Below are 144,179 nucleotides of genomic sequence, written 5' to 3'. Positions count from 1 at the left end.
AGGGGTGAACATGTCTATGAGGAGAATACTGCTGCATCTCCACCACAAAGCAGATTGGGCAGAATTCAGAAATTTCTGTCAAGGCTGAAAATGCACACCTGCTTCAAAATAGCAACAATTATACCAGTGTCTTAGAATTCTAGAGTGAGCTACCACCTGATAGCGCTCACACATTGATAAAATGCTTTGAGAAGTTGGTCATGGCCAGAACGAATTCCAGCATCAGCAAGGACTTAAATCTACTGCAGTTCGTCTATTGTCACAGTATGTCTATGGCAGATACAAACTCAAAGGCTCTTCACACGGCCATAGATCGCCTGGAGAATACAAACACCTATGACATGATGCTGTTGGACAGTATAGCTTAGTGTTTAACACTGTCAGTTTCACTGTCCTGCATGATAAGCTCCAGAACCTGGGCCTCTGTATCTCCCTCTGCAACTGAATCATCCACTTCCTGACAGGAAGACCATAGTCTATCTGGGTTGGTGATAATATATCCTCCTCACTTGCGATCAACACTGGCCGACCACAGTGGAGTGTGCTTAGCTCCTCTATGCTCTTGGTGTGGCGAGGTATAGCTCAAATGCTATCTACAAATTTACTGATGGAATACAGTCATTTTTGGTAGAATCTCAGATGGAGATGTAAGTGTGTACATGAGCAAGATATACCAGCTAGTTGAGTGGTGTTACAGCAACAACATTGCCCGCAGTGTCAGAAAGCTGAAAGAGCTGATTGTGGACTTTAGGAAGGGTCACACGTGGTAATATTAACCAATCTTCAGAAAGGGATCAGAAGTGGAAAAAGAAAGCTATTTCCAGTTCTTGAGTGTTAAGATCTCTGAGGATCTAACCTGACCTCAACATATCAATGCACCTTCAAATAAGGCAAATCCGTGGCTGTATTACATTAGGAGTTTGAATAGATTTGGGTTGTTACCTCAAACAATGAAAAGATTCTATATATGTATCATGATGCACCATGAAGGGCATTCTCATAGTCTACTTCACTGTCTGGTATTGGGTGTACGGCTATGGCACAGGAAAGAAAGAAGATACAGAAAGATGTAAAATTAGTCAGCCCCATCTGGGTATTAGCGTTTGTAGTATCCAAGACATCTTAATGGAGCAGTGTCTTAGACAGGTGCTGTCCATTATTATGGACTCACATCGTCCAAAGCATGCCCTTTTCTCAATATTGTATCAGGGAAGGCACACATTTAGCTATTCAGGAACAGCTTCTTCGACTCTGTCATCCAATTCTTAAATGGACATGGAAATTATTAACACAAGGACATATTAAAAAAAAAACATGCATTATTTCAGCTTTGTGCTATCTATCTATAATATGTTTTATATATATATATTTGCTATAATTGATCTACTTTTTTTTCCTTTCTGTTATCATGTATTTCATTGTACTGCTGCTGCTGGGTTAACAGATTACGCGACTCGTGCCGGTGATAAACGTGATTCTGATTCTGATACAGAAGAAGACAGCACCATCTGGTGGAAAGACTGCACATACCATTGTTCAGAGGCTTACGCTGTGAGCAACAATAATAGATTTCTCCAGAATCTCCAATTTAGGAATATTTCTGGCTCCTCAGAAAATGGCAAAACCACACCTCATCAAATTCATTTGAGAGAAGAGGATCAAAAGCTTAATCAAACAAGTGGAATATTGAAAAAAAGAAGTTGGAGAGAAGGAGGAAGTTTTAGGGAGGAAATTTCTGTAGTTAAGAAATTGTCAGCTGACAGGGGAGTCCAGATGTAAGTGACTAAATTAAACACTGCCAGTTAAATGGCGGCACGCTTGGTCACAGCGGCCTCCAGGTTCTAAGAATAGAGTAAATATTTGTCTTAAATGATTTTCTCAAGATGGCAGGATACTGTTAATGCAAAATACATTAAGTCTAGTTTATTGTGAGACTGAATATTGGAAAGGCTGCATGGCTACCGTAGTTGTGTGGACCAGACCCTCTTTCTGTGGTGTTCGTACACGAGGATGAGGTGCTGGAGGAGGTTTATAGAGAGCAGAGGCATGGTGGGTATTGGAATCCATGCTGGGTTTAGACAGCTCTTCTGTTCGTGCTGCTCTGCAGTGTTTTCTCTTTGGAAGACATGTTGGATTGTTTTCGTGTGCAGCTGACCTAGTGAGAAATAAGGAACTGCTGCGTGTTTCTTCTTGTAGAAACGTGGCGCCACTCTAACATCCCATGCACCATCAGTCCTAGCAAATGTCACTCAGGAACTCAGGATAATATTATTTGAAGCTGTATGTATAATGATGTGTGTGATTGTACTGTGCTTTGTACTTCGTCCCTGGAGGAACACTGTTTTGTTCAGCTGTATACCTGTGCATGGCTGAATTACAATTAAACTTAAACTTGATGTCTGCAACAGGCCAGACTTACAGAAATACAGACATCTGTCAAATTTAATCAACAAGATTAGAAATAACCTCCCTGCAGGAATCCAATTGATGATGAATGTAATTAACTTCTGCGTGCTCCCACGTGGAAACATACATCTACCTGCTGATTTTTCGAGTGGGGGTTGGCAAGGAGATAAAGAACACATGAACAGGCCTTTCAGCCCACGATGTTGTATTAAGCCATGAAGATAATGGTGCCTAATTTCACTAATACCTTCAATATGCACATAGTCAAAATCTCACATTCAGTATAAATTCACACGGCTATCCCATTACGCCATTACCAGCTCTCGCAGAGCATTCCAGGAACCTACCACTCCCTCTGCCTTGTTTCCTCCTCTCACAATCAAGGCAGACTCCCCAAAAATGCACATTTCGATCCTGCAGGAAAGAACCTGTCTGTCCATCTATGCCATTTCTAATTTTATATTCTACAGTCACGACTACACTCTGCCTCTATTTCTTCCTGATTCTTGAACTCAATCTTAGAATAACAAATATAGGCAACCCCTCGCCTCTCTCCCACCATGTCAAACAGAGCAGCCACATCCTGGGAGCTGTGAAATTAGACCCAAAGTCTGTTAAGGGACTCGACACTAACTCTGAACTTGTTTTTATACATCCCACACCGTTCAAGTTAAAAACAATCTTCAACCTGTCTCTCTGTATCTGCTACTGATCGACATTCCGCCGTATCTTTCGGGGTAATCCTGTACAGAAATAACAATGCCGCCGATTTTCCTGACATTGTCAAAGATAATAACCCACCCATCCACGAGTTTATTCCAGCCAGGTATAGATAAATATACCGTCATCAGAGACCCCAGTACGTATGCATGCGGAACATTACGAGTAATTGACCCGCAAGCAGAGCAAGAGCTTTTTATCACAACCGCTGTCTTCGGTGGACAAGCCAATGACAAATTCCATTACTTTGACCTTCTTGTCCTTACTTCTTCCTGACTCCTTTTCTTATTACCTCTTAATGGCCCTTATAAATCCTATTCTCTCAAGTCACCGTTACAAATCGGCCTGGACTTACCTAAAGTCAGTTACTTCCTATCAACTATCGATGGATCCAGCCGAACACTCTCGCATTTGCACTACCCCGATTTGATACTTCATGTAAGTCCCCATTTATCTTTATCTATATCCATCTTAAAACTTAAGCGAGTTATTATCACTAAATGTTCCTCTTCTGTAAGCTCATTACTTTATTAAGCTGATTTTCCAATTTCAAATGAACTATGGCTGATCTGTGAGTCGGTGATCCACCCTGCTAACTCCTTTGCACCAAGGACGATCTGCATTACACAGTAAAAGTTGAACTGGTCTATCACGGCAAACCAGTTAGTTTAAACTTTCATATCTGATTCCCAGTGTTCCGGTGTCTGTTGAAAGCTTGGGTGGGTTTGGGAGATCTGCGACTATATATAAATGATAAGCGCTACATAAATGAATGTTCAGGATCAAACAACGAATTCTATGAATATGGTGGCGAATCACAATTATGGGGTCAATTTTGTCGCCGCTCTCTGTGTAACAATCCGACTATAGTGGACCCTCCGGCTGCCGGCGCAAGGCAATGTTTTTAATGAGTTATCAAACTGTCCATTGTTTCTTTTTTTTCTTCACATTTCTCTTTCCATTCAGATTCTGGCAGCTAATCAACCCAAAGGTAATGTATAATCTGATGGAGACTGTGCCATGGGCAGACACAACGGATTGCAGTACGATTGGCCGTGCATTTCGCTACCTGTGAAAAACGAACAGACAAACACTCCTTCTCGCTACTGTACACACAGGGTAGTGTGGGAGGTAACTACGTTTGGAAACTTTTTTTTCTGTATTCCAGACGAGCAGCTGACGTGGTGGGTGCATTGCCAGATCTCTCTTACCCTCGTAGACCGTCACTCCTGATTGTATAGTCCTCATCCCAGCCGTTTTGGCTGTCCCACCTTGCTTACAATCGAATTCCAGTTCACACTTTGAGCAAGACCTTCGTCTTTGATAATATTCTTTATCTCTAGTTTTACTTCAAAAGGATACCTTCACCGGTCGGTCCCAAATGCAAAGTAGTTTTCTGCCGTCGAAGTCAATCCTACTACCATTAAGAATGCAATGTTCTGCTCCTGCAGATTTCTTCGGGTAATCCTGTCTCATTCAGCTATTTTTTTCGCAAAAGCGAGCTCCCAGCCCTCCTGTGCCCACCTTCCGATGTCCGTCTCAATGCTGAAAAACTTACCAGAACTTGTTAAAGATTAATGGCTGTGTTTTTAGCCTAATGATTATTTCCAGGCGTTGACCTTGTCTTTAATCATAACTGGACAAAATCTGCTAAAAAACTGGGAATAATTCGAATCAGACCTGATCTTAGAAAGCTGGGCTGCCAGCTCTAAGCTCCGCATGTCATGGTCCGGTCCGGTTCACGATCCAGTCCGCGGAGGGCAGACTCGGGTCCTCCGACTGTCCCTTGTTTCGGCTTGGACTCAGGCATTTGCACCTGATGCTCATCTTGTTTGCTGTGAACATAAGTGGCTCGGGGATTGAATGTTAGTGGGGGGTGGGAAGTCCCGTCATTCTCTGCTCGGAGTAACCCACCGGTGGAAGGCGATTTCTTTCATTGAGTTATGGATTTGTCTGTTCCATAGCCCGGCGATGTTTACCGGCCGCCTCGAGTCTTGAAGCCAATGCAGACCGAGCTCCCTTCCTGTCTCTTGCCTCCGTCGGGTAAGCCAGGCCGGTTGCCGTTGCCCTGCGGTTGGTTCTGTCCTTTCTGTTTCCTTGCCTCTGACGGGTTGTGTCCTGCGACCTACCCGGGTGGCCTGCGAGCTGCCCAGGTGTCCCGCCGCCCGCATAGGAGGCTGGCTGAAAGAACCCATGACTCTAGCTGGTTCTGCCCCTTCCTGTCCCTTGCCTCCGTCGGGTAAGCCAGACCAGTTGCCGTTGCCCTGCGGTTGGTTCCATCAAGTCCGGTTCCTTGCCTCTGACGGGTTTTGTCCTGCGTCCTGCCCAGGTACCCATCTGTTAACCCGCTCAGTGGAGGAAATAATACCAGAGACACGAAATTACCTCTGTAACGGTTTTTATTCAGAGGGGAGTTCGCAGCCACACGCACTTCGGTCGTAAGGCAGCCAACTCCCAATTTGCCGGTTCACAAAAGTCATACTTATACCCAAAAACAGAGTACTACATTCGCAAAGATGGCTACCGATTCAAATTCATCAATCGATTGGCTATTGCATAGCTAAGCATGCGAAACACTCGGAATAAGCATAGACGCAAGCGTAATATTTGGAATAGGTATGGACGCAAGCAAAACACTCTAATTAGGTATATAACTCAGATACTTTGCCAAACACTGCCTTGCAGTCGCAAGGTTCCCTTTCTTAGTGGTTGCCATGTACGTCTAGTACTCTATTTTTGTGCCCTGTTCCCTGTCTTCCTACACTTCCCCAATGACATACCTTGTCCCCATTCCTGTACACATACTTTGCTACACTTACCCTTCCCCCCCCCCTTCTACACGTACCCCTCACACTCTCATTCCCTCCTGTGATCATTTTAATGATCACTCATCGATCTGCCCAGAAGTCCTGCGACCTGCCCAGGACTATCGCGACCGGCCCAGGACACTAGCTCCATGAACCTAAGACTCTAGCCTGTCCAGTCCCTTTCTGTCCCCTGCCTCCGTCGGGTAAGCCGCGCCAGTTGCTGTTGCCCTGCGGCTGGTCCTGTCCCTTCCGTTTCCTTGCCTCTGTCGGGTTGTGTCCCCTGTCCTGCCTGGGTGTCCCGCGACGCTAGTTCAGCATGTGTGGCTTTCAACCAGAGACCTGCCCCTCAAGGTGGATTCACGCAAGCTCGAACCCCGATTCGTTAGCCCCTTTCCCATTGCTAAAGTCAGCAGCTATACTGTCGTCGTTTTCAAGTTCCCCTCCACTCTCCGCCGCATTCATCCCACCTTTTATTTGCATGAGGATTGGAACTAGAGTGACAGAGCAGATAGTGGAGCGTTGGCGAAAACAAATGATGTTGTAAGTTCATGCAAATTCACAAATATAAGTTTTGTGTTTGGTGGTAATAATCTTCTGAAGTGTGTCTATTTCAATGCGAGGAGGATTGTGGGGAAGGCAAACGAGCTGTGGGTGTGCATTGACACATGTCATTGTGACATTATAGCCATTAGTGAAACTTGGCTACAGCAGGGGCAGGACTGATAGTAAATGTTCCAGTATTTAGATATTTCAGACGTGATAGAGACAGATGAATGAAAGGAGGAGGAGGGGTGGCATTACTAGTCAGGGAAGACGTTACAGCAGTGCTTAGGATGGACAGATTAGGGGGCTTGTCTACCTAGGCCATTTGGGTGGAGCTGAATACAGGAAATGTATGACCACCTTAATAGGATTGTATTATAGACCACCCAATAGTGAGCGTGGATTGGAGGAACAAATCTGCAGAGAGATAGCAGACAACTGTAGGAAACTTAAAGTTGTGATAGTAGGGGATCTTAAGTTATCACATATTGATTGGGACTCGCATACTGTTAAAGGTCCAGACGTGTTAGAGTTCGTAAAATGTGTTCAGGAAAGTTTTCTAAATCCATCTATAGAGGTACCAACTAAAGAGGATGCAATATTCGATCTCCTATTAGGAAACGAGTTAAGGTAGGTGACGGATGTATGTGTAGGGAAGCACTTCGGTTCCAGTGATCATAGCACCATTAGTTTCAGTTTGATCATGGATAAAATCGATCTGGTCCTCAGGCTGAGGTTCTAAACTGGAATAAAAGCCAAACCAATGATCTGGATGATAATGTGGTAAGCTGGATCGGAAAACTTGATGATGATACACAGATTGGAGGTGTAGTAGACAGTGAGGAAGGTTTTAAGAGCTTGCAGATGGATCTGGATCAGCTGGAAAATTGTGTTTAAAATGTCAGATGGAGTTTAATGCAGACAAGTGTGTGGTATTGCACGTTGGAAGGATACACCAAGGTAAAACATATAAGGTGTGGTGGTAATAATCTTCTGAGGTGTGTATATTTCAATGCGAGCATTATTGTGGGAAAAGCAGAAGAGCTGAGGGCCTGGATTGACTCGTGGAATTATGACATCATAACCATTACTGAAACTTAACTACAGGAGAGGCAGGACTGGCAGCTCAATATTCCAGGGTTCTGAAGTTTCAGACGTGATAGATGCAGAGGGATGAAGGGTGGTGGTGGGGGTGGGGGATGTGGATTGCTAGTCAGGGAAAATATTACAGCAGTGCTGCAGCAGGACAGATTGGAGGGCTTGTCTACTGAGGACATATGGGCGGAGCAGAGAAACAGGAAAGGTAAGACCACATTAATAGGGTTGTGTTATAGACCACACCAATAGTCAGCGAGAATTGGAGGAGTAAATCTGCAGAGAGATAACAGACAACTGCAGGAGACAGAAAGTTGAGATTGTAGGGGATTTTAATTTTCCAAACATTGATTGGGTCTCCCATATTGTTAAAGGTCTAGATGGGTTAGAGTTTGTGAAGTGTGTTCAAGAAAGTTTTCTAAATCAATGTATAGTTGTACCAACTAGGGAGGATGCAATATTATATCTCCTATTAGGAACTGAGTTAGGGCTGATGACAGAAGTGTGTGTAGGGGAACACTTTGGTTCTAGTGATGATAACGTCATTAGTTTCAACTTGATCATGGATAAAGGTAGATCTGGTCCTCGGGTTGAAGTTCTAAACTGGATAAAGACCAAATTTGAAGAAATGAGAAAGGATCTAAAAAGCATAGGTTGGGACAGGTTGTTCTCTGGCAAGGATGTGATTGGTAAGTGGGTGGCCTTCAAAGGAGAAATTTTGAGAGTGGAGAGTCTGTATGTTCCTGACAGGGTTAAAGGCAAAATAAGGACAAGGAACCTTGGTTCTCGAGGGATATTGGAATGCTGATAAAGAAGAGAGAGATGTATAACTCTTATAGGCAATAGGGAGGAAATAAGATGCTTGAGAAATATAAAAAAGTAAGAAAATAATTAAGAAAGAAATCAGGAGGGCTAAAAGAAGACATGAGGTTGTTTTGACAGTCAGGGTGAAGGATAATCCCAAGAGCTTCTACAAGTATGTAGAAGGATAGTAAGGGATAAAATTGGTCCTCTTGAAGATCAGAGTGGTCGGCTATGTATGGAACCTAAAGAAATGGGAGAGATATTAAATGTTTTGTTTTGCATCTGCATTAACTAAGGAAACTGGAAAGGAATCTATGGAAACAAGTAGGGAGATCATTGAACATATAAAGATTGAAGAGTAGGATGTGTTGCTCTCTTGAGGAAAATCAGAGTGAATAAATCCTTGAAGGAAACTAGTGTTGGAATTGTAGGGGCCCTGGCAGAGATATTTAAAATGTTAATATCCACGGGTCAGGTGCCGGAGGATTGGAGGATAGCTCATGCAGTTCCATTGTTTAAAAAAGGCTCAAAAAGTAAGCCTGGAACTTATAGGCTGGTAAATTTGACATCTGTAGTACATAAATTATTGGAAGGAATACTAAGAGATAGGATCTACAAGTATTTGAATAGACAAAGACTTATTAGAAAATGTCAACATGGCTTTGTGCGTGGCAGTTTAACTAATCTATGAGTTTTTCAAGGAATTTACCAGGAAAGTGGAAGAAGGGAAGGCAGTGGATGTTGTATACATGGACTTCAGTAGGGCCTTTGACAAGGTCCTGCATGGGAGGTTAGTTAGGAAGATTCAGTCGCTGGGTATACATGGAGAGGTAGTAAATTGGATTAGATATTGGCTCAATGGAAGAAGCCAGAGAGTGTTAGAGAGAGAGCGGAGGTAGTGGAGGCTTGTGACTAGTGGTGTGCCACAGGGATCATTACTGCATCAATTGTTATTTGTCATCTATATCAATGATCTGGATGATAATATTGCAAATTGGATCAGTAAGTTAGCTGATAACACAAAGATTGGAGGTGTAGTGGACAGTCAAGAAGGTTTTCAAAGTTCGCAGAGGGATTTGGACCAGTGGAGGAATGGGCTAAAAAATGGCAGATGGAGTTTAATGCGGACAAGTGTGAGGTATTGCTCTTCGGTAGGTCAAACCAAGGTAGAACATACAAGGTAAATGATAGGACACTGAGGAGTGCAGTAGAACAGAGGGATCTGGGCGTACAGATACATAATTCCCTAAAAGTGGCTTCACAAGTAGATAGGGTTGTGAAGAGCTTTTGGTACATTGGCCTTTATAAATCAAAGTATTGAATATAAGAGTTGGAATGCAATGGTGAGGTTGTATAAGACATTGGTGAGACCGAATTTGGAGTATTGTGTGCAGTTTTGTGTTACAGGAAGGATAATAATTAAGGTTGAAATAGTGCAGAGAAGGTTTACAAGGATGTTGCCGGGACTTGAGAAACTGAGTTACAGAGGGAGGTTGAATAGGTTAGGGCTTTAATCCATGGAACTTAGGGGTAATCTGAGGTATTCTGATAGAGGTGTATAAAAGTATGATGGGTATAGATAGTGGACGCAAGCAGGCTTTTTCCACTGAGGCCAGGGGAGAAAAACAAAACAGAGGTCATGGGTTAAGGTTGAAGGGGGAAAAGATTAAAGGGAACATTAGAGGGGGCTTCTTTACACAGAGAGTGGTGGGAGTGTCGAATGAGCTGCCAGATGAAGTAGTGAATGCGGGCTCACTTTTGACATTTAAGAAGAACTTGGACAGGTATATGGATGAAAGTGGTTTAGAGGAATATGGCCCAGGTTCAGGTCAGTGGGACTAGGCAGAAAAATGGCTCCACACAGCTATGAAGGGCCAAAAGGCCTGTTTCTGTGCTGTCATGTTCTATCGTTCTATGGTAAATTGTGGGGCATTGAGGAGTGTCGTAGAACAGCAGAATCTAGGAATACTTATACACAATTCCCTGGAAGTGGTGTCACTGTTAGATAGGGCCGTAAAGAGAGTTTTTGCTATATTGGACTTTATAAATCAACTTACTGAGTATAAGAGTTGGAATGTTATAGTGAGCTTGTATATGACATTGGTGAGGCTGAATTTGGAGTATTATGTGCAGTTTTGGTCAGCTAATTACAGGAAGAATATTACCATCTTTGAAAGATTGCAGAGAAGGTTTACAGAGGACGTTGCCTGGACTTGAGAAACTGAATTACACAGAAAGTTTGAATAGTTTAGGTTTTTCTTCCATCTATCATAGAAGGATGAGGGGAGATTTGATAGCGGTATATAAAATTATGATGGGTATTGGCAGAATGAGTTCAAGCAGACTTTTTCCACTGAGGCTAGGGGAGTAAAAAGAAACAGAGGGCATTGGTTAAGGGGGAAGGGGGGAAAGTTTAAAGCGAACATCAGGGGAGCATTTCTTCACACAGAGTGGTGGGAGTGTGGAATGAGCTGCCAGAGGAAGTTGTAAATGCAGGCTCTCTTTAACATTTAAGAAAAAACTTGGACAGGTCCAAGGATGAAAGGAGTATGGAGGGACATGGTCCAGGTGCAGGTCAGTGTGACTAAGCAGAAAAATGGTTGGGCGCAGCCAAGAAGGGCCATACAGCATCTTTCTGTGCTGTAATCTTCTATAGTTTTATGGTTCTATGTGTCCCTCATTAAGTTTTTCATGAGTCATCCCCTCTGTCCTGTCCCCAAGCACCACTCACCCACGGCTCATTCAGGGGTCAGAGGCCTTCACTTTGCGGCAACTGCTGGACATTCGTTTCTGGGGCAGTGGCCTACGAATGTCGAATGGGAGGGCTCTGGTCCTGAGAAGAGGTGATGGGCCGCACCCGTTACATCCTGGTCCTCTCTCCACTCAGCGACTTTCGTCGTTAGCAACGAGCTCTACCTGCCTTGACGCCAGGAGGCGTCTGTAGAGGGGGGCAGGGGTACTGTCAGGACCTCCAGTGGAACTTCATCTTTTTGTGAGTTTTCCTCCTAGCCGTCATCCTCTGGTTTTGATTTGTCATGTGCTCTTGTTTGTTTTAATGCCCCATGAGCTCCTGTCCCCGCTCCTGCTTTACTCCGGCCTCTGTATTATTGAGTACTCCGCATCTCACCTGTTGCTCATTATTACGCGTTTTGCTGCCACTGCTGTGTCATTGTTCTCAAACTACCATCTGTCTCTCTTTTTTATTGCTCGGTATATTTTAGTCCTGTGTTTTCATCTGTTTCTTGCCAGACTGTGCAAATGAGTTTGCCTGAGCCTATCCAGCATTCGTAGCTGAACTCTGTCCATCTGAATATCGACTCTGCCTGTTTCCCGATTTTGGTATTTGGATTTCTCTGGCATTTTTAATCTCGACCTGAACTTCGACGCCACATTTGTTGTCTCTCTGGATTTGCTACACAAGAAATATCACAGTCCGCACAGTTCTTGATCTGCGATTGGGTCCCTGCTTCCGCTTCCTGACACCTTTCTAATGTCAGCATGGATATTTCTCCATTTTGTTCGTTAGATGACTAAGCACACCGACAATACAGTTAGTCTACTATAAATTCCAAGAGGAAAAAAAAATGAAATTATCCCTGATAAAAAATCTACCCGTTCGTATCTTGCCACATAGTTTTCGGGGTAGGATTTCAGTTGCCGACTCTTCTGTAGGGTATATAACCGATTTCTTCCAATGCAGAATTCGAACGAGGCTAATCCGTTTGTAAACAATCAGTTTTGGATGGATTTGGACACTCTCGTTTAAATCGAGACAAGTGCATCACACATTAGTCCAGAAGAAGGCTGTGCATATGTTACAAATAATACATTCAGCATCTCATTACCATCCATAATTCTGTTTTTGGTTCTCGAACTAGAGGACCAGGCAGCATCCGTGATACATTGGCACAGAATGGGAGTGCACAATACCGACCCAATACACCAGGAATTCTAATGGCATTAAGTTACAAAGGTTAAGGAAACTTCTTCCCGAATTCATCTACAGGTATGATTTGCTGATGAATTCGTGCGCTCTATTTTGCACAAATCGGGAGTATGTACTAAAGGTACAAGGAGAGGTCATTGGCGTGGACTTCAATAGTTATTTGTAAGAAAAGCCAACACTGTTTGAAATGGCTTAGATACGAAATTCATGGATGCAAGATTGGGATATGAACGGATTCTAAAAGAACCAATGAGTGAACTTATTTGACCTAATTCTAAACAATTTCCCAGTGACAGTAACATACTATTTTAGTAAATTTGGAACATCAGGACCCATGTAATAGATCATATAATTCCACAACTACATATTTCGAATAGAAAAAAAGTGCAAATTCGTTCAGGCTTAAAATCATGCTGTCAGTTTAGTTATCGTCAAATTATGGAGCATTAATCGACCTGTAGTCATGAAATGGAATCAATTACGCCTGCTATGTTCTATACAATATTTTTATATCAGTTAATGATAATCTCCATTCATTGTACAGTCGGCACTAATTTTCCGGCAATTTAACGACCTACAGAGGAGCGGACCGAGTTGTAGCGTAAACTCAGGACTCAGCAGTAGAAATTAACCATGAAGATTTATTCGGAAAATAATTCCAGCATAAGACCTCACCAACTCGCGACTTCTGGACATGGGACGCTAGTTCACATGGAACTCGATCCAGGAATCAGCGCTGAACGCCGGACCAAATAACCTCAAACAGAACATGAAACACAGGAACTTCGTGCGGATCGAAATCAAAAACATGTCAGTTTAGGGCAAGATAAAGAACTCGTGTTCATATAACAACCGTCAAGAAAAAACCCAGTGAAAATGAAATGGTAAAAGTTGCTGGTAAACAATGCTAATAAACTCAATTAAATTACTTTCAGGTGCGATGCGGGCTGCCGGTACTCGGCGCACCTCGCTGGTCCGAACAGATAAGGACGTGTTTATTAAACACTCTCCCATATCGTACTGATATATTCAGCAATAAATGGACAAACCCCATAGATCTCTGTTGCTATATCCCATTGGGTCTCACATCCTGTTTCATAACATATATATTCTGCTTTTCTTCCCAATACACCGTAATACTGCGTTGTCCAGTTTTGAATTCCGTCTGTAATGCAACGTTATTCTACAAATCTGTCAACATTATCTCGAAAGCTATGGATAAATACGATTCTGATTTTTTTCACTATCTGCATCCTTACAACTTGTTATACAAAATCGAAATTTTGGAAAATGTTTGATAAGTACCAATGGTCCTAACGCTGAGCTTCGGACACTGCACATGTCTACATTGTAATCCTACTTCCCGAACTGCTCTAATCTTTCTGACGAAGTCTCACCCATAATTATATTGAAGGGAGAAGTAATTCTGCAGGTTTTGGGATACCGGTGACGAAGACACGCTAATTTAATTATTAAGCGCCTCTCGACTTTTGGTACATTGAAATCCTAAAATTGTACGATAGTCGCTTGATCAAAGATGCCGCAAACTCTGAAAAGGTGTCCGAATAAATCAATCTATTGTCTGGCCCTATAATTTTTACCGTTCCCTGATCTCCATCATTTCTTCATCGCAAGCTGCTTGGCGCTCTTTTGATGAGGATTCTCAGCCTTCAGTCATGCTGGAACGCCCACTCAGCATTCGTTCCGAAGAGCTTCGGCCGTGTCCGTAGCACTCAACTTTGGAATCCGCTATCACCGATGTAAGAATGATGCTGGACTGTAGTCCTTTATTGAAAGATTTACTTACCCGCCCGATTTCACAACTAGATGCAACAGGGCTGCGGAGTTTACGCGGTCTTGAGATTTCATAGCTCTGCCTTTAGAACTTTCTGCATTTATCACGTAGAGTAAATACGATTTATAGTTGATTCGTTGACATTCTGTTATTTACATTTCGTCTTGAAGCTGCAATGTGTTGACGCATCACTTTCAGGTACATATGACCTTTTGTAGTCCAATGAACCAGGGATGCATTGAGAGGTACACAAATTTGAGTTGTCATATCTGCTCTGTCGATACTGTTCTGTACAATAATGCGTCTGCATAAGGACTGGACGGTGTTACGTATTTAGTCATTTGGAGATACAGTCAGCGCTACGCTGCTTTTAGTTCCACGTAGTTCCTTATGATGTACTTTCAATACTTCGTGCTGAAGCAAGCCTTTGTCGACCAATTACTATCATATGGCTAACTAACCGACGACTATATTTAGGAAGAATATAGCATTAATGGTATAGAGGAACAGTGGGGTTTTGGGGACCGAGTCCATAGGATGCTCAAAACAGCTGCGCAGGTTGACTCTGTGGTTAAGAAGTCATTCGGTGTATTCGCCTTCATCAAACTTCGAATTGAATTTAGGAGCCGCGAGGGAATGTTGCAGCTATATAAGCTCCTGGTCACACCCCATTTGGAGTAGTGTGCTCAGTTCTGTTCACCTCACTACAGGAAGGACGTGGAACCACAAAAAGGGTGCAGAACAGATTTACAGAGATGTTCTCATGAAGGGTCTCGGCTCGAGACGTTGACAGCGCTTCTCCCTATACATGCTGCCTGGCCTGCTGTGTTCCACCAGCATTTTGTGTGTGTTGTTACAGGGATGTTGCCTGGATTGTGAAGCATGCCTCATAAAGACAGGTTGGGTGAACTCGGCCTTCTCTACTTGGAGCAACGGAGGATGGAGTGGTGTCCTGATAGAGGTGTATAAGATGATGAGGGCATTAATCGTGTGGATATACAGAGTCATTTTCCCAGGGCTGAAATGGCTGCCACAAGAGGGCATAGGTTTAAGCTAATTGAGAGTAGGTCCAGAGGAGATGTCAGGGGTAAATTTTGTAGGCAGAGAGTGGTGAGTGCGTGGAATGGGCTGCCGGCAACGTTGCTGGAGGCGGATACGATAGGCTCTTTTAAGAGATATTTTGATAGGTACATGGAGCTTAGAAAAATAGAGGGCTGTGGGTAACTTTACTAATTTCTAATGTAGGGACAAGTACAGCATAGCTTTATGGGTCGAAGGGCATGTATTGTGCTGTAGATTTTCTATATTTCTATGTTTTGTTCCTTCTTCTCAAGCGAATCGCGATACACTTCTTGGCACTGTATCCGATCTGCCACATCTTTACCCATTCTCCTATTTTGTCTAAGATATTCTGCAGAGTATGTCACTTCATTCTAGGGATTTGAATTCCTTTTCGGTCCAGGACAGTGAACCCTCTGCCTACTGGCCTTTCCATTTTATACAATGGGTATTCGTGGATATTAAGTTCCTAAAGATAATAGTCTTTCAGCCACTACTTGGTGATGCCCGCAACGTCATGCACGCCAAATACTAACTGCACTACAAACTAATCTTCCTTATTCAGTATACTGCACATATTTAAATATTACACCCATAGTCCTGTATCTGTCACTCTATTCTATTTTGTTCCTCTTGTCCTTACAATTTATCTCACTGACTGCACGTTTTGTCCTATTATCTACCTACTTCCAGCAGTAGCATACAATTTATGAAATTGAGTGGTTCACCGTTTCAATACAATGAAAGGTTTTGCATGTGCCCCACTTTGAGACAGTGAGTTCCAGGCATACACCACATTCTGGATGGCCGATTTACCTCATCTATCTCAATCTTCTCCACACTATTTGAAATCTAATTCCTTTGTTTTTCAACCTTACATCTTCCTTCATTTAATCGTCTTTAATTATTATCTTAATGCTCCTTACACTTTTCAACAACTCATTTAAACCTCAATTAAGCTTCCCCCTTTTTCAAGCAAACCTAGCCAATACAACCATATCTCAGTTACAGCTTCCTAGTCCTAGAAATATTGTCGAATATCTGCTCTGCATCTACTTTTGTTCCATTTCACAACCCTGCGTTGTGGTAGCCGGAAATGTAGTCTGTGCTCAAACAGTGATGTAACTTCTGCTGCAGGAATTTCAAGTGGAATCACCTACAACTTTTTATGGTGACTTGATAATCAGAACTGATGACCACTGGAGATGGCGAGTAAATATCCCATGTATTTTAAAGCGTGCGATTCAAAATCTTTTCTCCGTTGTCGTGTCGCAGTTGTTGAGTGTAAGTGAAAGGTTTGGCGCTGGGTTTGAGTTAAAGTATCCCAGGAGGCGTGTAATGGTGATTGTGAAATCCAATTGACCCAACTCTCTGTCCTCAAATACAAAGAATTATTTCGTTCTTCAATTTCTTTAATCATTAACTTCCCCTCAGACTTCGTCCACTTCCGGGTGCACCTACCTATCAGTTGGGCTCCATGCATTTACAAATCTGATTCATTACCCCGAACAAAGCGTCCGGTTCAATCGTGCGAGCATGTTATCACTTGACCGTCAGCTATCCAACCGTGGAGGAAGCCTTGACATTTCGTCCGACAGTGGATACCCATCTCATTGCCACCGTATTATTGAGGGACAAGTTGGTATTTGTAACATAAATAAATTAAGCTTCAGCTGAGCAATTGTCAACTGTTCAGTGATGCGTTGAACATGGTTAGAGGAAGAGAATTTCCCTCCTCACGTTGTCAATATACATCTAAATTTAAACTCTGAGAGTTCCTTGTCTCCTTTGCTTTTCTGTTTGGACTGATCTCTCTCATGAATTTTATGTACACTGTCTGAAAGTGGAAATGCCGGGTATTTCAAACGAGCGGACGTTGTGGTAGTTTCCTCTCGGAAAAGCATTGTGCACGACCGTCTGAGCATAGCTGGTATACACCATTGAACATTTTTTCCCTGGTTTCCCTCGATACGCTAGCTTCCTACTACACACAGTATTCCTAATTATTATTAGGACTGAGATTTAGTATTTGGTCACTGAAAGAGTGTTATTCACGTCAATACTATATTCTGATAATCAATGCATATCATTTCAATCAATTAGTAAATTATTATTTGTAACATACATAAAGGTTAACTTTTTCACAAAACGTATGGGTAAATTGTGCTATTGGGAGACAGGAGGATGAAGAGATCCATGGGAATGTAGGTTGTCTCGGCTGTGAGCTAAGATCTATGGGTTCCATATTTCCTTCTATGCAGTGCGAAAGAAACACAGTTCAGAACCTTTCCTAATATAACTCGGAAAAAGTGCAAATACCCCAAGGGCTGTTATCAATATTTTAAACCATCGCGGAAATCTGCAAAGCTTTGAATATTTTAATTTCCTTTTTTACTTTGCGTGAGATCCATTACATCAACGGTGAATAGGCTGGAATAATTCAAGCCAGAATATTGTAATTACAGCCCGATCACACACTACTTTTTACACCATTAGATTTCCTGTATAGTAGCTGTGGCCTAAATCTCACATGATCTAATGATTTTCTACAAACGTCCAAGACAGCAAGGTGGCGCAGTCTGTCTTCCTGGGAGTTGTACTAGTTCTTGGCAGTCACGTAGATAATAAATTCCAATTCTATATATTCGTCATTTAATTCTAGTGATTGGTCACCTGAAAGGGGATGAAGCCAGAATAAAATGGGAAAAGGGGTACAAACTGGTAGGTGATAGCTGAAGTCAAGTGTGTGAGGACAGGCGATTAAGTTATAAGCCTGGAGGTGAAAGGCAGATCAGTTAAAGGGCTGGAGAAGAAACAATGTGATATGAGAGTAGAGTAGAGTATGGGAGAAAGGGTAGTAGATGGGGCACATGGTGAGGTAATAGGGAAGTGAGGAGATATAAAGAGGGAAGAGGAGGGCCAAGGTGGGAAATTGAAGAAGGACGAGGGGGAGAATTACCGAAAATTGGAGAACAATATGTTCCTGTCATTAGATTGGAAGAATATGAGGTTTTACCTATCCAATCTGACAGTTGCTTCTAATGACAGTAGATGAGGCTATGGATCAACGTGCAGAACGGGAACAGAGATTGGTGCTAAAATGGTTGACTACAGAGAAATACTGGTTTTTAGGATGGAGCAAAGTTGTTTGACAATGTATTCCCTAATCTACGTCATTCTCACCGGGAGCATGTGAACACATTAGATGATCCCAGCAAATTCGCAGGTAAGTGTTGCATCATCTGAAAGGATTGCTTGGAGCTTAGGCTGGTGCTGAAAGACAAGGTGCAGCTCTTTTTATGCTTAGATGGAGAAGAAGATTAGTCTGTAGGAATATTAAGCAGAATATCCCAGAGGGATCGTTCGTTGCAGAAAGTGGAGAGACCGGGTGGGAGATAAGGTAATTACAGAGGCATGCAAAAGTTTGCTCAACCCTGGTCAAAAGTTCTGTTACAGTGAATAGTTAAGTGAGTAGAAAATTAACTGATATCCAAAAGTCATAAAGTCCCACATGAAACTTTATTTTCAACATTGTATGCAAGGTTACTGTATTATTTTGTTTTGTACAATTTTAGAAAGAAAAGGAAAGGAGCACCGTGCACAAGCTTGGGCACCCCAAGTGATCAGAGCTCTCAGATAACTTTTATAAGGTCTCAGACCTGAATTTGCTTGTTAGGGCTATGACTTGTTCATAGTCATCGTTAGGAAAGGCCAGGTGACGCAAATTTCAAAGCTTTGTAAATACCCTGACTCCTCAAACCTTGTCCCAACAATGTGCAGCCATGGGCTCCTCTAATCAGCTGCCTAGCTCTCAGGAAAATAAAAATAAAGGGTGCCCACAAAGCAGGAGAAGTATATAAGAAGATAGGAAAGCGTTTTCAGGTTTCCGTTTCCTCAGTTCGGAATGTAATTAAGAAATGGCAATTAACAGGAACAGTGCAGGTCAAGTTGAGGTATGGAGGACCAAGAAAACTTTCCGACAGAACTGATCGTTGGATTGCTAGAAAAGCAAATCAGAACCCCTGTCTTACTGCTATATACCTTCAGGGAGATTTAGCAGACTCTGGAGTGGTGGTGCACTGTCCTACTGTGCAGCTACACCTGCACTAATGTGACCTTCATGGTAGAGTCATCAGAAGAAAACCTTTCCTGCGGCCTCACCACAAAATTCAGTCTCGGATGATTCCAAAGGAACATCTAAACAAGCCTGATGCATTTTGGAAACAAGCCTGTGGACAGAGGAATTTAAAGTGGAAATTCTTGTCCGCAATGAGCAAAAGTATGTTTGGAGAGAAAAACAGTGCAGAATTTCATGGAAAGAACAGCTCTCCCACTGTTAAGCACAGGGTTGGATCGATCATGCTTTGGGCTTATGTTGCAGCCAGTGTCAGGGTAGAGGGATGAATGCATTCAAATAAATACCAGCAAATTCTAGAAGCAAACATCACATCATCTGTAAAAAAAAAAGCTGATGATAAAAAGAGGATGGCTTCTACAACAGAACAATGATCCTAAACACACTTCAAAATCCACAATGGACTACTTCAAGAGGCGCAAGCTGAAGGGATTCCCATGGCTCTCACTGTCCCCGAAACTAAATATTATCTAAAATCTGTGGATGGACCTCAAAAGAGCAGTGCATGTGTTATGTGTGATGAGAGAGAGAGAGAGAGAGAGAGAGATGAAGTGGGGGGAGGGGTGGCATCCTGCTGCAGATGTGTGAGAGAGAGACAAAGATTTAAAGTTATAGCTCCATGAATGATTTATTATTATGGTTCCGTCGCTGTTTGTTGACTTTAGCGTCAAGGACATGTGACCTGTTGGTGTGGATCCCTGCTGACACAGCAAGAAGGCGCCAGGTGATGGGCATGATGGATAGCTGGCACCCCGACAGGGGAGATAAAAAAGCGAGTCTGCTCAAACACCGGCAGACACACCATAGGACACTGAAGGAGAATTTTGCACCCACAAGAAGGTGGGGGCTCGGAGCATCGACTCGGGGAGAATCGATCAGAGGCTCACAGTGTGAGAAGCCAGACCGGTGGGGGCTTGTGTGTCTGTCCACCCTCGCCTGGGTGACAAGCTCATCACTGAAGAACGGTCTGGCCTGGAACGCAGGGGTTATAGAATGTGACCGCAACAGCAAAACCGAACAAGAAAACAATGGAAGGATTGCCTGCTGCAGCTGCTCATCTCTCCCCCTCGCCCTCCCTCCCGCACTTCTCCTCTCTCATTCTCTCCCTCTTTGCCCCTTTCCCCCCTCTCTCCCCCTCTCTCCCCCCTCTCTGCCCCCTCTCCCTCTGCAATGGTACAACAGCAACTACCTCGACTTGGACTGGACTGAACTGAACTCTGAACCATTATAAGTCTATTCATTTATCCGTAGATTTCGATAGAGCTTGGTTTTGATTTATATTTCCACACTTCTGTATATTTCATTGGTAACCTGTTTATATGTATATTTGCATTTTTATTGTACTGCATTACTTAGTTTCCTAATAAACACCAGTACCACCAGATTGCAACGTATCATTCCATTTTTGCTGGTTTGGTAACCCGGGCACTGGGTACATGACACATGCAAGAATATTACAGAACTAGAATACAAGAATTGAAAGATTCTTATCTGGCTACAGAAAGTGTTTACATGCTGTGATACTTGCCAAAGGGGATGTTACTAATTACTGACCATGCAGGGTGCCCAAACTTTTGCTTCGGGTCCTTTTACTTTTTATTATAGTGAAACTGTAAAAGATTGGAATAATAAAGTAATACTGCTTAAAATAATGAAGAAATGTATCATCTATAACTTTATGCCTTTTGGAAATCAGCTCATCTTTTAATCTCTTAGCTATTCACAGTAACAAAAAATTTGACCGGTGTGCCCAAATTTTTGCTTGCCACTGTATACCGTTCTTTGGAAGGGTTCAGTTCTCTTTGTCTACAACTGAAACTGCTCCTGTATTCAGAAAAGACGGCATGCAGAAAGTGAGAATTATTGTCCAGAACTGCCAGGATTTTCCGGAAGCTCCTTTATCACAAACTCCAGTGTGTCAATCCTGACTCCCGTAACAGAGCGTCCCGTTTTAATCAGTTTGTTGAACCTGTTGGCATCAGTACTATTGATCCCATTTACCCAGCACATCACCGCACAGAGGATAATAACTGGATAAAGTCTGCAATTGTGCTCAAATGCAATTATAAAGTACTAGACGAGAATTTTCTTCTGTCAAAACAGCTCAAGCATTTACATAGGATTTACTGTCTCTGTGTTTCTCTCCACACAAAATGCCCGAGCTGTAGCGAATTTGCAACATCCCCTGCCTTTACATTGCATTCCTTGCTACTGCATTTTTTAAAGTTCCGTACTGAGACAAAATTAGTGCCTCCAAAATCTGACACCATAAGTCATCTTAACAGCATAAAATCCTTCTCCTACATGACACCGTCTCTATTGGAGCCTGGTTCAGAACAATATCGGACTCAGAAACTGAATTATTGCAAGAGCTCCATCCCCAAACACCGTCCTGCCGTCAACATTCATCAACACTATATTCTCCCTCAGCAATGGTGAATAGCGATCAATAACATTGGAACCTTTCAAAAAATCAATATTTAAAATATATCCCTCTTAGTTGCACACTGCCTACAGTTGAGGGGTTTTCTTTCCTTTTGCAAGATTTATTGTAAGTTCAGTGAGAGGAATTTTGTAGGTAGTACAAAATTAGACTTCTGTTGTTGTGCCTCACAGGTTTAGAACAAGAAACAGTTCCACTTCAAAACATTGAGGCTGAAGAAAATTAACAGAATATCGAAGAACTTCTTAGTACTCAATGTACAGAAGAAACATTGAAGCCAGGTAAATATCAACGATCTCACCCCGCTTCGCAATTAATTCTATTTAAATTCTTGACTTGGAAATCAGCAACATCTTCGGCTAGATTAATCAGAGTACAAGTGGTATTACCTATTGGCGTGAAGCATGAGCTGTCACAAAATTCTAATCCTTAAATTGAAAACAGAACTAACAAAAGTTAAGAAAATGTGATCAAAACTGCTCTATAATACCGCTATAATTGCCGGTAAGAGAAATACACAGAAAGGCAAATACAGCAGTCAGCGATCGATGAGATGGAAATTGCCTGAGGCTCGCCATCAATGTTAGGGCAGTTTAAAATTAGAAAGCTAAGTGAGATGTGGATCGTGGTGAAAAACAAAACAAAACAGAAGAATGTGAGGTAAGACGGGCAAATATTCTTTATACATTTTACCTCGGATAACGGGGAACAATCGTAGATTGCCCATGAGTTGCAATATCTCCGTTCCTTGCCGAGAAGAGATCTTCGATCTGCTGTCGGTGATTGTGTTTTTTTTAAATGAAAGATGTGTGTATCTCGCAAGTGTCGTGGATCATGGCACCTGCAGAATTGTGCCCTGTCTATCCATTATGATGCATTACACGTGGTATCAAGCAATACTTGAGTACTGAATGGAGCGAAAATTGTCTAAGCCGAAAATCCCAGCTGTAGGTGCAGCGATGCCTATAGCCTCGTGCAAAAAATCCTCCCTGCCACAACCAAAAAATGCACGAAGTATAATCTTGGTGATGGGAAAGATTACAGAAAATTAAATCTGTGTCAGGAAGAAAAGTTACAAGGACAAAAAGTAATTTTATGAAGGCTAGAAAACACCAAGAGACTTAGGAGACATCTGTTTCCACAAGCGCCTTCAACTAGGGTTGTTACCTCACAAAAAGGTATTTCGATTGATAACGAAGTCTTGCTCACATAGGTTTCCTGAAGTCAATTCAATAGCATGTGTTTTTATTTTTTTTTATGTTGTAAGCGAAGAAATTGATGTACGTAATTCCGCTTCTGGAACAAACTGGAGACAAATATCAGTTAACCTTGGTCAACATCATTGGGAAAACAGTTATTGCAATCATTTCATCTCCAGTGAGTAACCAATGATTCATAAAGTGTTACAAGTAATGCAAGTGAAGAATTAGAGAGCGATAAATGGAAATGATAAGGGAAAGGAAAATTGATGAATAATCTTAGACTTTTGGCTTTATTGAGAAAATGAAAGATTGTGCTTCCTTTGTGTAACTGCGGAAAACTTCCAGAAACTGTTCCTTATCAGAGTGCATATATATCCTAATATATAGCCTGAGTTTCATGTTCTTTCAAATATACCTAATAAATCCATTATAGAATAATAACCCTAAAAGTCTAAATGAATGTTCGCTCCAACTTGGGCTTTCAAAAAATGTGTAAGACAAAATATATATTCAAATATAAAAGGAAAGAAATAATAATAAATAAATAATAATTGTCGGGAACCGGAGATGCCTGAGATGAAGAGTCGTTGAAAGTGAGTCCACAGATTGTGGAAGCATTTCAGAGATGACGTAAGTGAAGTTGAGTGCAGTTGTCCTCTGGCTCAGGTGCCTGATGGTTCAGGGATAATAATCATCCCTGAACCTAGTAGTTTGAACCAAAGGGCGTCTGTACATTCTTCCTGTTGGCAGCACCGAGAAGAGAGAATGTCCTGGGTTATGGAGATACCTGGTGATGAACCGCCATTTTTAGATGGTCAAAGCGAGCATAGAAGGTATTGAGCTCATCTTCAAGCGAAACTCTGTTGTCGCCTGCACAGTTCGGATTTCTACGCTTTCTTTCAAGGGTTAAAGACTAAGGCGAAGTTTGTTGGACAATCAACCCTTCATGTTTAAAATTTTCAGTCTACTTCAAATCTAATTTTCCTCTTGTAATTAAGACGATGATTTTAACTTGCAATTTGCAGAGTACCGTGTTCAGAAATTGAGGAATATGTGAAGAAAACAATCTCCCCGAATCGTCTACACTCTCGTGGCCATGTTTGTTGTACTTTTCATTGTGGTGCTTTGCATTGCAGTACTATGGAGTACGATTTCTTTAATATGGGACGTTGACACTAAAAATGTGAACTATCGAAAATGATTTAGGGTGTGTTCATCCAATAGATATTAGCAATATGGCTGGATAAATTGAAAGGTGGCTGAGTGACAGTAGCTTTTACGTTCACTTGCGGTTCCTGCGTAGAAGGCGATTGCCATAAGGGGGGCGTTGCAAGCGGACCCAAATGCAAGACACAGTCACTGAAGTGTTGGGAGCAGGACTAATATTATCCAGAAAGCAAGGAAAGTCGGCAGCAAACGGCGCTGGACATGGGCAAAGGAGCCTGGACTAGGACTCAGAGCCAGAGACTGCACAGGGACCCGAAAGATGACTCTTGACTCGGGCTCGGAACCCGGATCCAGGCGAGTACTAGGGAGCAGGAACAGATTAGACTCAAGGTAGTACAGGGAATACGAATCCTTGGCTTGGACTAAACGAAACTCTCGGATGTGGCTTGGATTAGACGAAGTACTCGGACGTGGGTTGGACTAGACGAGGTACTCTAGCACAGAACGAGGAATCTCCAGCACCGGGCTGGGCGAAAAGCTCCTGGGCTGGGCAAGGCACCAGAAATGGAATAACCCAGGAACATAGAGCATCGGAAAGGAGCCCCGGAACACAGAGACATGGAATTAAACACAGAAACACAGAGCATCGGGAAGGAGCCCCGGAACACAGAGACTTGGAATTGAACACAGGACCACAGAGCATAGAGCCGGGACCCTTCGTTGGAAACAGGACCTAGGGCCAGGACTCTCCTTTGACACGGACACAAAACACAGGAGAGAAAGGAACCGTTCTAAGCTGAACAATAGATATTTCCTTATCCTGGCGTGGCCAGGCACCTGTCTCACTCTGGTGGTTGAACAACAGCAATACAGGCGAGGACGTAGGCGAGGTTGCAGGGAAGGTAGCAGGCGAAAGTCACAGATGAGTATTACAGACGAACATTACTGCTTAAGTAACTGTCGAGATAAACTGACAAAGTAACTGCCAGGGGGTTCAGAAGGGAGGGGAGAGGGTGCAAGATAGAGGGAGAGAGAGAAAGAAACAGTCCAGCAGGAAATCCCTAGTATGCAGAGGTATTTATGTTCAAGCCCAAAACGATAATCAGGTACCTCAATTAAGGCACCCAGCCGAACAAGGAGGGGGGAGGAACAGAAAACTCGGAATACGGTATTCATGGAGCAGCCCGTGAACCGGAATGTGGACTTCACGGACCGGACCATGACAGCTATAGAATATGCAGAAAAAATTAGAATTCAGCATTAACCATAGTCAGTGAATTGTCAGCCCAATGACATTTTATTTTGCATTCTCTACTGATTTCACAGCTATTCAGTGGTAGAGATCCATTGCGATGCAACCATAATGTATGCATTTAAAATTACGGTGCATTGATGTCATTTCGATTAGTTGGCGTTGTAAAAGTGATAAATTCTAAGAATATTGAATATTGCTGCAGGTCTTCATTCGTGCCCTGTGACATATTGTCGTGGGATGTGAAGAGCCAGAGGGATAACAAGTTTGCAGTGGTGGAAAGACCCCAAAACAAGTGATGTTAGCGGATCCAGGATGGCATTTTACTGGAGCCAGAAATCATGCTACATAGCATGATCGCTTTTTCTATCTGTTGTAACTGTTGATCTGTTGTCAAGCTGTTGTAACGCCCTGCTCCAGTGAGACCCTGAACCTAGGGAATAAAGCACCATTAGTGTCTAAATTACCAAAGTAAAAGCAGAAAAATGATCGAAACGATTACTGGGTAGTCTGCATTCGGGGAAGCAGAAACAGATTTGATGTTCCTTCTTGAAGAACCTTTATCAGCGCTGTGAAATGGGGAAATCACGATCAAGTTTCAGATAAGGTGTGAAAGACGTGAAATCTCTGTGATAGCATAGCTCCAGGTTTAACCGGAGTATTCCATGGACAGTAATGCGTCGGCCGCAGACTAGCAGCGAAAAGCCCAAAAGAGTATAATTCATTGCGAAATACAAAATTAATCGAGTATCCCAATAGTGAATCTGCAGATGAAGAGAATGACATAGGCAAAATCATAAATACATGATTGTAGACGATACAGATAACGGCGAAGGAAAGTTTTATTGGGCATTGTACAGATCAATATTGAGTGAGGGAGGCTACAGTATCCACAGACTGGAGAAGTTGGAGTGTTCCTTTTGTTTGGTCTGGGCAGTGTTATAACAATTTAGGAGGCCAATGACAAATGGGTCTGGGAAGGACTGCTTCTGTGGGAAGACTTATTGTGTCCCGCATAGCACTCACCTAAAATGCGTTTGAATTCTCCAGTACAGTGAAGCCCACGTTTTGAACTCCAAATTAACTAACTGCAGTTGAAGTGCTAAGAAGTGCATCTCAATCGCGGTTCCTCAACGAAGGTCTGCGAGCTTTGCTGGATCTAGGGAGAGGAAGAGGTAAAAGCTTTGGGGATGCATATTCAATGGTTGCATCAGAATGTGTTGAAAAAAGGGCTGTATTTTATCGAGATATTACAACAGACCTGTCAATCGCAAATGAAACTGCCCGATCACAATTCCAAAACGCGACTAGAGAATATTTTCCTGATAATGACAGTTTTCTGAAAGCCGCAGAAATTGTGAAGGACGTTTGCTAAATATAGTTGCTTCTGTGATAAAATTTGAGAACTTTATGCTGGAGTAGAGGTGGAAGGTACAGATTAGTTGGGCTCAAACTCGATCTACTATGCCGGAGGGAAGCTATATTAAGTATCCTGAACGCTGCTTCAATAGTCCAGGAGAACGGTGTCTTCAAAATAATGGCTGGTCACAGTATCCTGATTCCAGCCTCCAACCCCAACGTATGACATCATGGCTTCCTTTTTCTGACATCGGACAAACAGTATTTTGACTCCAGTTATCAGTATTTCGGAGCGTCAGGAGACGCAACTGAAAAATGTGCAGCTCCAATCAACAACTGCGAACGAATGGTGATATCAGTGGGTGGTCGACCTCACGGTAACAGCAAGATTTAACTTTACACAGTATCCGTCCAGACTGTCCTACAGGGCCACCGTAAGATACAGATCCCTTTCCATCTTTTAAATTCACCAGAATTGCCGTTGGTGCTTGGACTTCCTGGCTTTCTCGGCACAATCCGCGGATTTATTTGTCCCGAAGGGAGCTGGAATTGAATGCCTGTGTACCTGTCTGGGTCCAGCTCAAGCGCTGTCAGCATAACCTCTCTTAAGTCAACTGCAAGTGTCTGGTGTTCCAGCTAAATAGGATGAAGTTCTTGGAATCTTCACTGGGCAGAAGGCTGCAGTTCTGTATCCACACTGTTCATACAACGCTACCGTTGACTTCCTCCCTTGGTCTAGCACTCCCACGGGTCGGGACCTTTCCCTCTCTTGTTCATACTTGGTGACCATGAAAAACGCATCGGCCTCAGGTTGACTCATCCATCTGCTTCAGCAGCCGGGACAGGTTTCCTGTTTTGTGAGCAAGAAGAATGGCATACTCCATCTTGCCGTGATGATCGACCTCTCAACAATAACTTGTGGAGAAAAACAGCCCTCTTCCCATGCTTGCCTGTGCATTTGAGTAGCAATCTTACACGTTAAGTTATGTGTGCGCACTGCTTACAATGTGATTCGTCTCGAAGAAGAAGAAGAGTGGAAAGCACTACACTATATTGACTAGAAGCTCCTGGCTAGGCCTATCAAATTTCTTTTGGCATTTGTTAAACAATATTTACATTTTAATTTACATACATACATGTAGCTTTACATAAATCGATGTATTTTTGCAGTTTAATTTTGTCCCAAATAAATAGTTCTAAATTCCATCCTGACACCGAGAATAAACTGACTGGCCTGAGCTTGTTGGATTTACACTTACGTCGTTTTATTTGAAAAAAAAAATCTGTAATGAAACCCACTCCCCCCACAATTATTGTAGCCGTTATTTTAGGTCTTCTGTTCCATTTTCAGTTTTTCGTTCTTTCAAGTACTTGACCTCAGATTTATGATCGATGGACGATCAGTTATTCGGAACGTCAGAAGACGCAACTCACTCAGGTTTGCCGATTGGGTACAGAAATCATCGATTCGCGGCAGTTTGCTGTTTTCGAGCAGCATCCAAGCTACGATCATGATTCAATGTCAAAACAAATTAAAATAAGACAGAGGCCATTATTACGTGCCCATATTGTGAGGGAACAATGCTAGAGTGGAGATTTTGAGGCTTTAACTATTCGAGGCTTCAACGAAGGGTGGCTTGTATGAGAGGTCTCTGGTACTGAGTCTTGCACTGGAACTGGGAAAGGAAGTGCGGCGGTTTGGTGATTGGAGATTCCTTAGTTAGAGGAAAAGAAAGGAATTTCTGTGAACGCAAACGAGATTCCAGGATGGTATGTTGCCTCCAGGGAACCAGAGTGTCAGAGCTGATGCTGGAGGAGTTGTGGAGACATCTGTTGTTAATAAGTCAAACGAAGTCAGGAATCAAAAGGTGACACATATTCCGACTAACGTCCTGAGCTGCTTATATTTCACTGCAGGAAGTATTGTAGGGACGGCAGATGGTCTCACAGCAAGGATCGACATACATAATTCGAATACTGTGGCCAGTAGTAAAGCGGCTGCAGGAGGAGCGGGACTGGGAGCCCAGTATTCCATGGTTAAGCACGGAGTGGCGTTACTATTCAGGGTAAATGTCACGCCAGTGCGCAGACAGGACATAAGAAGTGCTGTAATTAGGCATTATAGTTGGAACTAAGAATATGAAAAGTATGGCCACATTATAGGGCTATATTGTAGACCACAACCTAGGACGATCACAAATTATTCCATGGATTTGGAGGCTTGCAAGCCTCAATGACGTAGTGAGCTATGTTGGTTGGAGTCAGGGTTCTTGATAGGGTCATCCATTCCAAACAGTTAAAGGGTAGAGGTAAGACTAATAGTGGTATGTCGGTCCTCCAGGTTCGGGAGTTCAATCCAGGCTAACAACCCACTCTGGTATAACAAAATTGTTGCGGAAACAGCGATGGAGATTGATTCTGCATCTGATTGCAATGCTACTCCTGAATATCCACACGCGACTGTAGGACTGGCAAAAATGAAAAACAGAGGCAAGTTGCTGACTTGATGAAAGAGGTTCTGAACATCACCAGACTGATACATTTTATTGCGGCCCTAAACGCCAACCGCGATAAACCAGTAAATACGTAATTATAGACCATCCAACAGTCGGCAGGATACAGAGGGACCAGAGAGATTTGAAGAGATTGCAAAGAGGTTTCAAACAGTTGGAAGTTATTTATAGTGGGTTATTTTAACTTTCCGCAGGTTGCCTCTGACCCCCATATTAGTATAATTAATATATGCGATAGAGTTTTTCAAATGAGTTCCGGATATTTACCTTACTGCGTACGTACGAGAGAATGTGCGATGCTTACCTCCTCGTAGGGAATGACACAGGATAGTTGACAAAAGTTTGAGTAGGGGAACACTTTGTATCGAATGATCATATTGACGTTAGATGCAAAGTAAAAATGGAGGGAGATGGATTTGTTTCGTTGGATATGATTCTAAATTGGAGGAAGGACAATTCTGATGGCATCAGAAAGGATCTGGTAAGTGTGGGTTGGAGCAGGCTATTTTTTCGACAAAGGCGTACGTGGTAAATGGAAGGTCGTCAAGAAATTAAGAGATCATAAAGCCTTTATGTGCCTATGAGAAGAAAAGGTAAAGATAACAGGTGTTGATGGTATCAGAAAAGATCCGGCAGATATGGATACGGAGGGGCTGTTTTCTGATAAAGGTGTACTTAGTAAGTGAGAGGGCTTTTACAGTGTAATTGGGAGATCACAAAGCTTGTATTTGCCTATCAGAATAAAAAGTAAAGATAACAGGTTTATGATATGGTTTACAAGAGATATTGAGGAGAAAAAATAAGTTGCCTAACAGACAATATAAAGAAGAAACCTAAGGAACTACAGATAGATGCTAACAGCAAAATGAATGCCAGCGACAGAATTGGTCCTCTGGAAGTTCAGAAAGGTAATCTATACGTGGTTCCAAAGCAGACGCACGATATCTTGTTGGGAGTAGGACTAATATTATCCAGAAAGCAAGGAAAGTCGGCAGGAAACGGCGCTGGACATGGGCAAAGGAGCCTGGACTAGGACTCAGAGCCAGAGACTGCATAGGGTCCCGAAAGATGAATCTTGACTCGGGCTCGGAACCCAGATCCAGGCGAATACTAGGGAATAGGAACAGATTAGACTCAAGGTAGTACAGGGAATACGAATCCTTGGCTTGGACTAAACGAAACTCTCGGATGTGGCTTGGATTAGACGAAGTTCTCTGACGTGGGTTGTACTAGACGAGGTACTCTAGAACAGGACGAGGAATCTCCAGCACCTGGCTGGGCGAAAAGCTCCTGGGCCTGGCGAGGCACCAGAAATGGAATAACACAGGAACACAGAGCATTGGAAAGGAGCACCAGAACACAGAGACTTGGAATTGAACACAGGAACATAGAGCATTGGAAAGGAGCCCCGGAACACAGAGACTTGGAATTGAACACAGGAAAACAGAACATAGAACCGGGACCCTTCGTTGGAAACAGGACGTAGGGCCGGGACTCGTTCACAGAACACAGAGCCAGGGCCCTTCCCTGGGAACAGGACCTAGGGCCAGGACTCTTCTTTGACACGGACACAAAACACAGGACAGAAAGAAACAATTCCAAGCTCAACAATAGATATTTCTTATCTTGTCGTGGCCAGGCTCCGGTCTCACTCTGGTGGTTGAACTACGGCAATACAGGCGAGGATGCAGGCGAGGTTGCAGGGAAGGTAGCAGGCGAAAGTCACAGATGAGTATTACAGACGAACATTGCTGCTTAAGTAACTGTCGAGATAAACTGACAAAGTAACTGCCAGGGATTCAGAAGGGAGGGGAGAGAGATCAAGAGAGAGGGAGAGAGAGAAAAAAATGTGTAGCAGGAAATCCCTGGTATGCAGTTATTTATGTTCCAGCCCAAAACGATAATCAGGTACCTGAATTAAGGCACCCAACCGAATAAGTGGGGGAAAAAAAAACAGAAAACCCGGAATACGATATTCATGGATTAGCCCGTGAAGCGGAATGTGGATTTCACGGACCGGACCATTACAGGTATAGAATAACCTGAGAAAATTAGAATTCAGCATTAACCATAGTCAGTGAATTGTCAGCCCAATGACATTTTATTTTGCATTTTCTACTGATTTCTCAGCTATTCAGTCAGAGAGATCCTATGCGATGCAGCCATAACGCATGTATTTAACGTTACAGTGCATTAATGTCATTTCGATTAGTTGGCATTGTAAAAGTGATAAATTCTAAGAATATTGAATATTGCTGCAGGTTTTTACTCGTGCCCTGTGACGTATTGTCGTGGGATGTGAAGAACCAGAGGGATAACAAGTTTGCAGTGGTGGAAAGACCCCAAAACAAGTGATGGTAGCAGATCCAGGATGGCATTTTACTGGAGCCAGAAATCATGCTACATAGCACGATCGCTTTTTGCTATCTGGTCAAGCTGCTGTAACACCCTGCTCCAGTGAGACCCTGAAACTAGGGATTAAAGCACCATTAGTGTCTAAATTGCCAAAGTCAAAACAGAAAAAAGCTCGAAACGATTACTGGGTAGTCTGCATTCGGGGAAGCAGAAACAGATTTGATGTTCCTTCTTGAAGAACTTTTATCGGCACTGTGAAATGGGGAAATCATGATCAAGTTTCAGATAAGGTGTGAAAAACGTGAAATCTCTGTGATAGCATAGCTCCAGGTTTCTCCCAGATATTCCATGGACTGCAATGAGTCGGCCGCAGACTAGCAGTGAAAAACCCAAAAGAGTACAAATCATTGCGAAATACAAAATTAATCGAGTATCCCAATAGTGAATCTACAAATGAAGAGAATGACATATGCAAAATCATAAATACATGATTGTAGACGTTACCGATAAAGGCGAAGGAAAGTTTTATTGGGCATTGTACAAACCAATATTGAGTGCGGGAGGCTACAGTATCCACAGACTGGAGAAGTTGGATTGTTTCTTTTGTTTGGTCTGGGAAGTGTTATAACAATTTAGGAGGCCAATGACAAATGGTTCTGGGAAGGAGTGCTTCTGTGGGAAGACTTATTGTGTCCCGCATAGGACTCACCTAAAATACGTCTGAATTCTCCAGTACAGTGAAGCCCACGTTTTGAACTCCAAATTAACTAACTGCAGTTGAAGTGCTAAGAAGTGCATCTCAATCGCGGTTCCTCCACGAAGGTCTGCGTGCTTTGCTGGATCTTGGGAGGGGAAGAGGTAAAAGCTTTGGGGTTGCATATTCAATGGTTGCATCAGAATGTGTTGAAAAAAGGGCTGCATTTTATGGAGATATTACAACAGACCTGTCAATCGCAAATGAAACTGCCCGATCACAATTCCAAAACGCGACTAGAGAATATTTTCCTGATAATGACAGTTTTCTGAAAGCCGCAGAAATTGTGAAGGACGTTTGCTAAATATAGTTGCTTCTGTGATAAAATTTGAGAACTTTATGCTGGAGTAGAGGTGGAAGATACAGATTAGTTGGGCTCAAACTCGATCTACTATGCCGGAAGGAAGCTATATTAAGTACCCTGAACGCTTCTTCAATAGTCCAGGAGAACGGTGTCTTCAAAATAATGGCTGGTCACAGTTTCATGATTCCAACCTCCAACCCTAACGTATGACATCATGGCTTCTTTTTCTGACATTGGACAAGCACTATTTTGACTCCAGTTATCAGTATTTTGGAGCGTCAGGAGACGCAACTGAAAAATGTGCAGCTCCAATCAACAACTGCGAACGAATGGTGATATCAGTGGGTGGTCGACCTCACGGTACCAGCAAGATTTAACTGTCCACAGTATCCCTCCAGACTGTCCTACAGGGCCACTGTAAGATACAGATCCCTTTCTATTTTTTAAATTCACCAGAATTGCCGTTGGTGCTTGGAATTCCTGGCTTTCTCGGCACAATCCGCGGATTTATTTGTCCCTAAGGGAGCTGGAATTGGTTGCCTGTGTACCTGTCTGGGTCCAGCTCAAGCGCTGTCAGCATATCCTCTCTTAAGTCAACTGCAAATGCCTGGTGTTCCAGCTAAATAGGATGAAGTTCTTGAAATCTTCACTGGGCAGAAGGCTGCAGTTCTGTATCCACACTGTTCATACAACGCTACCGTTGACTTCCTCCCTTGGTCTAGCACTTCCACTGGCCGGGTCCTTTCCCTCTCTCGTTCATAAATGGTGACCATGAAAAACGCATCGGCCTTAGGTTGACTCATCCACCTGCCTCAGCAGCAGGGACTGGTTTGCTGCTTTGTGAGCAAGAAGAATGGCATACTCCATCTTGCAGTGATGATCGACCTCTCAACAATAACTTGTGGAGATAAACAACCCTCCTCCCATGCTTGCCTCTGCATTTGAGTAGCAATCTTACACGTTAAGTTATGTGTGCGCACTGTTTACAATGTGATTCGTATCGAAGAAGAAAAAGAGTGAAAAACACTACACTATATTGACTAGAAGCTCCTGGCTAGGCCTATCTTCACCCGATCAAATTTCTTTTGGCATTTGTTAAACAATATTTACATTTTAATTTACATATATACATGTAGCTTTGCATAAATCGATGTATTTTTGCAGTTTAATTTTGTTCCAAATAAATAGTTCTAAATTCCATCATGACACCGAGAATAAGCTGACTGGCCTGAGGTTGTTGGATTTACCCTTACGTCGTATTATGTGAAAAAAAAATTGTAATGAAATCCACTCTGTACTCCATTGTCCATCAGGTCTGTTCATCACTCATAACAAGACAAAGGGACCTGAGAAGGTCCAGAGGAATGTATGGTGCTTATACCCGAGTAGCAAATATATATGTGCGGCATGCCATGATGTAATTGCAAGACAATGAAATAACCACTCCAAGCTAGACAACTAGAAGAGGATGCTGCAATTACGACCTGCCTGTTGCCTTTGCCTTTCGTGTAAAAATCATTAATTTTGAAATTACTGCCAGAGTAGACAATTGTAGTGGACTTTAATATGGTATACAGAAGCAATGTACAGTGTGCAATGTTGTTGTACGTGCCCGTTGTGATTTACGACGGGTGTATGCACTTAACGCGCATAACGTGGTGGGTGGTTTGCCTTTTAGCAACGAATGTTTGATCTGAAAACAGCTATTTTGTCCTGGATATTGAAGAGATCATTGAGTGTTTTGGAGCTGCATTAAGCCAGCCAAGTGAAGACGTTTCAGTGTTTAAGGCTTAGAGAAGCACACTCTAAGATACACAGGCTTGGTGTTCTATTGTTGTCACATAATCTGCTTGGACGAGTTGTGATTTCAGTCAATGGTGAGCTCTGTGTTTTGTTGGTGCGCGAATTAGGTGATGGAGTAATATGTCCAGAGTTACTTTTCAGACCCCTTCTTATTGAAACATGTCATCATCTAGCACCTAAGTTACAAAAATGTTGCCAACCACCCATTGACCAATGTCCTATATGTCTTCCCACATTGTATCATTTTATGTACAAAATTGAACATTGTGCTATCAGCAGTGAATATCCCAAGTTTTTATATCGTGAGAAGGGGAATGGAATTGTTGAAACAGCATAAGATATTGGAGAGTAGCTCCTGCGTTCAAGTAAATTCTGTGCAATCGCATTACACTGTGCCAAGGTGCTAACCCGTTTACAATTATTCAGTCAGCCAGACATAAATGGAGAAAAAGAGATGGTATGTGGAATCGAAATAATCATGATAGAGATGAAAGGAAAATACACGAGTTTAAAGGAAGTACTGCAGTTGTTATTAAATAGGCATGATAGATACAAAATGTACAAATTTCCACGAAGCTGCCCTGAGAGTGACTAAATACACTGAACAAAAAAATCAAATAGCAGTTAATGTGATATGTCCCGGATTACTTCCAGAAGTGAGCGAAGGATTTGGTCTTTGACGATGATATTTGCATCTTCCCGTCAAAGAAGTGGTACCAGAGGATGGAGCATGTCAGACAGTCCGTTTCTCAAAGATGGATATAGGATTAGTCATGGGAATTATAGACCAGCTCGCTTTACTGTTGGTTACCTATGTAAGCGTCAGGATTGATATGCATTTCAACAGCACTCTGTAATTGGCGACTTACATCATAAATTTAAAGGGGCAGTTAAGTGAGTCCATTTGAGATTTTCGAAGTAGGAACAAAACAAGCTGATGAAGAAGGAACGATGGACATCGTGTATCTGGATAGGATTCTCCATAGTAGTCTCAACAATAGCAACTTCATGCATGGGATCTATGGAAACTGGGCTTCATAGATTCGGAATTGGCTTGTCCTTGAAATACAGAGGGCGGTCATACAAGGGATGTACTCTGTATTTTAGGCGACAGAAAGTATTTATCGTGTTTGGTGCCTAATCACTTTGGTAGAATACTAGGCCTCTGACTGCTGCAGCTGGTGTATTCAAGTGGGGATTCGGATTAATATTTCTTTAGGTAAGTTGTATGGCTATACCATTAAATGCATAAACCGACCTGCAAGGAAGGAAGCGGAAAAATAATAATAAATAAAGAAGAAGCAGACAATTGTATCTTCAACAGTGCACTGACTAAGAAGGTAAAAGATAATAATAGTTAAATCAATATAGGCCTTACATCACAGGTAGGTAAACATTTGGAGAAGGTTCTTCTGGATAGGATCTCCTTGCTTCTGGAAAAGTAATTCCTCATTACAGATAGACACACGATTCCCTGTAGCAAAGTTTATGTATGGACGATGATAAGGAGAAAGGGAGGGTGATTGTTTAGGATTGGGCAATGGAAATTGTATAATAAAATGAATGTTTTTTCGTTTAAATAAATCGACTAAATCCCTAATGGTAGGCTAATCTAGAATTTTAGGTCACCTGGGATCCAAGACTGATTGTACCCGATCAATCAAGTTTGTGTTGTCCATAGAAGACGAAGTGTGTTTGGTGTGCGCAGATATTTCAAATCGAAATCTATGATAAGTGATATTCTGTATGAATAAGTGCCAGGATATCTAGTTTTATTTTATATATAGAAATTATCTGGACCTAATTATAGGTGGTTTGGTTAGTATGTTGCTAAAGCACCAAATGAATGGTAGAGTTGTGGTCGTTAGGAAGCATGTCAAATAATTTAGTGGGGAATATAACTGTTAGATGCATGGATTGAGAATTCGCAGATAGAAACTCATTCGGGCAACTGTGAGATATTGCACTTTGGCAGGCCCAATGTGAAATGAAAAATGCAATAAAGGTGTGCAGGTCTGTCTCAGAAAGGAGCAATACAAGTAGAATGGGTGGTATAAAGGCCTGAAATATACTCGCCTTTATTGGTCCGATTGTGAATTTAAAGAGCGTGAACTGATGTTGCATCTGAATAAGACTTTGGTTAGACCAAATCTGGAGTACTTATTTGTAGTAATTGTCGCCGCATTCCAAGAAGAATGTACAAGCTTTAGACCAGGTAGGGAATAGGTACAGCAGGATATTGTTTGCATTTGAGAGAGTTAGCCATCGGAAAGCATTGGGCAGATTTGATTTTTTTACTGACCTTCGTTGGCCGACGGGTGATCAAAATTATGAGACTGCAAGATTACGAGTGATAGTGAGTATAGATGGAATCTTTACCCAACTCGTAAACGATAAATTTCATATCACATAGATTTAAGATGTGTTTCAGCATCTTCAGCAGTGAAGTGCAGGATGAGCAACTTTGTATAATATAGGTTAGCTGGCAGAGTTATAACAGATCGCGCAGTTTACGTGCAGGTGCAGATGCTACTGAAATATTGTTCGTTATTGCTATCATGCAATGTTTACAGCAAAACTATGTGCGTAATTTCCACGATTACTATCTCTTTAGAAGTTCTCTCAACCTATTCCCCAAGCTTCTATTTTGCCTCCCATGTAGAATTCATTGTTCTCCTTATCTCCAGTGCCTCTGCTTGTATGCAGATTGGTAAGCTTCTGAAGGTCTCAAGAACTGATAGAATTGTGGACAGTAGAAAGTTTTTCTCATTATTTGGCAGGACGTAGAAAAATTTCTGTCCAGTTTATAGATAACTAATTTTATACTATATTTTTCAGCTTTGTTGATAAGCAATACATCAAGGACTTTCGTCAAAACCATAAACACGTATTCCACTCCTAATGCCCTAATTAATTCTTTGTTGCACAATTAGAAAATCTCCAATAGTGGTTAAATATAATTCATTTTAAAAAAATCTTCATTGGCTTACATTAATTTGCCGAATTTCCAATGTGAGTATTAATCTTGTCCATCATAGTTCCTTTAGAAAGGCTTCCTCCTAACTGTTGAGGTTAAATAACTTGTCTACAGTCACTTTATTCCTGTGTACTCAGTTTTTTAAAATATTTTAATTAGTGCCTCCATCACTGAAGATAGGATTTTGTACTTCCTGTCTTGGTAAATGCCTTCCTGTAGAATCTTAGAATCTGAGCGTATGGCTTTCATTATGGTATGGAGCCACAAGATATTCAGCTATCTTCTCATGACTCACAATCGCTCAGGATAACTGTGTGATAAGGGAGAGCTCTTTCAACTAACAGAGACAACACGATTTGCAGCATCAGCGGATTTACTTTTCTGCTAATGAATTATGCTGCGAATTACTTTTAGATGTTTGCACTGCAGAATCTTGATCCACCTCCGAGATCCTGAAAGTCTTACTTTTGCCTGTTTCATTAACAACCCTACCTACCCCCAACACACCAGACTGGCAGACAGATGGAGACACACACACACACACACACACACAGACAAGTGCATTCGACCGTCGTTTTGGACTCAGAGAATGAAAACTGTGTGACATCGGATGTCCATATTCAGGAAGCTCCTTTATTGAGCATCAAGTTCATAGAGTAATTAAACAAGAAGTTTCAATGGAAGATAAATTGCGAGTTCCTAGAAAAATTCCTTCCATCACAGTGCCAAACATGAAATAACTTTAGTTCCAAGTGGTTTCCGGAAACCTGCAGACCCGGGAATGGGAAGGCAATTGTTAAGGCGTATGTTGTGGAGATATTTTGAAATATGTTGATCATTTGAGATGTATGATTCTTTTAGGGAAGATATAACTGCATTGTTATAAACTTCCTCCAGCCTCAAAAGCAAAAAAAATATAACAGTTTTCCACACAGATGCAAGGTTTATCCTCCGGGTCTGGAGAAAAAAAGATTTTACTTGAGATTCACATAGCCCGAGCTGTGCCTTATTGTTAGGGTTGAAGACTCATGATATAGGTAGGACGGGGAATAGACAGCTCACCTCCTTGAGGTTATTCTGCATTCTGGTATCAGATTGTAGCAAAAATTATACAGAAACTACCTGATTTCATGAAGGGGTTCGCCACAAATGGGGAATTCTAAACACTTTAGGGCCTTTGAGACTCCAGGCAGGATGGATTCAAATCCCAGAGTAGCAGAGATGAGAAGGAGCAGGAAGACATGGTGAACACACACATTATTGGAATTGAAACATGACTAAAATTGTCACGAATGGAGGCTCCTCAGCCAACATCACTGGAATTTGTTGAAATTGAATGCAGCTAAGCCTATCACCCATTGTGACACCGATTTCGTACTCCGGAAGATCACAGAACCTTGAGCACACACGTGACGTTGTTCGAAATCTCTAAGGGTTTCAGCAACTTCCGTCTTCCAGACGCCATTTGGAAGAAGAAAAAAAATGCTCATTCCTTCTCCTCTTCTGCATTAAATCTACCTGGTCTAGCTTTTCATCAATTGTAAGTAATCATAAGACGTTTCCAATTACGGAATCGAATTTTTTCCGAACAAAAAACACCTCAATTTCATCTGCTTATAGCCTAACCTGTTCTGAAGCAATCCTGAACCTATGCAATCTTTCCGAAGAACAAGGATTTTCCAGTCCTGATAATATCATTATAAAATTATTCTGAATAATTCTACTTTCATGTCTTCTCAACACTTGTACCGAGTGTTCAAACAAAAGACTAAACAATATAGTTTAAGATATCTGCACTGCATCCTTAAGGTGGCTGGTTAATTGTTCAGGAGAAAGATGTGAAATATTGGAACAAATCTACTTTTGGGCTGGGATAGTAAAGTTTTTAGAAAACGTTTTATGATGCTCTTTCTGTTTATGATCGAAATTTCACTGCTGCAGAAGTGGCAGAAACACAATCGTGAAAAAAACAGCAATAAAGGAGCAATAAAAGTACTGTGCATCTGCCCAGAGGGCGAAGTGAAAATAAATGAAATATTTACTCTTCTAAGCGTTAACATACTTTATATAGGCAAAATAGCCACCTTCTGCGCTATGGCATTACTGTAATATGCGCTGCATTGATTAAATAATTCATATTTCTCTTTGCTCCAGCAGTATCATTAAAGGGGTCAGAACCATACTGGTTTCTCACAGATCCAGTTCTTAAGAGCATCACAGTTTTTGTCATTCCACTTTCCATCAGGGAACATCTCCACGCAGTTTTCATGACCTTCATTATTGGGCTCCCCTGCTTTCCAAAATCTATAAACAAAACAAGGATAATAAAATTAGGAATAAGTATTACCACGTGGGTGTCAGATTTATTCTGTATGTATCCTACATGATCATGTGAACTAGGGTCATCCACAACCACTACTGTTCTTTTCCTGAAAGATATCCAACAAAGTTGTTCAGCTGGGAAATTAAAGAAGTCGATACAGCGACAATGCAGAACCAGTCCTACATTTGCAATATATGATGGGGCGTAACTTGGAAGCAAACATTTAGGAACAGGTAATCATCTATACCTACCCCTAATGCCCTTCTTATTGGTAGATGTCAGGTTTTGTAGAGATGACGGGGCAACCTACGCGATATACTGTTGTGTCTTCTATGGATAGTATACTCTGCTTGGTGGTGTAAATAATAATTAATGTGATTGATGTGCTACTTCGCTTGCTTACTAATGGGCACAATTTCTCCCAGAACTGCCGGAGCTGCATTCAAACAGGGAAGAGGACAAACTTTCCATCAGGTTCCTGACTGCTCTGCATCGATGCAGAGGAAAGCTTTTGGGAAAAAAAGATGATGAGACAGGATACGGAAAGTGTCCTGATACGGAAGGTGAAAAGCCACATTCACCTTGATAACCATTAGTTATTTCACCAGCAGTGTGATGTACCTTTTACGGACCATGTGAACCCACATTTGAGTCATTGCATTTAACGAGTCCCTTCTTCGTTTTTACAGGAGCAACGAATGAAGACATATTGTCAGCAAATGACATTCTTATAACAACATTGAATGAGCGAAACATGAGGAAATACTATTTTTGTAGAAACTGTCAGACGCACAACACCTGCAATGTTATCTAGTCCTCAAACCTTTCACTTCATTAATGCTTCAATGTCTGTTGTTTGCTTACAGCACACGGAAAGAATTAAATTGTCTAATGACCAACGACTCTGACATTGGGAAACTGAGAAAGTGAAATGGAACATATAGTTGATGATTCTGAAAGGATTTGATCACAGCTGCGTTAGGCAAGCCTGTTTCAATTAGGTGCGTTTACCGACACTGTTTAACTATCCACAACCATTCATCAATTAAATATAGGAGGAATATAGAACCATCAAGGGATCCAGATCGTTGAGACGCTTAGTTCTGTGTTTTGCGTGCATTTCTTTACTGAAATTTCACCACCTCGCACTGAGAGCTCTTTCGCGTTCTTATAAGTGGTAAAAATACCCGCCCAAACCATTTACTCTTCACATTTTCAACAACCCACCATATTTGCCACCATTTTGACTAAGTTGCATTGTTACGGCATTGTCCAAATTTATGATTATTCAGGTTAAATAAATAACAGAAATAATAATAGCTTTGCAACTAGTGTTAAAACCACAGTGAATTGTAATGAGATATATATCTTTAAGTTTGTACTCAAAACTTCGAATAATGAAAAATTGTATAATTTCCATTTCTAACAATGTTGCACCAACATGTTGTCTTTCACTGACCTATGAACAAAGGCAAACTAGCTGCTTCACTCGGGTTTTTAAAGATCAGGCCATTACACTACTTCTTGAGCATGAGAGGCTTTGTAGATACTATCACTTTCTCTAGGCTTGACGCAGTCTTCCCAGTGTAGCAGAATGTGTGTTTAATGTGCAATGTCGTCTTTAGCTTTTACAATCCGTTGTCCTCACTTCTGTTATTTCCTACTTGACCAAAAACAAATATGGATAGCCCACACCAACCAGCAACTTCTTCGTAATTTTCCTCATCCCATCGTAAGTAAAACCCCTGTCAACCCCTGCCGGATATTCCAAGATTGGAGCTTTACAAGCAAGACCACAACACCTCTCCCAGTGTGCTCCTAATCTACAACTTATGAACTGGATATAGCTCATGGTCGTTGATTTCTTTTCCAAATGGTGTGCAATCTACTGCTCTCTTTGATCATCAGTTTCAGAAGATGAAACAATTTTGCTTCAATCCCTTGATTCACACGCCGCACACCACCACGCCCATCTCAGGATGATCTTACTATTTTACTTTCCAGCTTCAGCCCTTAAAGGGTTTATGTACTCACTTGCTGTTTCTTCTGGTCCTGGAATATACTGAATCCGCAAGTTCTGAAACTCTGTGAAGCCGCCGAAATCCAACGGCTGAATAACTCTTTGTAGTACTTACAGGCATTCCTATCCTGTTCTGCATGGCCTTTGCTTCTTATTCACAACTCATTAATTTCAGGAACAAATGCTAACCCCTCACCCATATTTGCAAGCAGCTGCATTTGTCCGAATGTTTGATTCAAAGAAGACTGTCTGTCGATAGACACGGACTCCCAAGGCACTGAATGAAAAAAAAAACACCAAAAGCACAGAAATATGAAAACACCCTGGGTAAATATCCAGTAAATGTAATTTAAGTGACTGAAGATCTTTTTTAACAGCTTTGGTGTGGTTACCATATTTGAAAGTATATTCAGTTTTGCGTGCTAATTCAGGTCAGAGTTTGCTGAATTGAAATCCGACTGATAGAGCATGAAAGGTAAAACATCGAGGCAGCGTAATTGGTCTTTCAGCCAAGAATGTTGTGCCGAATTAATTAAATTAGATATTGAGTGCCAAACCAATCTAATCCCTTCCACATACTGAATGCAAAAATCCCTTCATTTTTTTTCCGAATGTTTGTGCCTATCTGGGAGCCTCTTGAACACTTTAACTCATTGACATTCACTACTGTCCGTAAATGTAGAGAGTCTTGACCAAGAAGTAGAGCACTGAGACGATGTAGCATTACACCATATCAGAACAATAAACTGCAAAATAAGAGCCACGGCAGGCCACAGAACAAGAGAGACCAAAAAGCAACAGGCAACAAGGTAACTGAAGGCCAGGAGTAACTGTCGAGGCTGGCTGGTTCGATGAGTTAAAGAGGACTATGGATGAGAAGTGGACTTAAATAGGCTACAGGCAATTACTTGGAAATGAATGGCAGGAAACGACTATTAGCTGGATAACAACTGGGTGCCTGCTTATTAAGGCCTGACATTACCCCCAGCAGCCGAAGGCCACGGACAATGCGATGGGTCTGTTGGAACTCCTCATTGCACCATGGATCACAGATGAATCTGGAGGGCATCCAAGACCTTTCCAGTGGACCGTACCCTTCCCAGTCGGGAAGATACTACACACGCTGCCACCGGTTATGTGAATATATTAATCGATGAAAATTTATATAAACAATCTTCTAAATTCCTTCCCTGCATCAGTGCAGGTTGAGGTAGGTTGACTCGACCATTGACACAGGACTTGAGGCAGCATTCTTCAAAGCTAAGTGTGATCCTCAGTGATGGTGGCCGCTAGAGACTGTAGTTAATGTAGTGACTGAAATGGGTCATATCGAAAGACCAATGAACCGGGGCAAGAGCTTGGAAGTTCGTGGGCAGGGGTAGATCTCGGGTGGACAATAAGACACCGAGCCCAGGCCAGGGTAGCGTTGATGGGCATCACCGACAGTAAGCCTGGCAGCAGTAGGCGTGGTTGGTAGCCAGTTTGGCCCTCCGTGCTCTCTTCCAAGCATCCCAGCAGCGGCGAAACAGAGCCCAAGTGGACGTGGTCTTCATTGTTGGCACCTTTGCACGGAAAAAGGGTGAAGAAAGACTTTGGATGAGAACTGGTTTTAAATAGGATGCAAATGATGAGTTTGAATCGAGTGATAGTGACTCCTGCCAGCTGCGTAGAGACTGAGAGGTGTCCTGCTGTGCCGAGTTGACTTTCCAGCTCTTGGCTGTGCATTCCAGGCATTCATAACTCGCTGAGAGCAAAATGCCCCACGAATTTCATTTGAACTTACCCGGTCGCATTTTAAATAAGGGTCACTATTATTAGTATGTTAGCTGTCCTACAGGGGGCAATAATGCACTGGACCTCCTGTATGCAATTCTACAAGGAATATGCAGTGTCCCTTCCCTTCCTTCACTTGGCTGATTGGAACACAACTTGGTCGTGCTCACACCTAAGTATGTGCCTCGTGTCTAGTGGCAGCCTTTGTCAACAAGTATTGTACGCAGGTGGACTCATGATGTTAATGAGGCACTGCATTAATGCTTTGAGAGAAGGACTGAAAAGGGATATGTCAGACTCACAGGCTGAACATTAACAAACCGACTGTTTGTATCACAGTCTTAATCAAATTCCAGGCCAGTACTATACGCTCCATGGCCTACTAAATAAGCAGCAGCTCGTTCAGTTCCGCAGTCACAATGGTCGTTACAGAAAATATTTCCTACCAAATGCAATAAGCACATACAACAGGAATGTATCCTTGTGCGACAGGATAACACACATTCTACAATAATAGACTCTGTTTTATAATTCCCTTTAATTCAGTAACCGTTAATCAGGGCAGCACCATATGCATTTCTAAAATTGAAGGTCGATAAAAGAGGACGGTTCTGTTTGAAGTTCAACGCACAGAGGTAGAATAAAATATGCGATTAGAAACTATCTCACTTTTCAGATGAAGAAAAATCCGTTCCATCCACCCAGCGCCAGTTGCCTTCCTGGACCAAATCACTGAGGCCAATCCAGGATGTATTTCGAAGATTTGTCTTTATGTACTCCTGTCATAGATTAAAAAAGTCTTTCTTTATAGGAGGTACGATAGTCAATGACATTATTTGTGACAAACTATAATTCTTAACCTACTGAATGAGGACAAACTATCTACTCACAATCAATTTGAACGAACTGCAGAATTGATTTCAGAGGGGCGTGAGAATTGCATGTCACCTCAGTTAACTTCAAGATATGCAGAATTTAAGGAAAATGCAACAACTGAACCGTGGACTCTGAGTTAAAATATTCCATCAGTTTTGAGAACATAACGATTTGCACTGAAATGCCAATCAGGAATTGGAAAAAAATGATATTTCAGAGCTTGGCAGTGTGAGCAATCAGTGAAATTCATCGAGTTGGTAATTTCTCCAGTGGCTGTTGCGCTTGGCCTTAAATATTTCGTGGAATATAAAACTGTGAAATGTTCATTTGCTGGCAATGGAGAGAATATGTTCAGCAATTAATGCACTGTTCATCGAATGAACATTTTGGCTTTACTTTTGTTTTGCACCAGCACTAAAAAAATCATAAGTATTCCATCGTGCATCTGCAATTTATCTGGTCCACTGTAAGAACTTTACACAGGAATATTTAGTTCAAACATTTTTGTCAGATATGGACCAAACACTACATAACCCTCTCAGGGTTAAGGTCGATTAAGGACTAATAGCTTGATGGTAATGCCTATGAGAGGCTTGCCAGGGTGTGCAGAATCTCTAGCCACCCAGTCAACCTCGAACCATGGTATTTGCTTACGCCAAAACAGATCAACGGCGCTTACCATCTTCCTGGACCAACACTCATTTTTGAAGTATCAGATAGTAGAAATATTGCTTACTGACTTCCTAACCGGCAAAACTGCAGGCAGTAATGGTAGGCAGCAAGCCGTGCACCACGATTATAAAAAATATTGTTGCTCCGCAAGTTTGGGTCCTTGGCCCTAGTTCTGCTCCCTGTATACATATATCTGCATAACAAGACTGAGCACCAAATTCATCTGCAGCCAGCATAACCAAACAACCCATCTACCATTCTTCTTGCACACATTTGTCACTGGAGTACCACTGAAATTGAAGGGAGGCAAAAGTTATTACTTTGTTTAAGAAGGATAATAGGGATATTCCTGGAAATAATAAACAAGTGATCTTTAAATCGGTGTTGGATAAACTATTGGGGATTATTCCAGGAAACTGGATTTACGAGCATTTGGTGAAGTTTACACAGATTAGAAATAGTTAGCACGGCTTTCTGAGGCGCTGGTCTTGCGTCGTGATCCTGACTGATTTCTTTGAGGAATTAACAAAATAAAATTGATTAATGTAGACTAACGTGTGGTTATATTTATTTTATTAGAGCGAACTTGAACTTTCCCCATGGAAGGCTCACTCAGAACGTCAAAAGGCTTGTCTGCATTGATTCAGAATTGACTTGCCCACAGAAGGCAGAATGCGATAGTAATTGAAAATATTCTGCCTGTAAGTCCCTGACTCGTGCTGTTCTGTGGAATCCGTCTTGCGACCCTTGATTTTCAGGACTTATATGAGGACGTGTAGGGGTGTATTAATGTTTGGAGGTGAAACGAAGGTTGGCGATGCTGTAGACAGTGTAAAACGTTTCCCTAATTTACAACGGGACATTGATAGGATATAGGGTTAAGCTGAGAAATGGCAGATGGAGTTCAATCTGGAAAATGCTGAAGTTATTTACATTTGAAACTCAAACTTTAAGGAGGAGTATAAGGTTAATGACAAGATTATCAGCTGTGTGGAGGAACAGAGAAATATTGGGATCTACGTCCATTAATCCCTCAGAGCTTCTGTGCTTTGATTAGGCTGTGAAGAAATAAAGTGAGTTAGCCTTCATTAGTCAGGGGATTGAGTTGAACAGCCGCGAGGTAATGTTTCAAGCAACACACACAGAATGTTGAAGGAACTCAGCAGGCAAGTCAGCACCTTCGTCAGGACATGTTTTTTTTTTAATTGGATGCTGCTTAACCTGCTGAGTTCCTCCAGTATTCTGTGTGTGTGTGTGTGTGGCTCCAATTTCCAGCATCTGCAGATTTTCTCTTGTAGGCTCTATTCAACTATTTCAGCTCTATTTCAGCTCTATTCAACTCCAGTTAGACCACACTGATTATTCTGTTTAGATATGGTTGCGTTATTATAGGAAAGATGTGAAACCTTAGACAAGGTGGATAGGATATTTAACAAGATGCTGCTGGATTAGTAACAATGTCTTATGAAGAAAGCTCATATGAGAAAGCTAGGCCCTTTCTCTTTCGAGCAAAGGAGGATCAGAGTTGACTTGATGGGTGGGTATAAGACATTAAGAGGCATAGAGTGGACGGCCGGGTCCTTTTTCCCAACACGCAATGCCTAATACTACAAGGTGAACATTTAAGGTTGTTGAACATTTTCATGGAAAGTTAGAGATAGCCTTTTATTTTTGCTTTACACAGACGGTAATAAATGCGTGCAACGGACAGCTGGGGAGTTGTGGAGCAGTTATATCAGAGAAACATAGGGACTCTTATCATTCCACATTTATGGTGAGTCTGGGAGGAAAGGTTTAGATTCATTTTGGAGCAGGTTCAAAGGTTGACACAACATCGTGGACCACAAGGTCCTTCTGTAGTTAACTGTTCTATTTTATATTTTCTGCACCTGTATAAACCATGTGATTAGTTAATCTTGCTATAATAATAACAACAACAACAACAACAACAACAACAATAATAATAATAATAATAACAATAATAATAATAATAATAATAATAATAATAATAATAATAATAATAATAACAATAATAATAACAATAATAATAATAATAATAATAATAATAATAATAATAATAATAATAATAATAATAATAATAATAATAATAATAATAATAATAATAATAATAATAATAAAAATAATAATTATAACAACCCCGTAAACTATTGGGCATAATGAATGGATTCTTTTGAATGCTACTTCGATTGATATTCAGGGATTTGGCACTAGCGTAGTCTTCCGATCTGTCTGCGGGGATTGCATTACAATGCCCGAAAATGTTCTGCAGAGATGAAAGAGAGCTACTCACTGCATCACAGTGCCAGAAATTATGCTTCGGGTGTTAGCCCTGTCCAGCTTCCAATATCTGTCTGTAATCGCGTGGGTTTTCCTTGGCTGCTCGGTTTTTTGCCCACCGCAATGAACACCTCTTAGGTTAATTAGGCATTGTGAATTGTCCTGTGAATGTTAGTCGATGATCGTGTAGGATTTATGTAGGATTATTATCAGCGGGCCTGTGATAGTCAGCCATCATTTGGTGGACTAAAGGCTCCGATTCTGTCTTGGACCTCTTGATGTCTCTGTATCAACAGGATAGCTAAGACTAGTCACGCGCACGCACAAAGAATGATTTTATCCTGTGGGCGAATTATTTGATGTCTGTAGATTGCTACAAATTATTCCTGATAAAACCAGGCTATCAATAGTGAGACTTAACCGACTACACTCTTGGAAGACATACTAATATTTTCAAAGAGGCAACTGAAAGATTCCTGACAAGAGGTCCTGCCACATCGAGACTGAGCAACAACAAGCTCTGAGTGGTGTTTAGTACTGTGTGTCTCATCTTTAGCAGCGAGGCATTCAGCAGTCATAGACGCATAGAACCATACAGTATTACAGCACAGAAACAGGCCTTTTGACACTTTTTGGCTATGTCAAAACACTTTTCTCCCTAGTTCCACCGAACTGCACCTGGAAGATATCCCTCCATACACCTCTCATACATGTAACCGTCCAAGTTTTTCTTACATGTTAAAAGTGAGCCTGCATTTGCCACTTCATCTGGCAGCTCATTCCACACTCCCACCACTATCTGTGTGAAGAAGCTCCCCCTAAAGTTCCCTTTAAACTGTTCTCTCTTCACCCTTAACCCATGTCCTCTGTTTTACCTTTCTCTGCTAGCCCCAGTGGAAAAAATCCTGCTTGCATTCACTCTATCTATACCCATCATAATTTTGTATACCTCTATCAAATCTCCCCTTGTTCTTCTACGTTCCAAGGAATAAAGTCCTAAACTATTCAACCTTTCTCTGTAACTCAGTTTCTCAAGTCCCGGCAACATCCTTGTAAACCTTCACTGCACTCTTTCATGTTAACCATATTACTATCCTCCCTGCAATTCGGCGATGGAAACTGCACACAATACTCAAAATTTGGCCTCACCAATGCCTTATACAAACTCACCATAACATTCCAACTCTTATACTCAATACTTTGATTGATAAGGCCAATGTCCCGAAAGCCCTCTTTCCTACCCATTCTACCTGTGACAGCACTTTTAGGGAATTTTGTATCTGTATTCCAATATCCCTCTGTTCTACTGCACTCCTCAGTACCCTGCCATTTACATTGTATGTTCTACTTTCTTTTCTCCTTCCAAAGTGCAATACCTTACACTTATCTGTATTAAACTCCATTTGCCATTTTTCAGCCTATTTTTCCAGGTGGTCCAAATCTCTCTGCAAACATTGAACACCTTCCTCATTGTCCGCTACACCAACAATCTTTGTATCATCAGCAAATTTGCTAATCCAATTTACCACATTATCATCCAGATCATTGATATAGATGACAAATAACAATGGACCCAGCACTGATCCCTGTGGCACACCACTAGTCACAGGCTTCCACTCAGAGAAGCAATCCTCCACTACCACTCTCTGAATTCTCCCATTGAGCCAACGTCTAATCCAATTTACTACCTCACCATGTATACCAAGTGACTGAATCTTCCTAACTAACCTCCCATGCGGGACCTTTTCAAAGGCCTTACTGAAGTCCATGTATACAATATCAACTGCCTTCCCTTCATCCACTTTCCTAGTAACCTCCTCGAAAAACTCTAACAGATTTGTTAACCATGAGCTACCACGCACAAAGCCACGTTGACACTGCCTGATAAGTTCCTGTATATCTAAATACTTGTAGGTCTGATCTCTTAGTATTTCTTCCAATAATTTACCTACTACTGACATCAAACTTACCGGCCTATAATCTCCGGGATTAGTTTATCGATGGTCCATGCGTCCCTAAGGTAGACGTGAAAGGCTCCTTGTCCAATCAATATAAAATAGGAATGTGTTTGCTCTTAGCTGGCTGAGAACCTAAAGACAAACTGCACTGAGAAAAGTGACTGTTATGTGTGGAATAACAGGAAGGAGCCTTGATTGAAATATTCCCCAGCGGTTTGCATTTTCAAAGATCATGACGTAAGCGGAATACAAATGTTTCCATCAGTGCGCAAAGTCATTTGAAAATGACTTTAATTGAAATTTTATGCAGATGTGTCCAATGAACTGCAAGCTATGGCCATGAGAGTGGGACAATTGGCTTTGTACTGTTCACTGGTTCACCAGCATCACTAAATAGATAACAAACAAATTAGAAGCGAGTAAGTTTTATCATATTTAATTCATACCTGCTCCGCCACGTTGTTACTAACAAAAAGATGGGCATTCATTGATAAACACGAGCTCTGGGCATCTTTCCAGTTTGCTGTGCCTGAGGAAATTTGATAACAGCTTTGTCTGAAGCGAGTCCATTGTTTAGGACAAGAACTGAAATCTGTGAAGACATTGAAGAAAATATCAGAGATAACTGGGTGTCTATAGAGAGGACCATTTTGGCTGGGGATAGTCATGAGATATGTGGTAGTGCCGGGCATGAGGAAACGCTCTGCTGCATCTAAGCTACATGTTCCAATGTTCAGGACAGCTTCTCAGCTAAACTCAATTCACTTCACTGGGTGAGACAATGCACAGCGAGTTACTTGAAGCTGTGGGAATAATTATGTTGGAGAAACAGAAGTGGGCGGATAGAAGAAAGTCTGGAAACAAAGTTGGTTAATAAAGGAGTAGCTCCAGAAAGAATTATATGGATGGAGAGTCGGTGACAAAAAGAAAGACGACACAGGAAATGAGAACGGTGGAAAAGGGAGCGGAAGAAAAGTGGGAACTCGGTGAACTCATGGTGTATGAGATAATGAGCGGAGACCAGGTGTGGGGGCGAAAAAGCAGAGGTAGATGAGCCTGCTTAGTAATCATCACCAACATTCCGCCAGCTGTACAAATTCAGAATTCAGTTGATTTCTAAGATGAATAATTGGCAGTATCTGATAAAAATGTATTTACTCCTTTTCAGCCTTGAGAACTCAGTCTGAAGTGTGTCAATTAAGCTGTGGGTCCTTTCTGAATCTAGTGTAGCTGAAAGAGGGGAACAATTTAGATCATGCAGCTCTGATTTTCATAGAAACATAGAAAATAGGTGCAGGAGTAAGCCATTCGGCCCATCGAGCCTGAACCGCCATTCAGTATGATCATGGCTGATCATCCAACTCAGAACCCTGTACCTGTTTTCTCTCCGTATTCCCTGATCCATTTAGCTCACAAGGGCCATGTTGCAGGGCAAGGCTTCAGGCGTAGGTCAGGTTGCAGGGCAAGGCTTCAGGCGTCACAAGATCATCCACAATGGAGTACTGTGTCCAATTCTGGTCACCTTAGTATAGGAAGGATGTGGAAACATTGGAAAGGGTACAGAGGAGATTTACTAGGATTCTGCCTGGTTTAGTGAGTATGGATTATGATCTGAGATTAAGGGAGCTAGGGCTTTACTCTTTGGAGAGAAGGAGGATGAGAGGAGACATAATAGAGGTGTACAAGATATTAAGATGAATAGACATAGTGGACAGCCAGCGCCTCATCCCCAGTGCACCACTGCTCAGTAGAAGAGGACATGCCTTTAAGTTAAGGGGAGGGAAGGTCATGAGGGATATTAGAGGAAGGTTTTTCACTTCGACAGTGGTTGGTGCGTTGAATGCACTGCCTGAGTCAGTGTTGGTGGCAGATACACTAGTGAAGTTTAAGAGACTACTAGACAGGTAAACGGACGAATTTAAGGTGGGGGGTTATATGGGAGGCAGGGTTTGAGGGTCGGCACAACATTGTGGGCCGAAGGGCCTGTAATGTGCTATACTATTCTATGTTCTATATGTTCTATGTTATTTCAGGTTAAACTCATTAATCAATTCCGGTTTTTGCATAACACCCAATCGAGCATGGTCCATTCCCTAGTGGTGTAAGGACGAGCCAGTTTAAACCCCATCATGGAAGCTCACAAGAAATTTCCCCCTCCTGGAAAGAAGCACGACCCTGATTTTTGCAATTTACCTGCATTTTGAAATCCCTTAGACTTTGTAACATTGCTCTTTTGGCGCGCATCGTCTATCTTCCAGAATAATTTGTAGACCACAACTTTATTTGTTACATGAGGAAGACGGAGGAGAACACTAGTGCAGGACACTGGCACGTCGACTCAGTTGGGGAGGCTGGCTTAGACCTGAACGTAGAGCAGGAAACCAGAATGATCTTGACAAGGAGACGGGATTCACAGGGACTCTCTAGAACTACAGCGGAACTTAGAACTACCGGTTCTAATCGGAACAGGGAACGAAGTGTCACACAAGAATTGACCAACGAACTGGTAACTTGTGATAGAGTCGTCGTCGTATTTATTTCCCAGTCTCTGATGAAAGCCGGGTGTACGATTATTCGGTAACTCGCAGCAATTTACTGAAATTGAGACATGATCAAGGAGAAATAAGTGTCAAAGGGGAACGGCCCGGAACCATGACAGTACCCACCCCCATCAATTGGTGCCTCCCGGCTTTCCTCCAGGCCTGTCTGGATGGTCCCGATGGAAGTCCAGGATGACGGAAGAGTCCAGGATAAAAGAGCGGGGGACCCAGGAACGATCTTCAGGAGCGTACCCTTCCCAGTCCACCAGTTATTGGAAGCCCTTGCCCCGACGGCGCACTTCTAGCAATCGTCAGACAGTGTATGCCGGATGGTTGTCGATGAGCCGGGCAGGGGGTTGAGTCACAGTGGGGTCACAGTGGGCTGACGGAGACTGGTTTTATCAGAGAAACATGAAAGGTTGGGTGAATTCGCTTGGTGAGGCCGACCGCTGTGGGGTTGATAATCCATTCGACCTTGAATGGTCCCAGGAAGCGGGTGGCGAGTTTCCTAGGTTCGCATTTGAGCGGGATGTCCTTGGCGGAAAGCCACACCATCTGCTCGGGTTGCTACTCTGCTGCTGAAGTGCTGTGTCGGTCGGCCGTTTTCTTATTTCGGTTTGTCGATCGGTGTAGGGCCGTGCGAGTCACCTTCCAAACCTACCGGCAACGATTAACATGGTCCCGAACCCATGGTACAGCGATCTCTTCTTCCTGATCGAGGAACAGCGGGGGTTTGTGCCCAAGGGAGCACTCGAACGGGGATCTCCCAATGGCAAAGCTCACTAGGGAGTTATGGGCGTACTCAATCCACGGGAGATGGTCACTCCAGGTTGACGGGTGGTTTGCCCTTACGCAACGTAATGTCGCCTCCAGGTCTTGGTTGACTCGTTTTGTCTGCCCGTTGGTCTGGGGGGTGGAAACCGGATGACAGGCTGGCCGTTGCTCCTCGGGCTCGACAGAAAGCTCTCCATATTTGCGAGATGAACTGGGGACCCCGATCGGAGAGGATGTCCGCGGGGATTCCGTGGAGGTGGAAGACGTGGCGGACTAGAAAATCTGCGGTTTCTGCGAGTATGGGAGTTTAGGGAGGGCCACAAAATGCACCGCCTTGGGCAATCGGTCTACCACGGTGAGGACAGTTCTGTTTCCGCGGGAAGGAGTTAGACCGGTAAGGAAGTCTAAAGGGACGTGGGAGCAGACGCCCAGGTGCAGGTAGGGGACGGAGTAATCCCGCAGATGGCCGATGGAAGGCTTTTCCACGGGCTCAGACTGAATCTGTGGAAAAATAGGAAGGGACGTCAGAGTCCATGGAGGGCCACGGTCCGATCGACTCCGGAATGGAAGGCGAAGCGAGAAGTGTGCCCTTTCTGTAGAACCTGTGATCGAACAGCATCGGGTACAAAGAGTGTATTGGCAGGTCCGGTGCCTGGGTCTGGTTGCGTCCCTTGGACCTCTTTGACTTTGGACTCGGTCTTCTAGGTGAGCGCATCCACTACACAGGATGGTGGAAGAATGGACTCGAAGTTGGAAAGATCCTCCTCGGAAACGTATTGGCGGGACAGGGCATCCGGCTTCCCATTCTTGGAATCCGGACAATAGGTGAGGATGAACCTGAACCGGCCAAAAAATAATGCCCAACGGGCCTGGCGGGAATTCAGGCGTTTGGCGGTCTGGATATATTTAAGGTTCTTGTGGTCTGTCCAGACGATAACTGGGTGTTCCGCCCTCTCCAAACAATGCCTCCACACTTCCAACGACAGTTTGACCGCTAATAGGTCCCGTTTCCCCACGTCGTAGTTTCGATTAGCGGGAGTCAGTCGGCGAAATAACGCACAGGGATATAGTTTCTGATCCGGGCCCGAACGCTGGGACAGTACCGCTCCCACCCTGTAGTCAGAGGCGTCAGCCTCCACAATGAACTGATAGGAGGGGTCCGTTTGAATCCGAACCGGGGCAATCGTGAAACGCCTTTTCAGTTCGGCGAATGCTGAGTCCGCCTCGGAGTTCCATAGGAAAGGGGTGGCAGGTGAGTTAAGTCGGGTACGGGGAGCCGCCACCTGACTGTTGTATCTGATGAACCGAAGGTAGAAGTTTGCAAACCCCAGGAACCGTTGGAGATGCTTGCGGTCCGAGGGTTTGGGCCACTCCGCCACAGCCCGAATCTTCGCGGGATCAGCTCTCACCTGTCCCCTCTCGATGATATAACCAAGGAAGCTGACCGAGGGTACGTGAAATTCGCATTTCTCCGCCTTTACGAATAATTTATTCTCCCCAACCTCTGCAGGACTTGACGGACTTGATGCACGTGTTGCTGGGGACTGCTGGAAAAGATCAGGATGTCATCCTGATAGACAAACACGAAGAGGTTTATGAAGTCTCTTAGAACATCTTTAATCAATGCTTGAAAAACTGCGGGGGCATTGTTGAGGCCGAAAGGCATGACTAAGTACTCGAAGTGGCCTAACGGGGTATTGAAAGCCCTCTTCCAGTCGTCCCCCTCCCTGATCCGCACAAATGGTAGGCGTTTCAGAGGTCCAACTTCGAGAAGCTGGTGGCTTCATGAAGTGACTCGAACGCAGTGGGTACTTGTTCTTAATGGTCATATGATTTAGGCCTAGGTAATCGATGCAGGGACGGAGAGAGCCATCAACCTTCCCCACAAAGAATAATCCAGCGCCCACCGGGAAGGATGAGGGTCAAATAATGCCCGCCGCGAGAGACTCACTAATATATTTCACCATGGCTTCTTTCACAGGCCGGGATAAGTTATACAGGCAACTGGTAGGTAACGAGGCCCCGGGAAGAAGGTCGATAGCGCAGTCATTCGGGTGGTCTGGAGGCAGGGAAAGAGCGCGTTGCTTGCTCTATACCTGTCCCTGGTCGTGGTATTCTGTGGAAACTCTGAACAAGTCGAATGTTTCAAAGACAGACGAGGTCTCTATCTCCTCCCTAAGGGATATGACCGACTGCAGTCAAGTGGCGTGGCAAAGCGGGCTCCAACTGGCTATCCTCCCGGTAGACCAATCAATGCAAGCATTATGGCGGCGTAACCAGGGGTATCCAAGTACTATCGGGGCTTGTGGAGAGGAGATTAGGTTAAATTGTATCTGCTCCTGATGATTCCCAGAGAGGATCAACTTCAGTGGTGGAGTACAGTGAGTGACTTGAGCTAGATGTCTTCCGTCCAGTGCCTGGGCTTCCAGAGGGGTAGACAACGGCTCCCGAGGAATTCCTGCCTGGGCAGCTATGTCTTAACACAACAGATCCCCCTCAGCACCGGAGTCTATCAAGGGAGACAAGGACAGGGACTGCTGGTTGTAGGTTACAGTAGCTTGGATCTGCATCCGGGCTTGGGGTACTGAAGGGAGTGTCGTCTGATTCACCAGAGCAGTTGGAGCGTGGACTGCACTAGGAGCGGATGGGGAAGAGAGGCTGGCCGAAGATGGTAAGGGGGGCAGTAGGGTGACCCGAGGAGCGGGGTGACCGGTCTTTTCTCTCAGACGTTCTCGAAGTCGATTGTCTACCCTGGTGGCTCGAGAGATCAAAGAGTCCAGACAGTTCGCGTCATCCCAGCCCGCTAATTCATCTGCTATCTTGTCAGAGAGACCCCGTCGAAACACTTCCTGTAGTGCTTCGTCATTCTACCCAGATTCGGCCGTTAATATTCGGAATTCTACGGAGTATTTTGCTACGCTTCGCGAGCACTGACAGAGAACCAGAAGTCTCCTAGTGGCGTCTTTCCCGCGAATGGGCTGTTCAAAAACCTTCTTCATTTCGGAGACGAACGTGGAGGATGACGAACAGTCCTCTGGCCGGTTGTCCCAAATCCCGGTGCCCCATGATAAGGCATCCCCTCGTAACAGCTCCATAATGTACGCAATTATTTATCTGCCTGAGCTGTACGTACTCGGCTGTTGGTCAAAAACCAGAGAGCACTGCAGTAAGAAAGCCGGGCACTTCCCTAGGTCCACAGCATTGGATCCGGTCCGGGTACGTAAGGCTCTCGAGGTGATTGTGTTGCCGTGCCCAGGGGCGTACCCATCTCAGGTTGTGTTGTTTGGTCAGACTGGGTTCTTGGAAGGGACAGAGTAGGGGGAGCGGATACCCGGAAAACCTGCTCACCGACCTTTACATCCTCGGATAGGGCACGAAGATCTTTCATGACTTCTCTGATTAGTTGGTCATGTATGCCCAGTAGGGAGCCCTGGCTAACGAGGGCCTGTTGCACCGGGTCAATGTCCACTGGGTTCATTCTGGCCAGTTCGTTCTGTTACACGGGGGCGACGGAGGAGAACCCAAGTGCAGGACACTGGCACGTCTACTCATTTGGGGAGGATGGCGTAGACCTGAACGTAGAGCAGGAAACCAGAGGGATCTTGACAAGGAGTTGTGATTCACAGGGACTCTCTAGAACTCAGAGCGGAACTTAGAACTAACGGTTCTAATCGGAACAGGGAACGAAGTATCGCACGAGAATTGACCAACGAACTGGCAACCTGTGATAGAGTCGTCCTCGTATTTATTTCCCAGTCTCTGATGAAAGCCAGCTGCAGGATTATTGGGTAACTAGCAACAATTGACTGAAATTGGGGCATGATCAGGGAGAAAGAAGTGTTAAAGTGGAACGGCGAACCGGAGCCCTGACTTGAGTACTGATTGGGCGACTGTATACATTTCCCATCAGGGTCTTTTTATCCCTGCAGTTATTTAGCTCTTCCCACAAATATGCAACACCACCCAACCATATGTCACCTCTTTGTAATGATTTGATTTCATTTTATTAAAACCAACAGAGCAAAGCCTTCCTACCTGTCTTTGGGATACAATGTGTATTCTTGAGCATTATGCTCTCAGCTGTAATCATCTTTCACCAGTGATTCAGAGATGCCTAGAACATCATACCTGCCAATCTACAACAGTGCTGCAAGTTCATCTACCGCCCTTTATATACTGAGCACATTCAAATATAACACGTTCTGTCCTGTATTCACCCTTTTCGATCTTGCCCACCTTTAACATTGCAGCTCATCCTGTTTACTGACTTTTTACCCTATCAAGAGCCTCCACTCACTACACAGAGCCTCTGTTTGTAAACCAGCTATCTCATCTTCAGCACTATCATCTGTCCTTCCTAAGTTACTTTTTGCAATGAGATAATGGACCAGGTGCAGGTCAGTGTGACTAAGCAGAAAAATGGTTCGACACAGCCAAGAAGGTCCAAAACGCCTGTTTCTGTGCAGTAATGTTCTATGGTTCTAATGTGCATTTCAGGAAACTAGTCACACCACGGTCAACATTTTGTTTGCTAGCTTTGCTTGAGTTCTTACCAACATCCTCTGCATCCTCTCCACAAACTGTTCTGACACTCTGGTTCCTATGCCCCTGCAGCGCTGGCTTAAATCCTTTCATACTACATTAACAATGCTTCCCGCTGGGATATTTGTTCCGCTCCAGTTCAAGTGCAAACCTTCCCATCTGTACATGTCCTACACGCCCTGGAAGAGTGAACAACGATTTGAATCTCTTACATCCTCCCTCCTACACCAACTCCTTAACCATATATTAAACTGTATAATCTTCTTACTTCCTACCACGAGGCACAGATGGCAATCCTGTAGTCACAATCCTGAAGGTCCTACCTTTTAACTTAACAGTTAATTCCGTGAAAAACCTATACAGTCGTTACTAATCTTACCCATGACATTCGTATCAACATGGAACAGGATTTTTGGCTGTTCACCTTTCTACTTAAGAATCCCAAGGACTCGATCGGATATAGCATGGACACTCGCACCTGGCAGACAAAATACCATACGCGAAAATCGCTCACACCCACAGAGGCTCTTGACTGTTCCCCTAACTAACAAATCACCCATCACCATAACATGCCTATTCTCTCCCCTTCAAAGCTGACTCGCAGAACCAGACTCAGTCACAGACACTCGACCACTGCGACTTTTGGCTATTAGGTCAGCCCCTAACCCCGACAGTGCGAAAGCTGATATATGTTGTTGACGGAGATGACCACATCGACACATTGCACTGGTTCTTTAACCCCTTCCCCCTCCCGACTGTCATACAATCTCCTGTGTTCTGCACCTAGGGAGTAACTACCTCTCTACATGCTCTATCTGTCATCTCTTCAGCCTCCCAAATGATCCGGTGTTCGTCTAGTTCATCATACAATTCCTTAACGCGGATTGTGTAGAAGCTGAAGTTGGATGTGGTCGGAAAGGATTCTGGAGGACACTATGTCTCCTTACATCCTGCAAGAAGAGCATTCCACTGACTTGTCTGACGTCTCTATTATCCTAGCTAAGCACATATAAAGAAGTGAAGGAAAAAGAAACTTAATCTTGAGTTTTTATTACTTTGCTTTCTCTGTCTCAAGCTTGTTTTCGCCTCGAATAGCTAAAGCTGCAATCAAACCATTCTGACTCTGTCCACTCAGATAACGGCTGATGTGACAATGAACTTGTCCCTGCCTTCCTTTATTTTGGTCTTGATAATCAATGCTAACAGCATTCGTTAGTCAAAACTCTTTTTCGCTTTGTCAATCCTCTGCTGACATCTCTGTTTGGTCAGTGGACCGGAGAGAAATTCCCTCCTTTCAAAACTTTCGATATCTAGTTCTGTTGCTGGACATAGCTATTTTTCTAGATTAAGATATAGACAAACATATTAATATCACAACATCCCGATTTCCTGGGCATGGAGGCAGTACTTTCGGCCTTGAGGTCGCTCCTCCTGTTTCTCTGGAACTTCGAAAGAATCTGTTTATTCTCCTCTCTCTTTCACAATTCTGACGAATGATCCTCCACAGTTATTCTTCTATTTCGACCGGAAATGTTGAACACTTCATAATTTCAAACATTTCTGTTTTCATTTATTGTTTTCGCACGATTTTAATTCAAGGTCAGTGTCCTTGTGGTGTGATGTGAATTACCAGCTGCTGGGGGCATAAAGTAAGAAAATTTTCCAGGAGGTAAGCAAATGAGTAAGATTGGATTTGACTTTGGAGTTTGGGACATAAATAGGATTAGCTGAAACAATTTTAGCAATCTCTGCCACTCTGCTCCTTATCAACATTCATATCTTTTCCAAATTTAAAAAAAAAATTGGACTGGATATTTTGTATGATAATTATTAAACTTACTCATAATCAGCTGCGAAATCTCATCCTGAAGTTTAGCCAAGGCGCTAACATTCTTCTCGTGGTTTCCTGCAACTAAATATGGATATCAGGTTAGATCGTGTGGTTTTATTTGACACTAGCTCATCATGTCTTCAGTCTCGAATGATTTGACTACTGACGATAATCATCATCAATCTGATTGAAAATACTGATAAACCTGAAATGTATATGAAGCACACCTGCATACGTCAGATATTGAATCAGTCAGCGTGAGAGTCCGTTAAGTCATTACCTTGTTCCATTCAGATTTAAAGTAAAACATAAGGAAATATTTGAACAAATACCCGATTCCCTTATTTCGCATCAGAAAGTTTGAAAGAATCTCACGAGACTTCCTTTCAGAAGAGTGAAAATAGGATAAAACTGACAGAGTCAATGTAAAATACATCCATATCACAGTCCAGGTCAGGTGACCGATCATGTAAAAGGCTAGGAAATGACGTGCTATATCTGCGAATTCAAATGAAGGATCACAAAGATATTCGGAAGAGTTAAACAGTCTTAGGTATTTAATGAACTAAAAAGACGAAGAAAACAGTGGAACTTACAAGGTGGATAAAACGCCTGAACCTGATGAAATGTGCCCTGGGGTTTAAAGGGAAGTCGCTAGAGAGATTGTAGAGGCATTGACAATGGTCTGTCAGGAAGCAATATTTTCTGGAATGATACCCAATGACTTGAAAATTGCAAGGGAGGCAGTAAGAAATAAATTATAGACCTGTTAGCCTATCATCAGTGGTTGATAAAGTAGTTGGAATTAATCTTTAGGAATGAGACTACGGAATACCTGGAGGCACATGACAAGAGAGCCAGCATGGTTTCCTGAAAGGAAAATCTTGTTTGACTAACCGAATGCAATTTTTTGAGGAAATTACAAGCAGGGTAGAGAAAAGAGATGCAGTGGATGGGATGTAGTGTGCTTGGATTTTCAGAAGGCCTTTGACAAGATGTCGCACATGAGGCTGCTAAGCAAGATAAGAACTCTTGACATTATAGGGAATTTACCAGCATGGGTGGAGCATTGGCTGATCGGCAGTAAACAATGAGTGGGAATAAAGAATTCTGTTCTAGCTGGCTGCCAGCTACTAGTGGAATTCCACAGGGGTCGGTGTTAGGACCGCTGCTTTGTACAATGTATGTCAATTATTTGGACTATGGGATTATTGGAGTATTGTGTCTAAATCTGTCCATGATACGAAATAGCAGGATCAGCGGGTAGTCTTGAGGAAATAGAGAGACTTTAGCTAGACTTAGATAGTTTCGGGGATTGGTCAAAGAAGAGGCAAATGAAATAGTTTGTTGGAACAAATAAACAAATAAACGAGCAGATGGGGAAAGAATTCAAAATGTAGAGAGGCTATGGAAATTCGGGGTCCTTGTTCAGGATTCTCTGAAGGGTAACCTCCAGGTTGAATCTGTGGAGAAGAAGGTGAATGCAATGTCGGCATTCAATTCTGAAGGTATAGAATATAAGAGCAGGGATGTGATTATGAGGCTCTATAAGGCATTCGTGAAACCACACTTGGAATATTGTGTGGAGTTTTGGGCTCCTTATATTTAAAGGATATACCGACATTAGGGAAGCTTCAGAGAAGATTTACAAAAATTATTCCAGGAATGCAAGGGTTACTGTATGAGGATAGTCCGGCAGTTCTTGGGCTGCATTTCCTGCGGTTTAGGAGAAAGAGGGGGGATCTCGTAGAAAGATTCTGAATGTAAAAAGGTCTGAAGAGATTAGATATGGCAAAGTTATTTCCCATGGTCGGTGAGTTTAGGACAAGAGGGCACAATTCAAACTTGAAGGGCATCCATTTAAAAAAAGAGATGCAGAGAAATTATTTAAGACAGAATCTGTTGCCATTGGCGGCTGCGCAGGCTAAATGATTGTGTGTCTTAGAGTCTGAGATAGATAGATGTTGTTTACTTGGATTTGAACAAGGCCTTTGACAGGGTGTCGCACATGAGGCTGCTTAGCAAGGTAAGAGCCCATGGCATTACAGGGAAGTTACAAACATGGATGGAGCATTGGGTGATCAGCAGAAAACAGTGAGAAGGAATAAGGGATCCTATTCTGGCTGGCTGCTAGTTACTAGTGGAATTCCAGAGGGTTTGGTGTTGGGACGGCTGCTTTTTACGAAGTGTGGTAATTATTTGGACTATGGGATTATTGTATTTGTAGCTAAATTTGCCCATGACACAAAATGGCTAGAGTTGTGGGTGGTGTTGAGGAAACCGAGAGACTTTAGAGACTAGAGTTAGATAGTTTGGGGGATTGGGCAAAGAAGTGGCCAATGAACTATTTTGGTGGAACAAATAAACGAGCAGACATTTAGTCAGATGGGGAGAGAATTCAAAATGCAGAGAGGCTAAGGGAATTGGGAGCCCTTGTGCAGGATACTCTGAATGTTAACCACTAATTTGAATCGGTGATGAAGAAGGCGAATGCAATGTCGGCATTCATTTCTGTTGGTATAGAATACAAGAGCCTGGATGAGATTATTAAGCTCTATGAGGCACACGTGAGACCACACTTGGAGTATTGTGTGCAGTTTTGGGCTCCTTATTTTTAAAGGATTACTGACTTTAGGGAGGGTTCAGAAAAGATTCACAAGGATTATTTCAGGAATGAAAGATATACTGTATGTGGAATGTTTGGCAGCTCTTGGGCTGTATTCCCTGCGGATCAGGAGAATGAAGGGGATCTCATAAAAACATTCCGAATGTTAAAATGTCTGAACAGATTAGATATGGCGAAGTTATTTCTCATGGTAGGGGAGTTTAGGATAAGAGGGCACAACTCAAGCTTGAAGGACATCCATTTAACAAAGAGATCCAGACAGATTAGTCGGAATTTTTTGCCACGAGCGGCTGTGGAGTCCAAGTCATTGTGTGTATTATATGATCAGACAGATAGGTTCTTGGTTAGCCAGGGTATCCAAGGGTTTGGTGAGAGAGCAGGCGAGTGATGAGGACTGGAACAATTGGACCAGCCCATGATAGAATGGCAGAACAAATTCGATGGGCCGAATAGCCTAACCCTACTATATTTTATGGTCTCCTGGATAACTCGCAAAAACTCGGTCTTATCTTTATTCGACAAGGATCAGGACCATTCAATAAGAAAACCGAAGGTTTAGCACTACCTCCTGGAATACACTCCAAGGCATGGAATAATCTCTGTACACCTAATTAGACCCCAGTCTACTGACAAGTTTTAGGTAAGCTTTTCAACGATACTTAATTATACACCAGAAAAGTCTTGAGGAGAATTATCAAAAGACAATTGCAACTTAAGTATAAACCAGGAAGATCTAACTATAACACATTATAAAATTCGGAAGCGCAATCATACGTGATGAGCATAATTAATAAAACGAAGATATAACAAAACAAAAATGGAGAATACAAACTTTCGTACTACCCGAAATTGTGACAGAATTCCTCCCCCTGCAGCCGGCTCCTAACGGACCAGTAATATCGAGGTGTAAACGATGCAATTCTGAAATTAAATCTGGATTAAAAATATCCCTGGAAGTTGCCCAACACCGTTACACAATACTATATCCCTCCCGGTCTGCCCAATATTGCAAGTGTCCTGTTAATTTCGTGAATTCAGCAGCAGTCTCTACAGATTCGGTAGACCACTTCACCGCCTATGATCATTCGGGGTAGGGGTGGGAGTGCTCGGCGCTAAGGGACCACAAAGTTAAAGTTTCACTTTGGATTAATGAAAGGCGGGATGAGTACTCATAGGACTGGAAATTTCTAACTTGTATGTTACCAGGATAATGTTCCCCAGATTCTAAAGAGAATGATATAGTGGGGAGTTAATGTCTGCCATTCGAGTTTGAGCATAAAATCCTCTTTTGAAAAATAGACCTGCTGACCAAAATAGAAAGAGAGACCCAAATTCTTTCTATTGGCCATATCCTGCTGTCGGTTCGAACACTATTTAAGAGCCTCTGAGGCCTTGAACCAAATTTGTTTGCACACCTAAACAGTTGCTCCGTCGTGTGGACCCCGACATCAGCCTCCTAATCATGAACAGGGGATACGCAAACCCAAAAGAATATTCGAAAGGGGTCATACCCAATGATGAATATTGAAGCATACTATGGGCGAACACCGCCTTCATTAAACGGTTATTCCAGGCGGCGAATTACCGCATATTAGGCAGCGAACGGTTAGGGTCAGGTCGATTCGTTCTCTCCATATGTACATTAATCTGTAGATGGATCCCCGAGGAAAGAAGAAAGGTAGCCCCAAAAAGTTTGCAAAATTCATGCCAAAATTTCCAGTTGAATTGTGGACCTCTGTCCGATATAATATCAGAGGGAAAGCCAAATTTCCTGAGCAGCTTGGATGAGAACTTTTACGATCTTTCGGTCGAATGGTAGCTTAGTTAGAGGAACTATTCGGCAAGCCTTGAAAAACCTAACGACCACAACTAAAATTGTGTTAAAGGAAGGTGATAAGTTCAGACAGGTAATAAAATCTAGAGGAAAGTGAGACCGGGAGCATGAAATATTGGATAGATATTGAAGAAGGACTTGAAAAGGCATATTGGGACAATAGACAATAGACAATAGGTGCAGAAGTAGACCACTCGGCCCTTCGAGCCTGCACCGCCATTCTGAGATCATGGCTGATCATCTACTATCAGTACCCGGTTCCTGCCTTGTCCGCATATCCCTTGATTCCCCTATCCATAAGATAGCTGTCCAGCTCCTTCTTGAAAGCATCCAGAGAATTGGCGTCCACTGCCTTCCCAGGCAATGCATCCCAGACCCCGAAAACTCTCTGGGAGAAGACGTTTGTACTAAACTCTGTCCGAAATGACCTCCCCTTATTCTCAAAACATGCCCACTGGTACTGGACTCTCCCAGCATCTGGAACATATTTCCTGCCTCTATCTTGTCCAATCCCTTAATAATCTTACATGTTGCAATCAGATCCCCTCTTCATCTCCTTAATTCCAGCGTGTACAAGCCCAGTCTAGATATGCCGCTATTTCATCTTTAATAATGGACTCTGGCATCTTCCCCACTACTGATGTTAGGCTGACAGGACGATAGTTCTCTGTTTTCTCCCTCCCTCCTTTCTCAAAAAGTGGGATAACATTAGCCATTCTCCAATTCTCAGGAAATGATCCTGAATCTAAGGAACATTGGAAAATGATTACCAAGGCATCCGCAATTTCAGGGCCACCTCCCTTAGTTCCCTAGGATGCAGACCATCTGGACTTGGTGATCTGTCAGCCTTCAGTCCCATCAGTCTGCTCATCACCGTTTCCTCCCTAATGTCAAACTGTTTCATTTCCTTTGTTACCCTATGTCCTTGGCCCTTCCATACATCTGGGAGATTGCTTGTGTCTTCCTTCGTGAAGACAGATCTAAAGTACTTTTTAAATTCTTCTGCCATTTCTCAGTTTCCCATAACAATTTCACCCAATTCATTCTTCAAGGGCCGAACATTGTTCTTAACGATCTTCTTTCTCTTCACATACCGAAAAAAAGCTTTTGCTATCCTCGATAATATTCTTGGCTAGCTTGCATTCTTACCTCATTTTTTTCTCCCCGTATAGCCTTTTTAGTTAAGTTCTGTTGTTCCTTAAAAAATTCCCAATCATCTGTCCTCCCAATCACCTTAGCTCTGTCATACTTCTTGATTTAATGCTATGCAATCTCTGACTTCCTTTGTCAACCACTGTGGCCCGTTTCTCCCCTTCGAATCCTTCTTTCTCCGGGGGAGGAACTGATTTTGCACCTTGTGCATTATTCCCAAGATTACCTGCCATTGCTGTTCCAATGTCTTTTCTGCTTGGATATCCGTCCAGTTAACTTTGGCCAGCTCCTCCCTCATGGCTCCATAGTCTCATTTGTACAACTGCAACACTGACACCTCCGATCTGCCCTTATCCTTCTCAAATTGCAGATAAAAACTTACCAGGACGATAACTGGGTTGAGTTGTGGGGGAGTGGTGCATTTGTCACGGTCTGGTCCGTGGACTCCAGACTCCGGGTCTTCCGGCGTTGCCTTGTCCCATTTGGGCTTAATTGTAGGCAACTGAATCTCGTCTTGGGGCCGGGAATGTAGGTAGTTCTGGGTTCGAGGCTGGTTACTGATTCCTCTTGTCAGTATCCTGTCCTTCTCTCTGTGGGGTTCGTTTCGTCAGTAACATGCCCTTGCCTCTGTGTGGGTTGGTTCCATCGGTATTCTGTCCTCCCTCCGTGGAGTAAGTCAGGCCGTCATTTTCGTTACCCTGAGGCTATACTCTTCCCTTCCTTTCCTTCGAAGCCCTGCCTGCAACCTACGCCTGAAGCCTTGCCCTGCAAACTGTGTCTGGAGCTTCATCTTGCCTCTGCCTGGAGCCTTGCATTGCCTCGCCTCGCCTCGCCTTGCCTGTGTCTGGAGCCTCGCGCTTTTTGCAACTGTCTGTCCATGTCCACGTCTTCGCTAGGTAGTTCTGGCCGTTTTGGCGCTACCTAGCGTTGGGAAATATCTTGTCGTATTCAGCGTTCTGTGCAATGAGTCCCGGTCCTACGTCCTGCACTCAAGGAGGTGTCCCGGCTCGGTGTTTCATGTTCCTGTCTCCCCCTCGACTCCGTGTTCTGCTTTCCTGCTCTCCCTCGACCAGGGCTCTGTCTTCTCGTCTTGTCGATGTGCCTCGGCCAGCCCAGGAGTACCTTGTCGAGCCCAGTGCTGGGATTCCCTGTGCCTTGTGCTGGTGTTCCCTTGTCCTGTCCAGGAGTCTCACGTCCAGTCTTGTGCTTTTCCTCGTCCCGTAGCCACGTCATGTCCTTGCCTGGTCTTGGAATCCGTTGCTAAGTCAAGACCCAGTTTCTGGGTCCTTGTCCAGTCTCTGGCTCGGAGTCCAAGCTCAGTCTCCTAGTTCCCAGTTCCATGTCCTGGTCTGCTATCCTCGTCAAGTCGAAGCCCAGACCCGGAATCCTTGTCTCGTTCGTGGCCTTTGTCATGTTCAGCGTCCTTTCTTCCTCACTTCCCTTGCTTCCTTCTCATGCCTAGCCCTGCTCCTGGTAGTTCAATGTCTGTGTCTTGCTTTTGGGTCCACTCCCTTCGCCCCCCCCCGCCCCATTATGACAGCATTCTTCTTAGAAATTAATGTTATCTCTTCCTAAATATAAGCCATGTTCTTATGGTCTGTCCAAAGGATGAATGGGTACTTAGCTCGCTGAAGCCAATGCCGCCTCTCATCCAATACAGACGCCACCACTGTTCCCGATGTCTAACTCACGTGCGCTGGTGAAAGAACGTCTTGATAAATAGGCACTGCACCTTAGTTCCTTGTCAGCAGTGGTTCTGTGAGATAAAACGGCACCCACTCAATATAGGAGGGATCAATGAACGTGAGGTCGAGGTCATTTGCTGCAAAAATAGGGAATTAACAAGCGGTTTCTTTTAGGGTCCACAAGAAGATATCTTTGAGAGATGGCAATACCAAAAATTTTCCCAAAAAGGAAACTTTAGTGATGTGGAACACACCCGTCTCTAATTTCACAAACAGGCGATTCTTTAACAGGCACTGAAGAATCTGACTAATATCCGTAATATGATTCTCAAAGGTTTTCGAAAAAATGCAAATGTTATCGAGTACACAAATATGAACTTTCTAAAGCATCTTCCTCAGAAATTCATGAATAAATGTTTGAACCACAGCTGGTGTACTCACAGGACCCAGCATTGGAAACAATCTTCCTGCATCTAGCCTGTCCAAACACTTTAGAATTTAATACGTTTCAATAAGATCCCCCCTCAGGTGGAATATCATGAATATATTTCAAGCAATTTGGGGGATTTGAGGAGGCAAGATTCTTGTGCATACTATAGGTGTTGAATCTACATTCAATGCTGATGAAACAGCCATAAACGTTCAACCTACTATAACATCGCTCTGACACGTGTTTCAAGTGAAGAGGCGTTATGTTGCAAATTTAGGTTTGCTATGTTGGAAGTTTTTCCATCGTCATTGATAGGATAGGCTTGTGCCTCTTTTTGTATAGCGATGCAGTATTCGATTGTTTTGCGACATAATGTCGCTGGGATAAGTTTTTTGTGGCTCATTGAACATAGAACAATACAGCACAGTATAGGCCCTTCGTTCCACAATACTGGGCCGACCCTTAAACCCTGCCTCCCATATAACCCTCCATCTTAAATTTCGCCATATACATGTCTAGTATTCTCTTAATTTTCGCTGGTGTATCTGCCTTCACCACTGACTCAGACAGTGCATTCCACGGACCAACCACTCTCTGAGTAAAAAAACCTTCCTCTAATAACCCCTTGAACTTTCCACCCCTTACCTTAAAGCCATGTCCTCTTGTATTGAGCAGTGTTGCCCTGGGAAGAGGCGCTGGTTGTCCTCTGATCCTCCTTCTCTCCAGAGATTAATGTCCTAGCTCCCCTCATCTGTGATCATAAAGCTCACTCTCTAAACCAGACAACTTCCTGGTATATCTCCTCTGTACCCTTTCCAATGCGTCCACATCCTTACTGTAGTGAGGTGACCAGAACTGGACACTATACTCCAATTCTGGCCTAACCAGAGCTTTATAGAGCTGCATCAGTACCCGCTACTCTTAACCTTTATCCCTCGAATTATGAAAGCTAACTCTCCATAAACTTTCTTAATTACCCTGTCTGCCTGTGAGGCAACGTTCAGGGATCTGTGGACATGTAACACCATATCCCTCTGCTCGTCCACACTTCCAAGTATCCTGCCATTTACTTTGTACTCTGCCTTGTATTGTGTCCTTCCTAAGTGTACCACCTCAAACTTCACTGAGTTGAACTCCATCTGCCACTTGTCAGCCCACTTCTGCATCCTTTCAATGTCTTTCTGCAATCACAGACAATCCTCTATCCTATCCACAATACCACCAACCTTTGCCAACCCACCCATCCTCCCCAACATCCAGGACGTTTATAAACAGCACCAAAATTAGAGGTACCAGAACCAATCCTTGTGGGACACCACGAGCTACAACCCTTCAATCCGAATGTACTCTCTTCACCATGAACCTATGCTTTCTGTAGGCAAGCCAATTCTGAATCCACCTGGCCAAACGTCCCTCATCCCATGCCTTCTGACTTTCTGAATGAGTACAATTGAGTACAAGAGCAAGGATGTCCTTTTGCATTTGTACAGGGCCCTGGTGAGACCACAGCAGGAATATTGTGTACAATTTTGTTCTCCAGGTTTAAGGAAGGACATTCTGGCAATTGAGGAAGTGCAGCATAGATTCACTAGGTTGATTCCTGGGATGGCAGAGAGATTGGAGAGATTGGGCTTGTACACGCTGGAATTGAGGAGATTGAGAGGGGATCTGATTGAAACGTTTAAGATAATTAAAGGATTTGATAGGATTGAGGCAGGAAATATGTTCCAGATGTTGGGAGAGTCCAGTACCAGAGGGCATGGATTGAGAATAAGAGGTCAGTTATTTAAAACAGAGTTGAGGAAGAGCTTCATCTCCCAGAGAGAGGTGGAGGTGTGGAATGCACTGCCTCGGAAGACGGCGGAGGCCAATTCTCTGGATGCTTTCAAGAAGGAGCTAGATAGATATCTGATGGATAGGGGAATCAAGGGATATGGGGACAAGGCAGGGACTGGGTATTGATAGTGAATGATCAGCCATGATCACAGAATGGCGGTGCAGACTCGAGGGGCCGAATTGTCTACTTCTGCACCTATTGTCTATTGTCTATTGAATAAGCCTACCTTGCAGAACATTATCAAACGCCTTACTAAAATCCATGTAGATCACATCCACTGCACTACCCGCATCTATATGCCTAGTCACCTCCTCCTCAAAGAGCTCTATCAGGCTTGATGGACACGATTTGCCCTTCAGAAATTCATGCTGACTGTCCCTGACCAGAGAATGATTCTCTAAATGCCCATAGATTCTGTTTCTAAGAATCTTTTCCAACAGCTTTCCCACCACAGACGTAAGGCTTACTGGTCTATAATTATCCGGACGATCCCACTACCTTTTTTGAACAAGGGGTCGACAGTTGCCTCCCTCCAATCCTCCGGTACAATTCCCTTGGATAACGAGGACATAAAAATCCTAGCCAGAGGCTCATCAATCTCTTCTCTCTCCTCGTGCAGTAGCCTGGGGAGTGTTCCATCAGGCCCCGGTATCTTAACCGTCCTGATGTAATTTAAAAACTCCAACACCTCTTCTGACTTAATATCAACATGCTCCAGAACGTCAACTTCACTCATATTGTCCATACCGTCATCAAGTCCCCTCTCATTGATGAAAGGCTCTTTCTTAAGGCACTAATATTCCTCGAAGTTGATTCAAGAAACGCTCTTTCCACAAGTTTCCTTTGGTTTTTCTCCAATTAGAAGACAGCCTTGCCTCTTACCCTCTAGCTCAGCATGCGGTGTCCATTTATACAGAAATAGTGAATGATTGTATCTGCCGCTTGAAAATAAAGACGTAGAATCTCTGCCGATGCAGAGAGAATGTTGAGCCAATGTAAACAACTAAAATGAGAAATGGAAGTCTGAGATGCAGTCATTGAAATTTGTTTTCTAACAGCTTCAGATTTTGTTTATGAGCCCCGAGGATTTATCCTGCTGGAGAAATGAGGTGCGCTTCCCCTTGTTTCCTTTCGTAAATATTTTCACGCCTTTCACAACATACCAATGGTATTTTAAATTATTTTCCGAAACTGCACATCACACCAGCAGTATCTGAGACTATTTTACCAGCGATGACAGCTCAGATATTCTTGATATGATGAACTGATCGCTCTTTCCCTGTAGTGTAACTACTGTTTAGTGACGCAATCCGGAGATTCTGCAAGCCCTCATTCTCTGCGCACTGCTCATAGTGCTGATCTTCCGCCTGTGACGCTGAAATTGAAAGAAGGACTTGTGCCTCAAAAAGGCAATATTGAATTGGTACTCCAGAACGTAATCAGCCTGGTAAAGTATGTGGAAGGTGGAGATTTTGCTAGAATTGAATATGACTCCAGTTAAATCATTGTTTAGGCATGGTATCTACTTCTGCTCACGACATTTCCGACATAGTCTGTAGAACAATACTGTCTGCAGCAGAGATTCACTAACATTTGCCTGGACTGGTAAGTAGTACTTCTGGAGATCGGAAAGCCTGAAGATACAGAAGCAATTTGCTGCAGATGTATGACAGTAACAAGCGGCTAGAGAGTTTCGACGTGCTCTACAATGTCTGACTGACCTGTTTCGCATCTCCTGAAAGATCAGAATATTAAAAAAATAATAACAAGATAACAGGACCGTACGCTGTATGGGAGTATCTCATCTTTCAAATTCAATTGCATATTTTACAAAGGCCTGCTGCAAACGTGCTTTCTATTTATCTTAATTATCGGCATATTCTCCATCTGTGAATTTAACTCACTCTCTGTGTCTCCATTTTATAGGCTGGCTAAATTGTCTTCTGAGTTTAGGTGGCGCTGATGAAGTACAGGGATAGCATGCTGGCAGTAAACCAAACTACTCAGTATGTTATCAAAGACACAATCCAAATCAATCACTGAAATCAATAGCCTGTAACTTTCTTTTACTATTTTAGCCTTTGAACAGCCAGTTCGATCTGGTATTTTTGCGCTGTGAGTTGAAGAACGTGGTGGACACGGGCTGAATCAGGACGACAGAGCACCGACGCGTGAGCGGACAACGAACCAATGTATGGCCATATTTAGAGCGGTTTAGGAAACGATATGAAGCGGCAAGACCTGAGTGAATGGAATCAGCCCAGTTAAGTGTCGGGCCAGTTAGAAAAGTCAGGTATAGGCCTAACCGAGATGAAAGGTCATGGGCACAAGATCCTACCGAAGCGTCAAATACCGGATCTGAGACCGATGAAAGCCACGCTGTTTGGCCGATATGAGCAATTGGACAGCTTGAAAAGTTTGATCTGTCAGTCGGTATCGGGGCGGGAGGAGAGGGAACGGCCGGGGTTTCCTCGCTGCTCTACGGAGTTACTTGATTCTATGCTGAACTGAGGCTACGGTATGTAAGTAACATGCGCTTGGATTGTGTGCCGTGATGACTGACTTCAGGCTGTGCACTCAATTTCCTGCACTTCAATTATGAAGGTTATTTGCTCTGTTTTATTATTGCACAATTATTTTCTGTACGTACCATAATCAATATATTTAGGACGTTTTGATCTTTGAAAATATCCACGATCCCTACATTGTTCAGCATTTTATATTCTGTTCCCACGTTTTCACTACCCCCTTACTGCAATTAACAGACAGATTAACATTTTAAATTGAAACAAGAGGCAAAGTGGGAACAAGTAAGGGAAACTCGGAGAGAAGCGTTTATTAACTGATCAGGGAAGAAAAAACAGGGTAGACTGCACAGGCGCGGGACATAGCGCGCCAAAGGTTTAAAAAGTAGAGGACGTTTTCAATGGTCTTTTAATTCGAAGCAAGAGGCGGAGAAGGAAAAAGTAAAGGCATCTCAGAGTGAAGCGTGACGTAGCGCGTCAAAGGATTAAAAAAAAACACTGCCATATACAGCGGCTATCATCGGAGTGGACTGAGGCAGAGTGGGTCGGCTTTGGCTCAAACTGGCCTCTGCGAGAACAGGCAGGCGAGGTTTGAAAGGCGTACGACTGCGCAAGCGCTTGATAGCCGGCCTCGGAGATCAGCGGGAGAGTTTAAAAAGCGAGCAGGGGCTGAGGAGGAGCTTCACTCCAAGTGAGGTAAGGCAGGGTAGCTAATTTAATTAATTTAATTAGCTTTGGAGTAGGAAATGGAGGTAGCAGTTACGGCAGTTGAGTGCTCTGTTTGCAGTATGTGGGAAGTCAGGGCGCGCACAGCTGTCCCTAATGACTACACCTGCAAAAGATACATCCAGCTACAGCTCCTGACACACCATATTAGGGAACTGGAGCTGGAACAGGATGAACTTTAGATCATTCGAGAGGCAGAGGCAGAAATAAACAAGAGTTACAGAGAGATAGTCTCCCCTAAGAGTCAGGAGACTGCAAGCTGGGTGACTGTCAAGAGAGGGAAGGGGATTAGACTGAATGAGCAGAGCACCCCTGTGGCCGTTCCCATCAATAATAAGTATACCGTTTACAATACTGTTGTTGAGGACGACCTACCAAGGACAAGTTACAGTGGTTGCGTCTCTGGCATGGAGACTGGACCGTCAGCTCGAAGGGCAGGACGGAAAAGAGGAGAGCAGTAGTGATAGGGGATTCGACAGTTAAGAGGGCAGATAGGAGGTTCTGCGGAAGAGATCGAGAATCCCGCATGGTCTGTTGCCTCCCTGGTACCAGGGTCCGTGCTATTTCGAATCGAGTTCTCAGTATTCTCAAGAGCGAGGGTGAGCATCCGGATGTAGTGATCCATGTAGGGACCAATGACGTGGGTAGGAAGAGTGAGGAGATCCTGAAAGGTGAGTTTGGGGAGATAGGCGCGAAGTTAATGGACAGGTCCTCCAGGACAGCAATCTCAGGTTTGCTATCAGTGTCACGTGCAGGTAGGTTTGGAAATAGTAAGATAATGCGGATCAACAAGTGGCTGTAGTCATGGTGCAGGAGGCAGGGCTTCTGATTTATAGATAATTAGGTAGTTTTCCAGGGAAGCTGGGACCTGTTCCAGAGGGACTGTTTACACCTGAACTGGAGGGGGACAAATATTCTTGCAGGTAGGTTTGATAGAGAGGCTCCAGTGGATTTAAACTAGATACCGGGGGGAGGGGAACCAGAGTGTAGGAAGAGATATATTGGAGCAGGAAGAAAAAGAATATAGTAAAGATGTTTGCACCGTTAGAGATAAACAGAGAGGAAGAGGTGGAGAATTTCGTAAATGCATTATTTTAATGCTAGGAGCATTGTAGGACAGGTGAATGAGCTTAGAGCATGGACTGATACCTGGAAATACGATGTTGTAGCTATTAATGAAGAATGGTTGCAGGAGGGATGTAATTGGCAAATAAATCTTCCTGGATTTCGTTGCTTCAGGTGTGATAGAATCGGAGGGACAAGAAGGGGAGTTGTTCCATTGCTTGTCAGAGAAAATATTATAGCGGTGGTCTTGCAGGATAGTTTAGAGGGCTCGTCTAGGGAGGTTACTTGATTGGAATTGAAGAATGGGAAATGTGTAGTACACTTATAAGGGTGTATTATAGACCACCTAATGGAGATCGAGAATTGGCGGAGCATATTTGTAAGGAGATAGCAGATATTTGTAGTAAGCACGGGGTTGTGATTGTGGGAGATATTAACTTTCCACACACAGACTGGGAAGCCCAACTGTAAAAGGCTGAATGGTTTGGAGTTTGTAAAATGCGCAGAGGAAAGTTTTTTGTAGCAATACAAAGAGGTATCAACTAGAGAAGCAGCAGTGTTGGATCTCCTGTCAGGGAATGAGATAGATCAGGTGACAGAGGTATGTGTTGGTGAGCACTTCGAGTCCAGTGATCACAATGCCATTAGTTTCAATATAATTATAGGGAAGGATAGGACAGGACCCAGGGTTGAGATTTTTGAATGGAGAAAGGCTAACTTTGAACTGATGTGAAAGTATTTAGATGGAGTAGATTGGGACAATTTGCTTTATGAGAAGGGTGCAATAGAGAAATGGAGGGCATTTAAAGGAGAAATTTTGAGTGTACTGAATCTTTATGTTCCTGTTAGGTTAAAAGGAAAAGTTAATAGATTGAGAGAGTTATGGTATACAGGGGATATTGGAAACTTGGTTCAGAAAAAGATAGAGAACTGCAATAAATATAGGCAGCATGGAGTAAATGATGTGCTCGAGAAATATAAAGAACACAAAAAGAATCTTAAGAAAGAAATTAGAAAAGCTAAAAGAAGATATGAGGTTTATTTGGCAAGTAAGGTTGTTATGGTCCGGTCCAGAGACCGCATTCCTGGTCTGGATCCGGTCCACGGACTACGGACTCCGGGTCTTGTAGCCGTCGCTCCTTTCAGCTTTAAGCACAAATAGGATCATCTTGGCTTATGGCGGCGCCCCTATTGCCTATCGGCTGGCAGGTGTATATAAGGGGCTCTGGGGCTGAGTCTAGTTGGGGGGTCGTCCTGTTTTGCCGTGTTCGCCGGTTTGTCTTGAACGCGCTGATCTCGCTCTTCCGTCCGGTTCGCCTTGTTCGCCTGTCTATCCCGTTTCGAACTGGTCGTCCTGTTTGCGCTGGTTGCCCTATTTATCCTGCTCCGACCCGTGCGTCATGTTTGTCCTGCTTGCGCTGTTCGCCCGTGTTCGTTCTGTTCGTCCAGGTTTGGAGTTCCAACCGTTAATCAACTAGTTCTGTAAGTTCGTTCTCGTTGTCACCATGGAGTGAGCTCCATTCCGATCCCTTGCCTCCGTCGGATAAGCAGGCCGGACTCCCGTTGCCCGGCGGAGGTCTCTGACCCTTTCCTACCCCTCTCTTACTACGTGTTGTACCCCGCTCCTCCCCAGGTGTCCCGCGACCTGTCCAGGCGCCTGTGTTCCTGCCTAGGAAGCCGGGCCCTGCCCAGCAGTTATGCGGCCCGGCCAGAGGACTCCGAACCTTTCCTATCCCTCGCTTCCGACGGGCTGTGCTCCGTACCTGCCCAGGTGTCCCGCGACCTGCCCAGGACCCTGTGTTCCAGACTGGGAGGTTGGGCCCTGCCCAGGAGTTATGCGGCCCGCCCTGGGGGCTATCCTCCCAGCATTCCTTGTCCCATAGACGCATCCTCTATCCCAGCCTAGAACCTGCCTTGCCATGAACTCGAAGATCCTGCCTTGCCAGGAACGCCGGTATCCTGGCTTGCGATGAACTCTGGGATCCTGGCTTCCCATGAACTCCGGGATCCTGCCTTGCCTGAACTATCTCTGATCCCCAGAATTACCATGAACGTCACGTCCCTCATGTCTACCCATCTTGTTTTATCCTTTAGCTATTCCTGTCCTGCCCCTAGTACTTCAGTACCTACGTTCTGCACTTGGGTCCAGCCTCCTGTCCACTTATGACATAGGTGAAGTAAATCCAAAGGGTTTCCACAAGTATATTAATGGAAAAATGGTAGGGGGGATAAAATTGCTCCCTCAGAGAATCAGAGTGGACAGCTATGCGTGTAGCCAAAAGAGATGAGGTAGATTTTGGACCATTTATTTTCTTCTCTATTCACAAAGGAAAATGATATTGAATTGTGTAAGGTAAGGGAAATAAATTTGGAAGTTATGGCAACTATCCCGATTAAAGGAGGAAGTGCTGACGCTTTTAAAGAATATAAAAGTGGATAAATCTCCAGTTCCTGACAGGATAGTCCCGAGGACCTTGAGTGAAGTTACTGTAGAAATAGCAGGGGCTCTGACAGAAATATTTCAAATGTCGTTAGAAAAGGGGATGGTGCCGGAGGATTGGCATATTGCTCATGTTGTTCCATTGTTTAACAAGGGTTCTAAGAGTAAACCTAGCAATTATAGGCCTATAACTTTGATGTCAGTGGTGACTATATTGATGGATATTATTCTTAGAAATGGTATATATAATCATCTGGATAGACAGACAGAAATACTTTAATGATCCCAAGTAAAACTGGGTTTCGTTACAGCCGCACCAACCAAGAATAGTGTAGAAATATAGAAATATCGATCAATAAATAAATAAATAAATAAATACATATTAAGTTAATTATGCCTAGTGGAAATAAGTCTAAGTCCAGTATATTGGCTCAGTGTGTCTGACACTCCGAGAGAGGAGTTGTAAAGTTTGATGGCCACATCAAATGACTTCCTGTGACGCTTAGTGTTACATCTTGGTGGAATGAGTCTCTGGCTGAATGTACCCCTGTGCCTAACCAGTACATTATGCAGTGGATGGGAGTCATTGTACAAGATGGCATGCAACTTGGACAGCATCCTTTTTTTCAGACACCACCATCAGAGGGTCCAGTTCTAGCCCCACATCATCACTGGTGTTACGAATAAGTTTGTTGATTCTGTTGGTGTCTACTACCCTCAGCCTTCTGTCCCAGTACACAACAGCAAACATGATAGCACTGTCCACCACAGACTCGTAGTAAATCTTTGTCCGGCAGATGTTAAAGGACCACAATCTTCTCAGGACTGCCTCAGTGTTCTTTGACCTGTCCAGTTTATTGTCAATTCATAACCCCAGGTAATTGTAATCCTCCACCATGTCCACACTGACCCCTTGGAAGGAAACAGGGGTCACCGCTGCCTTAACCCTCCTCAGGTCCACCACCCGCTCCTTAGTCTTTTTCACATTAAACTGCAGATGATTCTGCTCGCACCATGTGACCAAATTTCCCATCGTAACCCTGTACTCAGCCTCATCTCCCTTGCTAATGCATCCAACTATGGCAGAGTCATCAGAAAACTTCTGATGATGGAAGACTCCGTGCGGTAGTGGAATTCCAAGGTGTAGATAGTGAAGAGAAAGGGAGACAGGACAGTCCCCTGTGGAGCCCCGGTGCTGCTGATCACACTGTCTGACACACAGTTTTGCAAGCGCATGTGCTGTGGTCTGCAAGTCAGGTAATCAATAATCCATGACACCAGGGAAGCATTCAACTGCATCACTGTCAGCTTCCCACCCAGCAGAGCAGGACGGATGTCGTTGAAAGCACTGGAGAAATCAAAAAACATGACCCTCACAGTGCTCGCCGACTTGTCCAGGTGGGCGTAGATGCAGTTCAGCAGGTAGACGATATCCTCCTCAACTCCTAGTCGGAGCTGACAGGCGAACTGGAGGGTGTCTAATTATGGCCTAACCATAGGCTGTAGCTGCTCTAGAACAAGTCTCTCAAGGGTCTTAATGCTGTGGCAGGTCAATGCCACCAGACTGTAGTCATTGGAGCCTCTGCTGCACGGCGTCTTTGGTAGAGGAAAGAGGCAGGATGTCTTCAACAGCACAGGAACCCTTCGGAGACTCAGGCTCAGGTTGAAGACATGGTGAAGTACTCCACATAGCTGGGGTGCACAGGCTTTGACCACCCTGGGTCTGACACCATCCGGGCCTGCAACCTTGCTTGGGTGGAGACGTTTCAGGGGTGTTCTCACCTGTTCAGCTGTGAAGCCCACCGTGGTGGTTTCAGGTGTGGGAGGGGTGTAGTCACGATATCAGGGTAGGGGGCAGTGAGGAGGGACAGGAGGGGAGAGTACAGTATGTGTTGCTTGGGGGCTGACAACTGATGAGTCATGTGGGGGATCGGCAGGGGCCACAGTGTCAGATCTGTTGAAGACCAGGTTAAGTTCGTTGGCCCTGTCCACACTGTCTTCAGCTCCTCTGTTGCTAGTTTTCCGGAACCCAGTGATGGTCCTCATCCCTCTCCAGACCTCTGTCATGCTGATCTGCTGGAGTTTCCAATCAAGCTTCCTCCTATACCTGCCTTTAGCATCCCTGACCTTGGCTTTCAGGTCCCTCTTTATTGTCCTCAGTTCCTCCCTATTTCCATCTCTAAAAGCCCTCTTTTTAGCTTTCAGGATATTCATAATGTCCTTTGTTGGCCACAGTTTGTTATTTGAATAACAAAGGACAGTTCTTGCCGGAACATGGCAGTCCACACAGAAGCTGATGCAACCAGTGAGCCACTCTGTGAGCCCATCCACGTACACTCCATGTGGCTTACAGAGTGCCTGGCAGTCTGTCGCTTCAAAACAAAACAAAGAGTATGATTAGGAACAGTCAACATAGATTTGTGCATGGAAGGACATATTTGACAAACCTTATTGAATTTTTTGATGGGGTTACTATGAAAGATGACGAGCGTAAAACACTGAATGTTTTCACTATTGAATTCGGTAAGGCCTTTGACAAGGTTCCGCGTGGAAGGTTAGTTAGGAAGGTTCAATCTTTAGGTGTTAATATTGAAGTAGCAAAATGGATTCAACAGTGGGTGGATGGGAGATGCCAGAGAGTAGTGGTGGATAACTGTTTGTCCGGTTGGAGGCAGGTGATAAGTGATGTGCCTCAGGGATGTGTACTGGGTCCAATGTTGTTTGTCTTATACATTAATGATCTGGATGATGGGGTGGTAAATTGTATTAGTAAGTATGCAGATGATATTAAGATAGGTGGCGTTGCGGATAATGAAGGAGATTTTCAAAGCTTGAAAAACTCTTCTAACTGGCTTGAAAAATGCCAGTTAGAAGAGTGGGCTAAAAAATGGCAGATGGAGTTTAATGCTGATAATTGTGAGGTGCTACATTTTGGTAGGACTAATCAAAATTAGACATACATTGTAAATGGTAGAGCATAGAGGAATGCAGTGGAACAAAGTGATCTAGGAATAATGGTTCATAGTTCCCTGAAGGTGGAATCTCATGTGGATAAGGTGGTGAAGAAAGCTTTTGGTAAGCTGGCCTCGAGCATTAAGCATTGAGTGTAGGAGTTGGGATATAAAGTTAAAATTGTACAAGTCAGTGGCAGTGGTAAGGCCACGTTTGGAGTATTGTATGCAGTTCTGGTCATCGAATTATAACAAAAATGTGAACAAAATAGAGAGTACAGAGGAGATTTACTGGACTGTTATCTGGGTTTCAGCACCCAAGTTACAGAGGAAGGTTGAACAAGTTAGGTCTTTATTCTTTGGAGCATAGAGGTTTGAGGGGGGACTTGACAGAGGTATTTAAATTATGAGGAGGATAGACAGAGTTGACGTTAATAGGCTGTTTCAATTGAGAGTAGGGGAATTTCAAATAAGAGGACATGAGTTAAGAGTTAGGGGGCAAAAGTTTAGGGATAACACAAGGCGAATTTCTTTACTCAGAGAGTGGTAGCTGTGTGGAACGAGCTTCCAGTAGAGGTGGTGGAGGCAGATTCGATATTGTCATTTAAAGTAAAATTGGATAGGTATATGGACAGGAAAGGAATGGAGGGTTATGGGCTCAGTGCAGTTCGGCGGGACTAGGTAAGAGTATTCACTCGTCTTGGACTACATTGGCCGAGGTGGCCTGTTTCTGTGCTTTAATTATTATACGGTTATATATTATCTGGGCAAACGCATTAACGACGTTTTCTTATAGCCCGAGCCATGGCGGAATTCAATGCATTTTAGAAGGTATTTTAAACTCAGCATCACTTCTCCTGTTTCTCAGCTACCTACAATAAATTTGTGTGTGCCCATCTGTATTTTGCGGTGCTGATGAATGGTCTTCATCGACATTTATTTCTAGTTCCGCCAAAAATGATTGACATGATTGAAATATTTCAATTTCTAATAATTTCTGCTTTCATTTATGATTTCAGCTCTATCTCTCTTAATCTCCAACCCAGCGTATTTGTGGAGTGAAGTGATGTAGCCACTGTGAAGGTAAATATGAGATAAGTGTCTCGGAGATTAACAAATGAGCAGAATTGGTTTGGAACTGCAGTTAGGATATATGTAGGAGCAGGCTAAGCAACTTCAGTAATCGACGCCGCTCTGCAGCTAATCAACACAAATATAGTGACATGTATTAAAATACGACATAATATTATGACATAGATCTGACATTTAATTGCATTATCTACTAATCTGTTTACATACTTCGGCAGCCTTTCAACTTCCTCAAAACTAACTGCACCTCCAATTATCTTCATTTCATCTGCAAACTTTGCAAAAAAGCCCTGAATTCCATTGTCCAAATCGTTAACATATAACTTCAAGTGAATCCGTCCCAAATCTATGGAAAACCACTAGTCATGGATAGCTGACCAAAAGTGGCTCAGTTTATTCCCACCCTTTCCCTCCTTTCACTCGGCTACTGCTTTAACCGTGCCAGAATCCTTCTTGATACAACATGCCAAAGGCCTTCTGAGAATCCATGTACACAACATCAACCAATTCTTCTTAGTTTATACTGCTCATTATTTCTTCAAACAATTCCTAAGAACCTTCTCTCTAGCAATGGTAACTTTTCACACTTCATAACCCCTAACACCTGAAGTATCTTCATCAATTGGCGCCGCTCTCCACCAAATCAACACACATATAAATATATATATATATCTTCATGCATTGAAATACGACATAATCACAATTATATTTACGAAACTTACTTTTATTCAGCTGCGAAATCACATCCTGAATTTTGGGGATGAAGTTCAGCGCCTGCTCGGAGTTTTTTATAGCTGAAGGGGAAACACATCAGATCATGGTGTTTCTGTTAACACGCAGATCATCCTTTCTTCAGTCTACAATAACTTAAAGAACTATGATAACCTTCATCAGTGTAATGGAAATTAATATATATTTGAACTACGTGTTGAGCATATTTCAGTAAGATATTGAATCTGTCAGCGAGTGAGACAGTTAGGCCCATTACAAAGTTATATGCTGAATTGCAAAATTGAGAAAGGACAGGTGGAGGCATTCTTCAAGTTCAATTTCAAATTTATTGCCTTTCAGCCAAGGTGCCAAATTACCTTCTCCCTAGCAGTGACAACTTTCACACTTCGTGACCACTAACACGTGAACCATCTTCAGCAATCGACGCCGCTCTGCATCAAAACAGTACGTACATAGGTTCATGTATTAAATACGACATAATAACAATGATAATTATTCAACTTACTCTTACTCAGCTGCAAAATCTCGTCCTGAATTTTGTCGATGGAGCTCAGGGTCTGCTCAGAACTTTTTATAGCTGAAAGGGCAACGCATCAGATCATGGGCTTTTAATTCACACGTAGATCATCCTTTCTTAGTCTACAATTCTTTAAAGAACTTCGGTAATCTTCAGTGTAATGGAAAATAATCTAAAGGTTGAACCATGTGTTGAGCAGATCTCAATCAAATATTGAATCCGTTAGCGAGTGAGAAAGTCACGCCCATAACGATGTAATATTCTGATTTGAAAATTTGAGAAAAGACAGGCGGAAGCAGTCTTCAAGTTCAAATTTATCGCTTTTCAGCCAAGCAGATGTATACAGATAAATTAACCTTTGTTCCGCTAGCGCCAGGGTGCAAGACCTTTGCAAACTGTTTGCAAGATTTGATATTTTCCCCCTTTGTACATTGGGTGTTCTACAAATGACAAGTCAGTTAATCCTGATTTATTTTCGACAACGTCCTTTAAACCACCTCCAATTTGAGTACATCCTGTCGACGATAAGGGGCCTACAATCGCTTACAAAACTCCAATTTAGTTTCCAGCAGTGCATTCTGGAATCTCAACATTACATCCTCGCTTTGTCATTCTAGTCCTCTTGAAATGAATGCGAACATTTCATTTGCCTTCCTCAACACAGACTTAAACAGCATATTAACCTTTAGGGAATCCTGCACAAAGACTCTCAAATCCCTGTACCCCTCGGATTATTTTAGTATTTTGTTTACAATTAGAAAACAATCCAGAAGTTCATTTCTTCTACCGAAGTGCATGTCGTTAAACTTCCTGACACCATATTCCATCTGCCATTTCATTGCCCGTTCTCCTAACCTCTTTATGTACTTCGGCAACCTTTCAACGTACTCAAAACTAACTGCCCCTCCATTTATTTTCATTTCATCTGCAAACTTTGCAACAAAGCCATGAATTCTATTGTCCAAATCATTAACATATAACATATAACTTCAAGTCCCAACTCTGTGGAACAACACTAATCACCGATAGCTGAGCAAAAATGGCCCGCTATGTTCCCACAATTTGTGTCCTTACAATCAGCCACTGCTTTAACCGTGCTAGATTTTTTTTTTGGATATATAACATGTGAAAGGCCTTCTGAGAATCCATGTACAGAACATCAACCAATTCTCCTTTGTTTATCCTGCTCATTATTTCTTCAAACAATTCCAACAGATTTCTCAGACAAAATATTCCCTTGTGGAAGCCATGCTTACTACAGCCTTCTGCATGATGTGCCTCCAAGAGCCACGAGAATTCATCATTATTAATCGACTCCAATGTTTTCCAAAACACTAACTGCAGACTAACTGGCCGATAATTTCCTATCGTCCACCTCTCTCCCTTGTTGAAGACTGAAGTGATATTTGCAATTATCCATTCTTCCGGAACGATTCCTGAATCTCGTGATTTTTTTAAGCTCATTACTAATGCCTCGTTAGCCATCTCGTTGAACACCTGGACCAGGTGACGTATCAATCTTCAGACCTTTCAGGTTCCAAAGCACCTTCCTGTTAGCATTGGTAACTTTTCACACTTCATGACCCCTAACGCCTGAAGCTTCCAACATACTGCTATCGTCTTGCATAGTAAAACTGATGCAAAGTGCTTTCAGTTGATCCGCCATTTCCTTGGCCCCGAGTACTACCTCCAGTATCATTTTCTAGTGATCAGATCTCCACGCTCGCTTCCCATTTACACTTAATGTATCGGAAAAAAAATGTCATCCCCTTTTATATTACTGGCTAGCCTATTTTCGTGTTCCGTCTTTACTTTCCCTCTTAATTATTTTTGTTGCATTCTGATGTTTTTAAAAGATTCCTAAACCTCCAACTTCCCTCTAATTCTTGTTCTATTTTGTGCCCTCTCTTTGTCTTTTATATTGGCTTTGACTTCTCTTTTAGCCTCGGTTGTGCGCTCTTATCATTGAAATACTTCTTCCACTTTGCGAATGTATATGTCCTCTGCTCTCCGGTTTGCTTCTAGAACTTCCAAACGTTGCTGCTCTTCCGTCATACCCACCAGTATTGTTTTCCAAGCAATTCTGGCCATCTCTGCTCCCAGGCCTTTGTAATTTCCTTTACTCCAGTGATATAAACGATTCTCAAATTCAAGTGCGAATTCGATCGTATCATGATTACTTTCCCCGATGGGTTCTTTCAAGTGACCCTCACTAATCCATTCCAGTTTTTGCATGACACCCAATCGAGCATAACTTATTCCCCAATGGTGTTAAGCACGAGCCACTTTGAAACCCATTGCGGAACCTCAAAATAAATCCTCCCTCCTGGAATCAAGCACAGACCTGATTTTCCCGATTTATCTGCATTTTGAAATCCTCTAGACTTTTGTAACATTGTTCTTTTGGCTTCCGTCGTCTGTCTCCCTGAGTAATTTGTAGACAACAACTTTACTACTGTTTGGGAGTCTGTATACATTTCCCATCAGGGAGTCTTTACCTCTACATTCACTTAGCTATTCCCTCAATAATTCAACACCGCCCAACCACATGTCACGTTTTTGTAATGATTTGATTTCAATTTTGTAAACCAACAGAGCAACACCTTCTTGCCTGTCCTTGGCAGCCAATGTGTATCCTTGGACATTAAGCTCTCAGCTGTAATCTCCTTTCACCCATGATTCAGTGATGCCTAGAACATCATACCTGCCGATCTCTAACTGTGCTGCAAGTAACAACTACTTCACTCTGTCTACTGTGCTGATTAAAATATACCTCCTTCTGTATTCACCCTGTTCGATCGCGTCCGCCTTTAACAATGCAACTCATCCTGTTTACTGGAATATTATCCGTACCACAGCCGCCCCTAACTACACATAGCCTCTGTTTGTAAGCTAGCTTCCTCATCTTCAGCATTATCATCTGACCTTCCTATGATACTTCTTGCAATGAGATCATGTGCATCTCAGGACACTATTGGCACTTTGTTCAACAATTTGTTTGCTAACATTGTTTGAGTTCGTACAAACATTTGCCTCCGCATTTTCACCACAAACAGTTCTGGCACTCGGGTTCCCTGCAACTCTGGTTTAATTCCTACCACGCAGCATTAACAAAGCTTCCCGCTAGGATATTATTTCCACTCCAGTTCAATGCAAACCGTCCCATCCGTACAGGTCCCGCATACCCTGGAAGAGAGCACAATTATACAACACTCTTACGCCCGACCTCTTATACGATCTCCTTAACTATATAATAAACTGTAAGATCGTCCCACTTCCTACCACGAAGCACGGATAGCATTCCTGAGGTCACAACCCTGAAGGCCATACCCGTTAATATAGCACATAAATTCCGTGAAAACCCTATACAGTCGTTACTCGTCTTACCTATGGCACTTGCATCAACCTGGACCACGATTTCTGGCTGTTCACCTTTCCACTTAAGAATCCTGAGGACTCGATCAGAGATAGCCTGGACACTCGCACCTGGCAGATAAAATACCATCCGCGAATCTCGCTCACGCCCAGAGAACCTCCTGACTGTTCCACTAACAAATTACTTATCATTATAACTTGCCTATTCTCTCACCTTCTGCGCTGACCCGCAGAGCCAGACTCAGTCCCAGATACCCGACCACTGTGACTTTCGTCTGTTAGGTCAACACTGATCTATGTTGCTCAGGGAGACGAGCACAGAGGTACTCTGCAATGGTTCCTTATCCCATTACCACTTTCCGACTGTCACCCAATCTCCTGTATTCTGTATCTAGGGAGGAATTACCTCTCTACATGCTCTATCTGTCTTCGCTTTAGCCTCCCGAATGATCCGGCGTTTATCCAGTTCCTGATCCAATTCCTGAAAGTGGATTTGTAAAAGCTGAAGTCGGATGCTGTTCAATCAGATGTGGTCGGAAATTATTCTGGAGGTCTCTCTGACTCCCGGCATGCAGCAAGAGGAGCGTTCCCCTGTCCTTTGGCATCTCTGCTATCCTAGCTAAGCAGAGATAAAGAATCGAAGGAAATTAAATTTAAACTTGAGTTTTTATTACGTGGCTTCTTTGACTCAGGCTTGTTTGGGCCTCGAAGAGCTGATGCTGCAATAAAACTATTCTAACTCTGTCCACTCTGATAACAGCTGGTGCGACAATGTGCTTGCCTCTGCCTTGCTTTAATTTGGTCTTTATAATTAATCCTAACCGCCTATTGTTAGCTAGTCAAGGCCCTTTTTCGCTTTGGCAACCCTCTGATAGCATTTCTGTTCGGTCAATGGACCTCAGAGAATTCCATTCCTTTCAAAACTCTCGATTTCCGTTTTTGTCACTGTTCAATTCTCAGTTTCGCTGTACGGACCCAATGCTGACTTTTCTAATAGGGCAGTGGACCTGAGTGAAATTCTTTTTTCTCAATACTTCCGATATCCAGTTCGGTCGCTGGTCAAATCTCTTTTTCTAGATTTTCATATGGAGCAACATAGTAATGGCACAAGTTCCCAATCTCCTGGGCATGAGGATAGTACTTTCAGCCTCAAGATCGCTCCTCCTGTTTCTCTGGAATGTCGAAAGAATCTCTTTATTCTCCTTTCTCTTTCACAATTCTGAGGAACGGTCTTCCACATGAATTCTTCTATTTCGACGAGAAATGTTTATCACGTCACAATTTCTAATATTTCTGTTTTCATTTATCGTTTTCACACGATTTTAATTCAAGGTCTGTGTCTTTGTGGTGTGATGTGATTTACCAACTGTTAGAGGCACAGAGTAAGAACACTTTCCAGCAGATCAGCAAATCAGTTGGATTGGGTTTGACTTTGGAGTTTGGGACATAAATACGATTGGCTGAAGCAATTTTTGAAATCTATGCCACTCCGTGCCATATCAACAATCATATCGTTTTCAAATTAAAAATAAGACCTGATATTCTGACTGATAATTATTAAACTTACTCTTATTCAGCTGTGAAATCACGTCCTGAAGTTTAGCAAAGGTGCTAAGTGTCATTTCGTGGTTTCCTGCAACCGAGTGAGGATATCAGGTTAGATCGTGAGGATTTATTTGTCAGCTAGCTCATCATGTCTTCAGTCTCAAATGATTTGACGAATGATGATAATCATCATCAATATGATTGAAACTAATGCTAAAGGTGAATTGTATATGGAGCACACCTACATACGTCAGGTACTGAATCAGTCAGCGTGAGAGGCCGTCAACACATTACCTTGTTCCGTTCGGAATAAGAGTAAGACATATGGAACTATTTGGCAAAATACTCTTTTCCCTTATTTCGCATCTGAACGTTTGTAAGAATCTCACGAGATTTCCTTTCAGAAGAGTGAAAATAGGATAAAACCGACAGAGTCAATGTAAAATACATTCATAGCACCGTTCAATTCGGCTAACTACAACGTAATAGGACAGGAGATGACACACTATATCTGTGAAGCCAAATGAAAGATTTCTAAGATATTCGGAAGTGTTAAGCAACCTTAGGTATTTAATTAACTAAAAAGACAAAACAGTGGAACTTCCAGGATGGATAAGTCTCCTGAAATCAATGGCATGTGCCCGCGGGATTAAAAAGAAGTAACTAGAAAGATTGTGGGGCATTGACAATGATCTTTCAAGAATCGATAGATTCTGGACTTCTACCCCATTACTGGAAAATTGCAAATGATAATTCGCTATTTAAGAAAGTAGTGAGACTGTAAAAAATAAATTATAGACTTGTTAGCCTGACATCAGTGGTTGGGAAGTTGTTGGAATCGATTGTTAGGGATGTACCTGGAGTACCTGGAGACACATGACAAGATAGCTTGCATGGTTTCCAGAAAGGAAAATCTTATTGCACTTTTTGAAAAAAATCACAAGCAGGGTAAACAAAGGAGATGCATTGGATGGGATGTTGTGTACTTGGATTTTCATAAGTCCTTTGTCAAAGTGTCGCACATGAGGCTTCTTAGAAAGATAAGAGCCCATGGATTTACAAGGAAGTTACAAGCATGGGTGGAGAATTGGCTGATCGGCATAAAACAAGGAGTGGAAATAAGGGGTTCTATTCTGGCTGGCTGCCAGTTACCAGTGGAATTCCATAGGGGTCGGTGTTGGGATCGCTGCCTTTAACGATTTATGTCAATTATTTGTAATATGGGTTTGTTGGATTTGTGGCTAAATCTGCCCATGATACTAAATAGCTGGAGTACCGGGTGGTGTTGATGAAACAGAGAGACGTAGGTAGTTTCGGGGATTGGGCAAAGACGTGGTAAATAAAATACTTTGATGGAACAAATAAACGATCAGACTCTTAATCAGATGAAGAGAAAATTCAAAATTCAGAGAGAATAAGGAAATTGGGAGTCGTTGTGCCGGATAAACTTAAAGTTAACCTCCAGGTTGAATCAGTGGTGAAGAAGACAAATGCAAAGTCGGCATTCATTTCTGGAGGTATCGAATATAAAAGCCCAGGTATGATTATGAGGCTTTATAAGACACTCCTCAGACCACGCTTGAAGTATTCTGTGCGGTTCGAGCTCCTTATTTTTAATGGACATACTGATATTTGGGAGGGTTCAGAGAAGATTCACGAGAATTATTCCAGGAATGAAAGGATTACCGTATGAGGAACGTCTGGCAGCTCTTCGGCTGTCTTCCCTGCGGTTCGGAAGAATGGGTAGGATCTCACAGAAAAATTCCGAATGTTAAAATGTCTGAACAGATTAAATATGGCGAAGTTATTTCCCATGGGAGGGGAGTTTCCAAAATGAGGACACAGTTCCAGCTTAAAGGACATCCATTTAAAAAAGAGATGCAGAGGAACTACTTAAATCAGAATTTGTTGCCACGAGCGGCTGTGGAGGCCAAGTCATTGTGTATGTTAAAGGCTTAAAAGCTGAGATAGATTGGTTCTTGGTTAGCCAGGGTATCTGAGGGTGTGGGGAGAAGGCAGGTGATGTGGCGTGACTGGAACAGTTGGATCAGCCCATGACTAAATGGCAGGGCAGACTCGATGGTCCGAATGGCTGACTCCTGCTCCTATATTTTACAATCTTATGGTCTTAGATAACTCTCTAAAACTCTGGCTGAACTCGACGTGACAAGGATGAGGACCATCGAATAAGAAAACCGAGGGTTTAGCACTACCTCTTAAAATACACTTCAGGGCGTGGAATAATCTGTGCACACCTAATTAGACACCAGTCTACTGACAAGTTTAAAGCAAACATTTTGAAAAAAAGATAACAGTTTCAATGGTACTTAACTATACACCAGAAAAGTCTTGAGAATTATCAAATGACAATTGCAACTCAAATTTAAACTACGAAGATTTCACTATAACACATCATAAAAGTCCGGAGCGCAATCATAAGTGATGATTTTAATTAATAAAATGCAGATAGTACAATACAAAAGGGAGAAACCAAAAACACGAAAGCCCCCAGTACACTACATACTACACGAAGTCGAGACAGAAGCCGTCCCCCTACGGCCGGATCTTAACGAACCAGGAATATCCAGGTGTAAACGGTACAGTTCTGAAATCAGATCAGGATTCAAAATATCTCTGGAAGGTACCCAACACCATAACAGAGTACTATATCCCTACCGGTCTTCCAAGTATCACAGATGTCCCGTTAATTTCCTTGAATTCAGCAGTCTACAGACTCGATAGACCGTTTCACCGCCTATGATCTTTGGGTGCAGGGTGGGCGTACTCGGAGCTACGGTAGCACAAAGTAAAAGATTCAGTATGCTTTAAGGAAAAGTGCGATGAGTTCTCATCGGACGAGGAAGTTCCAACTTGTATATTACCAGGTTAATGTTCCCCAGACTCTAAAGAGAGCGATATAGTGCAGAGTTAGTGTTTGCCATTCCAGTTTGAGCCGCAAATCCTCACTTGAACGCTCAACCTGGTGTCCAATATAGAAAGAGAGACCCAAATTATTTCTATTGGCCATATCCTGTTTTTGGGTCGAACTTTCTTTAAGAGACTTTGAGGTCTTGAACCAACTTTGTTCGCACATCTAAACAATTATTCTGTCGTGTGGAGCTTTACCTCAGCCTGCTGATCAGGGAAGCAGGATGCTGAAACCCAAATGAATATTCGAAAGGGGTCATGCCCAATGATGAATAATAAAGCATACTATGGGCGAACACCGCCTTCATTAATCGGTTATTCAAGGTGGTGAATTACCGGATAGTAGGCAGCGAACGGTTAGCGCCAAATCGATTCCTTCTCTAGTTCATTAACCAGTGTTAATGAACGAGTTCATTAACCAGTGGATGGATCCCCGAGGAAAGACGAGAGATAACCCCGATAAATTTGCAAAAATCATGCAAGAGGCAAGGCCATATATTCCTGAACACCTGGTGGATGAGACTTCTGCCATCTTTCGGACAAATGGTTGCTTGGTTGCAGGAACTAATAGGCAAGCCTTGGAAAACCTGGCGAGCACAACTAAAATTGTATTAAAGGAAGGTGATAAGCTCAGACAGGTAATAAAATCTAGAGAAAAGTGAGACCTAGAGCGTGAAGTAATGGGTAGATGTCGAAGAAGGCCCTGAGGAGGTGTATTGGGACTTAAGTAACAGACACAAATGTCACAAGCCTGAACGAATTACTTAACGTCTTTACATAGACTGGACAATCGGTATTTGCGTTTCGTGAACTTTTGATTCACGAGTTAATGGAGTGATCTGCTACTTTGGAAGCTTGACTCCATTTAGGAACCGCATCCCAGGCGGGGTTATCATTCAAACAGGGGCACTATTTTCTAGAACCCTGCTAATCCGTCCGAAGATTGCCTAACTCGGATATACACACCCAAGGAGACAGGGCCTCCAGCTGTTCACTCGGTATCATGGTTTCAACCTCTTCATCATATCTGGGGTCTCGAATTGTCTCCAACATGCTTCAGTTTTCTTGTTTTATTAGACCAGGACGATATCCTGGGATGGGGGCTGTGGGTGCAGTGTTCCATTCTGCTGGGAAATTCGTGCATTCTCTTGCTGAATGTAGGCCAGTTTTTTATGGTCCGCCCAAACGATGAATGGGTGTCCAGCTCCATGAAGCAAATGTCGCTACTTCTCCAGTACTGACGCCAGCGCTATTCTCGATGTATGTATCACATCTGCTGGTGACAGAACGTCTTGGTAAATAGCCACTGGAACGTAGTTTCTTGTCAGCAGTGGATCTTTGAAATAAAACGGCACCTATTCCAATATAGGAGGCATCAAGGAAGGTTATGTCGGGGATAATTGGTGCAGTATTGGAGAATTAACAGACGGTTTGTTATAGGGTCTACAACAAGATATCCTTGAGAGATGGCAATCCCAAAGAGGAAACTCTCGTGATGTGGAGCACAACATTCACTAATTGAACAAACATTCGATTCTTTAACAGGCACTGAAAAATCTGTCTGATATCTGTGATGTGATTCTCAAAGGTTTTCGAAATAATCCAAATGTCATCGAGTACAAAAACACGAACTGTTTTAAATGTTTTCCTCAGTAAATCATGAATAAATGTTTAAACCACATCCAGAGCACACACCAGACAAAAGGGCATAACTATCATTCATAATGACCTATCGGGATATTAAAAGCCGTCTTTCATTCGTCCCGTTCACGAATACTAATTAAGTTATAAACGTTCGGCAGATCCAGTTTTGAGAAATTAGTTGCATCTTGCGTCAATTGAAACATTTTGTTAATGAGCAGTAAGGGATACTGATTCCTAACTCTTAATTTTTTATGCATCTATAATACATGCAGGAAGATTCTCACTGTTTTCTTTGATTGCAAAACTGGACTCTGCAGCCGCCGCATAAGATGGCCTGAAAAACCGTGAGGCGGTGTCTACTTGAATATCTTTGTACATGGCCAGACATTCGGCTCCGTAAAGGGGATAGTCTTCCTCGGAGTGGCTAGGTCACTGGCCATAACTCTATGGCTCAATTATAGCGCCGACGAGGCGGGAGAATTACTCGGGTTGTGGGGGGAGGTGGTATTTTCTGAGACCATCAATGGTCGTAATCTCGGAGTGTGAAAGGCAGACGTGAAAACAAGGATGGCAGACTCATGAACTCGGGACCTCGGAAAGTTTCTGGGAGGCAGACCTTATGACAGCTGGATCCCCAGGATATTCATTAGACCAGTCCGTAACGGGGCCATGATCTTACAATCATGGAAACATTATGATGAAGGATATCCCAGGGGAATTGAGCTGGTGAAATCTAAGCTTTTGACAATGCTCTCCTTTATGGATATGTAGGGACACTGTACCTTGACACACCTTTCCCGCCCCAGTAGTCTCACGTTAATTGCTTGACGTAAAAAGATGATCTAACATGAAGACTTGGGTTGCCATCAGTTGGGGCAAGATCAGGCCAAAAATAAACCTGCAGGGCCGGAGTTTATCTCTCTGTCTCTCTCTTGTCCCACTCAGTAGAGATCATTCGGGAACTGGCCAGCAGTATGCCCTGATCGGTTGCCTGTGGACACGAGTGACGAAAGAGACTTGTATGAGTAGAAAGTAAGGATCAAGAACGGGGAGAGGCAGAACCACATTTGAGGAACTCAACTCGACGTTCCTCCGGCATCAGAATATGGTGCCGGTTAGCTACTAGAATCAGTCAATCGAGGTCCTGAACTGGTTTACAGGCCACCAGTATATTCTTGAGCGTTTCATTCAGACAAGTGTAGAACATGGCGACGAGCGTTTCTCCATTCGATCCACTCTCAAGTTCCGGTGCCCGAATCGGTTCCTGTCACATACGGAGAAATCTGCCAGTCGGCTGATACTCCAGAGGGCTTATTAGAAGATCCATCTCATACGTCTAACGAACGTGCCAATGTTCTCTCCTCAACTGTGCCGTAGGCAACACCAGATACTTACCCGACATGACGGAGATTAGGAATGGCACCTTAGTCCATTCAGTGGCCAACATAAAAGGGAGAAGCCGGAAGACCAGAGACAACTGTGTTAGGTACCCAGAGCAAGACTCGGGCTTCCCAGCAAAGTGCTCGGGATTGTGCAGGTTCGGCGATCTTTCAACACTGTCTAGCCCTATCCGGGGTATATCTGTCTACCTCGTTCCAATGAACTCTGTGACGGTCTTGTAGGGCGCAACAGCTCTTGCAGCATCTGTTCGTGCCGATCGCCGGCCGCAACTTGAGCACCAGAGCTGACCAAATGTGGAATCCTGCTGGAGAAATTAAAGACTCGGTGGTATTGTCACCCTGCATCCTTAGACCTAAGTGCAGGGATACACAGAGACTCGAAAGTGTTAAACAAAACCATGTATTTGATTCACAAAAGAGACAAAACAAAACAATAGAACGAACAATGTATTGGATAACTCGCATTAACTAGGAACAACTCGGCCAGAATTTCACTAGGCAAGAAGTGTCACCATCGAGAAAATCCTGAGGGTTGGTATTGCACCCTTAGATGCACGTCCGAGCATGAAGAAATTCGTGCCCAGCTCATGAAAACCTGAACTCTTAATCAGCTTACCGGTAACCATTCTGATAAGTCCAAAGATACTTAATTGGACAGCTGCAATGTTTCGAGGAGAATTAACTGGAAATATCCATAGAAAATTGCAACTGAAACATAAATTAGAGAAGACCTAGCTATAGCACATAAAGACAGCGAAAACACGAACATACATTAAGATTTTAATTAAATGAAATGTACAGAATAGAAGAAAAGTCACTTCAGCAAATATATCAGAAAAGACTACCAACGACCCAAACTTGTGAGAGGAGTCATCCTTAAAGTTCAAGTTCATAATTATCAGTCAATCTGACACACGCATGCAGCTCAATGTAACACAATTTCACTGGTTCCAAACTGCAAACATATTACGTACAGAATAGTCACAAATTGCACATTTTTAACGACACAACAGTACAGACACAAAATAATACTATGTGAACTGCAGAGTGGCATGGTCTGAAGATTAACAGGTTGTTATGCAGTACAAAGTATATGTTTATGTTAGAGAGTATAATGTTACCGATATTACTGACGTAAAACAAGCAATAGTAAATACTGTATGTGAAAGAACAGCAATAAAAGATAAATCTAACCAGTGTGTGATGAGAGTATTTCTGAGAGCCTGGGATTGTGAGCTTGAGGGGGATGGTTAGTGTGATCGTAAGCCATTCAGACAAGGTGTGTACGTGCGCTCTGTTGCAGTAGGGTGATAAGAGTTCTAATAACCGGACTGTTATCGTTCTTATGCTATCATATGTTCTGCCTAATGGCGGGAAGTCAAAAAGAATGTGGGAAGGATATAAGGGGCCTTTGACAATGTTGGATGCAATGCACATGCTGCTGTTCTGTTATATACCTTGAACAACGCGATGTGTTTTCAGCACTCCTCACTATCTGTTGCCAGATCTTGGGAGCAGATGCATGCAATTCCGAGAACGACCATGCTACAGCTGGTCATTACATTCTTAACGGCGCAATGTAAATGTGGTGAAAATAGAGCAGTGGTATTCTGGCTTGTCATCGTGTCTTCAAAATTTGGAGGCGCCAATGTGTTCTCTTGACTAAAGAGGTAGTGTTGGAGGACTAGGTGAGATTGTCAGTGAAGTCTACGGCATGAAATATGATGTACCTGCCGCACTTCAGGGTGGATCGTTAATATATAGAAGGAAGAGGTCAAGCAAACATTAGTGAGATCTACAATCATTTATGTAGACTTTGAAATATTGGTGCGCCCTAGTTTCCAACAGCCAACTTTCTTCCAGGTGCATCTGTGAAAATATGGAGGGTCTGCTGACACCCTATGTTCCACTGGTTGCCTAGATCATGATACTGGCTGTTTGACTGGGACGGAACAGCTCAATAATAGGGTAGAAACAGTAATCCTAGAAAACCTGTGAGTACCGTCTTTGCTGATTCCGTGAGCTGAGAGGAAATTATCTGAAGCCATTCTCAGTGAGCAGAGAGCACTAATGATGAGATTCGGTGTGAAATATCGCCATACTTGGAATAATTAAGAGACTCAAAAGCCCTGTATCTCCATGACCCACTCGTGTACAAGTGAAGCCGATCAACGTGTCGATGATAGAAATTATGACTATAAAGGCCTTACAACATAAGGATGCAGAATCAAGACAGTCTAATTAATCGCTTAAATTTTCATCGCCACTGAACAGAGCAGAGCTGACCTGCACTAGGCCTCAAATACACCTTCAACCATTTCTCACAGCCCGTTTTCCTTATCTTGCAATAATTTATGTATTTGCATAAAAGTATTTGATAGTTTTTGCGCTTTTCTCTTAAGTAGAAAATTCCGAAGATTCAACACCCTGAGTGAAAATTATCTACGTAACACAGTTTTAGATCGCAAGCAAATCAGAGTCATAGCAAAAAATAGCGACGAAAATGACACTTCAGTCCATCTAGATCGTGCCGAACCATGTAATCTGCCAATTCCCATCAATCTACATATGGACTATAGCCTTCCGTACCCCACCCATCTATGTACCACTGCAAAATTCTCCTAAAATATGAAATCGATCTCCCATGCAACACTTCCCCTGATATCTCGTTCTGCACTCTCACGACTGTCTGAGTTAAGAAGTTTCCCCTCATACTCCCTTTAAGCTTTTCACCTTTCACACTTAACTTATGGAAGCAGATTTTACTTCTCCCATTCTGTTTCGCACAGTTTAAAGACAAGAATAATTTCTGGTTTATAACATTGAATACAAAAGCAGTGTCCACCAAAATGAAACGTGGGCGCACAGTCCAATTAGTCGTTTTCTGCATTATGCACAAAAAGTCCTGTTCAAAATAAGACGATGGCTCCTGCATCATTCTAGAAGCGAAATGAGTCACCCACAATTAATCGCACGGAACTCTGTTATACCATGAATTAACACATTTCTGAACACCCTAATCACAAGTGTGAACTTAATCAGCTAAATTGTAGACTTCATGAATTATAATTCAAATCACTAGCCTCTGAACAGCAATTCCAAGTTGCTATTCCCTTGGATTTGCAATATTTGATGTCAACAGAAAGCGTATTCCAGAAGGCTTCTTATCTAAAAAGACTAAGAGTTAAAGATGTGAGGGCATTATGAGTAACATCAGGAGAACGACCCTTCACAACGTTGATGCGTGATAGCAAGGTCACACGGTAGTCAAAAATGGACAATGTGGTAACGACGTTATAAAGTAAAATAAAGGTGATATCACGACGCTGATTGCTGCATGTAGTGAATAAAGAACACCCGGCAGGGTTTCATCACACCATAGGAAATATATTTTCAAAGCGGAGGAGCGGGCTGTCGTGACGAATGGAAGGGGCATCAAGTAGTGAAATGTGGAGGTCGTGATGTGCAGAGAGATAATGTGGACTCATCAGCCTTGGTCCCGTGTGCTATCTTCAGTGTTGAAGATGGATGATGTTATACATAGTAACAAGGAGACCACAGGCTGTGGATTAAAGCGAGTAGAATTAGATTAATAGAAATGTACAGCACCAAAAATAGCCTTCAGTCCCTCCAGAGCGTGCAGAGCCCTGTGATCTGCCTACTCTCATCGACCTGCATCGGGACCATGGCCGTCTTACCCCATCCACGTACCAATGCAAACTTCTCTTAAACGTTGATTTAAGCTCGCATGCACTACTTGCGCTTACAGCTCGTTCCACATTCTGACGACCAAATTTGCGGAATTAAACATTGTTTGGAATGACGTTGTGGCATCACTGAGTCGTGACTGAAGGAAAGCCATAGTTGGGAGCTTAAAATTACAGGACATACATAGTATCGGAAGGCCAGGGAAGAAGGCAAGCAATGGTGAGGCTCTGTTAGTCCGAGATGGAAATTCATCTTTAAATAAAGGGGACAGAGAATGTTGAATCTTTGTGTTTGGATTTAAGAAACTGCAACGGTAAAAAATGGGCCTCATATAGGCCCCTGAATAGTACGCAAGATGTGGGGTTGAGATTCCAAAGGGAATTGGAAAAGTCACGTGTTAAATGTAATAACACAATTTAATGAGAGTCCTCAATATGCAAGGGAATTGGGAAATGCATTTTGGTGTCGGATCGCAAGTGTGGGAATTTGTTGAATGCCTATGAGATGGCCTTGCAGACCACCTTGTACTTGAACCTACTCGTTGAAAGGCTATTTTCGATTGGGTGTAGTGTAGTAAACTAGAACTTATTAGCAAGCCTAACTTAAAGGAATACTTAAGAGGCAGTAATCATAATATGATTGAATTCATAGTATAATTTGAGAGGGAGAAACATAGTTCACATGTATCTGCAATGGAACAAAGAGAATGACAGAGCCATGAGAGAGGAGGTTGCCTCGGCGGATTAGAGGAGGATACAGACGGGGATGATGGCAGGGCGGAGGTGGCTTAAGTTTCCCGCAATAATTCACGAGGCGTAATATAGATATGTACCACAGAAGAAAAAGTTCTCAAATAGCATGGGTAAGAAGCTATCGTTGAGAAAAGAAGGCCAGAACTGCATAAAAGCTGAGGAAAGGGCAGATATAGTACTAAAACTGAGTGGGAAGCTATTGAAATCTAATAAAAGGCAACTAAAACGCTATAACAAAAGATGAAAGATGAGGGCAGACTATCCAATAATTTAAAACAGAACGCGAAACATTTTTTCAGATATATGAAGAGGAAAGGGGAGTGAGAGTTGATATTGGACCACCAGAAACTGATGTTGGTGAAGTTATAGGGGGCAAAGAAATGGCAAATGAACTTAATGGGTACTTAGCATCCTTTTTCGCCGTGGAATACACTAGTAGTGCGTCAGAGGTCCGTGAGTGTCAGGGAGCAGGAGCGAGAGCCATTACAAAGGAAAACGTGAGAGGCAACCTCAAAGGTCTTGAGTTGAGTAAGTCACCTGGATCTTGTGGACTGCTTCCCAGAGTCCTGAGATATGTTCCTGAAGAGATCACTAATGCATTGGTCATGAACTCTCAAGAATCACTTGATTCTGCCATGGTTCCAGAGGACTGGAAAATTGCAAATATCACCCCATCCTTAAAGAAGGGAGGAAGGCAAAAGAAATGAAATTATAGAGCAGTTAGCCTAACCTCCGTGGTTGGAAAAGTGTTGGAGACTATTAGTAAAATGAGGTTTCGAAGTTCTTCGAGACTTATTGCAAAACAATTCAAAGTCAGCGTTGTTTCTGTAAAGGAAATTCTTGCCTGAAAAATCTGTTCGAGTTCTTCGAGGAAGTAACAAGCAGAGTAGACAAAGGAAAGGCAATGAATGTCATTTACCTGGATTTTCAGGTGTTTGATAAGGCGCCACACATGAAACTGCTGAAAAAGTTAAAATCCTAAGGCGTTACTGGAAAAATACTGACATGAATAGCAGGATGGCTGACAGGCAGGAGACAGCGAGTCGGAATAAAATGGGCCTGCTCTGGTTGGCTGCCGTTGACTAGTGGTATCCTCAGGAGTCAGTATTGGGAAAAATGTTTTTCACATTGTTCGCAAGTGATTTAGATAATAGAATATATGGGTTTGCCGCAACGGTTGTCGATGATACGAAGACAAAGGGAGTGGTAGGTAGTGATGTCGAAGCAATGCTATTGCAGCAGGACTCAAACAAGTTGGAAGAATGAGCAAGAAATGGCAGGGTATACAGTGATGGGAAACGTATGATAATACATTTTGTTAAAGAGCAGCAGTAATGCAGACTTTTTTCTAAATGTTCAAACATTCACACATCAGTGGTGCTGACGGAATTAGTAGTCCTTGTGCAAGACTCCAGAAGGTTCATTTGCAGGTTAACTCTGTGAAGAAGAAGGCAAGTACACCGTTTGCATTTATTTTAAGGGGAATAGGACATGAAAGGAAGGAGATAATGGTGAGCCTTTATAAGGCACAGGCCAAGGCACACTTAAGGGTGTTGTTAACAGTTTTGGGCCCCCTATCTCCGAAATGACGTGTGGTCATTAGCGACAGTTCAAAGAAGGTACACGAGGATGATTCCAGGAATGAATGATTAACATATGAAGAGCATTTGACAACTTTGGGCCTGTTTTCACTGGAATTTAGAGTATTATGGGGGGATCCCATTGAAACCTACCGAATGTTGAAAGGACTAGATAGGGTTGATGTGGAGAGTGTGTTTCCTATGACGGTCTTATCCAGAACTAGAGGGCACAGCCTCAAAATTGAGGAACGACCCTTTAGAACAAAGGTAGGGAGGGATCTTTCAGCGATAGAGTAGAAAATCAGTAAAAAATGCCACACACTGCAGTGATGGGATAGTCCGTGCGCATATTTAAGGTGGAATCTTCTCGTTCGCAAATCGCTCAGGACATCAGAGTATATGGCAAGAAGACAGGTGTCTGGGAGTAAGTGTGATCCAGGATCAGCTACGATGGGACGGCGGAGCACGCTCGATGGACTGAACGGCGTACTTCTGCTCATATAACTTAAGGTCTTATGAAGCTCTGAGTAAAGAAGTTTCCCGTCTTTCTCCCTTTATACTTTTCACGTTTCACTCTTAAGCAATGACATCTCGTTGCAGTCCCACCCAACCATAGTGGAAAAAGCGTGCTTATATTTACCATATCTATACCTCACGTGATTTGTGGTCTTTTTGAAAATCTCACCTCAATTTTCTACGCTAAAAGAAATAAAGTGGCTACCTATTCACATTTTCCAGACAACTCGGGTCCTGCAGCAATAGGAATTTTTTGTTAATTTTCTCTTTCCTCCTTCAAATTTATTAATATTTTTTTCAATATGTAAGTGAACAGAACTACACACAATATTCCAACTTAGGCCTTAGCCATGTCTTATATAAATTCAACAACACATCTAATCTATACTCATTACTTTTTTTTAATGAAGACTAATCTACTAAAACTGTAGGCGTAATAGGTCTGCATTGCACAGACTGTCTGATGATTTAGAACTATATTGTTAGAAAAATAAACACATCTTTATCCATGTATTCTTACATAGCTTGCTACGGCCGCTGAGGCCCCACATATTCAACCTTTGCATGTAAATGTTAGATAATAAATTATCTTCCAGATGAACATAGCGGTGGAACTGTTTCTTTATTGTGCATCACTGGCTTTTGAAGGGCAGTAAGTATTTTTGTTTCCCCAGATAATACTATTAGAACTTCTTGAAGACAGTTGCATCATATACAAATATAAAAGTCATTTGTCTTGATCACGCCCAAACCTTTTGGCCTTATTAGACGGGTAAGGTGTATGCCAGCATGAAGGTTCCCTGCATTTAAAGCATTAAGCTGCCATTGTTTTGGAATCATGAATATATCAGTTCAGTAATTTAGCATGAAATACATGTAAAAATGAAAATAGAATTTCAAGAGGAGTCTCAGAAGAACAAATTGGAACTATTTTAACAAACTGAGCAGGAGAGTTTAATGCAGTTAATGGGGGTAAAATGGGAGAACAGGATAACATTATGATGCTGAGGTTGAACCTTGAACTAACCATCTGAAATTTTTAGAATCGCAGCGTCTATGAATCCACTCAACCAATATTCTAATATGCTGTTGCAAGTGGTACGGCATGCTTCCTGTAATTAGGATTCGATTGGTTGGTGTCTTCCAATGGGAGTCGCCCGGATTGGCCTGCTGACCTCCTCCTCCACTATTCTTCTTTCTCAGATATACAAAAAATTAACATGTTGCTGCTGATTCATTTTTATGTGTGAAGTCTGTAAAAGCTTTGAATTTGCAGTACGCAAAATAATAAAAAAACAATACCCTGCATTTCAAAGCAAATCAAACTGATTTGTTACTGCACTCCGTACAACATGATGGCATACACAATGTACACACAGTACACAGCATTAAAAAGTAATCGAGCTCGGCAGTTGTCGGAATATTTCACATCGTCCGAAGGCACTATTTTCATAAAGAATGGTGGATATTGAATACTTTCTAGGAAGGCAACTTGGCTCCTGCAAAGCGCAGAGCAAATTAACTTTTATCAGCTCGGAGAGACTTCCAACGCTATTCTGAGAAAATGAAACTTAAAATATCTCTATGCTCTTTTCTCTCAGTCTAAAGTTAACCTTATTTCCCAGTAAAAGGAAGTTGATTTTAGTTCCCTCATTCTTGTTTCACTGAGTTTAAAGACAAGAATTGTTTCAAGTTTATAACACTAAATTAAATAGCAGGGCCCACCAACTGAAAGTGGGCGCACAGTCAGTAAAGACGTCCTCTGCATTACGAACAAGAAGTTCAATCCAATATAGGGCCTTAGCTTCTGTGCCCATTCCAGAAACGAATCACATTAATCACATCATATTCTGTTAGACCATGAATTATCATAGCTCCGACCACCGTAATCACTGGGTTATTTGAATTTGCAAAATCGCAGACTGCAGGAAAAAGAATTAAAATCGCTAGATTTTAAATACTTTGCTATTCCGTGGCATTTGCAACATTGAATGTCAATCGAAAATTTGATGTCGTTCAGACATTCCAGTACCAATTCAACGGCGGGGGTAGAGCACCGCAAAGTAAATGAAACTACAGATGGGACAAGGAGGAGGCCATTATTCGGACTTGGCCAACGATAAGAGTGGGAGCGTCAGGATTTGTCGCAAGAGACTTTGAGCAGGACAGCCTCGAAACAGAGGAATGTGTCAGAAAGTTTTGGTTTTGGTTATCCATTGTACAGTGGATGGCAGATGTGGCAGCAGTATGTTCCACGTGTAAGAAATGATTTCATTGATAGAAACTGATAGTCTTCCTGATGACTACACCTGAGGGATGTGCAGCTGAGTTCAGCTCATGATTGGGACGCACTAAGGTGCTGGAGCTGGAGATGGAAACATTAGAATAGGGGTATAGGTTAGGTTGAGTTGAGTGGTTGAAGGTTTCCTGGCGCAATGTGTAAAAAAAGACTCCTGGAGGAGATGCTGTACTTGATCTGGTATTGGGAAATGAACCTGGATAGATGTCACATCCCTTGGTGTGAAAGCATATTTGAGGGCATGATCACAATTACAGTTCCCTTACCACAGCGCTGGAGAGGGATAGGAACAGAGAGCTTGGGAAAACATTTCATTGGGGTAGGGGGAGGTATGATGCTATTCGGCAAGAACTGAAGAGCATAAATTGGGAGCAGACGTTCACAGTGAAATGTAAGGCCGAAATGCACCAAATGTTCAGGGAACATTTGTATAGCGGTCAGCATCAGTATGTTCCTTTGAGGTAGGAAATGGATCATAGTGGAACAACCATGATATACAAAGGATGTAGAAAATCTAGTTAAGCAGAACAGAAAAGCTTACGAAAAAGTTCAAGAAACTAGGTACTGTTAGAGCTTCAGAAAATTTCATAGTTTCAGGTAGGAGCTCAAGACTGCAATTAGAAGAGCTGGAAGGGGTCAGGAGAAGGCCATGGAGAGCAGGATTAAAAAAACCTCAAGATATTCTGCAAGTATCTAAAGAGCAAGAGGATAAGCCGTGTGAGATTGGGTCTAAACAGATGGAATAGTGTAAACATGTTCGTGGAAGCGGAGGAGATAGCGGAGGTATTTAATTAATGATTTGCTTCAGTATTCACCAGTTAAACTACCTTGGCAATTGTATAGATAGCTTACTGCAGACTGAACCACTTGTGTGTACAGACATTAAGAAACAGGATGTGCTGGAGATTTTCAAAGTTATTAAGTTACCCCGTACACCAATGAAATGTTTTCCCACATTGTCTGGTCTTATTCATTTCCAGCGCTATGGCAGAAGAAATGGAGTGGTGATCAGTACCTCAAAAATTCTCTCCCACCGAGAGATATGACAGCTGACCACATGCATTTCCCAATGTCATGTCAGCTTCTCCTTAAAATGGCTTTTTATATACTGCATAATGAAACCTTCCTGAGCGTACTTAACTATTTTCACCTCACCTAAACCCCTTGCTCTAAGGTGATTCCAGTCAACATTAGGATTATTAAACTTTCCCATGACAGCAACATCTGCGGCCTAGTAGTGGATGGTGGCCTTTGGAAAGGGGCTATAGGCTTGTACTCACTGGAATTTAGAAGATTGAGGGGGCATCTCCTTGAAATCTACCGAATGTAGAATGGACTTTACAGGATGGATGTAGCAGTATGTTTACTGCGATGGTGGTATCCAGAACTAAAGGGTACAGCATCAAAATTGAGGAAGAAGACTTTAAAACAGAGGTAATGAGTAATTATTTTAGTATGAGAGTAGTAAGTATTAAATGTTCTGCCACAAACTGCAGTGGAATCCTAGTCTGTACGTATATTTAAGACGGAAATTGCTTGTTTCATGATCGGTCAAAACACCAAAAGATATCACCGGAAGGCAGGTTAATAGGAATAAATGGGATCCGTGATTTGCCATGATTGAATGGCACATCGAATGGGCTGAATAGCCTAATTCTCCTCAAATGTCTTAGGGTTTTATAACGCTCTGAGTGAAGAAGATTCTTTTCCTGCTCCCTTTAATCTTTTCACCTTTAAAGCTTAATCCTTAGCATCTGGTTGTACTCTCACGCAACCACAGTGGAGAAAATCTGCTGATATTTACCATATCTGTATTTCTCATGATTTTCTGCACTTTCACAAATCTCTCGTCAATCTTCTACGTTAACCTGCTCATTTTTTTTTTCAATACAACAAGAGTCCTGCAGAAACAGGAAATTCTTCGTTAATTTTCTCTTTTCTCTTTCAAATGTATTGATATTTTTTCTGTAGGTAAGTGACCCAAACTACACACAATACTGAAACTGAACCCTCAGCCATGTGTTATACAAGTTCAAATTATCATCCAATTTTCTATACTCAGTACTCCCATCTATGATGACTGATCTGCAAAATCAAAGGCATAATGGGTTTGCATTACAAGGATTATCCGATGATTTAGAAATATATTGTTAGAAAATAAAATCACATTTGCATTAACATACTCTTACATAGCTTGCTGAGGTTGTTGATGTCCCGCATATTTATCCTTTCCATATACATTTGGATAATAACATATCTTAGACAGGAACAAAGAGGTCGACCAGTTTTTCTATAGTGCATCACAGACTATTCAAGGACAATAAGATTTTTGTTCCCCCAGATAGTACCGTAAGCTCTCCGTGAAGACAATGTAAATATGTACAACTGTGAACGTCATTTATCTTGATTACGACCAAACCTCTTGACCTTGTTAGATGGGTAATTAATATAAGAGTATGCATGTTGTCCTAGATTGAAAGCATCAGGCTGCCATTGCTTTGTGTTACCATATATGTCAGGACTCTAAATCAGCATAAAATAATTTAGAGAGGGTTCACTTGTCTGTTGCAGCCCTGCAAAATTATCTATCTGAGGATTAGAGGTGCTTTTGTTTGGAGTAGAGAAAACAGAGAGAAAAGTTGCCCGAGTGCAGACATTGATGAGGAGTCTCAGAAGAGCAAATCGGACCTATTTTAATAAAGCGAGTTAATGATTTTAATGCAGTTCGTAGGGTAAATTGGGAGATGAGGATAACATTGTGATGCTGTGGCTTAACCTGGAACTCAATAGCTGGAACTTTTGGAGTGGGAGGGGCATTGAATCGACTTATCCGATACTCAGATATGTTTTGCAAGTGGTACGGCGTGTATCTTGTAAATAGGTTTCGACTTGTTGGTGCTTTTCCGATGTGAGTTTGCCGGATTGCTCTGCTGACATCCAGCGTTATTCTTCTTTCTCAGACATACAATAAATCGACATGGTCATGCTGAATTACTTTTATATTTGAAGTCTGTCAAATAGTTGAAGCTGCAGTACACAAAAAAAAATCCCTGCATTTCGAAGGATATTATTCTGATGTTTGTACTGATCTCATAGTGCACAGCAGTGAATAGAATCGGAGCTCTGCTGCTTTCGGAAATTTTTACATCTTTAGAAAGCATTTTTTCAATGAAGAACAGTGGACGTCGGATACATTCTAAGAGGGGGAATTATATCATGCAGAGTGGACAACAAATTAACTTGGTCAGCTCGTAAACATTTCCAACATTGTTCCGAGAAAGTAAAACTTAAAATATTTCTAGCCTCTATTCTCACGGGCTGAAGTTCATTTTCTTTTCCAGTACGCTGAGAGTAAGAGGAAGTAAATTTTAGTTCGCTTATTCTGTTTCGCTCGGTTTAAAGGCTGCGATTATTTGAAGTCCATAAACACTAAATGTAATTGTGAGTCCACCAACTGAAAGTGGGCGCACACTCTCGTAAACTTTTTGTGCATTACTAAAGGAATTCAATGGCTTTTGCCATTCATCCACATTAATTACACAAAATTTTGTTATACCATAAATTATCATAGCTCCGATCATACTAATCACCTGAGATACCTCAATTTGCAACGTTGTTGACTGTCGAAAAAATTAAAATCGATAGACTCTAAACAGCACATTCACTTGTTTTTCCCTGGGATTTCCAATATTGGATGTCAATTGGAAATTTGATTTCGAAGGCTTGATTTCGGGCATTCTGACTTTCCGGAGGCCCAGTCAGCGGCGGGGACATAGTAATGAGAACTCTGACAGAACGCATAAGCAGGCGGTCATTCTTGGTAGTAGATCAACGCTGAGAGTAGGAACGTCAGTCTTTGACTCAAGAAGCTTAGGTGATAAAACAGGTTGGAAAATGTGGTTTTCGTTATCCATTGTACACTGTAGGCAGGCAGATTTGACAGCAGAATGCTCCAGCTGTAGGATATGGGAATTCATAGAATTGGTAGCCTCCCAGTTGACCATACTTGCGCGATGTTCAGCCCCGTCCAGCTCATGAAGGGCAGCATTGATATGCTGTAGCTGGATCTGGATGAACTTAGAATCACCCAGAAGGTAGAACAATTCATTGATACTATTGCAGAGCAGGTGGTTAAACCCAGAGTGCACAATTCTGGGAGTAGATGAGTAAACACCGAGAGGTACAGAGAGAAAGAAGACAGTGTCGTGTCCCCCTGTGACCATGCGATCAGCAACAGGTATGCCCCGCTGGATAGTGCTGAGTGGTTTTCCTTATAAGGCAAGGCAGCTGCAGGCAGACTTATAGCACTGTGGTCGGTTCTGAGCCTAAAATGGGGAGGTTGAAGTCAGGGGAAGTAATAGTGAAGGAGAATTCAGTAGTTATGGGGACAGATACGAAATTCTGCCGCGGCCGCAAACGAGAAGCCAGGATATTGTGTTGCCTCCCGGATGCTGGGCTCCAGGAAACCTCTGAGCGGTTGCAAAATACTCTGATAGGGGAGCTGAACAGCCAGAGGTATTGGTACACGTTAACAACCAGGGAGGCAAAAGAGGTAGGGTAGTGGCATTGCTAACCAGGCATTCAATCACGGCTGCAGTAAAGCAGGATGTCTTGGAAGGATTGTCTACTGAGTCACTGTGGGTTGAAGTCAGAGGCAGCGAGGGGGCAACAACTTTACTGGCTGTTTTTATAGAGCCCAAAGTTAACACAGATACTGAGTAGCAGATAGGAATGCAGATGTAGAATAGTACAAAAATAATAGGATTACTGTGATGGGAAATTTTAACTTTCCTGACATTGAATTGCAGCACATCAGTCCAAGGGGTTTAGGTGAGGTTGAGTTGGTTTGTTGAAGGTTTTCTGGCGCAATATGTAAAAAAAAATACCTGGAAGAGATGCTGTACTAGATCTGTTTTTGGCAGGATATGGTATTGGATGTGTTTTTTCCTTCCATTGAGGTAGGAAAACGATAACAGTGCAACAGAACCATGATGCGCAAAGAATGTAGAAAATCGAGGTAAGAAGAACAGAAAAGCTTACGAAAAGGTTCAAGAAACAAGGTACTGCTAGAGTTCCTGAAAATCTCATAGTTGTCAGGAAGGAGCTCAAGATTGAAATTAGCAGAGCTAGAGGGGTCAGAAGAAGGCCTTGGCGAGCAGGATTAAATAAAACTTCAGGATATTCTTTATGTATGTGAAGAGCAGGAGGATGAGCCGGATGAGAATAGAAATAAGCAGGTGCAATAGTGGAAACACGTTCCTGGAGTCGGAAGAGGTAGTGGAGGTACTTAATTAATGATTTGCTTCATTATTCACCAGCTAAAAGTACCTTGGAAATTGTATGGATGACTTACAGTGGACTGAACCACTTCTGTGTGCAGACATTAAGAAACAGGATGTGCTGGGGATTTTCAAAGTTATTAAGTTACCTCGTATGCCAATGAAATGTTTTCCCACATTGTCTGCTCCTATTCATCCCCACCGCCATTGGAATGGAAATAGAGGTGTGATTTCTACCTCAAAAATTCTCTGCCAACGAGAGATATGACACCTGACCAGCTACAATTCTCAATACCAAATCAAACACAGCAAAAAAAAGCCTTAAGTTGGCTTTTTATATATTATGTCAGGAATCCTTCCTGAACATACGTAACCATCTTCACCTCACCTAAACCCTTTGCTCTGAGGTGATGCCAATCAACATTAGGAATGTTAAAGTTTCTCATGGCAGCATGCTCGCTCTGCGGCCTAGTGGTGGTTGGCGGCCTTTGGAAAGGTCCTACAGGCCTGTACTCACTGGAATAATTTAGAGGAATGAGGGGCCTTCTCATTGAAACCTACCAAATATTGAATGGACTTTGCTGAGTGGATGTAGCAGTAGGTTTCCTGTGTTTGTGGTATCCAGGTCTAAAAGGCACAGCCTCAAAATTGAGGAAAACTTTAAAACAGATATATGGAGCAATTCTTTTAGCCAGTGAATAGTAAGTCTGTGGAATTCTCTGCCATAAACTGCAGTGGAAGTCTAGTCCATACATATATTTAAGATGGAAATTGCTCGTTCCATGATCGGTCGGAACATCAAAAGAAATGGCCAGAAGGCAGGTGTATAGGAATAAATGGGATCCATGATCTGCCATGATGGAATGGCAGACTGAATAGGCTGAATAGCCTGATTTTCCCCAAATGTCATGGTTTTATGACGCTCTGAGTGAAGAAGTTTCTCTTCCTGCTCCCTTTAATCTTTTCACCTTTAATGCTTAATCTCTTCCATCTTGTTGTACTCCCATGCAACCACAGTGGAAAAAATCTGTTTTTTTTAACACTACAGCACAGTACAGGCCCTTCAGCCCTCCAGGTTGTGCTTACCCATATAATCCCTAAAAAGAGTACTGAACCCACACTAACCCATAACCCTCCATGTTCTTTCATCCAAGTGCCTGTCCAAATGGCTCTTCAATACCCCTAATATTTTAGCCTCCACCGCCATCCCTGGAAAGTCATTCCAGGCACTCACAACCCTCTGTGTAAAAAACTTACCCCTGATGTCTCTTCTAAACTTCCCTAAATTAATTTTGTACATATGCCCTCTGCTGTTTGTTATTGTGCTCAGGGAAATAGATACTTACTATCCACCCTAACTATGCCTCTCATGATTTTGTAGTCCTCTATCAAGACCCCTCTCATTCTTCTATGCTCCAAAGAGAAAAGTCCCAGCTCCGATAACTTTGTACCTTAAGACTTGTACTCCAATCCAGACAACATGCTGGTAAATCTCCTCTGCACCCTCTCCATAGCTTCCACATATATTTACCGTATATATTTACAGATATATTTACCATATCTGTATTTCTCATGATTTTGTATACTTTTTACAACTCTATGATCATTCTTCTACATTACAGGAGCTAAGTTTCCTAACCTGCTCATTTTTTCAATACTGCACGAGTCCTGCAGAAACAGAAAATCTTTTGTTAATCTTCTCTTTCCTCTTTCAAATGAATTAATACTTTTTTTCTGTAGGTAAGTAACCCAAGCTACACACGGTACTCAGCCTTATGCTTAAGCCATGTCTTATACAAGTTCAACGTAACATTCAATTTTATTTACTCAATACTCTTTTCTTATGAAGACTGATCTGCAAAATCAAAGACATAATGGGTTTGCATTACAAGGACTATCTGATGATTTAGGATTATATTGTTAGAAAAAAAAAACACATTTTCATTTACATAGCTTGCTGAGGTTGCTGATGTCCCGCATATTTATCCTTTCCATATAAATTTGGATAATAGCTTATCTTACTCAGGAACATAGAGATCGACCAATTTTTCTATTGTCCATCACAGGTTATTCAAGGACAATAAGATTTTTGTTCCCCCAGATAGTACCGTAAGCACTCCGTGAAGACAATGTAAATATATACAACTGTGAACGTCATTTATCTTGATTATGACCAAACCTCTTGACCTTGTTAGATGGGTAAATAATATAAGAGTATGCAAGTTGTCCTAGATTGAGAGCATCAGGCTGCCATTGCTTTGAGTTGGCGTATATGTCAGGACTCTAATTTAGCATGCAACACATGTAGAAATTAAAATAGTTTAGAGAGGTTTTGCTTGACTATAGCAGGCCTGTAAACTGATCTATCTGAGCATTGGAGAATCTTTTCCGTCGAGTAGAGAAAAAAAAACAGAGAGGGATGTTGCCTGGGTACAGAAATTCATGACGAGTCTCAGAAGATCAAATTGGATATAATTTAACAAAACTAGTTAGTGATTTTAATGCAGTTCACAGGAGTAAAATGGGAAATTAAGATAACATTGTGATGCCGAGGCTTGACCTGGAACTTACTAGCTGGAATTGTTGGAGTGGGAAAGGCATTGAATCCACTTATCCAATAGTCAGATACGTTTTGCAAGTGGTACGGTGTGTATCATGTAATTCGGTTTCCATCCATTGGCACTTTTCCGATGGGAGTTGGCTGGATTGCACTGCTGACCTCCAGCATTATTCTTATTTCTCAGGCATACAATAAATCTGCAAGTTCATCCTGATTTACTTTTATTTTTCAAGTCTGTCAAAACTTTGATGCTGCACTACACAAAAAAATAAACAAAACAAAACCCTGCATTTCAAAGCAAATTTTTCTCAATTTTATACTGAACTTGGTACAGCATGGGGAATGCTGAATGTACTCATAGTACACAACAGTGAATATAATGACATCTCAGCTGTTTTCGGTATATTTCACTTCTTTAGAAAGCAGTATTTTCATAAAGATTAGTGGATGTGAGATCTATTCTAAGAAGGGAAATTATATAATGCAGAGTGGACAACAAATTAACTTTGGTCTGCTCGCAAACATTGACAACATTGTTCCGAGAAATTAAAACTTAAAATATCTCTCGGCTCTATTCTTACGGTCTGAAGTTCATTTTCCTTCGCTGTAGGATGCTAGTAAGAGGAAGGAGATTTTACTTCACTCATTCTGTTTCACTCGGTTTAAAGGCAGTAATTACTTGCAGTTCATAACACCAAATGCAATTGCAGTGCCCACTAACTGAAAGTGGTAGCACAGTCTCTGAGGACGTTTTCTCCATTACTAAAGGAAGTCAATGGTTTCTGCTCCCATTCTCGAAACAAAATTAATCATCCATATTAATCACACCAAATTCTATTATGCCATGAATTATCATAGCTCCAATGACCACAATCACCTGAGTTACATCAATTTGCAACATTGTTGAATGTAGAAAAAAAAAACAAACTGCTAACCTCTAAACACCACATTCACTTTGCTATTCCCTGGGATTTGCAGTATTGGATGTCAATTGGAAATCTGATGTTGAAGGCTTTGCGTTCGTTCTAACATTCCAGATGCCCAATCTGTGTTGGGTGCACAGTAACGAGAACTTAATGAAAGTACTGAACGCATAAGCAGAGCGGCCATTCTTGGTAGCAGGTCAACGCTGAGAGTAGGAGCATCAGTCTTTGACTGAAGAGTATTAGAGAATGAAACAGGTAGGAAAATCCACATTTTCGTTACCCATTGTACAGTGTAGGCAGGATGGCAGAATGGCAGGTATGACAGCAGATTGCTCCACCTGTAGGATGTGGGGATTCATAGAACCTGGTAGCCTCCTGGATGACCACACTTGCGGGATGTTCAGCCAATTCCAGCTCATGAAGGACCGCATTATGGTGCTGGAACTGGATCGGGATTAATTTAGGATCATCCAGAAGGCAGAAGAGTTCAACGATACGATTGCTCAGCAGGTGGTTACACACAGATTGCACAATTCTGGGAGTAGATAAGTGAACAACGTGAGAGATGACGGGAGAAAGAAGACAGTGTAGGGGCCCCCTTTGGCCATTCCCATCAGCAACAGGTATGCCATGCTGAGTAGTGCTGGATCGTATTCCTTATCAGCTCTGGGCAGCTACAACCAGACTTACAGCAGTGTGATCGGCTCTGAGTCTAAAAAGGGGAGGTTGAAGTCAGAGGGAGTAATAGTGATAGGGAATTTGATAGTTACGGGGACAGATACAAAATTCTGCGACCGCAATTGAGAAGCCAGGATAATGTGTTGCCTCCCGGGATCCAGGCTCCAGGAAGTCTCTGACATGTTGCCGAATACGCTAGAAGGGGAGCTGAGCAGCCAGAGCTATTGGTACATGTCAACACCCAGAGAGGCAAAAGAAGCAGGGGAGTGGCTTTGCTAATCAGGCATTGATTCAGGGTTGCGGTAAAGGAGGAAGTCATGGAGTAATTGCCTACTGAGCCATTGTAGGTAGAATTCAGAGACAGGGAGCGGACAACAACTTAACTAGGTGTTTTCATAGTGCTCTAAAGTTAACACAGATATCGAGTAGCCGATAGGAAATCAGATTGTGGCATGGTGCAATATTCATAGTTTTGATGTGATGGGAAAATTTAACTTTCCTAACATTCACTGGCATCATCTCATACCATGGGGTTTAGCTGAGGTTGAGTTGGCTTGTTGAAGGTTTCCTGGTGCAATATGTCAAAAAAAGCACCTTGAAGAGATGCTGTACTTGATCTGGTTTTACAAAATGAACCTGGACAGGTGTCACATTTCTTGGTGGGACAGAATATTTGAGGTCGTGATTACAATTACAGTCCCTTTACCATAGCGCTGGATGGGATAGGAGCTGACAATTTGCGAAAGCATTTCATTCTGGTAGGGGGTGCTTTGATGCTCTTAGACAGGAACTTAGGAGCATAAATGGGGAGCAGATGTTCTCAGGGCTGAAATTCGGCTAAAATTCAGGGACCATTTGTATAGCGGTCGGCATTAGTATGTTCCATTGAGGCAGGAAAGGTATCGTAGTGTAACAGAACAATGACGTACAAAGGGCGTTGACAATCTTGTTCAGAAGAACAGAAAAGCTTACGAAAAAGTTCAAGAATCTAGGTACTGTTAGAGCTCCAGAAAAATTCATAGTTTCAGGAAGGAGCTCAAGACTGAAATTAGGAGAGCTAGAAGGGACCAGGAGAAGGCCATCGATAGCAGGATTAACGAAACCCTGAAAATGTTCTGCAAGTATGTGAAGAGCAGAAGGATGAGCCATGTGAGAATGGGAATAAGCAGGTGGAATAGTGGAAACATGTTCGTGGAGGTGCACAAAGTAGCGAAGGTACTTAATTAATAATTTGCTTCAGTATTCACCAGTTAAAAGTACCTTGGTAATTGTATGGATGACTTACAGTGGACAAGACAACTAGAGTGTAGAGACATTAAGAAAGATGATGTACTGGAGAATTGCAAAGTTATTAAGTTACCCCGTATTCCAATGTAGTGTTCACCACATTGCCTGCTCCTATCCATCTCCAGTGGGATAGTAAAGGAATGTAACGGTGATCACTACCTCAAAAATTCTCTGCCACCGAGAGATAAGACACGTGACCAGGTTCATTTCCCAATATGAAATCAAGCAGTTTCAACTACAGTTGGATTTTTATATACTGCATCAAGAAAACTTCCTGAATATACTTAACCATCTTAACCTTACCTAATCCCCTTGCTCTGAGGTGATGCCAGTCAACATTAGGAAATTCAAAATTTCCCATGACAGCAACCTCTGTGGCCTATTAGTGGATGGCGGCCTTTGGAGACAGCCTACGGGCTTGTACTCACTGGAAGTTAGAAGAATCAGGTGCATTTCATTGAACCCTACTGGGTGTTGAAATGGCTTTACAGGATGGATGTAGACAATATGTCCCCTGTGATGATGGTATGCAGACCTAAAGTGCACAGCCTCAAATTTGAGGAAAACCCTTTAAAACAGAGGTAAGGAGCAATTCTTTTCGCCCGAGAGTAGTAAGTCTGTGGAATACTCTGGCATATACTGCACTGGAAGTCTAGTCCGTACTTATATTTAAGTCGTAATTTATTTGTTTCATGATCGCTCAGAACATCAAAATATATGGCCAGAAGGCAGTTGTATATGGATAAATGGGATCCGTGATCTGCCATGATGGAACGGCAGTGCAGACTGACAGGTCTGAAGGCCTAATTCTCCTGAAATCTCTAATCTTCTTAAGATGCTCTGAGTGAAAATGTTTCCCCTCCTGCTCCCTTTAAACTTTTCACCTTTACTTCTTTACCATTTGCATTCAGTTGTACTCCCATGGAACCACAGTGGAGAAAATCTGCTTATATTTATCACATCTGTATTTCTCATGATTTTGTGTACTTTTTACAAATCCTTCCTTAATCTTCTACGTTACAAGAACTATGGTCCAAGCCTGTTCAGTTTTTCAATACAACACGAGTCCTGCAGAAACGGAAGATTCTTTGTCAATTTTCTCTTACTTCTTTCAAATGTATTTATCTTTTCTTACGTAGGTAAGTGACCCAATCTAAACACAATACTCAAACTTAAGCCTCAGTCCTCTCTCTTATACAAGTTCAAGGTGACATCCAAATTTTTACTGAGTACTCTTGTTTATGAAGTCTAATATGCCAAAGTGAAAGGCATAATGAGTATGCATTGCAAAGACTGTCTGTTGATTTAGAATTATATTGTTAGAGAAAAAAAATCTCATCTTGATATCTTACATAGCTTATTGGGGTTGCTGAAGTCCGGCATATTCAACCTTTCCATATAAATTTTTATAATACCATATCTTCCAGAAGAACATAACAGTCGACCAGGTTCTTTATTATGCATCACAGGTTATTCAAGGACAATAAGTCTTTGTTCCTCCAGTTAGTACCATAAGCACTTCTTGAAGACAATGTAAGTATGTACAAATGCGAACGTCATTTCTCCTAATTACGCCTAAACCTCTTGGCCTTGTTGGTGTTATGATCTGGTCCGTGAAAACCGCATTCTGGTTCACGGTCAAGTCCTGTTCCTTATTCCAGGTTTTCCAGTTTCCCCCAGTTTCTGTTGAGGCAGCTGATTTTCGTTTGAGCTAGCTTCATAAATAGCTTCAGGATTCAGACTGTAGCTGCTGGAATGTTCCTGTTCAAACCCATGTCTGTATCTCTTCCCTTCACCTTCTTCCTGGAGCCTCGCTTGGAGCTTTGCCTTGCCTCCCATTGCCTTGCCTGGAGCTTCGCGTGTAGACTCTCCTTGTCTTGCCTTGCCTTGCCTCGCCTGGAGTCTGACTTCGCCTGTAACCCTTGCCTTCTCTGCTGTCATGTTCAACCACCGGAGCAAGGTAAGGAACTTTCTTTCGTGGTTTTGATCTTTCTCTGTGTCCATGCCTTTGTTAGGACAGGTCCGGCCGTATGCCGCTACCTAGTGTTGTGAACCGTCTTTGTGACCTCACCTTCACTAGGTAGGTCCGGCCGCTTGCTGCAACTTTACGTTGGGAACTGTCTCGTCGTATTGTGTATTCTGTGTAATCAGTCCTGGCCTTACGTTCTGTTCCCAAGCAGGGGTCCTGGCTCTGTGTTCCATGCTCCTGTCTCTCACTCGACCAAGGCTCTGCGTTCCTGACTCTTTCTCAACCAAGTTAAGGCTTTGGGGACTCTTCCAGACCTAGCCACGTCCTAGAACCTTCTACTGTCCAAGCGAAGGCTTTGTGTTCTCGTCTTCTCCATGTGCCTTGCCCAGCCCGGTGCTGGGGTTCCCTTTTACTGTCCTGGAGTCTCTCGTCCAGTCCTGTTGCCTCTCCTCGTCCTGTAGTCACATCTTGTCCTAGCCGAGTTCTAGAGTCCGAGCCCGAGTCAAGACCCAGATTCTGGGTCCTTGGCCAGTCTCTGGTTCGCAGTCCAAGCCCAGACTTCTAGTTCCCAGTTCCGTGTCCTGGTTCCACAATCCTTGTCAGGACCTAGCCCAGGCCTGGAATCCTTGTCTCGTCCAGGGCCAGTAGCATGTCTAGCATCCTTTCTTCCTCTCTTCCCTCGCTTCCTTCTCACGCCTAGTCCTGTTCCGGGTAGTTCAGTGTCAGTGTCATGCATTTGTGTCCCGACCCACCGGCCCCCTTATGACCGTTGGATGGGTAAAGAATATAAGAATATGAAGGATATCCTAGATTGAAAGCATTAGGCTGTCATTGATTTGGTTTAGCGTATATGTCAGGTCACTAATTTAGCATGCAACATATGTAGAGATTAAGCTAGTTTAGTGAGGGTTCACTTGACTGTTGCAAGCCTGTGAAGTTATCTATCTGAGGATGAGAGGTGCTTTGTGTGGAGTAGTGGAAACAGAGAGGAAAGTTGCCCGAGTGCAGAAATTCATGAGGAGTCTCCAAAGAGGAAATCGGACCTATTTTAATAAAGCGAGTTAGTGATTTTAATGCAGTTCGTAGGGGCAAACTGGGAGATTAGGATAACATTGTGATGCTGAGTCTTGACTTGGAACTCACTAGCTGGAACTTTTGGAGTTGGAGGGGCATTGAATCCACTTATCCAATACTCAGATATGTTTTGCAAGTGGTACGGCGTGCATCTTGTAATTAGGTTTCGGTTGGTTTGTGTTACCTCTGATGGTATTTGGCTGGATTGCACTGCTGAACTCCAGCATTATCCTTCTTTCTCAGATATACAAGAAATCAACATGGTCATGCTGATTTACTTTTATATTTGAAGTCTGTCATAACCTTGAAGCTGCAGTACACAAAAAAATAAAAACCACTCCCTGAGTTTTGAAGCAAATTATGCTGATTTTTGTACTGGAATCCTTGCAGCATGGGGGCATACTGAATGTATTCACAGTACACAACAGTGAATAGAATGAGAGTTCAGCTGCTGTCAGAATATTTCACATCTTTAGAAAACGGTATTTTCATAAAGAATGGTGGATGTTGGATCCATTCTAAGAATGAAAATCATATCATGCAGAATGGATGACAAATTAACTTTAATCAGCTCCTAAACATTTCCAACAATGTTCCGAGAAACTAAAACTTAAAATATCTATATGCACTATTCTCATGGTCTAAAGCTCATTTTGCTTTGCAGAAAGATGAGACTAAGAGGAAGTAGATTTTAGTTCTCTCATTCTGTTTTGCTCTGTTTAAAGGCAGGAATTATTTGGAGTTTATAACACTAAATGTAATTGCAGTGCCCACCAGTTGAAAGTGGGTGCACAGTCCCTGAAGACATTTTCTGCATTACTAAAGGAAGTCAATGGCTACTGCTCCCATTCGTGGAACAAAATAAATCATCCTCATTAATCAAACCAAATTCTATAATGCCATGAATTATCATAGCTCCGATCACCCCAATCACCTGAGTTACATCAACCTGCAAAATTGTTGACTGTAGAAAAAAAAAATCGCTAGGCTCTAAACAGCACATTCACTTTGCTATTCCCTGGGATTTGCAATATTGGATGTCAATTGGAAATTTGATGTCGAGGGCTTCGCGGGCATTCCGACTTTCCGGATGCCCAATCAGCGGCGGGTGCTCAGTACCACGAATTCAATAAAAGTACAGAACGAACAAGTGGCGCTGCCATTCTTGGTAGCAGGTCAACGCTGAGAGTAGGAGCGTCAGTCTTTGACTCAAGAGGTTTAGGGTATGAAACAGGGTAGAATATTTGGTTTTCGTTACCCTTTGTAGTGTGCAGGTAGGATGGCAGATATGACAGCAGAATACTCCACATGTAGGATGTGGGAATTTATAGAACCTGATAGTCTCTCGGATGACTGCACCTGGAGGATGTTCAGCCAGGTCCAGCCCATGATGAGCCGAATGAAGGTACTGGATGAAATAAAGATCATCCTGAAGGCAGAACAATTCATCAACACTATTGTTCAGCAGGTGGTTACACACAGAGTGCAGAATTCTGAATCAGGATCAGAATCATATTTATTATCGCCGGCATGTGACCTGATTTTTTTTAACTTAGCAGCAGCAGTTCAAAGCAATACAAAGTCTAGCAGAGAGAAAATAATAATAATAATAGAAACATAATGATAAATAAATAAATAAATAAATTTCTTACATTGAATAGATTTTTAAAATGTGCAAACACTGAAATACTGTATATTAAAAATTGAGGCAGTGTACAAATTTTCAATGTCCAGTTCGAAATCGGATGGCAGAGGGAAAGAAGCTGTTCCTGAATCACTGAATGTGTTCCTTTAGGATTCTGTGTCACCTACCTGATGTCAACATTGAGAAATGGGCATGGCCTGGGTGCTGGAAGTCTTTAATAATGGACACTGCCTTTCTGAAGCACCGCTCCCTAACGATGTCCTGGCTACTCTGCAGGCTAGTGCCCAAGATGGAGCTGACTCGCTTTATAAACTTCTGCAGTTTCTTTCAGTTCTGTACAGTAGCCCCTCCACACCAGACGGTGATGCACCCCGTCAGAATGCTGTTCACTGTACAGCTATAGAAGTTTTTGAGTGTATTTTTTGAGAGTCCAAATCTCTTCAAATTTCTAATATAGTATAGCCGCTGTTTTACCTTCTTTATAAGTTCATCAATATGTTGGGACCAGGTTTGATCATCAGAGATCTTGTTACCTATGAACTCGAAGCTGCTCACTCTCTCCACTTCCGATCCCTCTGTGAGGATTGGTCTGTGTTCCTTCGCCTTACCCTTCCTGAAGTCCACCATCAGCTCTTTCGTCTAACTGATGTTGTCTAGGTTGTTGCCGTGGCACAATTCCACTAGTTGGCATTTCTTACATCTCTACGCATCTCTCGTTACCACCTAAGATTCTAGCAACAATAGAATAGATGAGTAAACACTACGAGAGGTACTGGGAGAACGAAGTTAGTGCCGGGTCCCGTTGTGGCCATTACCATGAGCAACAGGTATACTAATTTGGATAGTAGTGAGTGGGATGCCCTATCTGGGCAAGGCAAGCTAATAGCCCTGTGGTCAACTCTGATCCTCAGAAACGGAGGGTGAAGTCAGGTGGAGCATTCGTCATAGGGAACTCAATAGTTGCGTGGACAGATAAGAGATTCTGCGGCAGCAAAAGAGATGATAGTGTAGTCTCTGCCAGGATGTCTCTGAGCATTTGCAGACTTGGGGTGGTGTGCAGCGAAAGGTATTACTACATGTCAACACCCCAGGAGGCAAAATAGGAGGGGCATTAGTAATTAGGGATAGCATCATGGCTGCCATAAAAGAGGAAGTCATCGAAGAATTGTCTACTGAGTCATTTGGGTCAGAGACAGGGAGGGGACAAATACTATATTTGGTGTTCTTATAGACTCCCAAGAGTAACAGAGACATCAAGGAACAGATAGGGAGGCAGATTCCATACAAGGTGCAGGAATAATAGGGTTGTTGAGCTGAGAAGTTTTAACTTTCTGTTACAAGTGGGCATAGGGAAGCGGACTCAAGTGCAAGGCAGACAGTGAGATAGTATAAGCTAAACTGTGTTTATTGAGAATTACTCGGAAGGCCAGGAATGAGGAAAAAATATCAACCTGGACGTAAATGGTGGACACAAACCAGTAAAACCTGTACTTGACTTGGACTTGGACTTAACCTGGACTCGGGATTTGGACTCGCGTTTAACCTGGACTCTGGACTCGGGACTCCGACTTGACCTGACTTGGAACTCGGAAGTTGCAGAATTCAATACCCGGTAATTTCCTCCTTCTCCCTTCCGCCATCCCAGTTTCACTCCGCCTCCACTTCCAGCTGCCTACCACCTCTCTCATGATTCTGCTTTCTTCTACTACACACAGTGCTTCCCACTTAGATTCTTTTTTTACCTATCCTGCCTATCCCCTTCCTGCTTCTCCTTCCCCACACGATCCTTCCTCTTACTTGCTTTTTTCCCCTTGGCACCTACCAACTTTCTCCTTCTCCCCCTCCCCCTCCTTCTTTATAGGGCCCCTGCCCCCTCCCTCTTCAACCCTGACGAAGGGTCTCGGCCCAAAGCGTTGACTGCTCGTTTCACGGATGCTGCCCAACCTGCTGAGTTCATCCAGCTTGCTGTACGTGATGCCATACATAGTATCAAGGACATCAGAGGATGTGGTGAAGAGGGCAGAATTATATCACAGGTTCATAAAAACAGCTCAACTAATTCCTGTCAAGAAATGTAAAGTGTCTATTTTCATCGATCAGCACCGGAGCCCACTGTACTCCTACCGTCCATGTACCTATCCAAACTTATTTTAAACTTTGAAATCGAGCTCGCATGCACCACTTGTGCTGGAAGCTCGTTTTACACTCTCACCATCCTCTGAGTAAAGAGGTTTTCACTCATGCTTTCTTTAAACTTTTCACCTTTCACCCATGACTCATTATGTCCATTTAGTGCCCTACCCAAACTCAATGGATAAAAGTCTGCCTGCATTTACTCTATGATTCCCCTCATAATTATCTATATATCCATTAAATCTCGTTTCAGTCTTCGACTTTCCAACGAATTATATTTCCTTCACCTAGTCAATCTGACCATATAACTCAGGTCCTCTCCAGCAGGCAACATACCTGTAAATGTTCGCTGTTTTTCAAATTTATAAACATCTTCTCTGTAGGTAATTGACCAAAACTGCAGACAATGCTCCAAATTAGGCCTCATACATATGTTATACAACTTTATAGTAACAGTACATCTCAGACTTGTCTGCATGAAATCCCATCTGTCAGTATGCAGTAGATTTTTCCATTGGCCCGATGCCGCTGCAAGCCGCGATTGCTCACAGTTTTATTTTCACCTAACCTGACTCATTCACTAATAGCAGATAAAGTAACACCAGAATATCTGGCCTCACTAGCACATGATACAGGTAGTTTTCCTAAGAACACAATCCTGGTGATCGTGTCCTTTAACAGAGCACTTAACTGCCTGTGCAACACACACAAAATGCTGGTGGAACGCAGCAGGCCAGGCAGCATCTATAGGAAGAAAACCGTCGACGTTTCGTGCGGAGACCCTTCGTCAGGACTGACCTGATGAAGGGTCTCGGCCCGAAACGTCGACAGTGCTTCTAACCCACATTGAATTCACATTGGAATACCCCGTTACTCTTCTTATCGATGTCATTTGAACCCACAAGGACAGCGACCTCTGGCTATTCACTCACCCACTAAAGAATGCACCCTGGCACCCGGGAAACAACATACCATCACGAAATTCAATTCCTGTCACAAATCCTAATGTCTGTTCACCTAAAGATGGTATCTGCTATCTCCACAGCTTGTTTCTTCCTTCCAACTCCCTTCTGTGTCACAGAGCCAGACTCAATACCACAGACATGACCGCTGTGATTTTCCACTGCTAGGTCAACATCACCACCCCCCACAATGGTATGCAATATGTTATGCCTGTTGTTGTCGGGCATGATCACAGGGAACTCTGCATTGGCTGCTTAACCCCTTTTCCCCCTCCTGACTGTCGTCCAATTTCCTGTGTCCTGCACTGTCTATGTTCTGTCCAGCAGAATGTCTTATATGTCTCCATATTGTCCTATATGCCAACGTATCGGAAAGAAAGTTAAAAGGCACTGCTCTCCGGCTATTGAAACAGAGTTCCAAAGATATTTTCTGGCTTCATTCTACCGTTGTGATAGACAACTTGAACATAAATAATTTATTTCCACACATATCCTTTGATATTGCTTTCTCTTACAAGGATAGTTCTTCCAGCACCAGAGCTGCTAGTTTTAACAGATCAGTCTTCACAATATGTGCCACTTTGAACAAGATTCCAGCAGTCACATATTCTTCCTAGAGGCCTTTCGGTATTTCAGAGACTACGGAGCCATGAGGGAAGAGCTGGCCAAAGTTAAATGGGCGGATGCCCTGACAGGAAAGCCAGTGGATCAGCAGTGGCAGATTTTCTTGGGGATAATACAAAAGATGCAAAGCAGTTCATTCCAATGAGAAGGAAGGATTCAAAGAGGGGGAAGGGGCCACAGTGGTTGACAAAGGAAGTTAGAGATTGTATAGCATTAAAGAAAAAGAAGTATGGCAGGGCTAAGATGAGTAGGGATACAGATGATTGGGAAAGTTTTAAGGAACAGCAGATCTTAACTAAAAAAGCAATACGGAGAGAAAAAATCAGGTATGAGCTCAGTCTAGACAGGAATATAAAAGGGGATAGCAAAAGCTTTTTTTAGCTATGTGAAGAGAAAGAAGATAGTTAAGAACAATGTTGGCCCCTTGAAGAATGAATTGGGAGAAATTGTTATGGGAAACAGGGAAATGACAACAGAATTTAATGCGTACAATGGATCTCTCTTCACCAGGGAGGACACAAGCAATCTCCCAGATGTATGGATGGGCCAGGGTCATAACATACCAGAGGAATTGAAACAGATTGACATTAGGAAAGAAACTGTGATGAGTAGACTGATAGGACTGAAGGCTAATAAATCCCTGGGTCCAGATGGTCTGCATCTGAGGGTTCTAAAAGAGGTGGCTCAGGAAATTGCGGATGCATTGGTAATCATTTTCCAATGTTCCTTAGATTCAGGATCAGTTCCTGAAGATTGGAGAGTGACTAATGTTATCCCACTTTTCAGGAAGGGAGGGAAGGAGAAAATGGAGGACTATCGCCCTGTTAGCCTAACGTCAGTCGTGGTGAAGATGCTTGAGTCCATTATTAAGGACGAAATAGTGGCATATCTTGATGGCAGTAATAGAATTAGGCCGAGCCAGCATGGATTTACCAAGGGCAAATCATGCTTGACTAATCTGTTGGAGTTTTTTGAGGGTGTAAAAAGGGTGTTAGACGAGGGTAAGCCAGTGGATGTAGTGTACCTAGATTTTCAGAAGGCATTCGATAAGGTGCCACATAGGAGATTGGTGAGTAAAATCAGAGCTCATGGCATTGGGGGCAGGGTTTCAACATGGATAGAAAACTGGCAGATAGAAAGCAAAGGGTAGCAGTGAATGGGTGTTTCTCGGACTGGTTGGAGGTGACTAGTGGGGTACCACAGGGCTCTGTACTGGGACCACAGCTCTTTACGATTTATGTCAACGATTTAGATGAGGACATTGAAAACTATATCAGCAAGTTTGCTGACGATACTAAACTGGGTGGCAGTGTGACATGCGAAGAGGACGTTATGAGAATACAGGGAGACTTGGATAGGCTGGGTGAGTGGGCAGATACTTGGCAGATGTCATTCAATGTGAATAAATGTGAAGTTATCCACTTTGGAAGCAGGAACAAGAGGGCAGAGTATTGTCTGAACGGTGTAGAGTTAGGTAAGGGAGAAATGCAAAGAGACCTAGGAGTCCTAGTTCATCAGTCAATGAAGGTGAATGAGCAAGTGCAACAGGCAGTGAAGAGGGCAAATGGAATGTTGGCCTTTATTCCAAGGGGAATTGAGTACAAGAGCAAGGATGTCCTTTTGCATTTGTACAGGGCCCTGGTGAGACCACACCTGGAATATTGTGTACAGTTTTGGTCTCCAGGTTTAAGGAAGGACATTCTGGCAACTGAGGAAGTGCAGCGTAGATTCACTAGGTTGATTCCTGGGATGGCAGGGCTGTCTTACGCAGAGAGATTGGAGAGATTGGGCTTGTACACACTGGAATTTAGGAGATTGAGAGGGGATCTGATTGAAACGTTTAAGATAATTAAAGGATTTGATAGGATTGAGGCAGGAAATATGTTCCAGATGTTGGGAGAGTCCAGTACCAGAGGGCATGGATTGAGAATAAGAGGTCAGTTATTTAAAACAGAGTTGAGGAAAAACTTCTTCTCCCAGAGAGTTGTGGAGGTGTGGAATGCACTGCCTCGGAAGATGGTGGAGGCCAATTGTCTGGATGCTTTCAAGAAGGAGCTAGATAGATATCTGATGGATAGGGGATTCAAGGGATATGGGGACAAGGCAGGGACTGGGTATTGATAGAGAATGATCAGCCATGATCTCAGAATGGCAGTGCAGACTCGAGGGGCCGAATGGTCTACTTCTGCACCTATTGTCTATTGTCTATTGTCTATTTCCCTGTGAGTGTTTTTTTCTGTCTAGACTCTCGTTTTGCTGTATAAATCACTACCTCTTTTCTAGCACCATTTTAAAAATATAACGACAGAGTATACAATGCATGGGCTCTCACCTATTCCCTTCTCACAATTCAGCAATCCAGGCAGTCCTACCAATATCATCACTGATTCAATCGGACATCTTCCAACATAGCCGACTGCAATTTGATTTCACACAGTAGTCTCCGTTCTACAAGAAACCTATCTGTTAAATGTCTGCTTTGCAGAGCAGAGACATTCTTTGTGCGTATGCAACCAACATTTCTTGCTATGCACTGCTATCATTTCTATTCTCACTTATCTGTCGCCGGCCTTTTTTTCACATTGCCTGTGTGAGGCCTACAGCTTTGCACCTTCTGGGATCCTGACAGACCCCACTTCTTTATTTTTAAAGCAATATTTCCTCTTCTGATGATAGGCAACTTTTTAAATCACATTAACTTTTCGACATACTCTGAAGGCACACTACAGAAAGCAGCATAGGATGGGGGAAGGATGAGATCGGAGGGAGTAATCTCCCAAGTTATGAATGCTCCCACGATTTTCTGTTTCAACAAACCCAGTACTTCCACATTATTTTGATGGATTGGACCTTTAACTACCGGAACTACAAACGTTGTCCAATGACGTTATATCATTCCTCTTCCACTAATTCACTGAAAATCCCGCAAGTAAAAGTGTAAAGAGATGTGCAGATAAATGATTGTTAAAAAAAAAATCTGATTGATCCATAGAACTTAATTCGAGATTTCCGTTTACACAACAATCTTGAATTATGACAACGGCGTCTTACTAACTACTGAAGTCATATAAATCACTCTGTTAATACCCCCTGGATATTGTGCGCCGTCAGATAGTTTTCATAATTCACATTGTGGAGCTAATGTCACAATTAACTGCATCGTTGCGCAACTTACTGAATATAACTGCGGTGACGATAGCCGCAACGGATAACAAGATGCTGAAACACAGGAGCGTGTAGATCAGCCTGGGGGAGAGATTTCTTCGGACAGGCTCCGGTGGCCGTTCCTGGCACTCTGCAAAATTTAAGTGAAAATCATTACTTAGCATAAGATGTGGAATGCAAATCTTTCCTGATTTAGATACGGGAAGAGCTGAAATCTGTCCGCCCAACAATTAAATCCACAGTATAAAATTCATTCTCTTTTGTATGTTAGACATAAAATTCTGCAGGGAACTGAGCGGCTGCATGTTCTGCATATTTAGAGAAGAGCATATTTCCGATAGTGGGAGAGTCTAAAACTAGAGGACGCAAACTTAAAATTTAAGAATCCCTTTATAACAGAGAGGAGGAGAAATTTCTTTAGCCAGAGATGGTCAACCTATGGAATTAATTGCTACAGAAGGCTGTGGACGTCAATCCTTGACTATATTTAAAGGGGAGGTGGATAGGTTCATGATCAGTAAGGGCATCTAAGGTTATGGGAGACAGCAGGAGAATGGCATTGAGAGGGAAAATAAATCAACCATGATCGAATGGTGAAGCAGATTCTGTAGACCTATTTGCCTAATTCGGCTTAACTTCTGTTCCCGAAATATCTCAACATTTCTATAATCTTTCGGCAAATAAATCATTCAGCCCAGTAAACCTTAGATTCATTGTTTCACCTTCTCCATATTTTATTCAAAGGAGGATGATTTGCTACTCTCCAATTCATCTGCTGATTCAGAATGTTGCAGAAGATGTCAAAGCTCCTCTGGGCAGGGAACACAGGTTAAGGAATTACTAGGTAGTACCTGTATTCACCCTGAGTAGTCTGATAGGTAGGGCTAACGCTGTAAAAATGAATATATTTCCTAGATTGCAATATTTATTTCAAAATTTACCAATACAATTACCTCAGAAGTTTTTTTTTCAAGAACTGAATAAATATGTAAGGAAATTTCTTTGGAAAGGTAACATGTCAAGAATATCATTGGATAAAATGAGATGTAAATTTGATCTAGGAGGGTTACAACTTCCAAATTTTAAGAATTATTATAAAGCAAATCAACTTAGATTTATTGCTTCTTTTTTTGATGAAGAAAAATCGGCATGGATTAAAATAGAATTGGATAAGGTAGGAGAAAATATACCAGAAGATTTTATATATAAATGGGAATCCAAATGGATACGGGAAAAAATAGAATCTCCTATATTAAGACACTTGATTGATTTATGGAATAAGGTAAATATAGATGATGAGGTAAAGAAATCTTTATTAGCAAAAAGAACTTTAATTCAAAATAGGCTTATTCCTTTTACAATGGACAATAAACTTTTGCATAATTCCAAAAGGGGATTAAATATATAGGTGATTGTTTCAAAGGAGGTATATTGTTGTCGTTTGTTCAATTAAAAAATAAATATAAAATATCAAATAACACTCTTCTGTTATTTTCAATTAAGAGCCTATTTATGAGAAATGCTGTGACAAACAATGTTGATGCCAAAACCTAGTGAAATAGAAATATTGATTCAGAAAGGAAGAATTAAAAAAATACATCTTGTATGGATAATGTGATGCAAAAGCAAATAATTAAATTAGGAATTCATAAATCAAGACAAAAATGGGAATCTGATTTGAATGTTAAAATTGATGGGAAAAACTGGTCAAAATTATGTTTAGATAGTATGAGAAATACAATTAATATTCGACTTAGATTAATACAATATAATTTTTACATCAATTATATATAACACCACAGAAAATTAAATTCAAATATGTCTGACCAATGTTTTCGATGTAATCAATAAATTGGTACCTTTTTACATTCTACTTGGTCTTGTTTTAAAATTCAACCATTTTGGATAAATTTAAGACTTTTATTGGAACAAATTACTGGAGTACAACTCCCACATGGTCCACTATTATTTTTATTCAGAGACATTGAAGGGACAATACCGAAACTTAAATTGAACAAGTTTCAGAAAAAAAATTATAAAAATTGCATTGGCAGAAGCCAAAAAAGTTATCGCCGTTAGTTGGAAATCTGATTTATATTTAACTATGGATCGTTGGAATAATGAAATACATATTTGTATTCCATTTGGAAAAAATTACGTATAATTTAAGAAATGAATATGATATATTTTTGAAAATTTATCTCCCATACTTACAAAAGATAGGATTATATACATAGGTCCTATGAAGATAAAATTATAGTAATTGGGGAAAGTAAAAAATAAATATCAAAATTATTTTGAACTCCATGCAGCATGTGGGGTTCCTCCGATATCCAAGCAATCTTTCTCTTCTTTCTTTTTTTTTCTCTTTAGATAAGGGTTGGGGGGGGTTAAGGTGAGGGGGGGAGGGTTAGTATTATCTTTCTTACTTTTTTATTATCCCATTTATTCTTTGTAATTTCTAAAATTTAATAATAAATAGATAGATAGATAGATAGATAGATAGATAGATAGATAGATAGATAGATATAGTCTGATATAAAAATAAACGGCATTCTACCATCTCATATAATTTGCTCTTCAATGTATTACCTCTCTCAATTTTGCATTCAACATTGTTACTTCAGTCTCTCCGCATATCATTGGTCGTATGAGAAGAACACTTATTTTCTCAGGGATATCCATCCCCATTTCAGGTTATGTCATTATCAACTGCGTCCAAAGCAAAATCATGTTTCATTTATCTTTTATCATTAAAATTAGCACAGCTGTTTGAGGGGTTCTACTGACATCATATACTCTCGAATGCCCTTTTTACTCCGTTTATTCAAATTGAGATAGATACTGAATTTTAGTTCAGCAATTCAGAAGTGACCCGTCAAATATGCAACATTGGCACTTACCTGGCTTCAAAGATTCTATATTGCCACCAGCTCTTCTACATCGCCATTCAACAAGTTCTTCAGTATTTTCATAAGTATTTTCAAGCTCCATGTTTTCAGCTATCATGGTTTCTTGTCTTTGAACAACCTGTGAGACAAAAGGGAAGCAAAATACTTCACTACACTTCCTCTTACTGAGCAAACAACACTACGTTATTAAGACAGAAGTCTAGAGAGTGCAAAGCGAATGGGGAAATCTGCTCTTTAAGGGGTGGTGTTTGAAGCATTTGTACCACAAGCTGACCAATGAGAATATCCGTTACCTTCGATATAAAATCAATTGTTTATGTACAAAATGAACAACAGATATCCCAACAAGAACTATTAGGGAACCCGACATGCCGGAGGCTTCAGTTTGGGGAAATCAACCTTTAGCTTTCCAACACAATGGCAATTGTTAGCTGCACCTCACTAGCTGCACCTGAATCACAGTCGACTCGTTTTGGAAGGGCGTCAAACGGTCTGTGTTCTACAGATTGAAAAAGCTAACTGATATGTTATATCTCACTGACTTGCAACGCCAGATTGAGAAATGACTCCAACCTTCCGACCAGACAGTTAATTAGGCTGAATGCCAAATTGTACAAATTACTGTAATTAGCTTCCATTTCCATCAAGGGGGCAATTCTCACTGTTTCTCACAAACGCGCGAGGTTGTCTCAATGATTTTCCTCCTCCATCAAAGTAAATTTAGCAGCTTTGTCCTCCAATAAGGAAAAACTGGAGCCGAAAGGCCACACTCAGCGATTCATGCAACACATACAAAATGCTGGACGAACTCAACAGGCCAGGCAACACCCATAGAACAGAGTACAGTTGACCTTTCGAGACGAGAACATTTTTCTGGACTAGTAAGAAAGATGAGGACACCACGAGTCAGAGCAAGTGGCGCTGGGTGAGAATCACAAAGTGACATGTGAAAGCGGGTGTGAGGCAGGTGTGAAGTACAGAGCAGGGAAGTGGATTGGAGAAGGAGATCCAGTGCTAGAGAGAGGGGGACCTGATAGAAGAGGACAGAGACCATGGAAGGAAGAAACGGGGGAGAAACCTTAAAGGGAGATGATAGGCAGGGAAGGAGATAAAGAAAGATACGAAAATAGGAATGAGGAATTGTTTGGCTGATGGAGCATTATTGGAAGTTCGAGCAATCGATGTTCAAGCCATCTGGTGGAGGCTACCCAGAGGGAATATAAGGTGTTGCTCCTCCAACCTGACTGTGGATTCATCATGAAAGTAAAAGAAGCCGTAGGCTGCAACGTCATCATGGTAATGGGAATTGAAATTAAAATGGGTGGTCACTATGAGATCCCGTTTTTGTTTCTCGCTTACGTAGAGTTGGTGCTCGGCGAAGCGGTCTCCCACTCTAAGTCAGGTCTCAACAATATACAGACGGCCACGCTGGGAGTATCAAATGCAGTAGATGACACCAGCGGATTCATAGGTTCAACGTTGCCTCACCCAGAAGGACAGTTTGGGGCCCGGAATGGTAGTGAGGAAGGAGGTATCGGGCAAGATGTAGCGCTTGTTCCGTTTGCAAGGAGACCACCGGTATGGATCCTGTTTATCGGTGAGATCGGATGCAAATTCAGACACTGCTTTGCCAAGAGTCTACTCTCTCTTGCAGAAAAATAAACGGGACCTACCAGCGGCCAGCCATTTTAATTGCATTTGGGGTCCCCTTTACGAAGTGTTAAGTCTATATCCTCCTCTACTGTAGTGAGTAGGCCACACTCAGATTGCAGATGCAACACGTTATATTTCGTCTGGTTAACCTCCAACCTGACTGAATGAACATCGATATCTCCAAATTCCCATAATGATTCCCAAACTTCCCTATTCCTATTTCCCTCTCTCACCTTATCTCTTTCCCTCCCTATCACCTCCCTCTGGGGCTACTTCCTGTTTCTTTCTTCCATGGACTTGTCCTCTCGTAACAGAGTCCACCCCACTTTCTCCAGTGAAAAACATTACAATAAATGTTCCCACTCTTTTTCATCCCCTTCTCCTCTCCCCGGTTTCTCGTATCAGCTTGTGCTACCTCCTCTCTTCCTCCTGCCACCCAACTTACTTGTTCTGACTCCTCATCTTTTCCTTCCAGTCCTAATGAAGAGTGACCGCTCGAACCGTGGACTGTACTCTTTTCCATTGATGCTGCTTGGCCTGCTGAATTCCATTGTCGTTTTGTGTGTATTGTTTCAATTTCCAGTAACAGCAGATTTTCTCTTGTTTGTGATTCAATGATTTATAAATAGTTTCTCACACTTTGCTATCAGACTTCTGACCAGTCTATAACCAGACCACATGAGTGGTATCTTTTTGTTAGTTCATTTGTATTATCCGTTTTACAATTTACGGAGACTTTTCGTCTTTGCACGATATTGCTTACTCAGAACAAGAATTTTCACTTGACTTGAAACAGTGATAACAAACTTGTTGCCGAATTTGATTCAGTTTCTGAAGGTTCTTGCACATTCAGCATATTAGAGTTCTATCCTGTTGTGATTGAGTGAATATTGAACTATAACATGAGAACTGGAAATATGTAATGACATATGCTGTACAGATATTCTGACAGCTCAGTTGCGGGTTGCTGGTGATTCAAAAAAGCTGCTGTGGTGGAGGGGGAGATGGGACGTTATAATGTCGCTGAAAATTGAGTAGTGATAGAAAGTGCAAGCCCCTGGGTAAAATCCGTACAGTTAGTTCCATCTAATTTCGAGCGTTCGGCCCACATCTCGATCAGCCACACCCCTCCACCTACCTATCCAGCTGCTTATGAAATAATACTTTTGTACCTGAGTTTAGCATTCCTCTAGCAGCTCATCCCATATACTTATTGCAATCTTGGTGAAATTGCTTGTCAAGTTAGCTTTAAATCTTTCTCCAGTGCATGCTAAATCTATGCCATTAAGTTTTATTCTCAAGCATCCTGGAGAAAAAGAATGTTCCATCCACCTTATCTATGTCTTTCATAATTTTATAGAAGTCGATATGAAAAACCCTCATTCTCATACATTGTATGGTATCAAGACGTATCCTGGCCAACCTCTCCTTCCACTTCAGGTTATCGAGTACTGACACCACCTTTGGAGCTCTTCCACACTCATTCCCGTTTAACAGCTCCTTTCCTGTGCATAATACTTATGTGTGCTCTCAGCAATAAATTATGCAGCTGCAAAATAACCTCTGAACTCCTTGGCTCAATGCCCTGACTAATGAAGGCCAGAGCATTAAGCACCCTTTTCGTTACCTTGTCTATCGGTGACGACGCTTTCAACGCCGATTTCCCAAGCCCCCGCTCCATTACACCTGTGACTGTCGAGCCACTCAGAGCCACACTGAGTTGATGATCCTAAGTACAACATCACACAGTTCACACCTCAGAAATCCATTTGCCATTTCATTGCATTTCATTAACCGATTAAAAATATCTGCAATCTGCATGAATGTTCTTCATTCTCAAGAACATCTCCAATGCCAGTGTCCTTTTTAAGCTTTATAACAATGAATTCATATCCAAGTAACTCATACAAATGAAGAATAAAAAGAGTTCGGACACTAAACTTAGTGGCAGACGTTTAGTAATTTCACACGATGCAGAGAGCAACTTTAAACCTTCACCCTTTCCTTCCTACAAGCGAAATAACTTTGAGTCCATTTAATTAGATGTTTGTGGATTCCATGAGACCTAAATTTTCAGGCCATCCGGTCATGTGGGGCCTGGCAAACGTTCCCAATATGCAACCTTCATGGCTCTACTATCACCAATCCCGTTGATTACCTGTCAGAACACTCGTTAAAAATGACCTCGCTGTCAGAGCAACATAGAATTTTCCTTACCGCGCTGCAGCACTGCAAATATTGATAGATACTGTCCCTCAGAATCCCACAGCTCCAGTAGATTTCTGGGCAGTGAGATTAGGTTGGCCTTTCCTTATTTCTCTAGGTTGTCTTTCCCACAGACTTGAATAATAGGATAACGCCAGTAACCTTTCAGTTTTGGGAACTTGAGCAGTGTCCTACGGCGTAACAAATATATTTTATAGGTTCAGAAGCATAAAAACAAAGAAATCCTACAGCGCAACACGGGCCCTTTGACCACCAGATTTGTGCCGAACATGTCCTTACCTTAGAACTACCTATGATTACCGTGAGCCCTCTATTATTCTTAGCTCCATGTACTATTCAGGAATCTCTTAGTAGACCTTATTGTTTCCGTTTCCACCACCGGGGCAGGCAGCCCATTCCACTCACCACTCTCTACGTAAAAATAACTTACCCCCACCATCTCTCTGAACCTACTTACAAACACATTAGAACTATGTTCTCTCCTGCTAACGATTTCAACCCTGGGAAAAAGAATCTGACTATTCACATGATCAATTCCTCTCGTTCCTCTCTATCATGTCACCTTTCATCCTCCGTCGCTCCAAGGAGAAAAGGCCATGTTCACTCAACCTATTTTCATAATCCAGGCAATATTCTTGTAAATCTGCTCGACACTCTATTTATGGTTTCCACATCGTTCTGTAGTGGAGACCAGAATTGAGCACAGTTCTCCAAGTGGTTTCTGACCAGTGTCATATACAAGTGCAAAGTTACCTCTCAACCCTTAAAATCAATCCCACGATTGATGAAGGCCAATGCAGCGTATGCTTTCGTAACTACGGAGTCAACCTGTGGGGCAGTTTAGAGTGTCCTATGGATTCGGACTCCAAGAACCCTCTGATCCTCCACACTGCTAAAAGTCTTGCAATTAATGCTATATTCTTCCAGCATATTTCACCTACCAAAATGAACCACCTCACACTTAGCCGAGTTGAACTCCATCAGCCACTTCTCAGCCCAGTTTTGCATCCTATCAATTCTCTGCCGTAACCTCTGACAACTCTCCATACTATCCACAAACCCCCAACCTTTGTGTCATCAGCAATTTACTAACCATCCCGCCACTTCTTCATTCAAGTCATGTATAAAACCCACCAAGAGTAGGGGTCTCAGAACAGATCCCTGAGGCACACCACTGGTCTCCGTCCTCCATACAGAATGTGACCCATCTACAAACACTCTTTGTTTTTTTTGGGCAAGCCAGTTCTGGATCCACAAAGCAACGTCCCCTTGGATTCCACGCCTCCTTACTTTCTCATAATCCTTGCATGGGTTACCTTATCAAATGCCTTGCCAAAATCCTTATAACTACATCTACGGTTCAAGCTTCCTCAATGTGTTTTGTCACATCCTCAAAAAATTCGATCTGTCTCGTAAGGCACGACCTGCCTTTGACAAAGCCATGCTGACTATTCCTAATCATATTCTTCCTCTCTAAATGTTCATAAATCCTGCTTCTCGGGATTTTCTCCAACAACTTACCAACCAACGAACAAAGATTCACTGCTCTACAATTTCCTGAGTCATCGCAACTCCCATTCTTGAATAAGGGAACAACATCTGCAACTCTCCAACCTCCAATACATCTGCTGTCCTCACTGATGAAGCAAAGATCATCGCCAGAGTCTCAGAAATCTCCTCCCTCTCTTTCCACAGTAGCCTGCGGTACATTCCTCCGGCCCCAATCACTTATCCAAATTGATGCTTTCCAAAATCTCCAGCACATCCTCTTCCTTAACATCTACATTTTCAATATTTTACCTCCGTTGCAAGTCATCCCTAACAACGTCAAGATCCTTTTCGGTTGTGAATACTAAAGCATAATATTTATTCAGATCCTCTGCACTCTCCTCCAGTTCCATAGGCTCTTTTCCACTCTCACACATGATTGGTCCTATTCTCTGACGCCGTATCCTCTTGTTCTTCACATACTTGTAGAATGCCTTGGAGTTTTCCTTAATCCTGTCTGCCAAGACCTTCTACTGGCCTCTTCCGGCTCTCCTAATTTCATTCTTAAGCTCCCTTCTGCTAGCCTTATGATCTTCTTGATCTCCATCATTACAGTACTTAGTTTTTTTAAACTTTCGTCTGCTCTTCTTATCTCCTTGACTAGATTTACAACAGCCTTTATACTCCAAGATTCCTGTACCCTATCAGCTTTTCCCTGTCTCATTGGAACTTACCTACGCCGATCCCCACGTAATACCCCGTGAACATATGCCTCTGTACGTTTCCCTAAGTACATCTGTCTCCAATTTATGCTTCCACTTTCCAGCCTGATTGTCTTACTCCAATTAAAACGTTCCCTAACTTATCTGTTCCTATCCCTCTCCAATGCTATGGTAAAGAGATAGAATTCTGATAACTCTCTCCAAAATGTTCTCCTACTGAGAGACCTGATACCCGATCAGGTTAATTTCCCTATACCAGACAAGTACAGATTCACGTCTTGTAGGCTTAACTACATATTGTTTCAAGAAACCTTCCTGAACACACCTAACATACTCCACCCCTCTAAACCCCTCACTCTAGGAAAATGCCAATCAATATTTGGGAAATTAATATCTCCCACCTCAACAACCCTCCTATTATTTCTCCTTTCCAGAATCTGTCTCTCTATCAGCTCCTCGATGACCCTGTTACTAATGGGTGGTCTATAAAAAAATCACCCAGTAGAGTTATTGTTCCTTCCTATTCCTCACCTCCACCCACAGAGACTCCATAGAAAACCCATCCATGACTTCCTCCTTTTCTGCAGCCGTGGCACTATCTCGGATCAACAGTGCCATGTCCCAACCTCTTTTGCTTCCGTCCCTGTTCTTCCTGAAACATCTAAACTTTGGCTGCTGAAGTAGCCATTTCTGTCCTTGCACCATCCAAGTTCCTGTAATAGCCACAACATCATAGCTCCATAGATCCACTTTCTAAGCTCGTCATAATGCATAATATAATCATAATACTCCTGTCATTAAAAATAGACACATTTCAAACCATCGGTCTGAGTGCATTTATTCTCTATCATATGTCTATCCTCTCTTTCGCTCTGTCTCCAAGCTTTCACCAAGCACCGACAGCCTGGATTCCTTGACCTCCCTAGCCACCAGGTTGGGAAAACATCTCCGACAACGCCGTTAGGAAAGAATTGGTCGTCCACCACCTTTGGCTACTCCACACACTTATTCCATCTCCCCGCAAGAACATGCCTTTACTCTCCTGCTGCTCCAAGAGTAGCTCCCAGCCCGCCCGTTTCCACAGCCTTGGGAGAAGAACCCATGCAGCTTGGATGGAACCACGTTTCGCCCACATAATAACTATGGAAATTGAGAGTGGGTGGCTGTCTATAGTGCTGCCTGTTCGGCCACTTCCGTGCTACCTGTCCCCTTCGGACAAAAAGAGAAGGCTCACAAGTAGAAAGTGGGACTCTAGTGAGCAGGACAGCATTTCCTTCCGTTCCCCAAACCAGGATGCAGCTTCAAGCTACCTTATGTTTCAACCAACAGACCCTGCCTCTGTCAGCACTTGTAGACACCCTCCCCGAGGGAAACCTTTTGCATAAAGACTTAGCTTTCTGGGCTGGAATTCCTCTTGAGCCGTTGAGTGCCCCCTTGGAAGATCTGGCACTGAATGGTAGATTACTGTCCCGAGTCACACACTGCCAACCGCCCTTACGATTGCACAGTTTACCTTCTACCCAGAAAACCTCTACCCACCAGTCGGCTGTATAACCTGTCCCAACCAGAAAGGGAATCAATGCAGGCTTTCTTTAATGTCTCTCTCGCGGCTGCATTATCTGACTCCTGTAGGCGCAGGTTTCTTCTTAGTGGGGAAGAAAGACGGCTCACTGCGTCCTTCCATTGACTACCGTGGCCTGAATAGCATCACCATTAAGAATAAGTATCCAATGCCCCTTATCAACTCTGCTTTCGAGCCCTTCATGGCGCCACAATGCTCTTTAAGTTGAACACGAGGAGTGCCTATCACCAGGTCAGGATAAGGGAGAGAGATGAGTGGAAAACAGCTATTAACACCCCTCGTGGTCATTTCGAAAAGGTGGTCATGCCATCTTCCAAGCCCTGGTAAGTGATGTCTTTCAGTACTTTATTATCTGTTTTATTTATTTGGACGACATCCTAATCTTCTCCGGCAGTCTTCAGGAACACACCCACCATGCCCGTCAGGTTCTTCAGAGGCTTTTGGAGAACAAGATGTTTCTTAAGGCAGAGAAGTGCAAGTTCCATGTCCCTTCTGTCAGTTTCTTGGGGTATATCACTAAGAGAGGGCAAGTGAGAGATGGAAAGCAACAACCTCGCATTCATCCAAACCGCCAAACGCCTGAGTTACGCCAAGCCCGCTGGGTATTATTTTTTGGCAGTTTTAGATTCACACTTACCTATCGGCCTGGCTCCAAGAACTGGAAGCCCAATACTCTCGTGAATACGTCTCCAAGGAGGTCCGTTCCAACCCAGAACCACCCTTCAACCATTCTGTGTGATGGCTGCCCGTACCTGGGAGATTAAATAAATAGTCAAAGAGGCCCAACGGACACAACCTGACCCAGGCAATGGAGCCCCCCCCCCCCCCCAATCGCCCCTTCATGCCTGATTCTGTTCAGTCTCTGGTTTTCCAGTGGGAGCATACTTCTCGTTTCGCCTGCCATCCCAGAATCGATCGAACTCTGTCCGATCTGAGGGGAAATTTCTGGTGGCCTTCATGGATGCTGTCACTCGCTTCTTCGTTTCTGCCTGTTTTGTATGTGCCCACGGAAAAGCCTCCCATCGGCCACCTGCTGGGTTGCTTTGTTGCCTACCTGTTCCTAGCCTCCCTTGGTCTCACATTGCTCTGGATTTCGCTACTGGACTAAGCCATTCACATGTGAACACTGCTGTACTCACGTGGTGGACCACTTCTCCAAAGCTGTTCACATCATAGCCCTTCACAAACTCCCTGCAGCCGGTGAAACAGCCAACCTCCTTCTGCATGATGTCTTCCTCCTCCTTAAAATTCCCTCTCCCCTCAGTTCTGACCGCGGCCCCCAATTCATCTCTCAGGTCTGGAGATCCTTTTGACAAGCCTTTGGGGCCTCAGTAAGCCTGTTTTCTGGATTGCACCCGCAGACTAATGGTCAAACAGAATGAGGAAACCAGGATTTGGAAGAAGCACTGCGCAGCATAACCGCAGCAACCCTTCATCCTGAAGCACCCAATTCGCTTGGGTAGAGTACGCCCAGAACTCCTTGGTTAGCACCCCCACCGGGATGACACCCTTCGAATGCTCCCTCGATTACCAACCACATTTCCTGCACATGAAGATTACATTGGTCTGCCTTCGCTTCAGCTCCATCTCCGCCGGTGCTGCAAGATCTGGAAAGATGCACAGGTAGTACTGCTCCTCTCAGCTGACCACAACCCAAAGATTGCTGATCGCCATCGAATTCCTGCACCTAATTATCGGCCTGGTCAGAAGGTTTGGCTCGCCCTCAAGAATGAATCCAAGAAACTCGCTCCTCGCTCCCTCGAGCCATCCGAGATTGAGAGCATCATCAACCTCTCGGTGGTCAGACTCAAACTGCCCAGATCAATGCACATTCAAATCACGTTCCACGTCTCCCAATTGAAACCTGTGTCTATCAGCACTTTGTGCCCATCTTCTGAACCTCCCCCACCCGTCCGGATCATTGACGATAACCAGTGTACACTGTCCCGTGAATACTGCATGTGGGCCGCCGAGGCAGGGTGTCCAGTATCTGGTCAATTGGGAGGGATACGACCCCGAGGAGCGCACCTGGATTCCTCGCTCCTTCATCCTGGACCCTTCCCTCATCAGTCCTTTCCATCGAAACAATCTGGACAAGCCTGGTCGTTAGCCTGCAAGCCTCTGTTGGGGAAGTGGGGTGTATTGTCACTGTCCAGACCGGTAATTCCCCATCTTATACTAATTCCCTCTGATGACGGCACACCTGGTTTTCGTAAAGACCTGCAGCATAACAACGCAGGCTTTGCACCCACCTTTTGCCAGATTCTTGGTTTTACTATACTGGTAATGAACGCTTCCCGGCCGCTTGGAATTGTGTGTCCTACATTTTGCTTCAGTAGCCAATTTTATCTGTGAAACTCAGTCTCTCCGTGTCAAGATAAATTTTACCTGTCCCCTGCCTTCCTGCTCTCACGCCCGCATCTGCATCCTACCTAAATCGCCGAGTCTGTGTTCTGCACTTGGGTTCACCTCATTCATTGCAACACTTTCTCTACTTGTGAGCCAACCTCCCTTACCTTCATAACCTCAGCGCTGTTCCTACCCCCAGCAATCCTACTTCAAACTCTTCCCAACAGACCTTGCAAACTTCCCCGGAAGGATATTGATCCCCTCAGATTCAAGTGTAACCCTTCCTTTTTGTACAGGTTGCACCTGCCCCAGAAGAGGTCCCAATGATCCAGAAATCTGAATCCCTGTCCCCTACTCCAATCCCTCAGCTCCATATTTATCCTCCACTTCATTCTATTCCTATACTCACTGTCACGTGGCACAGACAGTAATCCCGAGCTTATTACCTTCCAAGTCCTGCTTTTCAACTTCCTTCCGAACTCCCTGTAGTCTGTTTGCAGGACTTCCTCCTTTGACTACCAATGTCGTTGGTACCAATATGTACCAAGACCTCTGGCTGTTCTCCTTCGTACTTCAAGATTTTGTGGTCGCAATCAGAAACATCCCAGACACTGGCACTTGGGAGACAAACTGCAATCCGCGTTTTTTTCCTGCATCCACAGTTTCGCCTGTTAAATCCCTAAATCTAGTGTCCCCTATCACTGCTGTTTTCCTCTTCATTCCCCAACCCCTGTGAGCCACAGGCTCAGACTCCGTTCCAGAGGCGTGAATACTGTTGCTTCCCCCAGGTAGGCCATCTCCCCCAACTGACCTCAAGCATGAGTACTTATTGATAAGGGGGACAGGCACTTTGTTATTATTTGGTATTTGGTTCTTGTCCTTCTCTCTCCTGACTGTTACCCACTTCTCTTACTACCTGCCTATAGCGCCTAGAACCTATTCACTCTCCCTGATCAGATGGAGGTCATCGAGCTGCATCTCCAGCTCGCTATTGCTGTCTCTAAGGAGCTGCAGCTTGATGTATCTGGCACAGATGTGGCCAACCGGGAGGCTGGGTGTCTCCAGGAACTCCCACATCTGATATCTAGCACAGAAAACCGGTCTCACGCACATACTTTCTGTCTCTATTCTAAACAGATAAGCTAACTTGCCTTGACCCATTGATGCCTGAGCCCCGTTGAGCCAAATCCTTCCAATTCTATCTGCTTCTACTCGCTCGTCCGATGCACGCTCTGTAAACTGTCCTCTTCTTAAACTCTTCCCGTTGTAGTTTTATTTCTAACCCCCGACAACCTGGAGGTCTAAGGTTAGGCCCCGTGGATTTAGGACATCAATGAGGTATAATTACACAACACTTGATCCCTGATATTTCCTTTGCAACATAATTTTCTTCTCAGTCAATGTGAAGATGAAAAATAATTCATTGAAAATTTGCTCGTCTCTAGAGGCTCGATACATTGGCAGCCCTGCGAATCTCTAAGGGCGTTAACTCTCTCCCTAGGCACACTTATACTCCTTATTCATCTAATTGTCTTGAATTTTCATTACTGAAAATTATAAACTGAAACATACAATTCATGCACTCACGAGGAAATCTGCAGATGCTTGAAATTCAAGCAACACACACAAAATGCTGATGGAACGCAGCAGGCCAGGGAACATCTCTAGGAAAAAGCACTGTTGACGTTTCGGGCCGAGAACCTTTCTCAGGACTAACTGAAAGGAAAGATAGTAAGGGATTTGAAAGTAGGAGGAGGAGGGTGGGATGCGAAAATGATAGGAGATCTAAAGAGATTGGACAGGCTAGCTGCAGGAAGATTGTTTCCGATGTAAGTGAAGTCCAAAACGAGGGGTCACTGTTTAAGGATAAAGAGAAAGCCTTTTAGGACCAAGATGAGGAGAAACTTTTTCACACAGAGAGTGGTGAATCTGTGGAATTCTCTGCCACAGGAAAGCAGTTGAGGCCAGTTCATTGACTATATATAAGAGGAAATTAGATAAAGCCCTAGTGGCTAAAGGGATCGGGGGTATGGAGAGAAAGCAGGTGCAGTGTTCTGAGTTGGATGATCAGCCATGATCATACTGAGTGGCGGTGCAGGCTCGAAGTGCCGAATGGCCTACTCCTGCACCTATGTTCTATGCTTCTATAAGAGGACCGAAAGGGGTGAGGTGAAGCTGAGAACTGGAAAGGTGATTGGCAAAAGAGATACAGAGCTCGAGAAGGGAAAGGATCATGGGACAAGACGCCTAGGGAGAAAGAAAGGGGGAGGACAGCACCAGAGTGAGATGGGCAGAGAGAGAAAAAAGGGGGAGGGGAGAAACTAAGTATATTAGGGATGGGTTAAGAAGGGGAGGAGGGGCATTAACTGAAATTAGAGATGTCAATATTCATGCCATCAGATTGGAGGTTACCCAGACGGGATATAAGGTGTTGTTCCTCCAACCTGAGCGTGGCTTCATCTTGTCAGTATAGGATGCCATGTATAGACATATCAGAATGAGAATCGGACGTGGAATTAAAATGTGTGACCACTGGGAGATTCTGCTTTCTCTGATGGACAGAGAGTAGGTTTGCAGTGAAACGGACTCCCAGTCTGCGTTGGGTCTCTCCAATATATAAAATGTCACACCGTGAGCACCGGACGCAGTACACCACACCAGCCGAATCACAGGTGAAGTGTCACCTCTCCTGGAAGGACTGTCTGGGGCCCTGAATGGTGGTGAGGGAGGAAGTGTAAGGGCAGGTGTAGAACTTGTCCTGCCGACAAGGATAAGTGCCAGGAGGGAAATCGATGGGAAGGAATGGGGTGGGGGGGGTGTGGAACGAATGGACAAGGGAGTCGGGTAGGGAGCGATTCCTGTAGAAAGCAGAAAGGGGGGAGGGAAAATGTGCTTAGTAGTGGGATCCCGTCGGAGGTGGTGGAAGATACGGAGAATTATACGTTGGACCCGGGGACTGGTGGGGTGGTAGGTGATGGCAAGGTGAACTCTATCTGTAGTGGGATGGTGGGTGGATGGGATGAGTGTAGATATGCGGGAAATGATAAAGATGCCTTTGAGAGCAGAGTTGATGGTGGAAGAAGGGAAACCCCTTTGTTTAAAAAAAGGAAGACATCTCTTTCGTTCTGGAATGTAAAGCTTCATCCTGAGAGCAGATGCGGCAGAGACGGTGGAATTGCTAGAAGGTGATAGCGTTTTTGCAAGAGAGGGGAGGAAGATCAAGAAAGGGGAGGGAGGTGTCGGAAATGGACCAGGTAAATTAGAGGGCAGGGCGACAGTTGGAGGCAAAGTTACTGAAGTCAACGAGCTCAGCATGCGTGCAGGAGGCAGCCTCAATGCAGTCGTCGATGTAGCGAAGGAAAGGAGGGGGACGGATACCCGTATAGACTTGGAACATAGACTGTTCCACAAAGCCTACAAAAAGGCAGGGATAGCTGGGGCCCATGCATGCGCTCATGGCTTGGAGGAAGTGGGAGGGGCCAAAGGAGAAATTATCGAGAGTGAGGAAAAATTCCGCTTGACGGAGGAGAGTAGTGGTAAAGGGGAATTAGTTAGGTCTGGAATTCATGCACTCTTGTTTTTTTTCTGTTACATGTATTTGAAAACTTTTTATCGTCATTTTCATGGTACCCACTCTAACCGCTTTCTATTTTGTGTTGCGCATTTATTACATCTACAATGCTATTCACTCACATAGATGATGGTGTGTAAACAGCGAAGTGTTTGGTTAAGAATTCATGCTTTGTCTATAGTTTTTGGGTGGAGCCAGTTAGAGTTAGAAACAGCTGGGTGTGATTTTGTTCTCACTGCTTACTTTTGCTGAATTATGCTCATGTTTATTTTCACTAATTTTATTATATTCATCAGTTTTATTACGTCAAGGTTGTTTGTTCTACTGGATGCATAATAAATGGTCTAATACATTTCCAGCTTAAGAACATGAGATAGAAGCCACTTGATCCATCAAGTCTGCGATGCCATTTCATCATGGCTGATGCAATTTTCTCTCAGCCCAAATATCTTGGCCCCCACCTCTTCCTGCCCCAGATCCCCTCATGCACTGACCAATGAAGAATCTATCACACCCTGACTTAAATCTACACAAAGACAGCTTGTGGCAACGAATTTCACACATTCACCACTCTCTGACTAAGGTAATTCCTCCTTATCTTTGATCTAAAAAGATGCCCCTCTATATTGAGGCTGTGTCCTCTGGTCTTAGACACTCCAACCACAGGAAACATCACTTCCACATCCACTATATCAAGTCCTTTCACTACTCTATGTTTCAAAGAGGTCACCACTCATTCTTCTAAATTCAAGCAAATACTGTCCCAGCACCATCAAACGTTCTTCATACGACAAGCAGTATAATAATGTTGAAGTTCTTTTTCTTGACCCTCCTTTGAACCCAGTCCAATTTCAGCCATTCCTTCATACTATATGGGTGCAAAACTGCACACAACACTCCAAGAGTGTAATTTCAATGTGCAGTTAGGTTTGGTTAAATCAGGTTGGGGAAAATGGGGGAAATGCAAACTGCTTCCAAGATGGCTTTTTAGAACAAGTAATGGTTGAACCCACCAGTGGGTCAGAAATTCTGGATTGAGTTTTGTGTGATAAACTGAAATTGATTGGACACATTAAAATGAAATACTCCTCAGGAAAGTAATCATAAAATAATTGAATTCACCCTAAAATCTGAGAAGAAGCGAATGTCAGATGTATCAGTCTTACAGTGTTGTACCGAAAATTAGAGAAACATAAGATAGCAGTTGGACTGAATTGTTTGGAAAAGAGCACTGACAGGGATGATGGCAGTGCACCTACAGCTGGAAGTTCTGGTGCAATTCGGAATGCACAGGATATACACATCTCAAAAAGGAAGATTTATTTTATAGGCAAGATAACACAACAGTGGCTAACAAGAGATGTCAAAACCAACATAAAATCCGAAAGGGTAGCATGTAATGGAGAAAAAAATAGTGGGAAGATTGAGGATTAGGAAGCCAACAGAAGACAACTAAAAGATATAATACAAATGTCAGCTAGTCAATAATATTAAATAGGATACAAAAATGTTATTCAGATACATGAAACGTAAAAGAGAGGTGAGAATGGATATCGGACCTCTGGTAAAAGATGCTGTAGAGGTAGTAATGTAGGACAAGGAAGTGACGGTGTTACTGAAAAATTATTTTCTATCTGTCGTCACTGTGGAAGAGACTAGCAGAATGGTGGACATTCGAGGTGTCAGATATCATGATGGTGCCATTTCTAGAAAGAAAGTTCCTGGGAAACTGAAAGGTCTGAAAGTGGATAAGTCTCCTGCACAAGATAATGTACACCCTCATATTTCTGAACCAGGTGGCTGAAGTGATTGTAAACTATTATTGATGATCTTTCAAGAAACACTAAATTCTGGAATGTTTCTGGAAGACTGAACAATTGCAAATGTCACTCCACTCTTCAAAAATGAGAGAGACAGAAGAAAGGATAGTATAGGCAGGTTGGCTTGATTTCAGTAATTGGAAAGATGATAGAGTCAACTGTTAAAGATGTGGTTTCGGGGTATTTGGAGACACATGATAAACAGGCCATGGACAGCATGGTTTCCTCAAGGGAAAATCGTGTCTGTAAATTCTGTTGTAATTCTTTGAAGAAGAAACAAGTATTATAGACAAAGGAGAATCGAAAAATGTTGTGTACTTGGATTTTTGGAAAACCTTTGACAAGGGTGTAGACCACACATTTACTGTTGTTTAGGACTCAGTATATAATACCCATCAGTGTATTTTTATGTTTGCAGTTTCATAGCCCTATCGACAAAATTAAATACCTTCCAAATCTAAGCTCCCTCTTTCAAATTAATTATTTTCATTTTTTGTTTACGAACAGAGATACACTTCCCCCTTTGCCTTCTAGTCCATTTTTTTAATACAATCGGTATTCTTGGACAGTAAGCTCCAAACTGTAATTTCCTTTCAGCCGTGAGTCATTTATGCCAGCACCGTCATACTTGCCCCTCTGCAAAGGTCTTAAAAATTCAATAACATTGTTCTGAATACTGTGGACATTCAAATATAACACCTTAATTCCTAGTTTTCACATTTTTCGATGTTGTTCGCCTTTCCCATTGCAATTCATCCTATTGACTGCAATTTTGCCTTCTCAACAACCTCTCCTTGCTAGGAGTCTCACTACAAATTACCTCTATTTGTAAACCAATTACCTCATTTTCAACAGTATAAATCTAGTTTGCACCTCCCTGTTAAATTATTCTGAAACTACACAAATAAATTTAGCCAAACTTCCTGCAAGGATAATGAAGTCCTCGAGTTCAGGTGTAATCCACCCCTTTTGTAAGGTCAAACCTCCCCAGCGGAGATCCCAAACGACCCATGAATCTGAAACCCTGCCTACTGTAACAGTTCCTCAGAAAAACATTCCATTTATTCCTACACTCGCTGGCACATGGCAGAGGCAGCAATCCAGAGATTACCACTATGGTGGTTCTCAGACTCACCTTTCTACTTCGTACTTAGCTCAGTAAAATCTCCTTTCAGGGCCTCCTCACCTTATTACATATATCATTGTTGCCAATTCGTACCAAAATCTCTGGCTTGTCAACCTCACCCTTGAGAATGACAGGCACGAAGCAAGATGTCCCTTAACCTGGCACCGGGGGGTACATACCATCTGGGTGTCTTTATTGCGCTCACAGAACCTCGTCTCTGTTCCTATGACTGGGGAATCACCTGTCCAAACTCTACTCTCTTCCCCTCTCCGCACTTCTGTGCCGCAGCACAAGAAGAACTACCAGAGACACAGTCACAGTGCTTCACCTCCAGTAGGTCGGCCAGCCAATTTTATCTGGTATTATAATTGTGGGGATCAGCCACAAGTGTAATCTGCACTGGCGCTGTATTTCCACTCCTGCTTCTGACAGTCACTCAGTAACCTGTCTCCCACTAGGGGTGACTACGTCCCTGTAACTCTTGTGTATGACCTCCTCATTTTCCTGGATGAGTCAAAGATCATCAAGCTGCATTTCCATTTAATATGATCTCTCAGGAGCTGTAACTCAGTTCATCTGGTTGACGAAATCTTCGCCAATCTTCCCACACACCACACAGAGTACAAAACACTATGCCTGGAGCCATGCCCTCTATTTCATGCACTAATGGATGAGGAAAGAAAAAATACGAACAAAAAGGAATTTACAAGACAATCTACCACAACAAAGCCTGATGGTACCTCAGCCTGTTCAGCAAAAGCCCCGGTATTGGCTGGCATACTCAGAAGACTGGTCGCTCTAACAATGTTTGCTCTTAGACTTTGAGCTTCATTATTGTTGTTGATAATCATATTGTTGTCAGACATCATACCAATTGTTTGTTTATAAATCCCCGTGTGTTCGTTGAAACATAGGGTGGCCAGCCAGAAGAAAGAGTGACCACAATGAAGTATTGATTGTGTGGATAGTCAGAGGCATTTTCCCAGGGCTTAAACAGTTGCCACAAGAGCAGACAGGTTTATGTTTTTCTCGAGTAGGTACAGAGCAGATGTCAGGGTTAATTGTTTTACTAAGAGAGTGGTGAGTGCGTGGAATGGGCTACCAGCGACGGTGGTGGAGGCGGATACAATAAGGTCTTTAAAGAGACTTTTGGATAGGTACATGGAGCTTATAAAAATAAAGGTATCAGAAATGATCTGGCAAGTGTGGATTGGGTCAGGATATTGCTGGCAAAAGATGTACTTCGTAAATGAAAGGGGTTCATAAATGAAATGCTGAGGGTACAGAGCTTGTAAGTGCAGGTCAGAATAAAAGTGCAAATAAAAGGTTAGGGATCGTTGGTTTGCATGAGACATTGCATGTCATGGTCCCATCTGGCTATTCCCCATCTCGATCCTATCTCCTTGATTGTGCCTTAATTCCCGTCTGATTCCCAATTGCTGCTGGTTCAATTAATTACAGCACAACTGGCCCCCATCAGAGAATAAAGGATAAGAACAGGCATTTCAGCCATGGTTCGCCAGTTCGTTGGTCGATTCCAGGGAGTGTTAACCTTGTTTTCTGATCCCTTAGGATTGTTAGTTCCACGCGCCGCTCCGTTCTCTAGAAACTCTACAAAAATCTTGTCTTAGAGTCAGGACTCCCCCAGTTATCCGTTCCACCTTGGCGACTGAACTAGCATCTCTCGACCGTGACTCCATGCCTGTGTCCTGCAATTGGATTCATCTCCAGTCTCTCTCTTGCAACAGAATGATCTGGCCCAGAGTGACCCAGCGGACGTGAACCTCCTACAACAGGCCCTCGCCAGCTAGGGCTCCCTACTGGGCGTCCACGGTCAACTGCTCAAAGAGGTAATGGAAAACCTTCGTGTTCTGTTTGAGAATATAAAGAAGGTCAGTGAGCAGGTCGAAAGCGTACCCACTCCCCTTACTCCGACCCTTCCAACAACGCAGTCTGACAGACACGCACTGCCTGGGATAACAACACAGTCACCGAGAGAGCCGCACGTACCCGAACTGGAATTCTA

The 144,179-nt window shown here is 42.8% G+C and overlaps 1 protein-coding gene across 1 annotated transcript; it reads right to left on the bottom strand.

Moving 5' to 3' along the window:
- Window positions 1-38,124: 38,124 nt before the first annotated feature.
- LOC132405868 (CD209 antigen-like protein C) lies at window positions 38,125-125,699 on the bottom strand. The gene is made up of 6 exons (XM_059990859.1): window positions 125,608-125,699; window positions 122,715-122,834; window positions 59,056-59,127; window positions 49,806-49,951; window positions 44,225-44,334; window positions 38,125-39,743 (listed from the first exon to the last, which is right to left on the bottom strand). Exons 1-6 carry the CDS (start codon window positions 125,696-125,698, stop codon window positions 39,611-39,613), a joined length of 672 nt encoding a protein of 223 aa, XP_059846842.1. The 5' UTR covers window position 125,699; the 3' UTR covers window positions 38,125-39,610.
- Window positions 125,700-144,179: the final 18,480 nt, after the last annotated feature.

The sequence above is a fragment of the Hypanus sabinus genome, chromosome 16 (assembly GCF_030144855.1).
Source record: "Hypanus sabinus isolate sHypSab1 chromosome 16, sHypSab1.hap1, whole genome shotgun sequence".
Taxonomy (NCBI): Eukaryota; Metazoa; Chordata; class Chondrichthyes; order Myliobatiformes; family Dasyatidae; genus Hypanus; species Hypanus sabinus.
This window is presented reverse-complemented; position numbering and strand designations above follow the sequence as displayed.

Bases quoted from the DNA above. Each gene is read 5' to 3' on its own strand.
- LOC132405868 (XM_059990859.1), bottom strand. From the start codon at position 125,698: ATGGAGCTTGAAAATACTTATGAAAATACTGAAGAACTTGTTGAATGG. The intron at 59,128-122,714 runs GTAAGTTGCGCA...ATCCATATTTAG, and splicing joins CGTCACCGCAGTTATATTCA to TTGCAGGAAACCACGAGAAG. The intron at 44,335-49,805 runs GTATGAATTAAA...AATCTATGACAG, and splicing joins GTAACAACGTGGCGGAGCAG to GAGTACATAAAGACAAATCT.